Raw genomic sequence first — 144,179 nt, forward strand, 5'->3', positions numbered from 1 at the left:
CTTGACTATGGTATGACGATCGTTGACATGATTGTACACTACGAGAATTGTATTGTTCGCCTCCGTGAGAATGAAGCTTATGATGACTACACGGCCTCACAGACTCTTCCAGTAACAGTGACTGAGTGTCAGGCCATTGAGTCGTATGCTGCGAAAGCATTCACGCAGGCAAACTTTTATATGTTGCAACAAGATATGAAGAAGGTACAGGAGCTTGAGGTAATTGATAGACTGACAGGGACTGATAGTCAGAGATTTGTGGTTGCGTGGAAGAATAACAGGGATCACAGATTTAATGTGGACTATACGCCAGGTAACTCCGCAGAAACTATAAAGTGCAGTTGCCGAAGTATGACTCGCAAAGGGCTTCCTTGCAAGCATATTATTCATGTTTTGAATGCACTGAACTTACCTGTGATACCCAAGTGTTGTGTCCTGCGAAGATTCTCAAAAAATCACAAGCCGGACTGCCCATGAAGTGCACCAGCGATTTGTTTGCGTGGGGTTCGTCCAGTGGTGAGGACAGAGCTAGATATAGTGAGTTGACCATCAAATCTTCAGAAGCATGTCATGTCGCATGCAGTAATCCTTTCTTATTCGACAAGTTGATGGCAGCTCTCGATGATATTATAGCGAATAAGGACATACAGGGAAATGAAGATGATAGTCAAAGAAGCTTCGTGAACAATAATCCATTTGAGCCTAACCGAGACCATATTCTGGTTCGTGATCCAGTAAAGGTTTCCACCAAGGGCGCACCTAAGCAGAACAGTAGAGGTCGCGGTAAGGGTGGCCCAGATGTGACAAAAAATGAGAGGCCTAAAGCATTTGACGAGAAATCTGGACGAAAATGTAGCATATGCAGCGGCTCAGGTCATAATAGGAGCACATGCAGCAAAAATGAAGAGTATGTCTATTATTTGTGTATGTTAGTTTTGCTGTTTCATTTACGGTACATTGATTCTCATAGTTTTTGATATGCAGCAACTGGGCTTGAAGACAGAAGTGACGACGGTGCATCTGTTTTACTGCTTCCATTTATATGTAATTGTACGTCTTTTTGCTTTGTTTATATTAGTTTCGTTGATTCATCTACCGTACATTGATTCTCACAATTTTTTTATTTATTCTATGCAGCAACTTGGCTTGAAGACTCAAGTGAAGAAAATGCAAGTGCTTTACCTCTTTCATTTATGTTCGTGTTGAGTATTTTATATGTGTGAAACAAGATTATTTCCTACAGACCGTTCTCATTTGAGACTTGTTATTTTCTGTCCACTACAATAAAATTACTGTGGTGACAATTGTTATGTTGAGACATCATTGTTGTTGATATAAATATTTACTATTCATTGTTTATATGATGAATTATGTATGTATTTACTACATATTCATTGTTTATATTATGAATTTTGCATGTACTTACTAGTCCAGTCGGCTATCAACTATATTTAAATAAGAGAAGTACTATGCAAATTGTTGTTGAAAAAAGAAGGAAAAAAATGCCCACCCGTCTCCACGGCGTGTCTTAATAAGACCATCGTTATCAAGCCCAGCGGGCGACTACAACCGGCGTTTCGGAGCACGCCGTGAAAACCAGGCGCAACAGGGCAGAATCGACGGGGTACATCGACGGGGTAATAGTCCAGAGGAGTTCAATGTGGCGACGGGAGCTCTGTATATAAACTGGTCGTCGTCGCCTTCGTCCGGCGAGGTGGGACTAAACTGAATGTTAGTTTTCGTCGAGCGTCGTCTCAGCGGGGGTAACTGGGCCGGCCCACGGTGCGTCGAGCCGTTCAGAAGTCTGCGCCGTCCATTGCCTTTTTGGACCGGCCCACGTCGCGTCTGGCTGTGTCCACGTCGCCCCGTGGCCGACGCAAGTTTAGTCCCACCTCGCCGGTCGAAGGGGACGACGACCAGCTTATATACTCAGCTCCCGTCGGCACATTGAACTCCTTTGTTACTACCCCGTCGATGGACCGCGTCGATGCTGCCCTGTTGGGCCTAGTTTGCACGCTGTGTTCTGAAACGCCTGTTGTAGTCGTCCGGTGGGCTTGATAACGACGGGCTTAGTAAGACACACTATGGACGGGCGGGCAATTTTTTTACCTAAAATATTTTTTAAGCTTTTCTAAACTAAACTAACACACAGTGTGCTGCCATAGTTTAGCGCATAAAAACTTAACGACAACACGATTACATATATGTAAATCTAAATATTACGTTTAATTTTTGTAATTTTTTTATTTATAAATAAAATCGTCACGTTTTTTTTAATATTCTGTTACCATAGTTTACAACTATTCAGAAACAGAAAAATCATGTAACAAAAAAAAGACTGATTATATAATATTTATGAAACACAATATCATGTGGTCATAAAAAACGTAATTAACTGTATAATCTTTTAGAAACAAAATAGTGGCAAAATCAATAAATATGTCTATTACATAAAATTTATAAGCAAGTGCGCAAATCCTTTGGAAAATATAGTCCTCCAGTACCACCCAATCAGATGCAAAACTCCTCCATGCCGCATCTATTTCTTCTTGTTTGATATCCGAATAACTTTGTTTTTCACTTCATCAAGCTTTTTTCTTTCGGAAAAGATAAGTTGCGCAATCATTACCTCTCTCGAATCATCAATTGACCTCTGAAAACAAAAGTTATGTTAGCACAGCGTTCATAGTACATCGTAATACAAACATGACTTGCGTACCTGTGAAAATAAGCCTGTCCATTTATCACCATCCCAATATTGAAAGCATCGAAGGAGAAATATTCCACACGAATTCCTAGTGCATACAATTTATGAAGATTAAATATCTATTGTACATACAGGACCGACATGCTGTCAAAGTAATAACTCACCCATCATATTGTTTTGGCATGTCATATGTTTCAATAGGCCAATTGGAAACATCCGGATAATTCACAATTCCGGTTGCATTTGCTTCTTCGATATCTTCTGCTAGTTGTTTTCTCTAAAGATATAATAAAAATGGTGGAAAGAATGTCATTCAGTGTACTAAAAAAACCAATGTTACCAAATGCACATTTGAAAGTTAAAACCTACCAGGTCCTCAACGAGTTCTCTAGTAACACTGTCAAGTTTTCCGTTCATCAACGAGTCAAGAACCTGAAACTCTCTCTTCCCCCGATGCATGACGACAGTAATCCAGTGATTGTTCTGCTTGTTTAGAGGAATGTAAGTCTGCATCACAAGGACCATAAAACACAATCAGCACATACTATCATATGTATGTACCATGTAACCAATCAAACTTACCTTTGATTTTTGAAATACTCGTCCTCACATCTATTCACGGGTCCATTACTATGCGACTCTGCTTCATAATCGTTACCGGTGGTCTTCTTTCCGGGTCTAACGTGAAGCAACCAATGTATCCTCCAAGTTGTCAACATGAAACGATCATCACTAACTTTGTCGACCAAATATGATGAGTATGCATTAATTACCTATAAATAATGTGTCAGATTTAACAATGGTGTTTTCGAATCAATTGTAAAACAATATATGAAATTAACTTACATCTCCACTTAGCCACTCATGGTTAATAATCTGACAAGCTCTCCGCACAGTCAGACTTTCTTCCAAGCCATCATTGAAAATTTCTGTTTTGGCATGTTTTTGTGAATGCTCATGCGCGCGCACGTACTTGATGGACGCTTTCACCACATCACACTCATCACTAGATTTGTTAACACCACCATTTTGGAACAATTCTGTAACGCACAACTCAAATAGTTATAAACGCAAATATATAAATAATTATTACGCAAGAACAATTAGAAACACAAAAAACTTACTTCCTTTCGCATAACGTTTTGCACGCTTGTTCGGTTTAGGGACCACATAAGGAGACTTGACATGTTGTGATCCTTTGCGCTTGCTCCTGCCAGTAACCTCCTCCACTTCCTCTTGTACTCCTTGAGAACCAAGCGACGCATGCGATGCGATTTCGTCCGTCCCTAAAGATGTGGCAGCTTTTTCATTTGATACTTCTGGTACTTGGATAGGATCATCCATATCACCCTTGAAACTATCTCAGTACTCAGGTGTGCAGTAAAAAGGTGTGTTTCCACGAGAAGTTACATCACCGCCGTCATCATCCTTTTGCAAATTCATTTTGGAAGATGTGCGGAACCGGTCTGAATCATCTTTTTGATATACAAACTCTTTTTTCGGACGTCCACCATCGTTTGAAGACTCATTAATGCCTCCGTACAGATTCTCTTCGTCCTCTTCCAGGTTAGTGGGTTTGTAGAAGACGCCGGTTTTGTTCAGTTTCTCAATCATCCTCTGCAAGAAAACATTTCATCTTAGTTCTTCAAATTCAGTGATGGATATTAAAGTGACGTGCTCAAGTGTTACCTGTGCGCATAACTCTGGCAAACGAAGCAGTTCCTTCCGAAGCTCATTCATCTCACTCAAAATCTGGTCCATAGTAGGCTTTTGGCTCGAAGCCTCTGAGGTACTGCCCTCTTTCCTCGTTCCAGTAATGTTACACTTTTTGCTACTAACTTCTTGGTTTTTTGAGCTTCTTCTTCTGCAATTTTTTTCAGCCTATACTCCTCTGTAATGTTGTCATCGATCTACAAATGCAACAAGAGAATTATACATACAAACCATACGCACACTTAACTTTGTTTCATAAATGTAAAAAAAACATGATTACTATGATTACCATCCCAACACCATGACCATATTCATAGTCGTATTTGTCTCTTCTCACAGCCATATCTTCCGTCCAGTTCCTCATCAGCGGGCTCAACAATGCCAACGGATCATATTTTGGACCGGTGATTGGTTGCACCTTCTCCCAGTATAGGTACTGCAAAACACATAAACTAATTAAATTACATGTTTTTCCGTGACATTTTCTAAGAAAACTGTTCAAATTAATAAATACAACGTACTTGCAAAAGGGCGAGGTTCCCCTGGGGCCACTGCCTAACATGGCTGTCCTGCAGAAGCTTACCAATCTCCGACAAACAGAATCGTGAAGTGAATGCATTCCAGTTGAACTTCCTTATCAACTTAATATTTTGCACTAAGGCATAGTATTTTTTCGGAACGTATTCATGAGACACTGGTGCAATTATAGTTCCTAAAAGAACTAGAAATGTCATCCGAATGAAGTCATCATCAGTGCTATTGTTCCTCACAATCTTTTCTATGAGATCATCAATCATGATCTTACCATTTTTCTTGCTAACAAAACTAACTGGTATTTTTTTTGATTGCTTTTTCTCCTTCAGTACTAAGAAACCCAAAAACATCCACTCCATTGTTTTTCCAACCAAAAATGGAGTACACATCATCAGGCCTTAGTGAAATAAGACCTTTACTTCCAGCAGTACTTCCAGAACTCTCTTCAACCATAAATTTTTTGCTACTCGGATTGTAACCTTGGAGTAAAAAGTGAAGCAAAAAATCACGCATCTTTGTCGATGGTATTCTAAACATGCCCTGCATATCCGTTTCATAAAACCGGAATTTCTGACTGGGTGATAATTTGTCAACTAGACTAACCCACTTTTGAACAAAACATGGAATCACACCATCGATATTCATACTGCATCAAATAGATTTTTGTCACATACCATCGTACTGCTATGAGCCTCGTTGTATAAAGCAACTGGAAAAAAACTTACAAGACGGCGACGGTGGGAGAGGCACCGGCGGCGTATAGAGGGCGACGGGTCAGGGGACGCAAGCCGGCGCGGGCGCACGGACGGCGTTTGGACGGTGGGGCGACGGTGGGAGAGGCACTGGCGCCGTTTTGGAGTGTAGGGCGACGGGCGGCGTACGTCGGCAGCACGTTCAGATCGCGGCGGCGGCGAGACGGGCTGTACGTACAAGGAGAATTTGCATGCGCGTCGGCTAATGACGTCGACCGAGCGCTGATTGCGGCGTTGTTGTTAGTGGGACGGCCCATGCACGCATGCGCGTCAGTTAGCGAGACGGCCGGCGTTTTTTTACTGGGCCTCTTTTATTTTAACTAAATAAAGTAGGCAGATCATGAAAAAAGTTTACCTTAATCACTTAGGCTATTTTTTTAACTTAGCAAACGTGTCCATTTTTCCCACGTGCTACAGTGCCCTAGGAGGGCACGCACACAAAAATTCGTCCCGTTTCGAGTCCGTATGGATTTTCTACGATTTTCCGGGCCAAAAACCCCGAAAATGCTGCCCGGGCGTGACGCAACGTGCGTTCGTTGTCGGATTTCATTCATTTTGGCCGTGGGGTGCCCGGGTGAGGCGCCACACGCGCTCGCAAAAGTTGGGTGCAATCCGTCAGACCGCTCAGGTACTTGCTGTGGAAGGGGGTGGTTTCGGTATGGCCGGAGGGGACCCCCGGTCGCATGTCTCCGGTTTGCATCCGCCAAACATGCCCATTATTTTCCACGTGCTACAGTGCCCTAGGAGGGCACGCACGCAAAAATTCATCCCGTTTCGAGTCCGTATGGATTTTCTACGATTTTCCGGGGCGAAAACCCCGAAATTGCTGCCCGGACGTGACGCAACATGCGTTCGTTGTCGAATTTCGTTCATTTTGGCCGTGGGGTGCCCGGGTGGGGCGCCACACGCGCTCGCAAAAGTTGGGTGTAATCCGTAAGACCGCCTAGGTACTTGCTGTGGAAGGGGGTGGTTTCGGTATGGCCGGAGGGGACCCTCGGTCGCATGTCTCCGGTTTGCATCCGCCAAACGTACCTATTTTTTTCACGTGCTACAGTGCCCTAGGAAGGCACGCACGCCAAAATTCGTCCCGTTTCGAGTCCCTATGGATTTTCTACGATTTTCCGGGCCGAAAACCCCGAAATTGCTGCCCGGACGTGACGGAACGTGCGTTCATTGTCGGATTTCGTTCATTTTGGCCGTGGGGTGCCCGGGTGGGGCACCACACGTGCTCGCAAAAGTTGGGTGCAATCCGTCAGACCGCTCAGGTACTTGCTGTGGAAGGGGGTGGTTTCGGTATGGCCGGAGGGGACCCTCGGTCGCATGTCTCCGGTTTGCATCCGCCAAACATGCCCATTTTTTTCCACGTGCTACAGTTCCCTAGGAGGGCACGCACCCAAAAATTCGTCCCGTTTCGAGTCCGTATGGATTTTCTACGAATTTCCGGGCCGAAAACCCCGAAATTGCTGCCCGGACGTGACGCAACGTGCGTTCGTTGTCGTATTTCGTTCATTTTGGCCGTGGGGTGCCCGGGTAGGGCGCCACACGCGCTCGCAAAAGTTGGGTGCAATCCGTCAGACCGCTCAGGTACTTGCTTTGGAAGGGGGTGGTTTCGGTATGGCCGGAGGGGACCCTCGGTCGCATGTCTCCGGTTTGCATCCGCCAAACGTGCCCATTTTTTTTTCCACGTGCTACAGTGAACTAGGAAGGCACGCACGCCAAAATTCGTCCCGTTTCGAGTCCATATGGATTTTCTACAATTTTCCGGGCCGAAAAACCCGAAATTGCTGCCCGGACGTGACGCAACGTGCGTTCATTGTCAGATTTCGTTCATTTTAGCCGTGGGGTGCCCGGGTGGGGCGCCACACGCGCTCGCGAAAGTTGGGTGTAATCCGTTAGACCGCTCAGGTCCTTGCTGTGGAAGGGGGTGGTTTCGGTATGGCCGGAGGGGACCCTCGGTCGCATGTCTCCGGTTTGCATCCGCCAAACGTGCCCATTTTTTTCCACGTGCTACAGTGCCCTAGTAGGGCACGCACGCAAAAATTCGTCCCGTTTCAAGTCCGTATGGATTTTCTACGATTTTCCGGGCCGAGAACCCCGAAATTGCTGCCCGGACGTGATGTAACGTGCGTTCATTGTCGGATTTCGTTCATTTTGGCCGTGGGGTGCCCGAGTGGGGCGCCACATGCGCTCGCAAAAGTTAGGTGCAATCCGTCAGACCGCCCAGGTACTTGCTGTGGAAGGGGGGGTTCGGTATGGCCGGAGGGGACCCTCGGTCGCATGTCTCCGGTTTGCATCCGCCAAACGTGCCCATTTTTTTCCACGTGCTACAGTGCCGTAGGAAGGCACGCACGCCAAAATTCGTCACGTTTCGAGTCCGTATGGATTTTCTATGATTTTCCGGGCCGAAAACCCCGAAATTGCTGCCCGGACGTGACGCAACATGCGTTCATTGTCAGATTTCATTCATTTTGGCCGTGGGGTGGCCGGGTGGGGCGCCACACATGCTCGCAAAAGTTGGGTGCAATCCGTCAGACCGCTCAGGTACTTGCTGTGGAAGGGGGGGTCGGTATGGCTGGAGGGGACCCTCGGTCGCATGTCTCCGGTTTGCATCCGCCAAACGTGCCCATTTTTTTCCACGTGCTACAGTGCCCTAGGAAGGCACGCACGCTAAAATTCGTCCCGTTTCGAGTCCGTATGGATTTTCTACGATTTTCCGGGGCGAAAACCCCGAAATTGCTGCCCGGACGTGACGCAACGTGCGTTCGTTGTCGGATTTCGTTCATTTTGGCCGTGGGGTGCCCGGTGGGGCGCCACATGCGCTCGCAAAAGTTGGGTGCAATCCGTCAGACCACTCAGGTACTTGCTGTGGAAGGGGGTCGTTTCGGTATGGCCGGAGGGGACCCTCGGTCGCATGTCTCCGGTTTGCATCCGCCAAACGTGCCCATTTTTTTCCACGTGCTATAGTGCCCTAGGAGGGCACGCAAAAATTTGTCCCGTTTCGAGTCCGTATGGATTTTCTACGATTTTTTGGGCCGAAAACCCCGAAATTGCTGCCCGGACGTGACGCAACGTGGGTTCGTTGTCGGATTTCGTTCATTTTGGCCGTGGGGTGCCCGGGTGGGGCGCCACACGCGCTCGCAAAAGTTGGGTGCAATCCGTCAGACCGCTAAGGTACTTGCTGTGGAAGGGGTGCTTTCGGTATGGCCGGAGGGGACCCTCGGTCGCATGTCTCCGGTTTGCATTCGCCAAACGTGCCTATTTTTTTCCACGTGCTATAGTGCCCTAGGAGGGCACGCACGCAAAAATTCGTCCCGTTTCGAGTCCGTATGGATTTTCTACGATTTTTCGGGCCGAAAACCCTGAAATTGCTGCCCGGACGTGATGCAACGTGCGTTCGTTGTCGGATTTCGTTCATTTTGGCTGTGGGCTGCCCGGGTGGGGCGCCACACGCGCTCGAAAAGTTGGGTGCAATCCGTCAGACCGCTCAGGTACTTGATGTGGAAGGGGGGGTCGGTATGGCCGGAGGGGACCCTCGGTCGCATGTCTCCGGTTTGCATCCGCCAAACGTGCCCATTTTTTCCACGTGCTACAGTGCCCTAGGAGGGAAGGCACGCCAAAATTCGTCCAGTTTCGAGTCTGTATGGATTTTCTACGATTTTTCGTGCCAAAAACCCAGAAATTGCTGCCCGGACGTGACGCAACGTGCGTTTGTTGTTGGATTTCGTTCATTTTGGCCGTGGGGTGCCCGGGTGGGGCGCCACACGCGCTCGCAAAAGTTGGGTGCAATCCGTCAGACCGCTCAGGTACTTGCTGTGAAAGGGGGGGTTCGGTATGGCCTGAGGTTTACAAATATTTAAAAATATTTCAAAAAAATTCAATAATGTTAATGAATTTAAAACTATTTCAGATAATGTTAATGAATTCAAAAATTCTCGGATTCATAAATATTAATGAATTATAAATATTCTCTGGTTCATAAGTTTAAAGAATTTAAAAATATTTCAGAAAATGTTAATGAATTTATAAATTTTGTATTCATATATGTTAATGAATTTAAAAATATTCTCTGATTCATACATGTTAATGAATTTAATAATATTTCAGAAAATGTTAATGACTTAAAATATCTCACCTTTTAATTTTTTTTCTTATTTATTCGTTATATTTTTTATTTCAAAATTTCAATTTTTTCATCCACCGGCTTTACTATATGCACATATTTTAACAAAATCTGAATATTTCTAAAACACTTTATAAACATTTAGATACATTTTTTATTTTTTATTCAGTTTCTTCAATATTTTTTGTGTTTTCATGATTTTTTTTATTCTACAATTTTTTGATTATTGCATACCTTATTTTGTGCTATGTATATTCGATGGAAATTTTTATATTGTGAACATTTTTATGCATGAGTCGGAAAATTTACAAATTTTCTCAAAATAAGCGTTCAATATTTAGCTAATTTTTTGAACAAACTTTGAAGACAAATGAAAACAAGATTCGAACAAACTAGATTGAACATAGAGATATTTTACATAGTCCATTCAACATTACCGAAACGAAACGAGTTTATCCGAACCTAAACGATACATAGTTCATACTTAGAACATTTTAAACGATACATAGTTCATACTTAGAACATTTTATTTAAAAAAAACTACTACTCCTCCTCGTCGCTAGCCAACAGATCGATGACCTCCGCCTCGCCGTCACCGCCGTCACCCCCGCCGCCGTCGTCGTCGTCGTCGCTGACCTGGGCTAACCGCTCCCAGTCGATGACGTCGTCGTCCGACGACTCCACCGCCTCCGCCTCCGCCTGCGGGACCACTGGCGGAATCGCCGCCGCCACCTGGATCGCTGTCGCCTGCTCGGCGGCCTCCCTCACAGCCGCCGCCGCCTCTGCAGCCGCCGACGCCCGCAGGGCGATGAGGTAACCCGGCGTATCGTCGGGCTCGCCATCCTCCCGAAGAACCAACTGCTCCGGAGGGGTGGGGGGATCGGCGGGCCGCGGTTCATGCGCCACAACGCGCTTTCACTGGGCGACGCGCGGATTGACCACCGACGCGTTTGACCTCCGACGCTGTAAAAAAAACATAGCTCAACACAGTAAAAAAAAGGCGTCGGACGCCCGTACACGTACGTACATCGACGGGCCGCACTGGTACGTCGCGGGGGCGGGGCTGGGGGAGGGGAAGGGGCAATGACCATCCTACCCTTTTTTAAGTTTTCATGTGAAGGGGTATAGGATGATCTGGACCGTTGATGTTTCCAGGGGGTTGTACCGAAGAAGAAGTGTTAACTTTTACCTCATACTAGAGATTTTCTTTTACGGAAAAGACTGTGTGTCCTGCTGTATTATCTCTATATTGTTTTGCGGGAAGTATTATCTCTATATCTCTAGTCTCTAGTAGTACTTAAAAAAATATAAGATTCTCATTTCACCTCTCTTTCGTCCAACCTTCCTTATATATGTCCCACTCTTTTCTTCTCTTTTTTTATTTTTTTTCTTCCATCTTTGATTTTCCCCCATTCATTCTCCCTAAAATAGAATCAATCGTCTCGTGTTTTATTAACTTATCAAATAAGTGCTCAACAATAAAATGGCAGATAAATCATGGCGATTGCATACAAAAACTTGTTAACGCATCAATATATATAATAATAGACGTGCAGTTATGAGCTAATCTACTACTAGAATGTTTGCAACGCACAGGCAATTGTCTAGTATAGTAAAAATAAAATATGGTGCAGGGGTATTATATTATAGTACTTAAAAAGAATATAAGGTTCTCATTTCACCTCTCTTTCGTCCAACCTTTCTTATATATGTCTCACTCTTTTCTTCTCCTTTTTTATTTTTTTCTCCCATCTTTGTTTTTTCTCCCATTCATTCTCCCCAAAATAGAATCAATTGTCTCGTCTTTTATTAACTTATCAAATAAGTGCTTAACAATAAAATGACAGGTAAATCATGGCGATTGCATACAAAAACTCGTTAAGATTTTAGCGCATCAATATATATAATAATAGACGCGCAGTCACGAGCTAATCTACTACTAGAATGTTTGCAACGGACAGGCAATTGTCTAGTATAGTAAAAATATAATATGGTGCAAGGGGTATTATTTTAGAAAAGGATGATGTACCCCTGGCCTCTGCGTCTGGACAATGCATACTGCCATTTTATTAATTATTCACAAAGATCATACAAGGTGATACACCAATAAGCCTGAAGCCACCATCTTGGCAACGGTTGTTGCTATTCTTATCCCCTTGATGAAGGGGTGACAAATGTTCGGGCCTAATACCAAACAGACATCGCACCAAAGTCTAACATCTAAAGTCGGATGCCCCATCGAAGCCACTACTTGGACTAGGTCACACATCGGTCTGGCACACTCCCAGTGAGCACCACACGCTGCAAGGGTCGTCACCTCCATCTTCCATCGATCCATTCTCAGAGCAAATTTGATGCACCGACCTTGCCAGGCCTCTCTGCCATAGACGGCACCACGACGCCATATAGCATCGCCCTGCTACACGAGTCCGCCAACCTGCATCAGACGTCAAGCCTCCACTGCGCCATGCCGCCGAGATCCGCCGCCATCGATGCGGAAGATAAAACCCCGCTCCGCCTCTGGGCCCTTCCAAATAGCACCTACTCCAAAACAATGCCCGAGGGAAAACGACACCATAGTTTCCGTCATCATCCGATCTGGGAGATCTAGATCTAGGGTTTCCCCCGAAGCAGATGCCCCCTGGAGGAAGAGGGGCACGCCAACTGCAACTGCCCACGAACACAAGCCGTGCCCAGCACCACTTAGCTCTCACGATGGCGCCTTCAAGGACACGACGCCATGAGCGTTACCGCCGCCCTAGGGTTTTCACCCGAGAGACCGTGAGTGGGAAAAGGTGGGGCAGACCCGAACGACGTCTCCAAGAAGAGAAACGACACCCTCGGGCGTCGACGCTATCGCGGCCGCAGGAGCCGACTAGGGAATTATCCCAGTCTGAATCCCCACCTCCCGCTCCGCCCCAACCGGTGACTAGCAAATCGCAGCCATGCAAGTTACGATGGAGTGCACGAAGCAAGGATTGGAGGAAGAAGCAGCTCGATGCCGTTGGCCGCCGAGGCAAGAAGCCGCAACACCAACCCGCCGGTGGATCGCCGGCACCCGACCCGATCCCCGGCAGCCCGCCCGCCCCCGCCGCGCCACCGGACAGGGAGGCCATCCTAGGGGTCGCCGCCCCGGATCCAAGGCCCTCCGCCCTAGATCGGGAGGAGCAGCGCCAACACTGCCACCACAACCGCCGTTAGGACGTCGGCCGGCCGCCACACCGCCAGAGTCCAGATCTGAGCCGCCATGAACCAGATCGGCGCCGCCGCATTCCAGATCGGGGTCACACCCTCGAGCCAGGGCAACCCGCGTCAACCTATGACCCGCGAGAGGGAGGAGTGCCTCCGCTGGCGACGTCGCATGCATAGACTATGCCCGGCGCTGACCACCAGCGGCGGCGGAGGGAAGGGAGAGGAAGGAGCGGTGACCCGATGGCTAGGCTTTGAGCCTCTCGGTCGCCCACGCGAGGGAGGCGGGCGGAGGAGAGGGAAGGGGACACCTCTCTTTTAAGTTGGATCTGTTGTGTAGCGGGGAAAGATTTACCGTGAAGCTAAAAGAAAAGGCAAATGAAAAGAACATATAAGTTCATATGTGTCCGGTGATTGAACTGAGTGAAGTGCTTATGCTCGGCTCACTGAACCAAGGCAAAATCAGGTTTGAGTCCCCCCCCCCCCCCCCCTTAAAGAAGGTGGTTCATCTTTGAGTATCTAGTCATTCCCGTTACACGATATATTCTTCTAATCCCTCCTATTCAAATTAATTGAAGCGACCTCTATCCAATGTTTTTCTTCATAGATGTTAAGCCTAAGAGCTTCTACAGCCGCATATAACAAATGTGACTCCTCAAACGTCCGCGGGCAGTGATCAGACATTCCTCAAATTAGCACAACTGCATCCCGACATCTCATACTACATTCTCAAATTTATACAAAAGCATGCAAACAAAAAAACCTACGTACTACATATATGATCTAGCTACCCCTCGTCGGAGATGTCGACTATCTCTGTGCCCGGCTTCGGGTACATGGGCGGCAGCTGCAGTTCCAGCTGCTCCGTTCCAGCCTCCTCCTCCTCTATCTCCGTGTCAAGTTCGGCGAAGAGCGCGTCGGACGCCGCCTACTCCTGTCGGAGGAACTGCCGGTTAGCCACCACATTGGCCTCATCATGTATGGGCTCCAAGATGGCCTGCTACTCCGCCATCTTCGCGGCTTGGGCAAAGGCTAACTCCGCCTCTGCCTCCACCATGTTGAACCTAGGAGCAGGCTGCGCCGCCTCGTCCTCCTCCAGATCCGTCACCTCCATCGGCTCTGGCAGCTGCTCCCCTCCTCCTCCTCATCCTCCTCCGAGGAGTCCGGAGGCAGCCCGACAGCGATGCGGGCGACGCGCCTTGACTGGATCTCCTCCGCGATCCGCCTCCGATGCTCCGGCGAGCATAGCGTATGTGGTGATTTTTCGCCGGACCATGGCAACGCCAGAGAGTGGGGGAGAGGAGGCGGACGGGCTTGAGCGGCGGCGTAGAGAGGGAGGGGGTGATTGGGCTAGGGTTGGGGGACACCGGCATGCTTAAATAGCCGGATTTGTTCTCGGGCGGCGAGCGAGAGCGGCGCCGCGCGGCGTTCACACCGCGGTGACGGAGAAGGCGTCCGTCGGACCGCCGGGTTTTCGGCAATTCCGCATGGGACCCCATCGTCAGTCCTACATGGCGGACACGCTCGGGCGCCCCACATCCGCCCCATGTTTAGGCTGGACATGAGGGGTGCCGGCCAGGCCGGGCATTTGAGGCGTCCGTCTGGGTCAGATTTTCGTGACCGATCAGTAACCAGACAGGCCGCCCGCGCGTTTGAGACAGGTTTGGACACCCGACCGTAGATGCTCTAACTCCACCAGTGAAACGTGTGTTGAACCAACGTATAAGAATGATTCCTTCACGACACACGCTAGCAGGAGCTTGAGAAGATAACATATGCCCACGCTCCTCTACCATTCATCCCGTGTGTGTCGTGTTTCATGAATTAGCGACTCGAGTAAGGATCTATGCATGTGTAAGTGTAACTTCTTTGTATCACCCAGCAAAGAAGTTTAATGTTTCGCCCACTAGTGGGAGTCAAACTAACGGGCAGTTTTAACTAGTAGCGTTGCACCGCCAACCGTTTTCCTATCACGCTTCTTGATGTGCACCGTGAAGCGGGACAAGTCTAAACACCGTCTCTTGTGATCATGTGTGGGAGAGGAGCGGTAAGGTTTTTGATGAGCAACAGTTGACTTCTGCACCAACGTGGTTGTGTGCGACTACTTCCACAACATCAGCGATCTTTTCAGCGACATGACCAACGATGCGACCGTCTCTTCTTTCACCGTATGTGTTCTTGTCGCGGTGTTAGAGATTGTGGTTGGTCTAATAGCATTAGCAATTGACATCGGCACTGGTGGAGCTAGAATCAAAGTCCTTTTTTTAAATTGAGGGGCATTGCCCCCGATTTCATTTCATTGCATGAAAGGAAACCAATAATAGAATCAAAGTCCTGGGCGGGCCAAACTAAAGGCTGCCAAAATATTCTTGCAAACATTGTCTAAATTTACACTTAGGCCTGCTCTTTTTGCAGCAAAATTGGGCGGACAACGTCTTGGTTTTGCTTGCACGTTGCGCCACCACCAGACATCGGCATGATGTTTGTCCTTTAGGTACCGGATTGCATTACTAGTTTTATCACCTTGTTACCTATTTCAGTTCTCATCGCTATTATTTATTGAAACAAGGCAAAAGACCTACATCTCTCACTATTATGATCATTATGTTTTATCTGCTCTTTTTTCAGAATTATATGTAATAAAAAAATGCTCATTTAATCAAGATCGTTTGAGTTCCAGACCTTTCGTTTCATATCAAAGGTTTTTTCTAATGGAATTTCACATCAAAGGTTGATATAAATGCTTAAAAGAGGAGCGCTACTGGAATTATGATTGCAACGCTTCCCCGAAAGAGGACACAGAACAGGGCGACACTGTTAACCTTTCCGCATTTATGCGCGCGGCACGCACCATGACAAATCCATCTGGCCGATTCAGCACTCACTTTCGGCACGCACGACTCTAAAACCCCTCCCTCCCCATCTAAAAAAAAAGACGTCGCTCCCGCTGTGCTAGTAGTAGTACAATCCAAAGTCCACGACAACAAGCCAGCCACGGGCCCACCGCCACCGCCGGCCGGCGGTCACCCCGTGACGACGGACCGCCGCCCAGTCCCACCCACCACCAACACCAAACCCCCGCAGCCTCGACGACGCCTCCGGCGACCGTACACGTGTGGCCGTCCCGGGGGTCCCCTGCGAGGGTCGGCTCCGCTCGTCACTGGACGGGGCTTCCAGCCGCGGGTGGGCTGGCCGTCCGCGCGGGCCTGGGCTGACTTTTCGCAGCCGCGTGATGGCACCTTGGCGCGGAGACTTGCGTCCTGGCCACTTCCGCGGGCGGGGGCGGGGCACCGCGCCGCCCCGGCGGCTCGACACGTAGCCGCGGTAATCATGTCTGGCTGGGTCAAAACATGGCCCGCAGATGAATTTCAAAAGCGGAGCAAGGTGTTGGTCAGTAGTGCTCGCAACGCATGAAAAGGAAAGGCCAACGAGCACGCTAGGTAGTGCGCGAGTTATCCAGGTTCCAGAACATTCCATGCCAGTAACCGAAAGACTTGCTCACCAATCCCCTCGGTTGACAAAACAAACCAACGAGTACTGATACAGCTCCTCTTTAATCTTAATTTTAAAACCGTAGGGGCTCCTCCCACTGCTGGACTAGTTTTCTTATCCTTCCAGTAAATATGGTTGCTCAACAATGCCTATATACTCACGAGTAAATTTTTTCACCCACTAAGGACCTTTCTAACCGATCCCTAAAAGATAGCGGAGTATCTGGCCTAATAAATTTTAAGGCAGTGCCTAGAACTCATCTAGATGAGATATAATTTGGTCTCATTCACCCGAAAAACGAAACAAATAGAAAAGGAGTATCAATCCACGTCAGCACACACACATCTTATAGCATCATATCCAATGGCTATAAAAGTGAATGAGACATAATTAGAACTCAGCTAGATGAGTTCTAGCAAAACCGAAACTTTAATGGAATATTCATATTACTAAATTTTGATCGGTTTTAGCCGATTCCTTAAACATAGTGGAGTAAGGCGTAAATTTGCATAAATTCAATCTAATTTCAACCAATTCACATGTATTCAAAAATAAGTTCAACATAAATAGTCTTGACAACCCAAATTAAACCCTAAACCCTAAACTCTAAACCTAAATAGTCCTCGACGTCGATCTCCTCCTCCTCGACACCCTTCTTGCCGTCCTCCTCGTCGTCGGAGATGACGATGACTTCGCCGCCGTTGACGATGAATATCTACTGCCGACGGAGGTCATCCATGTAGGCCTCGTCGGAGGCCTCCGCCTTGAGGCGCTCCCTCGCCTCTCGGACCCCCTGCGCCATCTGAGTGCTCACCACCCCGTGCTCCGGCGGGACGAGGTGGACCGGCGCGTTCCGAACGGGAATTTTAGCCGGGCGTTGGCATCGTGGTAGCTCACCTGCCACCGATCGTACTCCATGGCCGCGAGCTCGGCCGTGTGGAACGACCTGATCCACCACCGTTGGTGGGTCTCCCAGTCGTTGATCTCTGCCACCCTCGTCCCCACGACCTCTACCGGACGCCGTGGTAGGTCCTCGTCAGTGGCCAGGGCGGAAGGAGCTCCGGGAAATTCTCGAATCGAGTGAGGGCCGCGGCGGCGGGGGGACCGGGCGAGTGGCAGCGGCTCGAGGAAGCGGTGGCGGACGATGATCTGCGGGCGTGGTGGCGCAGATCCACGCTGCGGATCGGCGGAGGGGACCTCCGTTCACCACGTTTGGTCATTGGGAGGAGAGGGGCGGCGGATCAGGGCGGGGGACGCGCCGACGGCGATGCGAGGGGGAGAAGAGAAGGTAGATGAGGGGAAGATAATTTTACTCAGCCGCCGCAAACTGAAGTAAACATACTCGTGGGAATTGGGATGGAGTAAATTTTTGCTGGAATTTAGTCTATTTTGGGACAGCCCAATAACTATTTTAGAAATTCCTAAATAAATTCTAGAGGTCCACTTAGCTCATTTGTGCAAGGCAAGGGATACTACTAATGTTTAGTCCCACATTGCTAGTTGAGTGGGAGTTGGACCTCCTTATAAGGGAGGCTCTTTCCCCACTTGTATGAGCATGAGAACAAGGGGGACATCCACGCACGCTCCACCTTCGCCGCCCGCCTCGCCACGCCACGCCTCGTCATGGCGCGCCGCGGGTTGCGGGAATGAGTCGATGTCTAATTTTTTGCCACGCACTACGGGTATACGAAAGGTCACTCGGAAGCTGAAACATTTTTTTTTCTGTAGTGGACACTGAATCCGAACGGCGTGCCTCTTTGGCTGTTGCCTATTCGTTTCGTCTCCCGTGTTCCCTTCAACTCCCGGCGTAGCCTCTCGCCTCGTTCTCTTGTGCCTATAAAAGGGAGGTCGCTCCTCTTAGAGAGACGCACCAGAATCTCTTCCTCCTCTCGACACAAGTTTCTGAGCACTGCGCTGCTGTTACGTTCTTCCTCATCCCGGCTTGCGGCGTGCACCGCTGGTCGGGACAGTAGGCCTCCGGAACCGCACCTTTTGAGTCATGTACGGGAGAAGGGTGATAAGGTTTTTGGGGAGCGCTCTGCGCGACTACTGACTTCTTCGTCACGGACGCCCCGGACTCCAACGACTACTTCCTCGACGATGACTACTTCCCCGACGTCGACAACCTCCTCGACGACATGGAGGGCACCGACCCCAATTTCAGTGTCTCTGCTCCTGCTGCTGTCACATACGTGTCTCTCCCCTTTCTATTAGAGGTTCTGCTACAGTTCCTGGTTCTAGTATTTGCCCTAGATATGTTAGACTCTATTTCATATGTGCAACCTGCTGTTGGGGAACGTTGCAGAAAATTAAAATTTTTCCTACGGTTTCACCAAGATCCATCTATGAGTTCATCTAAGCAACGAGTCTAGGGAGAGAGTTTGCATCTACATACCACTTGTAGATCGCGTGCGGAAGCTTGCAAGGTGATGATGTAGTCGTACTCGACGTGATCCAAATCACCGATGACCAGCGCCGAACGGACGGCACCTCCGCGTTCAACACACGTACGGGACGGGAGACGTCTCCTCCTTCTTGATCCAGCAAGGGGGAAGGAGAGGTTGATGAAGATCCAGCAGCACGACGGCGTGGTGGTGGATGCAGGGCGTCACAGCAGCAGGGCTTCGCCGAGACTACGAGGGAGAGACGTAACGGGGGGAGGTGGAGGCGCCAGGGGCTGGTGTATGAAGTCCCTCCTCTCCCCCACTATATATAGGGGTGCCAGGGGGGGCGCCGGCCCTAGTAGATGAGATCTACTAGGGGGGCGGCGGCCTAGGGGAGGTTTCCCTCCCCCCCAAGGCACCTAGGGGTGCCTTCCACCACTAGGACTCCTCCTAGGGGGAAACCCTAGGCGCATGGGCCTATAGGGGCTGGTGCCCTTGGCCCATGATGGCCAAGGCGCACCCCCTACAGCCCATGTGGCCCCCCGGGACAGGTGGCCCCACCCGGTGGACCCCCGGGACCCTTCCGGTGGTCCCGGTACAATACCGATAACCCCGAAACTTGTCCCGATGCCCGAAATAGCACTTCCTATATATAATTCTTTACCTCCGGACCATTCCGGAACTCCTCGTGACGTCCGGGATCTCATCCGGGACTCCGAACAACATTCGGGTTTCTGCATATACATATCTTCATAACCCTAGCGTCACCGAACCTTAAGTGTGTAGACCCTACGGGTTCGGGAGACATGCAGACATGACCGAGACGCTCTCAGTCAATAACCATCAGCGGGATCTGGATACCCATGATGGCTCCCACATGCTCCTCGATGTTGTCATCGGATGAACCACTATGTCGAGGATTCGATCAAACCCTGTATGCAATTCCCTTTGTCAATCGGTACGTTACTTGCCCGAGACTCGATCGTCGGTATCCCAATACCTTGTTCAGTCTCGTTACCGGCAAGTCACTTTACTCGTACCGTAATGCATGATCCCGTGTCCAACACCTTGGTCACATTGAGCTCATTATGATGATGCATTACCGAGTGGGCCCAGAGATACCTCTCCGTCATACGGAGTGACAAATCCCAGTCTCGATCCGTGTCAACCCAACAGCTACTTTCGGAGATACCTGTAATGCACCTTTATAGTCACCCAGTTACGTTGTGACGTTTGATACACCCAAGGCACTCTTACGGTATCCGGGAGTTACACGATCTCATGGTCGAAGGAAGAGATACTTGACACTTGCAAAGCTCTAGCAAAACGAACTACACGATCTTTTATGCTATGCTTAGGATTGGGTCTTGTCCATCACATCATTCTCCTAATGATGTGATCCCGTTATCAACGACATCCAATGTCCATAGTCAGGAAACCATGACTATCTGTTGATCACAACGAGCTGGTCAACTAGAGGCTTACCAGGGACATAGTGTGGTCTAAGTATTCACACGTGTATTACGATTTCCGGATAATACAGTTATAGCATGAATAAAAGACAATTATCATGAACAATGAAATATAATAATACTTTTATTATTGCCTCTAGGGCATATTTCCAACAGTCTCCCACTTGCACTAGAGTCACCAATCTAGTTACATTGTGATGAATCGAACACCCATAGAGTTCTGGTGTTGATCATGTTTTGCACGCGAGAGAGGTTTAGTCAGCGGATCTGCGACATTCAGATCCGTGTGCACTTTGCAAATCTCTATGTCTCCATCTTGAACATTTTCACGGATGGAGTTGAAACGACGCTTGATGTGCCTGGTCTTCTTGTGAAACCTGGGCTCCTTTGCGAGGGCAATAGCTCCAGTGTTGTCACAGAAGAGTTTGATCGGCCCCGACGCATTGGGTATGACTCCTAGGTCGGTGATGAACTCCTTCACCCAAATCGCTTCATGTGCTGCCTCCGAGGCTGCCATGTACTCCGCTTCACACGTAGATCCCGCCACGACGCTCTGCTTGCAGCTGCACCAGCTTACTGCTCCACCATTCAACATATACACGTATCCGGTTTGTGACTTAGAGTCATCCAGATCTGAGTCGAAGCTAGCGTCGACGTAACCCTTTACGACGAGCTCTTCGTCTCCTCCATAAACGAGAAACATGTCCTTTGTCCTTTTCAGGTACTTCAGGATATTCTTGACCGCTGTCCAGTGTTCCTTGCCGGGATTACTTTGGTATCTTGCTACCAAACTTACGGCAAGGTTTACATCGGGTCTGGTACACAGCATGGCATACATAATAGATCCTATGGCTGAAGCATAGGGGATGACACTCATCTCTTCTTTATCTTTTGCCGTGGTCGGTGACTGAGCTGAGCTCAGTCTCATACCTTGTAACATAGGCAAGAACCCCTTCTTGGACTGATCCATTCTGAATCTCTTCAAAATCTTATCAAGGTATGTGCTTTGTGAAAGACCTATGAGGCGTCTCGATCTATCTCTATAGATCTTGATGCCTAATATATAAGCAGCTTCTCCAAGGTCCTTCATTGAAAAACACTTATTCAAGTAGGCCTTAATGCTGTCCAGAAATTCTATATTATTTCCCATCAGGAGTATGTCATCTACATATAATATGAGAAATGCTACAGAGCTCCCACTCACTTTCTTGTAAACGCAGGCTTCTCCATAAGTCTGCATAAACCCAAACGCTTTGATCATCTCATCAAAGCGAATGTTCCAACTCCGAGATGCTTGCACCAGTCCATAAATGGATCGCTGGAGCTTGCATACTTTGTTAGCGTTCCGAGGATCGACAAAACCTTCCGGCTGCATCATATACAGTTCTTCCTTAAGATGCCCGTTAAGGAATGCTGTTTTGACGTCCATCTGCCATATCTCATAATCATAGTATGCGGCAATTGCTAACATGATTCGGACGGACTTTAGCTTCGCTACGGGAGAGAATGTCTCGTCGTAGTCAATCCCTTGAACCTGTCGATAACCCTTAGCGACAAGTCGAGCTTTATAGATGGTAACATTACCATCCGCGTCCGTCTTCTTCTTAAAGATCCATTTGTTTTCTATCGCTCGCCGATCATCGGGCAAGTCTGTCAAAGTCCATACTTTGTTTTCATACATGGATTCTATCTCGGATTTCATGGCTTCAAGCCATTTGTTGGAATCCGGGCCCGCCATTGCTTCTTCATAGTTCGAAGGTTCATTGTTGTCTAACAACATGATTTCCAGGACAGGGTTGCCGTACCACTCTGGTGCGGAACGTGTCCTTGTGGACCTACGAAGTTCAGCAGTAACTTGATCCGAAGTACCTTGATCATTATCATGGTTTTCCTCTTCAGTTGGTGTGGGCATCACAGGAACGGTTTCCTGTGCTGCGTCACTATCCCGCTCAAGAGGTAGTACTTCATCGAGTTCTACTTTCCTCCCACTTACTTCTTTCGAGAGAAACTCTTTTTCCAGAAAGCATCCGTTCTTGGCAACAAAGATCTTGCCTTCGGATCTTAAGTAGAAGGTATACCCTACAGTTTCCTTAGGGTATCCTATGAATACGCATTTTTCCGACTTGGGTTCGAGCTTTTCAGGTTGAAGTTTCTTGACATAAGCTTCGCATCCCCAAACTTTTAGAAACGACAGCTTAGGTTTCTTTCCAAACCATAATTCATACGGTGTCGTCTCAACGGATTTAGACGGTGCCCTATTTAAAGTGAATGTAGCTGTCTCTAGAGCGTATCCCCAAAATGATAGCGGTAAATCGGTAAGAGACATCATAGACCGCACCATATCCAATAGAGTGCGATTACGACGTTCGGACACACCGTTTCGCTGAGGTGTTCCAGGCGGCGTGAGCTGTGAAACGATTCCACATTTCTTTAAGTGTGTACCAAATTCGTGACTTAAGTATTCTCCTCCACGATCTGATCGTAAGAATTTTATCTTTCGGTCACGTTGATTCTCCACCTCATTCTGAAATTCCTTGAACTTTTCAAAGGTCTCAGACTTGTGTTTCATTAAGTAGACATACCCATATCTACTCAAGTCATCTGTGAGAGTGAGAACATAACGATATCCTCCGCGAGCCTCAACGCTCATTGGACCGCACACATCGGTATGTATGATTTCCAACAAGTTGGTTGCTCGCTCCATTGTTCCGGAGAACGGAGTCTTGGTCATTTTGCCCAAGAGGCATGGTTCGCACGTGTCAAACGATTCATAATCAAGAGACTCTAAAAGTCCATCGGCATGGAGCTTCTTCATGCGCTTGACACCAATGTGACCAAGGCGGCAGTGCCACAAGTATGTGGGACTATCGTTATCAACTTTAAATCTTTTGGCATCTACACTATGAACATGTGTAATATTACGCTCGAGATTCATTAAGAATAAACCATTGACCATCGGAGCATGACCATAAAACATATCTCTCATATAAATCGAACAACCATTATTCTCAGACTTAAATGAGTAGCCATCTCGTATTAAACGAGATCCAGATACAATGTTCATGCTCAAACTTGGCACTAAATAACAATTATTAAGGTTCAAAACTAATCCCGTAGGTAAATGTAGAGGCAGCGTGCCGACGGCGATCACATCGACTCTGGAACCATTCCCGACGCGCATCGTCACCTCGTCCTTTGCCAGTCTCCGTTTATTCCGCAGCTCCTGCTGTGAGTTACAAATATGAGCAACGGCACCGGTATCAAATACCCAGGAGTTACTACGAGTACTGGTAAGGTACACATCAATCACATGTATATCAAATATACCTTTGGTGTTGCCGGCCTTCTTATCCGCTAAGTATTTGGGGCAGTTCCGCTTCCAGTGACCCTTCCCCTTGCAATAAAAGCACTCAGTCTCAGGCTTGGGTCCATTCTTTGACTTCTTCCCGGTAACTGGCTTACCAGGCGCGGCAACATCTTTGCCGTCCTTCTTGAAGTTCTTCTTACCCTTGCCCTTCTTGAACTTAGTGGTCTTATTGACCATCAACACTTGATGTTCTTTCTTGATTTCAGCCTCTGCTGACTTCAGCATCGAGAACACTTCAGGAATGGTCTTTTCCATTCCCTGCATGTTGTAGTTCATCACAAAGCTCTTGTAGCTTGGTGGGAGCGACTGGAGGATTCTGTCAATGACCGCCTCATCTGGGAGGTTAATGTTCAGCTGGGTCATACGGTTGTGCAACCCAGACATCTTCAGGATGTGCTCACTGACAGAACTGTTTTCCTCCATCTTACAACTGTAGAACTTGTCGGAGACATCATATCTCTCGACCCGGGCATGAGCTTGAAAAACTAGTTTCAGCTCTTCGAACATCTCATATGCTCCGTGATGCTCAAAACGCTTTTGGAGCCCCGGTTCTAAGCTGTAAAGCATGCCGCACTGAACGAGGGAGTAATCATCAGCGCGAGATTGCCAAGCATTCATAATGTCTTGGTTCTCTGGGACGGGAGCGTCACCTAGCGGTCCTTCTAGGACATATTGTTTCCTGGCAGCTATGAGGATGATCCTCAGGTTCCGGACCCAGTCCGTATAGTTGCTGCCATCATCTTTCAGCTTGGTTTTCTCTAGGAACGCGTTGAAGTTCATGTTGACATTAGCGTTGGCCATTGATCTACAAGACATATTTGCAAAGGTTTTAGACTAAGTTCATGATAATAAAGTTCTAATCAAATTATGAACTCCCACTTAGATTAGACATCCCTTTAGTCATCTAAGTGTTACACGATCCGAGTCGACTAGCCCGTGTCCGATCATCACGTGAGACGGACTAGTCATCGTCGGTGAACATTTTCATGTTGATCGTATCTTCCATACGACTCGTGTTCGACCTTTCGGTCTCCGTGTTCCGAGGCCATGTCTGCACATGCTAGGCTCGTCAAGTTAACCCTAAGTGTTTTCGCTGTGTAAAACTGTCTTACACCCGTTGTATGTGAACGTAAGAATCCATCACACCCGATCATCACGTGGTGCTTAGAAACGACGAACTGTAGCAACGGTGCACAGTTAGGGGAGAACACTTCTTGAAATTTTATAAGGGATCATCTTATTTACTACCGTCGTCCTAAGTAAACAAGATGCATAATACATAATAAACATCACATGCAATTATATAGTTGTGACATGATATGGCCAATATCATATAGCTCCATTGATCTTCATCTTCGGGGCTCCATGATCATCTTGTCACCGGCTTGACACCATGATCTCCATCATCATGATCTCCATCATCGTGTCTTCATGAAGTTGTCACGCCAACGACTACTTCTACTTCTATGACTAACGTTTAGCAATAAAGTAAAGTAGTTTACATGACGTTATTCAATGACACGCAGGTCATACAAAAAATAATGACAACTCCTATGGCTCCTGCCGGTTGTCATACTCATCGACATGCAAGTCGTGAATCCTATTACAAAGAACATGATCTCATACATCACAATTCATCATTCATCACAACTTCTGGCCATATCACATCACATGATCAATCGCTGCAAAAACAAGTTAGACGTCCTCTAATTGTTGTTGCATCTTTTACGTGGCTGCAATTGGGTTCTAGCAAGAACGTTTTCTTACCTACGAATCACCACAACGTGATTTTGTCAACTTCTATTTACCCTTCATAAGGGCCCTGTTCATCGATTCCGCTCCAACTAAGGTGGGAGAGACAGACACCCGCCAGCCACCTTATGCAACTTGTGCATGTCAGTCGGTGGAACCGGTCTCACGTAAGCGTACGTGTAAGGTTGGTCCGGGCCGCTTCATCCCACAATACCGTTGAGCAAGAAAAGACTAGTAGAGGCAAGTAAGATGACAAAATCCACGCCCACAACAAAGTTGTGTTCTACTCGTGCAAAGAGAACTACGCATAGACCTAGCTCTGATACCACTGTTGGGGAACGTTGCAGAAAATTAAAATTTTCCTACGGTTTCACCAAGATCCATCTATGAGTTCATCTAAGCAACGAGTCTAGGGAGAGAGTTTGCATCTACATACCACTTGTAGATCGCGTGCGGAAGCTTGCAAGGTGATGATGTAGTCGTACTCGACGTGATCCAAATCACCGATGACCAGCGCCGAACGGACGGCACCTCCGCGTTCAACACACGTACGGGACGGGAGACGTCTCCTCCTTCTTGATCCAGCAAGGGGGAAGGAGAGGTTGATGAAGATCCAGCAGCACGACGGCGTGGTGGTGGATGCAGGGCGTCACAGCAGCAGGGCTTCGCCGAGACTACGAGGGAGAGACGTAACGGGGGGAGGTGGAGGCGCCAGGGGCTGGTGTATGAAGTCCCTCCTCTCCCCCACTATATATAGGGGTGCCAGGGGGGGCGCCGGCCCTAGTAGATGAGATCTACTAGGGGGGGCGGCGGCCTAGGGGAGGTTTCCCTCCCCCCCAAGGCACCTAGGGGTGCCTTCCACCACTAGGACTCCTCCTAGGGGGAAACCCTAGGCGCATGGGCCTATAGGGGCTGGTGCCCTTGGCCCATGATGGCCAAGGCGCACCCCCTACAGCCCATGTGGCCCCCCGGGACAGGTGGCCCCACCCGGTGGACCCCCGGGACCCTTCCGGTGGTCCCGGTACAATACCGATAACCCCGAAACTTGTCCCGATGCCCGAAATAGCACTTCCTATATATAATTCTTTACCTCCGGACCATTCCGGAACTCCTCGTGACGTCCGGGATCTCATCCGGGACTCCGAACAACATTCGGGTTTCTGCATATACATATCTTCATAACCCTAGCGTCACCGAACCTTAAGTGTGTAGACCCTACGGGTTCGGGAGACATGCAGACATGACCGAGACGCTCTCAGTCAATAACCATCAGCGGGATCTGGATACCCATGATGGCTCCCACATGCTCCTCGATGTTGTCATCGGATGAACCACTATGTCGAGGATTCGATCAAACCCTGTATGCAATTCCCTTTGTCAATCGGTACGTTACTTGCCCGAGACTCGATCGTCGGTATCCCAATACCTTGTTCAGTCTCGTTACCGGCAAGTCACTTTACTCGTACCGTAATGCATGATCCCGTGTCCAACACCTTGGTCACATTGAGCTCATTATGATGATGCATTACCGAGTGGGCCCAGAGATACCTCTCCGTCATACGGAGTGACAAATCCCAGTCTCGATCCGTGTCAACCCAACAGCTACTTTCGGAGATACCTGTAATGCACCTTTATAGTCACCCAGTTACGTTGTGACGTTTGATACACCCAAGGCACTCTTACGGTATCCGGGAGTTACACGATCTCATGGTCGAAGGAAGAGATACTTGACACTTGCAAAGCTCTAGCAAAACGAACTACACGATCTTTTATGCTATGCTTAGGATTGGGTCTTGTCCATCACATCATTCTCCTAATGATGTGATCCCGTTATCAACGACATCCAATGTCCATAGTCAGGAAACCATGACTATCTGTTGATCACAACGAGCTGGTCAACTAGAGGCTTACCAGGGACATAGTGTGGTCTAAGTATTCACACGTGTATTACGATTTCCGGATAATACAGTTATAGCATGAATAAAAGACAATTATCATGAACAATGAAATATAATAATACTTTTATTATTGCCTCTAGGGCATATTTCCAACAGTCTCCCACTTGCACTAGAGTCACCAATCTAGTTACATTGTGATGAATCGAACACCCATAGAGTTCTGGTGTTGATCATGTTTTGCACGCGAGAGAGGTTTAGTCAGCGGATCTGCGACATTCAGATCCGTGTGCACTTTGCAAATCTCTATGTCTCCATCTTGAACATTTTCACGGATGGAGTTGAAACGACGCTTGATGTGCCTGGTCTTCTTGTGAAACCTGGGCTCCTTTGCGAGGGCAATAGCTCCAGTGTTGTCACAGAAGAGTTTGATCGGCCCCGACGCATTGGGTATGACTCCTAGGTCGGTGATGAACTCCTTCACCCAAATCGCTTCATGTGCTGCCTCCGAGGCTGCCATGTACTCCGCTTCACACGTAGATCCCGCCACGACGCTCTGCTTGCAGCTGCACCAGCTTACTGCTCCACCATTCAACATATACACGTATCCGGTTTGTGACTTAGAGTCATCCAGATCTGAGTCGAAGCTAGCGTCGACGTAACCCTTTACGACGAGCTCTTCGTCTCCTCCATAAACGAGAAACATGTCCTTTGTCCTTTTCAGGTACTTCAGGATATTCTTGACCGCTGTCCAGTGTTCCTTGCCGGGATTACTTTGGTATCTTGCTACCAAACTTACGGCAAGGTTTACATCGGGTCTGGTACACAGCATGGCATACATAATAGATCCTATGGCTGAAGCATAGGGGATGACACTCATCTCTTCTTTATCTTTTGCCGTGGTCGGTGACTGAGCTGAGCTCAGTCTCATACCTTGTAACATAGGCAAGAACCCCTTCTTGGACTGATCCATTCTGAATCTCTTCAAAATCTTATCAAGGTATGTGCTTTGTGAAAGACCTATGAGGCGTCTCGATCTATCTCTATAGATCTTGATGCCTAATATATAAGCAGCTTCTCCAAGGTCCTTCATTGAAAAACACTTATTCAAGTAGGCCTTAATGCTGTCCAGAAATTCTATATTATTTCCCATCAGGAGTATGTCATCTACATATAATATGAGAAATGCTACAGAGCTCCCACTCACTTTCTTGTAAACGCAGGCTTCTCCATAAGTCTGCATAAACCCAAACGCTTTGATCATCTCATCAAAGCGAATGTTCCAACTCCGAGATGCTTGCACCAGTCCATAAATGGATCGCTGGAGCTTGCATACTTTGTTAGCGTTCCGAGGATCGACAAAACCTTCCGGCTGCATCATATACAGTTCTTCCTTAAGATGCCCGTTAAGGAATGCTGTTTTGACGTCCATCTGCCATATCTCATAATCATAGTATGCGGCAATTGCTAACATGATTCGGACGGACTTTAGCTTCGCTACGGGAGAGAATGTCTCGTCGTAGTCAATCCCTTGAACCTGTCGATAACCCTTAGCGACAAGTCGAGCTTTATAGATGGTAACATTACCATCCGCGTCCGTCTTCTTCTTAAAGATCCATTTGTTTTCTATCGCTCGCCGATCATCGGGCAAGTCTGTCAAAGTCCATACTTTGTTTTCATACATGGATTCTATCTCGGATTTCATGGCTTCAAGCCATTTGTTGGAATCCGGGCCCGCCATTGCTTCTTCATAGTTCGAAGGTTCATTGTTGTCTAACAACATGATTTCCAGGACAGGGTTGCCGTACCACTCTGGTGCGGAACGTGTCCTTGTGGACCTACGAAGTTCAGCAGTAACTTGATCCGAAGTACCTTGATCATTATCATGGTTTTCCTCTTCAGTTGGTGTGGGCATCACAGGAACGGTTTCCTGTGCTGCGTCACTATCCCGCTCAAGAGGTAGTACTTCATCGAGTTCTACTTTCCTCCCACTTACTTCTTTCGAGAGAAACTCTTTTTCCAGAAAGCATCCGTTCTTGGCAACAAAGATCTTGCCTTCGGATCTTAAGTAGAAGGTATACCCTACAGTTTCCTTAGGGTATCCTATGAATACGCATTTTTCCGACTTGGGTTCGAGCTTTTCAGGTTGAAGTTTCTTGACATAAGCTTCGCATCCCCAAACTTTTAGAAACGACAGCTTAGGTTTCTTTCCAAACCATAATTCATACGGTGTCGTCTCAACGGATTTAGACGGTGCCCTATTTAAAGTGAATGTAGCTGTCTCTAGAGCGTATCCCCAAAATGATAGCGGTAAATCGGTAAGAGACATCATAGACCGCACCATATCCAATAGAGTGCGATTACGACGTTCGGACACACCGTTTCGCTGAGGTGTTCCAGGCGGCGTGAGCTGTGAAACGATTCCACATTTCTTTAAGTGTGTACCAAATTCGTGACTTAAGTATTCTCCTCCACGATCTGATCGTAAGAATTTTATCTTTCGGTCACGTTGATTCTCCACCTCATTCTGAAATTCCTTGAACTTTTCAAAGGTCTCAGACTTGTGTTTCATTAAGTAGACATACCCATATCTACTCAAGTCATCTGTGAGAGTGAGAACATAACGATATCCTCCGCGAGCCTCAACGCTCATTGGACCGCACACATCGGTATGTATGATTTCCAACAAGTTGGTTGCTCGCTCCATTGTTCCGGAGAACGGAGTCTTGGTCATTTTGCCCAAGAGGCATGGTTCGCACGTGTCAAACGATTCATAATCAAGAGACTCTAAAAGTCCATCGGCATGGAGCTTCTTCATGCGCTTGACACCAATGTGACCAAGGCGGCAGTGCCACAAGTATGTGGGACTATCGTTATCAACTTTAAATCTTTTGGCATCTACACTATGAACATGTGTAATATTACGCTCGAGATTCATTAAGAATAAACCATTGACCATCGGAGCATGACCATAAAACATATCTCTCATATAAATCGAACAACCATTATTCTCAGACTTAAATGAGTAGCCATCTCGTATTAAACGAGATCCTGATACAATGTTCATGCTCAAACTTGGCACTAAATAACAATTATTAAGGTTCAAAACTAATCCCGTAGGTAAATGTAGAGGCAGCGTGCCGACGGCGATCACATCGACTCTGGAACCATTCCCGACGCGCATCGTCACCTCGTCCTTTGCCAGTCTCCGTTTATTCCGCAGCTCCTGCTGTGAGTTACAAATATGAGCAACGGCACCGGTATCAAATACCCAGGAGTTACTACGAGTACTGGTAAGGTACACATCAATCACATGTATATCAAATATACCTTTGGTGTTGCCGGCCTTCTTATCCGCTAAGTATTTGGGGCAGTTCCGCTTCCAGTGACCCTTCCCCTTGCAATAAAAGCACTCAGTCTCAGGCTTGGGTCCATTCTTTGACTTCTTCCCGGTAACTGGCTTACCAGGCGCGGCAACATCTTTGCCGTCCTTCTTGAAGTTCTTCTTACCCTTGCCCTTCTTGAACTTAGTGGTCTTATTGACCATCAACACTTGATGTTCTTTCTTGATTTCAGCCTCTGCTGACTTCAGCATCGAGAACACTTCAGGAATGGTCTTTTCCATTCCCTGCATGTTGTAGTTCATCACAAAGCTCTTGTAGCTTGGTGGGAGCGACTGGAGGATTCTGTCAATGACCGCCTCATCTGGGAGGTTAATGTTCAGCTGGGTCATACGGTTGTGCAACCCAGACATCTTCAGGATGTGCTCACTGACAGAACTGTTTTCCTCCATCTTACAACTGTAGAACTTGTCGGAGACATCATATCTCTCGACCCGGGCATGAGCTTGAAAAACTAGTTTCAGCTCTTCGAACATCTCATATGCTCCGTGATGCTCAAAACGCTTTTGGAGCCCCGGTTCTAAGCTGTAAAGCATGCCGCACTGAACGAGGGAGTAATCATCAGCGCGAGACTGCCAAGCATTCATAATGTCTTGGTTCTCTGGGACGGGAGCGTCACCTAGCGGTCCTTCTAGGACATATTGTTTCCTGGCAGCTATGAGGATGATCCTCAGGTTCCGGACCCAGTCCGTATAGTTGCTGCCATCATCTTTCAGCTTGGTTTTCTCTAGGAACGCGTTGAAGTTCATGTTGACATTAGCGTTGGCCATTGATCTACAAGACATATTTGCAAAGGTTTTAGACTAAGTTCATGATAATAAAGTTCTAATCAAATTATGAACTCCCACTTAGATTAGACATCCCTTTAGTCATCTAAGTGTTACACGATCCGAGTCGACTAGCCCGTGTCCGATCATCACGTGAGACGGACTAGTCATCGTCGGTGAACATTTTCATGTTGATCGTATCTTCCATACGACTCGTGTTCGACCTTTCGGTCTCCGTGTTCCGAGGCCATGTCTGCACATGCTAGGCTCGTCAAGTTAACCCTAAGTGTTTTCGCTGTGTAAAACTGTCTTACACCCGTTGTATGTGAACGTAAGAATCCATCACACCCGATCATCACGTGGTGCTTAGAAACGACGAACTGTAGCAACGGTGCACAGTTAGGGGAGAACACTTCTTGAAATTTTATAAGGGATCATCTTATTTACTACCGTCGTCCTAAGTAAACAAGATGCATAATACATAATAAACATCACATGCAATTATATAGTTGTGACATGATATGGCCAATATCATATAGCTCCATTGATCTTCATCTTCGGGGCTCCATGATCATCTTGTCACCGGCTTGACACCATGATCTCCATCATCATGATCTCCATCATCGTGTCTTCATGAAGTTGTCACGCCAACGACTACTTCTACTTCTATGACTAACGTTTAGCAATAAAGTAAAGTAGTTTACATGACGTTATTCAATGACACGCAGGTCATACAAAAAATAATGACAACTCCTATGGCTCCTGCCGGTTGTCATACTCATCGACATGCAAGTCGTGAATCCTATTACAAAGAACATGATCTCATACATCACAATTCATCATTCATCACAACTTCTGGCCATATCACATCACATGATCAATCGCTGCAAAAACAAGTTAGACGTCCTCTAATTGTTGTTGCATCTTTTACGTGGCTGCAATTGGGTTCTAGCAAGAACGTTTTCTTACCTACGAATCACCACAACGTGATTTTGTCAACTTCTATTTACCCTTCATAAGGGCCCTGTTCATCGATTCCGCTCCAACTAAGGTGGGAGAGACAGACACCCGCCAGCCACCTTATGCAACTTGTGCATGTCAGTCGGTGGAACCGGTCTCACGTAAGCGTACGTGTAAGGTTGGTCCGGGCCGCTTCATCCCACAATACCGTTGAGCAAGAAAAGACTAGTAGAGGCAAGTAAGATGACAAAATCCACGCCCACAACAAAGTTGTGTTCTACTCGTGCAAAGAGAACTACGCATAGACCTAGCTCTGATACCACTGTTGGGGAACGTTGCAGAAAATTAAAATTTTTCCTACGGTTTCACCAAGATCCATCTATGAGTTCATCTAAGCAACGAGTCTAGGGAGAGAGTTTGCATCTACATACCACTTGTAGATCGCGTGCGGAAGCTTGCAAGGTGATGATGTAGTCGTACTCGACGTGATCCAAATCACCGATGACCAGCGCCGAACGGACGGCACCTCCGCGTTCAACACACGTACGGGACGGGAGACGTCTCCTCCTTCTTGATCCAGCAAGGGGGAAGGAGAGGTTGATGAAGATCCAGCAGCACGACGGCGTGGTGGTGGATGCAGGGCGTCACAGCAGCAGGGCTTCGCCGAGACTACGAGGGAGAGACGTAACGGGGGGAGGTGGAGGCGCCAGGGGCTGGTGTATGAAGTCCCTCCTCTCCCCCACTATATATAGGGGTGCCAGGGGGGGCGCCGGCCCTAGTAGATGAGATCTACTAGGGGGGGCGGCGGCCTAGGGGAGGTTTCCCTCCCCCCCAAGGCACCTAGGGGTGCCTTCCACCACTAGGACTCCTCCTAGGGGGAAACCCTAGGCGCATGGGCCTATAGGGGCTGGTGCCCTTGGCCCATGATGGCCAAGGCGCACCCCCTACAGCCCATGTGGCCCCCCGGGACAGGTGGCCCCACCCGGTGGACCCCCGGGACCCTTCCGGTGGTCCCGGTACAATACCGATAACCCCGAAACTTGTCCCGATGCCCGAAATAGCACTTCCTATATATAATTCTTTACCTCCGGACCATTCCGGAACTCCTCGTGACGTCCGGGATCTCATCCGGGACTCCGAACAACATTCGGGTTTCTGCATATACATATCTTCATAACCCTAGCGTCACCGAACCTTAAGTGTGTAGACCCTACGGGTTCGGGAGACATGCAGACATGACCGAGACGCTCTCAGTCAATAACCATCAGCGGGATCTGGATACCCATGATGGCTCCCACATGCTCCTCGATGTTGTCATCGGATGAACCACTATGTCGAGGATTCGATCAAACCCTGTATGCAATTCCCTTTGTCAATCGGTACGTTACTTGCCCGAGACTCGATCGTCGGTATCCCAATACCTTGTTCAGTCTCGTTACCGGCAAGTCACTTTACTCGTACCGTAATGCATGATCCCGTGTCCAACACCTTGGTCACATTGAGCTCATTATGATGATGCATTACCGAGTGGGCCCAGAGATACCTCTCCGTCATACGGAGTGACAAATCCCAGTCTCGATCCGTGTCAACCCAACAGCTACTTTCGGAGATACCTGTAATGCACCTTTATAGTCACCCAGTTACGTTGTGACGTTTGATACACCCAAGGCACTCTTACGGTATCCGGGAGTTACACGATCTCATGGTCGAAGGAAGAGATACTTGACACTTGCAAAGCTCTAGCAAAACGAACTACACGATCTTTTATGCTATGCTTAGGATTGGGTCTTGTCCATCACATCATTCTCCTAATGATGTGATCCCGTTATCAATGACATCCAATGTCCATAGTCAGGAAACCATGACTATCTGTTGATCACAATGAGCTGGTCAACTAGAGGCTTACCAGGGACATAGTGTGGTCTAAGTATTCACACGTGTATTACGATTTCCGGATAATACAGTTATAGCATGAATAAAAGACAATTATCATGAACAATGAAATATAACAATACTTTTATTATTGCCTCTAGGGCATATTTCCAACACCTGCTATACTGTCTGCTCTAGATATGTTTAGTTACGATTCATATATGAACATGATGTTTACCTTCTCTTTGTCAAATCGCATGGCTTATTTTATCACTGCTATACTAGCCATGTTTTATCTACTATTTATGTTAATAAAATCATTCGGTAAATTGCTCATATTTCCAACAATCAAAAAACCTTATTATAGGCAATTTACCTCGAATGGTTTTGCTGCTTCCATGAGACCTCCTATGTTTGAGGGTATCCACTATAAGAGGTGGCGCGTGAGAGTAGTCTTATGGTTACAAACCATGAGTTGCTATGACGCCACTCTTGGTAGACCTGAAGAAGAACTTGATGCTCAACAGGCACAAGCTTTTCAGAAAATGGATACTTTGTTTAAGGCTGCTCTCTTGAGTGTTCTTGGTGAGAACATAGTTGATGCTTATGCGTCAATTGATAATGGAAAAGATATGTGGGATGCACTCGAGGCCAAGTTTGGGATCTCGGATGCTGGCACTGAGCTGTACATCATGGAGCAATTCTATGACTACAGGATGACTGAAGAGCGCTCCGTGGTTGAGCAAGCTCATGAGATACAGTCATTTGCTAGAGAACTTGAGCACTTCAATTGTTTCCTACCGGACAAGTTTGTTGCCGGGGGTATCATCACTAAGCTTCCTCCTTCATGGAGGAATTTTTCTACCTTACTGAAGCATAAGAGACAGGAGTTTTCCGTCCCGGATCTCATTGGTACTCTTGATGTGGAAGAAAAGGCTAGAGCAAAGGACACACGTGCTCGAGGTATTGAGGGAGGATCTAGTGCCAATCTGGAAGAAAAACTTCCAGTCCCACAAGTTCAAGAACAAGGGCAAGCTTGATGGTAAAGCAAAGTTTGATGGGAAGAACAAGGCTGCACAACACACGAACTTCAAGAAGAAGAGTGACAAGAAGAAAGGTGCTTGTCATGTGTGTGGAGATCCTGATCATTGGGCTCCAAGTTGCCCTAATCGCTATGACAAGCGTCATCCTGGGAAAGGCGGCAAGACCGCTAATGTTGTCATCAGAGACATTGACATGAAGGATGCTGGGTACGATATATTTCCCACTATTCTTTCAGTATGTCATTCTCCTGATTGGTTGATTCACACGGGTGCTAATGTGCATGTATGCGGTGATATTTTCATGTTTTCGTCTTATCAGACCGCAGGGACTTCAACCGTGCTAATGGGCAACGGTTCAAGTGCTTCTGTTCGTGGTGTTGGCACGGTCGATCTGAAGTTTACTTTGGGGAAGATCGTGCGGTTGAAGAACGTGCATTATGTCCCCTCCGTCAATAAAAATCTTGTTAGCGGATCTCTTCTGTGTAGAGATGGCTATAAGCTTGTCTTTGAGTCGAATAAATTTGTAATATCCAAGTATGGAACCTTTGTTGGTAAAGGCTATGAGTCAGGAGGCCTGTTTCGTTTATCCTTATCAGACGTTTGCAATAAAGTTGTTAATCATATTTGCAACAATAGTGAATCAAATGTGTGGCATTCACGTCTTTGTCATGTTAACTTTGGTTGCATGTCGCGACTAGCGAAGTTGAACTTAATCCCTAGTTTCACCACTGTCAAGGGATCTAAGTGTCCAGTGTGTGTGCAAGCTAAGCAACCTCGTAAGTCTCACATGACCGTGGAGACGAGAAATCTTGCACCACTAGAACTTATACATTCAGATCTATGTGAAATGAATGGTGTTTTGACAAAAGGTGGAAAGAAATATTTCATGACGTTAATTGACGACTCCACTAGATACTATTGTGTGTATCTTCTGAAATCTAAGGATGAGGCTTTGAACTTTTTCAACATCTATAAAGCTGAAGTGGAAAACCAACTTGATCGAAAAATCAAGATGCTTAGGTCCGACCGTGGTGGAGAGTATTTTTCCAATGAATTTGATGCTTTTTGTGCGAAACATGGTATAATCCATGAGAGGACGCCTCCCTACCCACCTCAGTCAAATGGGGTGGCCGAAAGAAAGAACCGAACTCTAACTGATTTGGTTAACGCCATGTTAGACACATCGGCTCTCTCCAAGGCATGGTGGGGGAAGGCGATATTGATAGCATGTCATGTCCTAAATCGAGTTCCCACAAAGTACAAAGAGATAACTCCATTCGAGTAATGGGAGAAGAAAATGTTAAAACTCTCTTATCTACGAACATGGGTTTGTTTGGCGAAAGTCAATGTTCCAATTCCAAAGAAGCGGAAACTTGGACCAAAGACTGTGGATTGTGTTTTCCTGGGATATGCTTTTCATAGCATTGGCTATAGATTCTTGGTTGTAAAATCTGAGGTACCTGACATGCATGTCGGTACAATCATGGAGTCGAATGATGCGACTTTCTTTGAAGATATCTTTCCCATGAAGGATATGGCTACCTCATCTAATCAGGAGATGCCTAGTTCATCGAATCAGGAACCAGTTACAATTACCGAACCTGCCATTTTGATGGAACACTTTGAAAGTCCTGTGGAGGAGAACAATGAAGTTCCTATTAGGAGCAAGAGACAGAGGACTGCAAAGTCCTTTGGTGATGATTTTCTTGTGTATCTCATAGATGACACTCCCAGTTCTATTTCAGAGGCATATGCATCTGAAGATGCTGACTACTGGAAGGAAGCAGTTCGTAGCGAGATGGATTCCATCTTGGCGAATGAAACTTGGGAGATAACAGATCGTCCTTATGGGTGCAAACCTATAGGATGCAAATGGGTATTCAAGAAGAAGCTTAGGCCTGATGGTACTACTGAAAAGTACAAGGCTCGGCTCGTGGCTAAGGGTTATACCCAAAAGGAAGGTGAAGACTTCTTTGATACTTACTCACCTGTGACTCGACTGACCACTATTCGAGTTCTACTTTCACTAGCTGCCTCACATGGTCTTCTGTTCATCAAATGGATGTTAAGACTGCTTTCCTAAATGGAGAGTTGGACGAGGAAATTTATATGGAACAACCAGATGGGTTTGTAATAGATGGTCAGGAAGGGAAAGTGTGTAAGTTGCTGAAGTCTTTGTATGGACTCAAGCAAGCACCCAAACAGTGGCATGAGAAGTTCGAAAGAACTTTAACAGCTGCAGGCTTTGTTGTGAACGAAGTTGACAAATGTGTGTACTACTATCGCCATGGTGGGGGCGAGGGAGTTATGCTTTGCTTGTATGTTGATGACATATTGATTTTTGGAACAAATCTGAATGTTATTAAGGAGGTCAAGGATTTCCTATCTCGCTATTTTGAGATGAAGGATTTAGGAGTGGCTGATGTCATTCTGAACATCAAGTTGTTGAGAGACGATGATGGTGGGATTACATTGCTTCAATCCCACTATGTGGAAAAGATCTTGAGTCGCTTTGGCTACAGTGACTGCAAGCCCTCTTCAACACCATATGATGCTAGTGTGTTGCTTCGAAAGAATCAGCGAATTGCTAGAGACCAATTGAAATATTCACAGATTATTGGCTCGCTTATGTACTTAGCCAGTGCTACAAGACCTTACATCTCTTTTGCTGTTAGCAAACTGAGCCGATTTGTCTCAAAACCAGGAGATGAGCATTGGAAAGCTCTAGAGAGAGTTTTGCGTCATTTGAAAGGCACTGCGAATTATTGAATTCACTACACTGGGCACCCAAAGGTGCTTGAAGGGTATAGTGACTCAAACTGGATCTCAGATGCTGATGAGATAAAGGTCACGAGCGGATATGTATTCACTCATGGAGGTGGCGCTGTTTCTTGGAAGTCTTGCAAGCAGACCATCTTAACAAGGTCAACAATGGAAGCAGAACTCATAGCACTAGATACAGCTACAGTCGAAGCAGACTGGCTTCGCCGACTCTTGAATGACTTGCCCGTTGTTGAGAAACCTGTACCGGATATCCTTATGAACCGTGATAATCAAATTGTGATCACGAAAGTGAACAGTTCAAAGGATTACATGAAGTCATCAAGACACATTCAGAGAAGGTTAAAGTCTGTCAGAAAAATGAGAAACTCGGAGTTATTGCATTGGATTATATCCAAACGTCTAAAAATCTGGAAGATCCTTTTACTAAGGGTCTATCACGTAATGTGATAGATAATGCATCGAGGGATATGGGTATGAGACCCACAATATGAGTTGTTCACAGTGGTAACCTATTCTTTGTGATCGGAGATCCCGTGAATTAGATGTGGAAGACAAGATGTTGGTCAACTGGGAGGAGAGTATCCTTACTGTTAAAAATACCACTCCATGAAGATGCGATACTCTCCTAATCTGCATGGCAGGTTGATGTATATCTTAATGTGTTCTAAGTGGCTCTTTGAAGCAGAGATGTTGTCCTGCAGAACATCTTTTGAAGAACGCACCTATATGAGTCTGATTGTTAAACGTCGCAATCTATGAGAGTAGGGTTCTCTCTAGTAAACTCATGAAAGTGAAGGAAATATGCCCTGGAGGCAATAATAAAGTTATTATTTATTTCCTCATTTCATGATAAATGTTTATTATTCATGCTGGAATTGTATTACCTGGAAACATGATACATGTGTGTGAAAACATAGACAAACATAATGTCACTAGTATGCCTCTACTTGATTATCTCATTAATCAAAGATGGTTATGTTTCCTAACCATAGACATGTGTTGTCATTTTATTAACGGGATCACGTCAGTAGGAGAATGATGTGATTGACTTGACCCATTCCGTTAGCCTAGCACTTGATCGTTTAGTATGTTGCTATTGCTTTCTTCATGACTTATACAAAGTTCCTACAACTATGAGATTATGCAACTCCCATTTACCGGAGGAACACTTTATGTGCTACCAAACGTCACAACATAACTGGGTGATTATAAAGGAGCTCTACAGGTGTCTCCAAAGGTACATGTTGAGTTGGCGTATTTCGAGATTAGGTTTTGTCACTCCGATTGTCGGAGAGGTATCTCTGGGCCCTCTCGGTAATGCACATCACTATAAGCCTTGCAAGCAATGTAACTAATGAGTTAGTTACGGAATGATGCATTACATAATAAGTAAAGAGACTTGCCGGTAACGAGATTGAACTAGGTATTGGATACCGACGATCGAATCTCGAGCAAGTAACATACCGATGACAAAGGGAACAACATATGTTGTTATGCGGTTTGACCGATAAAGATCTTCGTAGAATATGTAGGAGCCAATATGAGCATCCAGGTTCCGCTATTGGTTATTCACCGGGAACAGTTCTAGGTCATGTCTACATAGTTCTCAAACCCGTAGGGTCCGCACGCTTAACGTTACGATGACAGTTTTATTATGAGTTTATAAGTTTTGATGTACCGAAGGTTGTTCAGAGTCCCGGATATGATCACGGACATGACGAGGAGTCTCGAAATGGTCGAGACATAAAGATTGATATATTGGAAGCCTATATTTGGATATCGGAAACGTTCCGGGTGAAATCGGGATTTTACCGGAGTACCGGGGGGTTAACGGAACCCCCTCGGGGGTTAATGGGCCTACATGGGCCATGAGGGAGAAGAGGAGGGTCGTCCAGGGCAGGCCGCGTGCTCCCTCCCCCCCTAGTCCGAATAGGACAAGGAGGGGGGGCCCTTTCCTCTTTCCCCTCCCTCCTTTCCTTCTCCACCAAGACAAGAGGAGGGAGTCCTACTCCCGATGGGAGTAGGACTCCTCCAGGCGCACCCCTAGGGGGCCGGCCGCACCTTCCCCCTCCCTCCTTTATATACGGGGGTAGGGGGGCACCTCTAGACACAAGTTGATCATCGTGATCGTTCCTTAGCCATGTGCGGTGCCCCCCTCCACCATATTCCACCTCGGTCATATCGTTGCGGTGCTTAGGCGAAGCCCTGCGTCGGTAGAACATCATCATCGTCACCACACCGTCGTGCTGACGGAACTCATCCCCGACACCCTGCTGGATCGGAGTCCGGGTGAAAGATCGTGGATGTCGCCTAGAGGTAGTAAAAAATTACATGCGCTCCAATTCGCGGTAGTACCGCTACAGCCTTTTCAGAACACCAAAACTGCCACAACTTTTGCAAATGGACTCCAAATTCGATGAAACCAAGTTTGTTGGAAAGCTAGCGACAAGAGCTAACACAATCTTGAAACAAATATCAATAAGAAGCAAATGAGAAAAGTCCCATAAGAAAATGGTGAGAACCCTTCCTCGGATAAGACCGGTAAAACCTCCAACACCGAAAACATCATACAAGACGCATGCGAACTCCGTTTTCGATGAACTCAAGCTTGTCATCAAGATTACCATAACTTTAAGACTCACAAAGAGAACCAAACAAGAACCAAGAAACATGATGCAAGGATGCAATGGTTTGAGCTCTCTATTAACGATACAATCAAGCTACCAACTTGAGAGCCCCCCTTGATAGTACGACAAACGATCCTATAACCCGGTCTCCCAACTACCACCACGAGACCGGTAAAATAGAAAACCTATCAAGGCAAACATTTGCCTTGCACATGGTCCACTTGAGCTAGATGATGACGATCTTGACTCCCTCAAGTTGGACCACCTTTCTTGATTGCGTCGGCTCGATGAAGACTGGATGATTGCTCCTCCATAGTCCACTATGGGCCACTCTTCGGCACATCTTCACAAGTCCATTGACAACACAATGGATGGCAAGATTCAAGCACTTGATCTCTTTGTGATGCTCCACTTGAACTTGCACACGGCAATCTTGATGACGATCACCACTTGATGTCATCCTTTCAAAGGGTTGTATGATATCTGCCTCTTGACGCACGCCCATGGACACGTACCTAACCCCACATAGAACTCTCACATAGACCATGGGTTAGTACACAAACTGCAATGGACAATGCTTACCATACCATGGGATAACTTGATCCCTATCAGTACATCTTCTACGCTTTGTGAGTTGATCAACTTGATTCACTCTTGACTTAGTCTTGATCAACCTTGAATCTTTCCAACTCTCTTCATTTGGATGATGTCTTGAAGGTAGACATGAATGATCACACAACCTTCTTCTTCAAGACATGCTTGCAATAAGCTCAACACTCACACGATCGATCTTTGGATAATTCCTTAATAGCACCGTGGTCATCACAAACTCTCCTTGAAACCAACAATGGACTCCAAGAAAATCCTATGGACAAACCCTTCAAATATAACTCAAGGCAACCATTAGTCCATAGAGATTGTCATCAATTGCCAAAACCATACATGGGGGCACCGCATGTTCTTTCAATCTCCCCCATTTTGGTAATTGATGACAATCACTTTCAAGAGAGTTTATACAAGGAATTATGCATCACCATGCAATGCAACAACCAATGATGCATGAGAATGAGATGCAAATGCTTAGGAACCAAAACCAAAGCAAGGAGAAAACTCAGAAGACTTCTCCACAAAACTCTCTGAAACTCCTCCCCCATTGGCATCGATTGCCAAAATGGGTGAAAAGCTTAGAAGGCCAAAATAAAAGGTGTTCCTCCATAAATTTTGTATTTCTCAACAAGATAGTGGAATGCAATACACATATCCAACTGCCAATACTTGGAGGAAGACAAACTATATTGAGACCCAAAGATTGCAACAGAAAGATATGCCACAAAGACATAACAAAGAGAGACACAAGCAATCAGAAGATACCAAATGAAGCAAGCAATCAACGGATATCAATTGAACCAACTAGACCAATGATCCTACATGCCACAAGAATAAAGATATTATGATGAGCGCAAAGGAGTGTTCTAAAGAAACTAGAGAAGCTCCCCATGATTTGTGCACACAAAGGAATTTTTGTATTTGAATACAAAGTGCACAAAATAGGATCATAGCTCCCCCAAAATCAATAGAAACTCACATCCAATGAAAGTGAGCATATAGGAAACAAAGCCTAGCGCTTGCAACAAGCACATGGTTGAGCAACATGTAAAAGAGACAACTTAAGAATAGGCTCAATCAAAATGATGTGTGTGAGTCATGGTGAAGCACTTGAGAAGACTAAAATCAGGATGAGCGTTAGCATCAACATAGTCTTCAAAGAATGAGGCACACGGTGCAAGGCCTATCATTCCCACACACAACTGGCAAAAGGGTTCACAAGCTTACTCAAAAGCAAAAGAGAACCTATGCTTGTGACAACCCGTGGTGAAGATAGGCGATGAGAGGCTCATCAAGACGAGGGATACCAATTAAGATGGAAAAAGCCTCGTAAAGGTAAGCAAGAGGAAAATTATCTTCACCACACAAGAGTGCAACAAGATGCAACGATAGAGGACACACACTCAAGGCAAAAGCTTTCACGGAGCCACCAAAGAAATAACATAAGAAAGACAAGGTGGATGTGACAGAAAGGATATCATCTAGATATGCAACTTCTCTCAAGTGTATAAGGTTCTAGTTAGACGAAATCATGATGATATATGTCTACAAAGAAGGATGTACACTCGATATAGTTACAACACGCAGGAACAAGATATCCACAAGGAAGTCATACATATACCAATAAGATATTTGCTTGGAAGCATAGCACATGGCTAGATATGGTCTTATTGTATATAAATGAATTCCTACCACACAACCATCAACGACATCACAACTAGCAACATGAGATCATCGTTGAGATGCTTTGAGAAAGGAAACAAGTATCACAAAAAAATGAATTACATGCCATGATACAACTCACACAAGGTTGATGCAAGAAATGTGTGCATGAAGTAGATGATGATACTTGTTACCGAGATACCATTGGAAGGATGTAGTAGATACCAAATGAAGGTAGATGGTAGTTCATTGATCATCCTAGCTTGACTCCAGTAAGCACATGGTGACAACACCTTCCTTGTGAGTGAGCCGAGCATCCAATGCATCTCCAACCGTTCCTAGAAGAACGACACAAACTAAACGGTACCCAAACTCATTGGGACCAAATAGTTAGAAACACCAATACATAGGACAAACTCCACATAAATATGTGCATATAGATATGGAAATGAATTTCATGCACATCTCATCCAATTTGAGACTTGGTGGAGTTTCCCCTATATATTGGGTCAAAGAAAGAAAGCATGCCAAATAAAATACATGAAGTAAACATGCATGCTCAAAACTTTAAAGAACCGAGACCAAAAGACAAAGAACTACCAAGCGAAGAAAAGATACCAAATGAATAAAACATCACTTGGAAGACATCAATTGAAAGATACATCAAGGAATGAGATATCCATTGATACACACAAAAAGAAAGATGTCAAACTCCCAAAAGAGAATGGTTCCAAACAAACCAAGCCCTCTACAAAGTTTCATGATGGCACAAAGTACCAAAAAGAAACGACTTGCCTTCCACAAACACACACTTGAAAAGGATCACAAGATGAGTGTTTCATAGAAAATAGGATAGCTCCCCCAAGACTAGTGCATTATAGAGAATTTCCATTTGAATACAAAAAGCACAAGTTGGGATCACCACTTTCACTATATCTATACAAACACTAGAAAAGCTCAAGGAAATAACAAGATCCACAAGTGGTATGGAAAACAATGGGAGTTGACACAATCCTAGGCAAGAGATAAGGCAAATAAAAGCAAAGGCCAATGTAAAGGTGATCAATAATTTCTACCACACATAAGTGTGTACCAATTGTCAAAAGACAAGAAGTATTTAGAAATAATTCCCCTTGGTAGATAGCCATGATATCCAACATCATCTTCATACCATACACAAGCAAATTGCAACTTGTAGAGCTAACATGCCACCTAGGAACAAGATAATTTACAATATCAATTCTAGGTGACAATATCTCAAATGTACACATTTTCTAGGATTGTAATATGCACATAGCATATTACTCCCCCATAATGTGATACGAATAAAAACTTAACAAGAGGCAATAAAAAGTATCCAACAAGAGATAATTAATGGACTATTTAGAATTTGAATTTCTCATGAGAAGACATACCACATAGCGACTAGATAATCTTGAAATATCAATACTAGATGGTATTACTCATGTACACACATATATAGGATTGTGAGGTGCACAAAGCACATCACTCCCCCATAATGGGATATTCCATTAATCTCTCACAAGAGCCAACTAAGAAATGAACAAGATGCAAAAGGCTCAATGCATGACACACACGTACATGATGTGCAAACCAACACACACATACTTGATTGCTCAAGATAATCAAGTTGGAAGCACAACATATACAAACACATGCAAGGAAAAAAACCAAACATGCAAAGGGGTAAGTAACTATCAATGTAAACACTTTAAGCATGAGTTACCGCATGGAGGAACATTGGATATAAGATAGAAACTTGATAATCCGAATGACTTGGCTTGAGACAATTAGAATGATGAAGTCCCCTTAATTCTTCATAAAGTAACCAAGTCTCCAATACCCTCCAACAACACCTATTGATCAAGTTTGAACTAGTTGGTCCCCAACCAAGTTGGGTCCTAATAGGTTAGTCACAATAGGCTTGGCTACCCAAATGGTTCTTTGCTTCAAACCACTTTGAGTACCAACAAACTTGGCAACCACATTGCCAACCTTATCCTTCCCAAGATAATAGACATCATCAATAATAATTGGGTTGGATAAGTTACCACTACTGCATGAAGAAGCGAGGTGACCTTTCTCACGACATAGGTAGCAACGTCTACTCTTCACTTTCTTCTCACTTGATTTCTCAACTTGAGAAGCATTAGCTTGAGTCTTCTTGGGAAGAGGCCTTTCTTCAACTTGAGGTTGAGCATGAGAATTCACTTGTAGCCGCTTCCCTTGTTGCTTGTCACTAATGGCCTTCTTCTTCAATGGGCAAAATCTAACATGGTGCCCTTCAATTTTGCACTTGAAGCAAATAATCTTGGCCGAACTCTTGACTTGTTTTTGGCCCTTCTTGTTGTTGCTCTTGGACTTCTTCTTCTTATTGGAGTTGAATCCAAGTCCACCTTTGTCATTGGGGGATTTTTGCACACTCAAGATATTGTTGAGTGTGGATTTCCCTTCATGAATCTTTTCCAAGTCTTTCTTCAAAGAAGTGACTTGGGCCTTGAGCTCTTTGATTTCCTCTACATGGTTAGTCTCAACACAAGTACTAGAGGAAGTATAAGCTTCATCATTAGAGCAACAAGGCAAGGAAAGTAATTCATCACAAGATGTACCAATGTTATGCATAGACGAATTACGAGGACTAGCACAAGGCAATATAGCATTTTGACTAAAAGTAGTGCTAATGTCCACATGAGGCTCACTAGATGTTACCTTAGCAATCATAGCCTCATGAGCTATTTTTAGCACATTATGGGATACAAGAAGATCATCATGAGAGCTAGAAAGCTTTTCATGACTTTCTTCCAATTTCCCATACTTGCTAGCTAGCAACTCAAGTTGAGCCGTTAGCTCAACATTCTCCTTTAAAATGGATGCTTCACAAGAAATAGAGTTAGTAGCACAAGCATCATCATTAACAACAAGAGGAGAAGGCACCTTGTCAAGATCTTTTAAATAAGAAGCTTCAAGTTGAGCATGAGACTCGGTGAGTTTGATGAGCTCACCTTTGATGACCCTTGAGCCATTTTCGAGGTGCTCAAAATCCTCAAGGAGTCTAGCATGAGCAACTTCAAGCTTAGCATTTTTAGTTTCAAAAACATTGGCCACCTCAAGAGTTCTATCATTAGATTCCTTCACTCTAGATAATTCTAGAGCAAAAGTCTCCTCAAGAGATTCAGAGGTGGTTTGTTCATGTTCAAGAGCTTGAGATAGCTCCGCGATCTCATTTGCGTAATCACGCCCATGAGCTTCCATTTTCTCAATGGTGACCTCATGCTCCTCTAGATGAGATTCCAACTCCTCAATGTATTTCTTGCCATCAATGGCAATGGACATTATTTCCATGAAGTTGGAACGAGCAATTTTATTTTTATGAAGAGCTTTAAAAATCATTTCCCCCTTGGTTTTTAAGGAGGCAACATTATCATTCTCTTCATCATTATCCTCATCATCATTAGCATCAACATCATCATCAAGAGACATATTGGGGTACAAAGTAGGAGATACCTTTGACGCCTTAGCCATAAGGCAAAAAGCAATAGATGATGATGTAGGATCCCTTGAGGCACCATTAAACACCACATCTTGTTCCATGGAGTGTTCGGTTTCCTCTACATTGTTAGCACAACATTTCGAGGAAATAGATGCATTTTTATCATGGCAACTAGACATAGCAAGCATATCATCATGAGATCTAGTCAAGAAATTTCTACATGATATGCAAGGACTATTAACACAAGCATGTGAAACATTTGGAGTGCTCGAAGTGTTAAAGCCCAAAGAGGAAGCATTGCAATAAAATAGTGATGAAGGATCATCCACAATAAGCATACTATCATCATTGCAATGACCAACACTACTCACCATATCATTACCTTGTGGCAAACCACATGTAGGTGAAGTAGAAGAAGTTGAGAAGACCATACGACCGGAGGTGGAGGGAGAACAATCATCCCCACAAATATTGGACACACCATATTTATCTTGAAGCTTTGTCCACAACTCATGAGCACCCCGGAATGGCATGAGTTGAAAAATAACTACATTGCTCAAAGCATCAAAAAGCACATTAGAATCTTGAGCATTGAGATAAGAGTTTTTCTCATCCTCTAAAGATAATCTTTGGGGTTCCTTTGGAGGAGAAAAACCCATATCTACAATTCGCTGTAAATTTGGGTCCATGACCCTAAAGAGATTAAGCATGCGAATTACCCAAACATCAAAATTTGTGCCATCGAAACTAAGAGTGTCAGAGAATCCTAAGCCCCTAGTCGACATCCTTACTCTCTAGGCGGTTAAGCCCTATAAAAGAGAGATGAGGCTCTGGTACCAATTGAAAGATCGTGGATGTCGCCTAGAGGGGGGGGGTGAATAGGCGCTTTAAAATAATTATGGTTTAGGCTTGAACAAATGCGGAATAAACCTAACGGTTAATTTGTCAAGCACAAAACCTAAAACAACTAGGCTCACCTATGTGCACCAACAACTTATGATAAACAAGATAAACAAGTATGTGATAGCAAGATATATGACAAGAAACAATATGGCTATCACAAACTATAGTGCATAAGTAAAGAGCTCGGGTAAGAGATAACCGAGGCACGCGGAGACGATGATGTATCCCGAAGTTCACACCCTTGCAGATGCTAATCTCCGTTTGGAGCGGTGTGGAGGCACAATGCTCCCCAAGAAGCCACTAGGGCCACCGTAATCTCCTCACAACCTCGCATAATGCAAGATGTCGTGATTCCACTAAGGGACCCTTGAGGGCGGTCACCGAACCCGTACAAATGGCAACCCTTGGGGGCGGTCACTGAACCCGTACAATTGCTCGGGGCGATCTCCACAACCTAATTGGAGACCCCGACGCTTGCCCGGAGCTTTACACTACAATGATTGAGCTCCGAACACCACAAAGGTTGGGGCTATCTCCCCAACGACACCATGAAGCTTCACCACACTGGAATATGGCTCCGAAGTGACCTCAACCGTCTAGGGCGCCCAAGCACCCAAGAGGAACAAGCTCAAGGGTACCAAGCACCCAAGAGTAATAAGCTTCTCAACTTGTAACTTCCACGTATCGCGTGGAGAACTCAAACTGATGCACCAAATGCAGTGGCAAGGGCACACGGAGTGCCCAAGTCCTTCTCTCCCAAATCCCACCAAAGCAACTAATGCTAGGGAGGAAAATGAGAGGAAGAACGAAAGAAGAACACGAAGAACTCCAAGATCTAGATCCAAGGGGTTCCCCTCACTAAGAGGAGAAAGTGATTGGTGGAAACATGGACCTAGATCTCCTCTCTCTTTTCCCTCAAGAACTAGCAAGAATCATTGGAGGGATTGAGAGATAGCAAGCTCGAAGAAGGTCAACAATGGGGGAAGAACACGAGCTCAAAGGATTAGGTTCAATGGGGAAGAAGACCCTCTTTTATAGGTGGAGCGGTACTACCATTATGATCACAGCCCGCACAGAGCGGTACTACCGCTCCAAGGAGCGGTAGTACCGCTAGGGCGGTAGTACCCCTTCGAAACACAACAGTGAGGAGGCAAAAAGGCCAGAAGAACCGTCGGAGCGGTAGTACCGCTTGACCTCACGGTACTACCGCTAGGGGTAGCGGTACTACTGCTAAGGGTAGCGGTACTACTGCTTGCGAGCGGTACTAAAAGATTACATCCGGGCCTACCACCGCAGGACTTGGGATGAGTTTTTGGTCCGGAGCGGTACTACCGCTCTGGAGCGGTAGTAAAAAATTACATCCGCTACAACCTTTTCAGAACACCAAAACTGCCACAACTTTTGCAAACGGACTCCGAATTCGATGAAACCAAGTTTGTTGGAAAGCTAGCGACAAGAGCTAACGCAATCTTGAAACAAATATCAATAAGAAGCAAATGAGAAAAGGCCCATAAGAAAATGGTGAGAACCCTTCCTCGGATAAGACCGGTAAAACCTCCAACACCGAAAACATCATAGAAGACGCATGCGAACTCCGTTTTCGATGAACTCAAGCTTGTCATCAAGATGACCATAAGCTCTAAGACTCACAAAGAGAACCAAACAGGAACCAAGAAACATGATGCAAGGATGCAATGGTTTGAGCTCTCTACTAACGATACGATCAAGCTACCAACTTGAGAGCCCCCCTTGATAGTACGACAAACGATCCTATAACCCGGTCTCCCAACTACCACCACGAGACCGGTAAAATAGAAAACCTATCAAGGGCAAACCTTTGCCTTGCACATGGTCCACTTGAGCTAGATTATGACGATCTTGACTCCCTCAAGTTGGACCACCTTTCTTGATTGCGTTGGCTCGATGAAGACTGGATGATTGCTCCTCCATAGCCCACTATGGGTGAGCCACTCTTCGGCACATCTTCACAAGTCCATTGACAGCATAATGGATGGCAAGATTCAAGCACTTGATCTCTTTGTGATGCTCCACTTGAACTTGCACACGACAATCTTGATGGCGATCACCACTTGATGTCATCCTTTCCATGGGTTGTATGATATCTGCCTCTTGACGCACACCCATGGACACGTACCTAACCCCACATAGAACTCTCACATAGACCATGGGTTAGTACACAAAGTGCAATGGACAATGCTTACCATACCATGGGATCACTTGATCCCTCTCGGTACATCTTCTACGCTTTGTGAGTTGATCAACTTGATTCACTCTTGACTTAGTCTTGATCAACCTTGAATCTTTCCAACTCTCTTCATTTGGATGATGTCTTGAAGGTAGACATGAATGATCACACAACCTTCTTCTTCAAGACATGCTTGCAATAAGCTCAACACTCACACGATCGATCTTTGGATAATTCCTTAATAGCACCGTGGTCATCACAAACTCTCCTTGAAACCAACAAATGGGCTCCAAGAAAAGCCTATGGACAAACCCTTCAAATATAACTCAAGGCAACCATTAGTCCATAGAGATTGTCATCAATTGCCAAAACCTTACATGGGGGCACCGCATATTCTTTCACCGGGGATCGTCATCGAGATGAACGTGTGCTGAACTCGGAGGTGCCGTACGTTCGGTGCTTGGATCGGTCGGATTGTGAAGACGTACGACTACATCAACCGCATTGTCATAACGCTTCCGCTTACGGTCTACGAGGGTACGTGGACAACACTCTCCCCTCTCGTTGCTATGCATCACCATGATCATTGCGTGTGCGTAGGAATTTTTTTGAAATTACTACGTTCCCCAACAGTGGCATCCGAGGCTGGTTTTTATGCATTGATGTTATATGCATGAGTAGAACACAAGTGAGTTGTGGGCGATACAAGTCATACTGCTTACCAGCATGTCATACTTTGATTCAGCGGTATTGTTGGATGAAGCGGCCCGGACCGACATTACGCGTACGCTTACGCGAGACTGGTTTTACCGCCGTGCTTTGCACACAGGTGACTAGCGGGTGTCTGTTTCTCCAACTTTAGTTGAACCGAGTGTGGCTACGCCCGGTCCTTGCGAAGGTTAAAACAGCACCAACTTGACAAACTATCGTTGTGGTTTTGATGCATAGGTAAGAATGGTTCTTGCTCAGCCCGTAGTAGCCACGTAAAACTTGCAACAACAAAGTAGAGGACTTCTAACTTGTTTTTGCAGGGCATGTTGTGATGTGATATGGTCAAGACGTGATGCTATATTTTATTGTATGAGATGATCATGTTTTGTAACCGAAGTTATCGGCAACTGGCAGGAGCCATATGGTTGCCGCTTTATTATATGAAATGCAAACACCCTGTAATTGCTTTACTTTATCACTAAGCGGTAGCGATAGTCGTAGAAGCAATAGATGGCGTAACGACAATGATGCTATGATGGAGACCAAGGTGTCGCGTTGGTGACGATGGTGATCACGACGGTGCTTCGGAGATGGAGATCACAAGCACAAGTTGATGATGGCCATATCATATCACTTATATTGATTGCATGTGATGTTTATCCTTTATGCATCTTATCTTGCTTTGATTGACGGTAGAATTTTAAGATGATCTCTCACTAAATTATCAAGAAGTGTTCTCCCTGAGTATGCACCATTGCGAAAGTTCTTCGTGCTAAGATACCACGTGATGATCAGGTGTGATAGGCTCTACGTTCAAATACAACGGGTGCAAAATAGTTGCACACGCGGAATACTTAGGTTAAACTTGAAGAGCCTAGCATATACAGATATGGCCTCAGAACACGGAGACTGAAAGGTCGAACGTGAACCATATAGTAGATATGATCAACATAGTGATGTTCACCATTGAAACTACTCCATCTCACGTGATGATCGGACATGGTTTAGTTGATTTGGATCACATGATCACTTAGATGACTAGAGAGATGTCTGTCTAAGTGGGAGTTCTTAAGTAATATGATTAATTGAACTTAAATTTATCATGAACTTAGTACCTGATAGTATTTTGCTTGTCTATGTTTGATGTAGATAGATGGCTTGTGCTGTTGTTCCGTTGCATTTTAATGCGTTCCTTGAGAAAGCTAAGTTGAAAGATGATGGTAGCAATTACACGGACTGGGTCCGTAACCTGAGGATTATCCTCATTGCTGCACAGAAGAATTACGTCCTGGAAGCACCGCTGGGTGCTAGGCTTGCTGCTGATGCAACTGACGACGTTAAGAACGTCTGGCAGAGGATGACTACTCGATAGTTCAATGTGCCATGCTTTACGGCTTGGAACCGGGTCTTCAACGACGTTTTGAACGTCATGGAGCATATGAGATTTTTCAGGAGTTGAAGTTAATATTTCAAGCAAATGCCCGGATTGAGAGATATGAAGTCTCCAATAAGTTCTATAGCTGTAAGATGGAGGAGAATAGTTATGTCAGTGAACACATACTCAAAATGTCTGGGTATAATAATCACTTGATTCAACTGGGAGTTAATCTTCCTGATGATAGTGTCATTGACAGAATTCTTCAATCACTGCCACCAAGCTACAAGAGCTTCGTGATGAACTATAATATGCAAGGGATGGACAAGACTATTCCCGAGCTCTTCGCAATGCTAAAAGCTGCGGAGGTAGAAATCAAGAAGGAGCATCAAGTGTTGATGGTTAACAAGACCACCAGTTTCAAGAAAAGGGGCAAAGGGAAGAAGAAGGGAACTTCAAGAAGAACATCAAAGAAGTTGCTGCTCAGGAGAAGAAACCCAAGTCTGGACCTAAGCCTGAGATTGGGTGCTTCTACTGCAAGCAGACTGGACACTGGAAGCGGAACTGCCCCAAGTATTTGGCGGATGAGAAGGATGGCAAAGTGAACAAAGGTATATGTGATATACATGTTATTGATGTGTACCTTACTAATGCTCGCAGTAGCACCTGGGTATTTGATACTGGTTCTGTTGCTAATATTTGCAACTCGAAACAGGGACTACGGATTAAGCGAAGATTGGCTAAGGACGAGGTGACGATGCGCGTGGGAAATGGTTCCAAAATCGATGTGATCGCGGTCGGCACGCTACCTCTACATCTACCATCGGGATTAGTATTAGACCTAAATAATTGTTATTTGGTGCCAGCGTTGAGCATGAACATTATATCTGGATCTTGTTTGATGCGAGACGGTTATTCATTTAAATCAGAGAATAATGGTCGTTCTATTTATATGAGTAATATCTTTTATGGTCATGCACCCTTGAAGAGTGGTCTATTTTTATTAAATCTCGATAGTAGTGATACACATATTCATAATGTTGAAGCCAAAAGATGCAGAGTTGATAATGATAGTGCAACTTATTTGTGGCACTGCCGTTTAGGTCATATCGGTGTAAAGCGCATGAAGAAACTCCATACTGATGGACTTTTGGAATCACTTGATTATGAATCAATTGGTACTTGCGAACCATGCCTCATGGGCAAGATGACTAAAACGCCGTTCTCCGAAACTATGGAGCGAGCAACTGATTTGTTGGAAATCATACATACTGATGTATGTGGTCCAATGAATATTGAGGCTCGCGGTGGGTATCGTTATTTTCTCACCTTCATAGATGATTTGAGCAGATATGGGTATATCTACTTGACGAAACACAAGTCTGAAACATTTGAAAAGTTCAAAGAATTTCAGAGTGAAGTGGAAAATCATCGTAACAAGAAAATAAAATTTCTACGATCTGATCGTGGAGGAGAATATTTGAGTTACGAGTTTGGTTTACATTTGAAACAATGCGGAATAGTTTCACAACTCACGCCACCCGGAACACCACAACGAAATGGTGTGTCCGAACGTCTAATCGTACTTTACTGGATATGGTGCGATCTATGATGTCTCTTACTGATTTACCGCTATCATTTTGTGGTTATGCTTTAGAGACGGCCGCATTCACGTTAAATAGGGCACCATCAAAATCCATTGAGACGACGCCTTATGAATTGTGGTTTGGCAAGAAACCAAAGTTGTCATTTCTTAAAGTTTGGGGTTGCGATGCTTATGTGAAGAAATTTCAACCAAATAAGCTCGAACCCAAATCAGAGAAATGTGTCTTCATAGGATACCCAAAAGAGACTATTGGGTACACCTTCTATCACAGATCTGAGGGCAAGATTTCCATTGCTAAATTCGGATCCTTTCTAGAGAAGGAGTTTCTCTCAAAAGAAGTGAGTGGGAGGAAAGTAGAACTTGATGAGGTAACTGTATCTGCTCCCTTATTGGAATGTAGTTCATCACAAGAACCGGTTCCTGTGACAACTATACCAATTGGTGAGGAAGCTAATGATATTGATCATGAAACTTTAGATCAAGTTTCTACTGAACCTCGTAGGTCTACCAGAGTAAGATCCGCACCAGAGTGGTACGGTAATCCTATTCTGGAAGTCATGTTACTTGACCATGGCGAACCTACCAACTATGAGGAAGCGATGATGAGCCCAGATTCCGCAAAATGGCTTGAAGCCATGAAATCTGAGATAGGGATCCATGTATGAGAACAAAGTATGGACTTTGGTTGACTTGCCCGATGATCGGCAAGCCATTGAGAATAAATGGATCTTCAAGAAGAAGACTGACGCTGATGGTAATGTAACTGTCTACAAAGCTCGACTTGTTGCAAAGGTTTTCGACAAGTTCAAGGGGTTGACTACGATGAGACTTTCTCACCCGTAGCGATGCTTAAGTCTGTCCGAATCATGTTAGCAATTGCTGCATTTTATGATTATGAAATTTGGCAAATGGATGTCAAAACTGCATTCCTGAATGGATTTCTGGAAGAAGAGTTGTATATGATGCAACCGGAAGGTTTTGTCGATCCAAAAGGTGCTAACAAAGTGTGCAAGCTCCAGCGATCCATTTATGGACTGGTGCAAGCATCTCGGAGTTGGAATAAACGCTTTGATAGTGTGATCAAAGCATATGGTTTTATACAGACTTTTGGAGAAGCCTGTATTTACAAGAAAGTGAGTGGGAGCTCTGTAGCATTTCTGATATTATATGTAGATGATGTATTGTTAATTGGAAATGATATATAATTTCTGGATAGCATAAAGGGATACTTGAATAAAAGTTTTTCAATGAAAGACCTCGGTGAAGCTGCTTACATATTGGGCATCAAGATCTATAGAGATAGATCAAGACGCTTAATTGGACTTTCACAGAGCACATACCTTGATAAAGTTTTGAAAAAGTTCAAAATGGATCAGGCAAAGAAAGGGTTTCTGCATGTATTACAAGGTGTGAAGTTGAGTCAGACTCAATGCCCGACCACAACAGAAGATAGAGAGAAAATGAAAGATGTTCCCTATGCTTCAGCCATAGGCTCTATCATGTATGCAATGCTGTGTACCAGACCTGACGTATGCTTAGCAATAAGCTTGGCAGGAAGGTACCAAAGTAATCCAGGAGTGGATCACTGGACAGCGGTCAAGAACATCCTAAAATACCTGAAAAGGACTAAGGATATGTTTCTCGTTTATGGAGGTGACAAAGAGCTAGTCGTAAATGGTTACGTTGATGCAAGCTTTGACACTGATCCGGACGATTCTAAATCGCAAACCGGATACGTGTTTTTATTAAACGGTGGAGCTGTAAGTTGGTGCAGTTCTAAACAAAGCATCGTGGCGGGATCTACATGTGAAGCAGAGTACATAGCTACTTCGGAAGCAGCAAATGAAGGAGTCTGGATGAAGGAGTTCATTTCCGATCTAGGTGTCATACCTAGTGCATCGGGACCAATGAAGATCTTGTGTGACAATACTGGTGCAATTGCCTTGGCAAAGGAATCTAGATTTCACAAGAGGACCAAGCACATCAAGAGACGCTTCAATTCCATCCGGGACCAAGTCCAGGTGGGAGACATAGAGATTTGCAAGATACATACGGATCTGAATGTTGCAGACCCGTTGACTAAGACTCTTCCACGAGCAAAACATGATCAGCACCAAGACTCCATGGGTGTTAGAATCATTACTGTGTAATCTAGATTATTGACTCTAGTGCAAGTGGGAGACTGAAGGAAATATGCCCTAGAGGCAATAATAAAGTTATTATTATTTCCTCATTTCATGATAAATGTTTATTATTCATGCTAGAATTGTATTACCTGGAAACATGATACATGTGTGTGAATACATAGACAAACATAATGTCACTAGTATGCCTCTACTTGATTATCTCATTAATCAAAGATGGTTATGTTTCCTAACCATAGACATGTGTTGTCATTTGATTAGCGGGATCACGTCATTAGGAGAATGATGTGATTGACTTGATCCATTCCATTAGCCTAGCACTTGATCGTTTAGTATGTTGCTATTGCTTTCTTCATGACTTATACAAAGTTCCTACAACTATGAGATTATGCAACTCCCGTTTACCGGAGGAACACTTTGTGTGCTACCAAACGTTACAACGTAACTGGGTGATTATAAAGGAGCTCTACAGGTGTCTCCAAAGGTACATGTTGAGTTGGCGTATTTCGAGATTAGGTTTTGTCACTCTGATTGTCGGAGAGGTATCTCTGGGCCCTCTCGGTAATGCACATCACTATAAGCCTTGCAAGCAATGTAACTAATGAGTTAGTTACGGAATGATGCATTACATAACGAGTAAAGAGACTTGCCGGTAACGAGATTGAACTAGGTATTGGATACTGACGATCGAATCTCGGGCAAGTAACATACCGATGCCAAAGGGAACAACGTATGTTGTTATGCGGTTTGACCGATAAAGATCTTCGTAGAATATGTAGGAGCCAATATGAGCATCCAGGTTCTGCTATTGGTTATTGACCGGGAACAGTTCTAGGTCATGTCTACATAGTTCTCGAACCCGTAGGGTCCGCACGCTTAACGTTACGATGACAGTTTTATTATGAGTTTATAAGTTTTGATGTACCGAAGGTTGTTCGGAGTCCTGGATGTGATCACGGACATGACGAGGAGTCTCGAAATGGTCGAGACATAAAGATTGATATATTGGAAGCCTATATTTGGATATCGGAAATGTTCCGGGTGAAATCGGGATTTTACCGGAGTACCGGGGGGTTACCGGAACCCCCCCGGGGGTTAATGGGCCTACATGGGCCATGAGGGAGAAGAGGAGGGTCGGCCAGGGCAGGCCGCACGCCCCCTCCCCCTAGTCCGAATAGGACAAGGAGGGGGGGCGCCCCCCTTTCCTCTTTCCCCTCCCCCCTTTCCTTCTCCACCAAGGCAAGAGGAGGGAGTCCTACTCCCGGTGGGAGTAGGACTCCTCCAGGCGCACCCCTAGGGGGCCGGCCGCACCTTCCCCCTCCCTTCTTTATATATGGGGGCAGGGGGCACCTCTAGACACAAGTTGATCATCGTGATCGTTCCTTAGCCGTGTGCGGTGCCCCCCTCCACCATATTCCACCTCGGTCATATCGTTGCGGTGCTTAGGTGAAGCCCTGCGTCGGTAGAACATCATCATCGTCACCACACCATCGTGCTGACGGAACTCATCCCCGACACCCTGCTGGATCGGAGTCCGGGGATCGTCATCGAGCTGAACGTGTGCTGAACTCGTAGGTGCCGTACGTTCGGTGCTTGGATCGGTCGGATCATGAAGACGTACGACTACATCAACCGCGTTGTCATAACGCTTCCGCTTACGGTCTACGAGGGTACGTGGACAGCACTCTCCCCTCTCGTTGCTATGCATCACCATGATCCTTGCGTGTGCGTAGGATTTTTTTTGAAATGACTACGTTCCCCAACAAAAAGGTCTCGGAGTATGACGGATAAGCTCCACCCGCGGGGAAGACCCACGGTAGCCACGTACCGGTCAAGGCTTTATGTGAAGCTGGATTCGTAGAAAACTTGCAGTTCAAGGCCCAGTCCACTGTTCAAGTTGCTTATTAGTGTAGCATAGAGTTCTAGGTGGAAGTTCAACTTAACAGTCTCCACTGCAGTACCGGTATATAAAACAGTGTTTTGTAACCAAAGGCAGATTTTGTGTGCCTCTGGGATCTGGTGGGGGATTGCTGGAATTTAGTCTATTTTGGGACAACCCAATAACTATTTCAGAAATTCCTAAATAAATTCTAAAGGCCCACTTAGCCCATTTGTGCAAGGCAAGGGATACTACTAATGTTTAGTCCCACATTGCTAGTTGAGTGGGCGTTGGACCTCCTTATAAAGGAGGCTCTTTCCCCACTTGTATGAGCATTAGAACAAGGGGGACATCCACACGCGCTCCTCCTCCGCCGCCCGCCGCGCCGCGCCGCAGGTTGCGGGAATGAGCCGAGCCGATGTCTAACATTTTTTCGTCTCCCGCGTTCCCTTCAGCTCCCGGCGCAGCCTCTCGCCTCCTTCTCTTGCGCCTATAAAAGGGAGGTCGCTCCTCTCAGAGAGACGCACCAGAATCTCTTCCTCCTCTCGCCACAAGTTCCTGAGCACTGCGCTGCTGTTACGTTCTTCCTCATCCCAGCTTGCGGCGTGCACCGCTGGTCGGGACAGTAGGCCTCCGGAACCGCACCTTTTGAGTCCTGTACGGGAGAAGAGTGATAAGGTTTTTGGGGAGCGCTCTGCGCGACTACTGACTTCTTCGTCACGGACGCCCCGGACTCCGACGACTACTTCCCCGACGTCGACAACCTCCTCGACGACATGGAGGACACCGACTCCAAGTCCAGTGTCTCTGCTCCTACTGCTATCACGTACGTGTATCTCCCCTTTCTATTAGAGGTTCTGCTACAGTTCCTGATTGTAGTATTTGCCCTAGATATGTTAGACTCTATTTCATATGTGTAACCTGCTATACTGTCTGCTCTAGATATGTTTAGTTACGGTTTATATATGAACATGTTGTTTACCTTCTCTTTGTCAAATCGCATGGCTTATTTTATCACTGCTATACTAGCCATGTTTTATCAGCTATTTCTGTTAATAAAATCATTCGGTAAATTGCTCATATTTCCAACAATTTTTTACTCCACTAACCGGTATAAGGGATCGGCTATGTGCGACTTGGGGAAAAAAATCACTTATACTTCCTTGCAGCTGGATAAGGAATCGGTTAGAAATGGCCTGACTCTGCAGAGACAGGGATTAACGGGTGTCCTTCAGGGACAATCGCTCACCAACAAGCCACTAGTAAACGAAGTGGCTAGCAAGCAAGCCCTTTGAGAGAGCTCCACCTGCCCCGCCAATGCAGGAGATAGACCAAGAAAGTGGCCAGTCGTCCTCGAGTCGTAGTTAAACTCTGCAGGGCTACGCAAGGCGCAATCATGCAGGTTGCCGTACCCGCGATAAGGTCCGCGCATAGATACAAGGCAATGATTGCGCATAATTCTACCGCCTCGCGTTGTTTAATCACTACTCCTGGCTCGCTTAACCCTGGATCAAGGCACGTAACGACCTTATCAAGCCGCCTCCCCGCGCGTCGTTAGGATTAGGTTTGGGCTGAGGTCACCGACGACGAGGAGGATCCTTTCAGCTCTCACGAACCCGTTTGGCGTCCGAGGGGCGCATCAGCGAGTGTCGCTGTAGCCGACCGAACGGATCAGCATGGGCGCGCTTTGTTTAATCGGGAAGTGCTCTGGGGATTAGCCAAGTAATCGCCCCGCATTAGCGTGCCTCGCAGTAGTATATTGTTGGTACGATGAAAGTCAATCCTAGTGCGGGGGGTGGCGGACATGGCGTCACTGCTCTTGTACATATCGTTTGACCTCTTCTTCTCTTCCTGGCACGCAACAGCTCAGCAGAAAGAATATCTGCAGAATAACTGGATCTACACCCTGATGCTCGTCCTCATCTTGTACGCATGTTATTTGGCCATTTGGACCATGGCATGCATTCGCTAACAGCTGAACAAAAGAAAAGAAAAAAGATCGATAAGCAAATCTCCATTGGGTTGACATCACTTGACTGTAAGAATACATTCCGAGCGTACAGAGCCAGTGGCATTGCATTTTATTTTAGCACTGAAATACCTTGCCGAACCCCCAGTATAATAGACACCTCTCGGAGATTTAACACTGCCGCAAGGAGTAATGTTCGTTGTTCCACAAAAATAAAACATCCTGTATATGTGTTGTCTAGCTAAAGGCATGGTGGGTTGACTCGCTCGAAAATATCTACCAACATATCTTCAGAAATGGAAAAAAACGTCGGCACGCTTTACAATTGTTCGTACCACACTATTAGCTAACAGCAGCAACATATACTTAGTCGAGAGATGCAACAAAAGTGATCTTCACATGATGCAACAAAAGAGAACTAGGCTGTAGCCTAGTGGCAAGGGAGCGCAGTGGCGTCTCCAGCAACCAGGGTTTGAGCCATGTCGGGGACGAATTTCTGGTTTCTCACAAGGGATGCTTTCTCCTATATCAATAAACCATGGGTGCTAGTGCCCATGAGTTTCATCTTTTAGAGAACTAGGCTGTAGCCTAGTGGCAAGGGAGCGCAGTGGCGTCTCCAGCAACCAGGGTTCGAGCCACGTCGGGGACGAATTTCTGGTTTCTCACAAGGGATGCTTCTTCTATATCAATAAACCGTGGGTGCTGGTGCCCATGAGTTTCATTTTTGAGAACTAGGCTGTAGCCTAGTGGCAAGGGAGCGCAGTGGCGTCTCCAGCAACCAGGGTTCGAGCCACGTCGGGGACAAATTTCTGGTTTCTCACAAGGGATGCTTTCTCCTATATCAATAAACCATGGGTGCTAGAGCCCATGAGTTTCATTTTTTTTTTCTCTAATGCAGCTACTATTTGTCAGCAGCAATCCCTCATCTAACATTTTTCTTTGTCTGAAAAGCAGCTCATCTAACTTAACTACACGTTTCATCCAATAGATCAGCCGACTAGGCCTTATCCTCAGAAGTAGCCGACTAGTAGTACTATTGTTTGTTACTACATCTACTGTTATCCACCGAAGCCCGAAAGAACCAGATTAGAGCACTCAACACAGAAATTGCCTGCTGATGCTGTCAGCTTAAAAGATCAGAAGCCAGCCGACTTCATAAATAAATTGCCGTATGCATTGCAGAAGGATTGTGAAGAGTTTCGTTTAGTATTCATTGCTACTCCCTCCGTCCGAAAATACTTATCCTAAAAATGAATAAAACAGATGTATCTATAACTAAAATAAGTCTAGATACAACCATTTTGAGGACAAGTATTTCCTGACGGGGGAAGTACTATTTATCGCATTCAGCCATGTGGAAGGATTTCTCACTGAATGCGCCACAACTTCGCACTCAGTTAAAGAAAAAGGAGAGGGAGAACAAGGAACCGATCCCTAGTTCTCAAGGAAGAAGCAAGCGCAAGTAGCCATCATGCAACGCTTTCACGTTAGGTAAATAGGGCACGTTCTACTTAAAGCGAGTCAAGCCTGTTTTTCTTCATATTTTTGTTTTTTCTCCGGATTTTTTCATTTGTGTCTACTGTTTTTTTTTCATTTTCCTTTTCCTTTGGTTTATTTTGTTCCTTTTTTGGTTTTTATTTTTTGGGTTTTCTTTGTTTCTTTTGTTTTTATTCTACATTATTATAGACATGATCAATATTTTTTTAAATACTTGTTCAACATTTTTATATACATGACCAACATTTTGTCAAATACTTGTTCAATACTTTTTTTTCAAATACTTATTCAGTATTTTTATATACATGATTAATATATTTTTCAAATACTTGTTCAAATTTTTTTAAATCCTTATTCAACATTTTTAAAATACTTGCTCAACATTTTTTATTATACATTACCAACATTTTTTCAAATAATTGTTAAACATTTCCGCAAATACTTGTTCAAGATTTTCAAATGACTTTTGAAGAGTGTTTTCTGTAATATATATAATTAGGATATTTTAAATTATAAAAAGTACAAAAACAAAAGTAAAAAAGAAAACACAAAACATCAAAAAAAAGGAAAAAAGAGGTTGTGGCCTCCCACGCTTGTGGGCCGGCCCAGCTCACTCGCCCCTTCTGCAAGTCCGAAGCTAGACGCGCTCGAGGCGAGATATAGGTGCGCCCTTTAGTATTGGCCTTTTTATATGGCCCATGTTGGGTACACATGAGCTCAGCTTTTTCGAAATGACTAATTAAAGAGTACTCCTTCGAAAGATCACTCCCATCTCCTGAGGTTGCGATAACTGGTGCACTGCATGTGTGTTACTTGTTGCAACCTAGACATTTTTCCTTTTGTCCTAGATCCGCTTATTCAAAATATTTTATCTCATAAACCGTGCATCCAAATCTCAACTCGTTTTCCCGCTGGATTCCTCGCGTCGAGATCTTCAAAACTAGATCTCATGTTGATAGGTTTTGACGAACTTTCTTTTTAAGAAAAAAAACAGACAAAAAACCAAACCGGGAGCACGTTTTTTCCCTTTCCGAAAGCCGTTTCCGAAAGGCACGGCCGTGCCTCTCGTGGAAGCAAAACCGTGGCTCTCACAAAAGAAAAAAAAAGAAAACACGTTTTTTTTCTGTTTCCGAGAGAGGCATGAAGGAAAAAAAAGAGAAAAAACATTTTCTCCGTTTGCGGAAGCAAAACCATGCCTCTTGCGGAAGCAAAATTGTGCCTCTCACAGATGGAAAAAAAAGAAGAGAAAACACATCTTTTTTTCGTTTCCAAGAGGTACGGCGGTGCCTCTCGCGGAAGCAGAAACATGCCTCTCACAAAAGGAACAAAAAAAGAGAAACATGGTTTTTTGTTTCCGAGAGTCACAGTCATGCCTTCTACGAAAGCAAAACCATGCCTCTCGCAAAAGCAAAATCGTGCCTCTCACGAAAAAAAAACGCATTTTTCGCATCATTTTTTTCTTTTTTTGACAAAATGCTAAGAAAGACGGGTGAAAAGCCAAAAAAGGAAAAAATACCTAAAAAGCAAAAAACACGTATGAAGAAATAAAAAACAAAATCTAGAGGGGAGCATCCAGAGTGCGACACTTGACAGCGGCTGAGAGCGCGTCAAGTGGCACGCTCTCAGCCCACCAGCAAGTGATCGTTGGGAGGCTCACGAAGGAGGGGGTAGATTTCCACCTTGGCGTGCGTATTCCTGCTGTCGTCAAGTCACTCGTCTGGATGTTGTCATGTCGCATTGATATACGTTTCGATGGACATGTCAATTACTTCTCCCGTTGCAACACACGGACATGTTTGGTTCTTTTAAGGCATGCCTTTGAGCACTAATTAATAGGTTTACATATGATTGTGTGATATGAATACTCCCTCCGTTTATATGTAAGCTTATTCAAATATTTGTCTAATGACATCATATTACTAGAGTGAGTCGTATTTTGAAATAGAATCTGTTTCCGTGCAAAAACAAATGTTGGTCCAGATCTTGTATTGTAACGGACTAGAATAGGAGTGAGGCATTTTGGAGCTCTTTTTTCGAAAAGAAAGTCAAAAGGTATATTTCAGAGCTTTGAAAAAATCTGGGAAAAAAAGCCTACATGTTCATATAGATGAATTTTATAAGTGTATAGAGTTTCATAAATAAAAGACAATAACATGTGGCCTACACAAAAAAGACAAATTCGTGCATGTTTTAATAGCAAACAGTACGTGTACTGCTCACCATCTTCGGAAACAGATATTTTTATTTTCTGTAGATCTGACCTTAATGTATATCATCATTAAACTTTACCAGATATGTAGTAAACATCCATTTACACTTGTATACTATTTTTATTTTTATTTTGAAAATTTTAAATATGATTTTTGAAATTTTGAAAAAAAAGAAGATCCATGGAGCTCGAGCTCTACTTTGCATTTTCACTAAAATATGGATCATATTTGGAAACGAAGGAAGTATTGTTATAGACCACATGGTAAAGTTGGGTTATTGCCACAAAAAAGGACGATTTGGGTTAATGATTAGTTATATGATTTCATAAGGGATTATCCCTACTAACTTTGTACTAAATCAACGACAATTATTTTGGAAAGGAGTGAGTATTTTCTAAGGTATGTTAACTTTTTTTTTCCGGGTAAGGTATGTTAATTTACAATATTATTAAGTGGATTGCGTTCTTGATTCGTTTTGCCTCCTCTTCATTTACTGAGGCGACGGATCTTAAGAGTTCAATGGCACAATGTCAGTAGAGGAATTCCAGGAGGTGGGGGGGGGGGGGGGGGGGGCAACTCAAGAGAAGAATCGTCGCCCCTTGAACCTAGAGGGATGGTCGGGAGCGACGAACGAGGCAAGCCGAGGTAGTGATCTTACCAAAGACAGGGAATATAGTGTTGGAGACGTGGTCTTAAGAAAAGGCGACTACTTGGATGGACATTGGTTATTGTAGAAATATTTACGTCCGATTCTAAATGTAGTGTTCTTTTACAGAGAAGGCACGTAGCGACTCCTAAAATTCAGACGCAGCTAGTAGTACAGTAGATAACAGAGATATCGTTTGCCCCTCACCAACTAATTATGGACCATCCAATGTGGAGGTGATCATCACACAGAACAGAACTGCTGCCACGGCTAGCGTTAAGGCCAAAATGTTTGTCCAGGCAGCTTTAGCCTTAAAGCTACTAAGTAGAGTACCTAACCTAGGCTCCCTGCTACTTGATCATTCCATTCCAAATCTTTGGCTTTCCTCTCATTTCTCACATCACGTCCTAGTACAGTAGTACTCGTTTGGAGGAGGAGCCGTTATGGGCCTGCCGTAAATTAACCATTGAAGCTCGAAATCATTCGTGCCCAACGAACCCTTGCATATTCCTGTGTAGAGATGGGCGAAGTGTGCTCGGGTTTGAGTCGTCGTTTGGCGGTCAATTCCAATTCCACGGTCGATTCTGTGTGTTTTTACTCCTTGTGTTGTTCACATCTTCAACTCAAATGACATCATCGATCTCATGCGTGCGTTAACATGGAATGGACCCTTCCAACATAGGAAGGTGTGAGTATGATATCGTCGTCGCAAAATCTCCATTTACCTCATGCCGACAGTGGAGCATCAGGACTTCAGGAGCAAACTAATAACAAGAGTCTCGAGAAGGCTCTTCCTGCGCAGGCGTGCTCGCGGCCCAGGAGGCCCCATTCCCGGCCTGCCTCGGCGTGCGGTGTCCAAAGCTGCACGCGAAGGCCGCGACCGAAGGCCCGGGGCTTTCGGCAAGTTTTTGGCAATAATGCAAGCAGCGACCGGTGGATGGATCTAGCAGTAGCAGCAGGGCAGCAGCAGCAGGCGGAGGAGGCGGCGGTGGTTGCGGAGTAGCTTTCGGGGCATAAGCGCGCACTGACAGGCAAGTATGGATGATGTGGATCATGGATGGGAGGAAGGGGTCACTGATCGATCCGGACGATACTGCATCATTGAAGAAGGCAGGCGCAGCGATCATTATTCGGTCCCCACCCCATGAGCATGACTTGTAACGTCAACGGAGCAGCATCATTGGATCCAAGAGATCCACATCAGCGGCGGACGTGCTAAGCAGGCGTATTGGATCTGAGCCTGCCTTTATTTGGCGGGAATGGGCTACATGCATGCTAGTGCATGGATCAATGGGAGGTTAGTTAGCACATTGCACATGAAGGATCCAACTAAGCACAGTGCACGTAGAAGCAACGTCTTGGAGAACAATTTGTTCCAGGCCAAGTAAGTCACGGAGTTAAGTTGTTGGGAACTAGCTTGGCCTCAACCTCCCTCCATCAACCCCGCCGGCCTCTTTATTTAGCACAAGCGCGTGGCGTGGCATCTCCCCGCAATGCACGTGATGTACTCCAAACTATCACTACTCTACTCAAGGCACCAGCAAGATGCATGGAGCAAATAATGTGGGTAGCTTAGCTAGAGAGAGATCACTACTCAAGCATCATGGATGCATGAGTGGTGGAGATGATCATCAGCTTTAAAAAGAACGGACCAACAAACCCTTCAACGCTTGATTATTATTATTATTATTAAGTAGTACCCCTCTCTTTCCTCAGGTTGCCACCGACGTGGACCATGTACGCACGTACGTGGCCCTCTCGATCCCTCCACTCCACGGCTGGCTAGCTAGGCACGATGCGTTCCCCTTGGCGCGTGCGCACCTGGACGTCCCAATCTGCACAGAAAGACAGCCAAAAACCCTGTGGTGTGGGCGGAGGAAGGGCAGGGACGTGTCCGGTTCCGGCGCACGGGAACGGATCTGGGATGCGCGTGGTGTGGGCATGGCCAGCGTTCCCGGCGTCGGCGCCCGCCCTGGTCCCCCTTGTCATCATGTTGGCGCGCGGTACGGTTCGATGGGAGCCAAACATGCATGCCATTGCCATGCTACGCGGCGGTGCGTACGTACGCCTAGTAACGCGCGCGCGCCGGCAAGTGGCCGGCCGGCTCTGCGCGATCGACCGCCGGTTCGTACGCACCACGCGCTGGCTGTGCCCTGCCCTATCGTGGCTGGACAAATTTATCACGCTTCACAGTGGATCTTGGGCACTAGCGCGCGGGATCTAACGAACGGATCATGAGGTGGCGGTGATGCCTCGTTGTCGCGCGCGCTATGATGGGTCGATCCATCTCCTGTTGCTTCTCGCCATCGACCTCCATTGCCCTTGCACATTGCATTCGTACGACTTGTCTGACGGTACAGAATATAACAGCTCCAGTAGTAGTACGTGCTCGCCTTCGCCCAATGGTATTTGTTCCATGGTTAGCGTCTGCTCGAGCCAAGAATGACAGGTCACGAAAAGACGACGCATGCATACCGGCCATACCCGTCGTTTTAGCCAAACATTCCCGACGTGACGCGCGCCCTGTTAAGCTTTCTTTCCATCGGCTAATAAGTCAAAGTTGCGGTTCTTTCCGGCCGGCTCCATGTGCACAGTCTTCAACTGTTGCTGACGCCTAGCCTACCTAGGGTATGTTTTGTTTGTTTGAGTACCTTTGCATAGCCTTCCTAGTTCCTAGCGGTCGGGACGGGAAATCCATGCCTATCTTGCCTAGCCTTGCTAAGAGCATGGTAAATAGTATAGCCGGCTGCTGGCTATAAGCCAGTGCCATGTCATCTAGAGCTCATCTTATAGCCAATATGTACAATAGTAAATCAAAAAAATGTACTACTTTTTTATTATGTGGCCCATCTTTCATTCTCACAAAGTGCCTAGGAGCACGTGCTAGAGCTGGCTTTTCACGAAGAGCCCGCTTACCTTCTCTTTCCTCTTCTCTTCCTTTCAACTAAACAGAAATATACTAGTTTATGCCTTATAGTCCGCTGACTCAGCTCTATTGTACTTGCTCTAATGGTGAAGGAAATACCTTGCTTTCCTGTTTGGAGTTGGAGAAACAGAGTCCATCTTCTGATGGAGTGGTAATTACGAAGGAAATGTAACTCTCTAAGACCTTTTAGTGCGATTATTATTACGGGTAGGGAGAAATAGTAGGAAGAAAAAGGAAAGGGGCCGGGGTCCGGGCAGAACAACCGACGATGGTGCATGTGATCGATGTCCTCCTCACATCTGCAATGGAAAGATCTCCATGCTTCTCTCCTCTCCTCGATCGTCCTCTTGCTCTTTTTCTCCAACACATCCAGATGCATCCGATGTTTCATACTGTTTCCACTCACCGGCCGTGCATCTTTTCAGGTGTTGGCTTCACCTAGGCCCCATGTGGATGCCTTAGATTTAGGTACTCCCACCACAAGTTGCGTGCATCAGCATCAGCGCTTGCAAGGATGCAAAATATTCTACTGCTGCAGTCTGCCGAGGTGCTGCTTGCCTGGATATTTTCCTGATTGATCGATCTGCTATATATCATTCTTGCAGGCAGTTGCAGGCGGCACAAGAGATTGTACTGTATTGTGCGATGTACGTTGCACGGTTGTGATTTTGCTGGGGTCAACTGCTACCGGCCGCTGGTTTATTATTTGATGCAGAGTCCAGACGGTGTTGGCAGACGAGCATGTGAAACTGTCTTGCTGGTGCCACGATGTGCGTCCATGGATCTGCTTTCCAATTTGCAGTATCTTATGCTGGCCATCTACTGTAAACGTACCATCCAATACAGAAATATGTAGAGAAGCTGCAGCAGGTTCCCTTGTGCCTGTTGGTCGATGACTACGGGGCTGTTTGGTTCTAGGCCTAGCATTGTCACACTTTGCCACATATTTTTGCCAACCTTGCCTAAGGTTAGTTTATCAAAATGAGAGTCACAAGTTGGCAAGCCTAAGGGAATCTTGTCACTTTTTTTATGTGGATGCCATGTAGGGCCCAAGTGTGGCTTGCCTAAGACGTGGCTTGAACCAAACACTCACCTAAGTTGGTCAAACTTGCGTAACTTTAGGTGTGACAATCTTTGGCAAAGTTAGTCATAAACCAAACATGCCCTACGTTTTGTTAAAATGTTGCAACGTGCAGTCTCATCGGTAATCCTCTGATGGATCTCACCTGACCTGGCAGCAGAAGCTATATACAATTTCTTAGTGCACATCTCGATCGGCATGTACACATGGTCTATTGTTCTACTCTATCTAAGTATATAATCAGTGCTATCTGGAGTAGCTAGATAGCCATTAACTCTTGTGTGACATGGATGCTTCTGGCAAGCTGTTTTTTGTTGTAAAAAGGTGGGTACGTTGATGATTCGTGGGTGGGGAACGCCGCCGTCGACATCCATGGAACAGTGGCTCGATCTAAATCCATGGGTACAATACGAGCTGGATGAGACGCAGAAAAGCTAGATCTCTCGACAAGGACCACAACCGACTTGAAATCACACAATACCAGATAAGAAAGCAGTGGAGCCTCGTCTCGGTTTTTCAAGATTGCAATGAGGAGCGTCTGGGTGAGTTATATACGGTTCGATATGTTTGACAACCAATTATATACATGTCCTCTCCCTGCTATATCTCGTCACTACAGCAGTCACATCCTCAGCCAGCCAGCCAGCCAACCAACCAATCGGCAGAAGATTTAAATTCAGTAGCACTGTCCATGGTACTCTTCCGTAACCCGTGGTTACAGTTTTTAGACATATGCACAACTACTGCACGAGAGATTGTTCCCGAGCTTAAAGGTTACTACTGCAAAGCTTTTACTACTGCTGAGTCGGCCATCAGCGGGTACATACAGGATATTCATCCGTCACATCACAGCCGGTCGGCGGCACCAATCAGCTGGTACAAGGTTACCATGTTTTCACCAGCAGAAATCACAGATTTGACCTGAGGCAAAAATCAAATCATAAACTGACCTGTTCAGGAAAAAATTTCACTCTGCTGACCCTTTGGTGTGGCGCCCGACAGCTGGGCGCCGCACCCTACTGTGCAGCGCCTTTCCCTTAGGCGTCGCACATCCTACCAGCGTGGCAGCCCTGGTCCAGTTGCGGCCCCACACGCACCTGTGCAGCGCCTAAGAGCTAGGCCCCACACTTTGACGTGCAGCGCCTAGCCCTTGGGCGCTGCACAGTGACTTAAGTGCGGCCGCCCCAGCCCGACCAGGCAGTTCTTCATCTCTCCGCTCTCTGGACAGAGAGCAGCGGCGGCGGCGGCGCCCCCATCTAATCCCCCACATCCCTCTCAGATCTGAAGATTTGATCCGTGGATTTGATCCCCAATCCATCCTACTAGGTAAACTCTTCCCTTCTCTTTCTTTTGCTCCGTAAATTTGTTGCCATTCTAGAGATTTGTCCATGATTTGATGAAACCCTTGATTTGTTTGGTTTGCTCGATTTAGGATGTGTATTCATATTGGTAGTACCGTAGTGTTATTTATTAGTTCACAATATATGATTCTTGTTGTTGAAACCCTAGATTGTTTAGTTTTTTTAGATACATATGAGATGCCTATTTTTATAGATAACTATGACATGTTGATTTTTGTAGACATATATGAGAAGTTTGTTTAGATATATATTAGATGTTCAGTTTATTTCAAATATTAGATGTTGAGTTTATTTGAAATATTAGATGTTTAGTTTATTTGAACACATATGACATATTCATTGTGTGAGAAGGAGATGTTGAGATTCTTGTAGTTGAACACATGTTATATGTTTAGTGTATACCGATATTTGAGATAAAGATGAACTTTTATATGTTTATTGTTTGAAATTGTAAGGATGGTTTGGCTTCTGGACGATGTCTACGACGTGCAACACCGGGCCTACATGATGCGCGAGAAGGATAAGGTAATAATGAGTAATCTAAATATTTTGCAAATTTGCCTTTAGTTGAAATTTACATGCCCTAAGATTTGTCATTACTTGTTTTTTGCAGAAGCTTGAACCTCTGAAGATTCGGTATCACGGGGTCTCTGGTCCTGCCATGCCTTACGATGAGCGGTACACATCGTACATCAAGCAGGCAGGACTACTCCCATGGATTCTGTTGGTCAGCCGGTCCACACCGAATCTGAACGCTCCACTGGTGTCCGCTCTTGTTGATCGGTGGAGGCCAGAGACCCACAGTTTCCATCTTCGAACCGGGGAGATGACCGTGACGCTCGAGGATGTCTCGTTGATCACCGGTCTTGCTATCGACGGGAGGCCTCTATGTATGAGCACCAATTCTGATGGGTGGCGCGAGCAGATGATTGCTCTTATCGGTATGGCTCCTACCGAGGCTGAGGATGATGTAGAGGAAGGAGAAGAGAAGAAGAAGAGGGAAAGGAAGGCAGCCGGAGCTGCTTTCACGTGGATTCAAAATAACTTTGCGACGTGCCCTCCTGATGCAACTGATGATGTGATCCAGACACATGCTCGTGTGTATATGTGGTACATTGTGTCGAGGACTTTGTTTCCTGACTCCACTGGCAAGAACGCTCCATGGATGTGGCTGAAGGCGTTGACCGTCTTCGATAGCAAATGGAGCTGGGGTTCAGCGACTCTTGCCTACTTGTACCGACAGGTAGTTGGTCTGTTTTGTGATCAACTCATTTATTCATTAGCAATGCAAGCTTGCTGTCAAGTTAACATTGTTTTTCTTTCATATGTAGCTGGATGATGCGTGTTGCAGGATCACACCTAGTGCATGCATTGGTGGTAATCTGCTTCTACTTTCTGTATGGAGCTGGGAGCATCTGCCTGTTGGACGCCCGAAGAGCGTCAGGTTTGATCCTTGGTATGCAGATGAACATGACGAATTACGGCGCCCCACGTGGGCTTACAAGTGGGATATCGTTTCCGAGATGACGAACGATGTCAATCTCATGTACCAAAAGTACATTGCCGAGTTGGACACGATTACGCGTGAGCAGGTAAGGAGGTCATTACTTTAGTCCTTTCTCATGCTTGCTTGAAAAATAGTTATCAAATTTGCATTGTTGCCCTGTTTCATAGGTGGAATGGCAACCATATGGCGCGGGTGAGAGCTTGGGGTACACCGCGGAGTTCCGCCTCAACCCGATGTGCTTGCGGGATAAGGATCTCTGGCTTATGCGGTGCCCACTGATATGCAACTGGGCGGTTGAGTTTCATTTGCCGCATCGCGTGTATCGTCAGTTTGGTCTTTTCCAGCCTCACCCGCCGGATTGGGTGGACACGGATAAAGCACTTCATAGGTAAGAGAGCATGTGTGCGTATTGTCTAATCATCGGGACTCCTTTTGATTGTGCTAATGTTTGGTTTTATACCACGCAGGTTGGACAGGAGAAGGCAACGGAAGATAAAGGACTGGGCCAAGCATCATTCTGCGTATGTTACCCGCTTCCAGCTTTGTGTGGAGCAAGCTCGTAGCACTGCATGCGCCTCGCTTCGTGAGCACAACTCACTTGCTTTTGATAACTACGTACGATGGTTTATTGGAACTACTCGAGTTGAGATATGCCCGCCGGCATATAATGAGGATATTCTTGAAGAACCCGTAAACTTTGAGGATCTAGCAAAGGGGAAGTACAACAGAGATGTCAGGCTAGGGCAAGGAGTCCCTGCTGTTCCGGTGATTAACTATGTGGTAAAGTGTTCCCCTCTTTACTTTCCTGTTGACCGTATTACACATGTTTGAATGGCTAACGCATTCATTTTTCTCATCCGCAGCGCATCGAGATCAAGAAAGCAGCTGATGAGAGCCAGTCTATTCTGGAGAAGACACCGGTTGGAACTGGCAATGATGATGGTTCACTACGAGCATTCCTCAAGGTACATATCGCATTCACTATGAGAGCCAGTCTATGTTGCGAAGTTTGATATCTTACACACTTGTTCATGTTACAGCGTCATGCCAAGAAGTTAAGGCGGTTATCGAACCTTCTCGGTTGCCGTGATCCTGAATATGATGAACCATCTGCCTCTAGGTATGGTACACCATCAGACCCCGCACCTCACCATGAGGGGGACGATGTGAGTTCCTCATATGCTTATATGGATGATGAGGGTGGGATCACCCAAGAGGTATGACTAATCCTTTAGATGTGATTCTCACTTGATTACAACATCGGCCTTCACCATATTGTTTCGTTGTGTGATAGGGCGATGAGCTTGATGATGACATGACTTTGGCGGACGCTCAAGCTCGGTCCGCATATGTGTTCAAGCCTAGGCAGCCCAGACGCCGGTACACGCCCAATGACTATGACAACAGAGGCAACCCAAAGGTGGTCGTAGGGACCTCGCGAATGGCTAGCTTGGATGATGAGGCGGAGGAGGAGGCGGAGGCGGAGGCGGAGGCGGAGGCGGAGGAGGAAGTGCACGAAGAGGATCCTCGTGCTCCTAAGAAGAAGAAGCTTGCCTGCAGGCGTGCCACCAGGAACACGCGCGGAAGGCATTAGTGCTTGTTCATGTTAATTGTAGCCGTTTAATTAGGTTGACGAACTTGTGAGGTTATGTTATATGTTGGTGAACTCTTACTAGTGTGGTATTTGTGTTTGCGAACCTGAAGTAATGTTGAATTGTCTTAAATGATATGATGTTCAAGTTATTAGTTCTCTTTGCTTAGAATGTGCAGTTTACAGTATTTTTATTATGTGAGTGCTGCTGCAGGAGGCCAAAATGGCATCTGTTTCTGCAGTTTTGCTTATAGCAGCACTGCAGCGCCCAACATTTAGGCGCTGCACTGTACTGTGTGGCGCCCAACACTTGGGCGCTGCACTATATAGTGCAGCGCCCTGTCCTTAGGCGTTGCACTACTTCCATGACGATCCAGAGGGCCACAATTGGCTTGCATCACATCCACAATACTTACAATGACTGCAGCATCACAACAATTTGAACAAACACAAATTTTAAGCCGACGAGTTCATAACTTAAGACAATTCAAACATTACTACGACATGGTTCACGACACATTCATTACAAATGACAAATGGCAGCTTGCCCTAGAAGATAGTTCACCAACATCTCACATGCCCTCACAAATGGATGAAAACAAGGGGATCGGAGGAGATTACCTTAAGGGAGGGGTTGGCTTCGAAATCCACGGTCAAATACTCCGGATTTGCAAGATTTGAGAAGGATTTGAGAGGGGGGATAGGGGAAGAGAGGAGGGCCGCAAGTCTAAGGGTTTGGGTCGGGTGGGGGTGTGTGGGGTGGGGGTGGGAGGGGAGAGAGGGTGGGGCCAGCCCAAGTGGAACACAGACTGTGCAACGCCCAAGAGCTAGGCGCTGCACATTACAGGTGTGTGGCGCCTAGCTCTTAGGCGCTGCACAGGTGCGTGTGGGGCCGCAACTGGACCAGGGATGCCACGCTGGCAGGATGTGCGACGCCTAAGGGAAGGGCGCTGCACAGTAGGGTGCGGTGCCCGGCTGTCGGGCGCCACACCAAAGGGTCAGCAGAGTGAAATTTTTTCGTGACCAGGTCAGTTTGTGATTTGATTTCTGCCTGAGGTCAGATATGTGATTTCTGCCGTTTTCACCGGCCGAAAGCCTAAGGTAGGACAGCCTCCCGCTTGATCTCACTGTGGTGATCGTCTCCTCGGATGGGCAGAAGCGCAAGCCAATTAAGGTGGTGGAGTACACACCCACCAACAAACTGCACATGAGACATACTAATAGCTGAGAGAGAGAGAGACAGTGACGATGCCCACACCGACACCGTCCGATCAGATTGTACGTAGTACTCGTCAGGCGCGCGCGCCCATTTTTCATTGGCACCGAATCATGCCCATCTGCACCCTCCGATCGATCATAGATTCATAGTACCCACCGTTTCAAAATACTCGTCGTGGACCACGACAAATACGTATGAGCTTTATCTATAAAAGTCGGACATATGCATTCATGTGAATTTCAGTATTTACCCTTTGCTTTAACATTTTTGACACTAATTACCACATTTAACAAATTTTCATCCAGATTAACCCATTTAGCAAAGGTCTTGCCAGTTTTTACCCCAGTAATTTTTTTGAGAGCGATCTGCCAGCTAACTCCTCTTGGCATTTTTTCCAATGCTCGAACTGGTCACTTGGCTTAGTAGCAGCGGTTTTTTTTCTCCTGGCTGTCAGGTGTAGGTATGCACCACATCGTGGGAAAAAGGAAGAGTTATCTTGAGTGGTCAAGTATGTTCAATTTTGCATTATGGGTTGTGGTTCATAGGTTTAATGTGATGATATTTTAGTTTTCTTTCTTGATGCAGAACATCGGAGGACACATTATTTTACGCTTTGGGAGATCGTCAAACTAAAACATCTCATTCTATTTTACAGCTTTGCAGTGCTATCATCGAACATGTGTTTTTAGTTGGGCTCCAATGATGTGTGTCCATTGAAAATTAGTACTACCAGTTGTTAACATAATAGTATGATTTTTTTTTGTTATAACAGAAATGTATGTCTGGGCACTTAGTCTCTCTCAAGTAAAACACGATCTAGAAGGCTCTTAAAAATTAAAAGGGGTAAAAACAGACAAGATTGTCACTAAATGGGGTAATCTGAATGAAAATTTGTTGAAGGGGTAACTAATGTCAAAAATACTAAATTAGGGGGTAAAAATACTGAATTCACTCCTAAAAAGAACATGACAAGTTTTTGCAACAGAGAGAGTATATGTTTATGTGGTATAATTGTTTCACTGCATGGTTTGAATCTTACTGCACCACATGGTATGGGCTGCTTAGGGCATCTCCAACGGCAACCCACAAATTTCCTCCCGCATCCGTGCGCGGACATGGATGCGGGAGGAGAACATCCAACGCTAGCCACATACATGCGGCCTTCCTCATTTTTTCAAGTCCATACGATCGAATAGCTGCATGCAAAGGGTACAAACATTCAAATAGCCGCACGCAGCACCAGTTCAAATTTCAAAAAATTCAAATATTACATCCCAACATTGTTGTCCCCTTTAACCACCTACTGATGCTTAATTGGATCTTCCTTCAGCTACTCATGAGTTGGTCAATATCAAAATTTTTGATGCATTTGAATAAACTCATCAAATATGACCGGATTCTGGTCCAGAAGTTGGATAGGATCACTCATGTTCTCAAATACAGATCAGTGGCATCATCATCACCCTTATCCTCGAGGATTATGTTGTGCATGATCACACAACATGTCATCACCTCCAACAAAGTTTCTGGATCCCATTGTTTAGCAGGTCCATGAACAACTACAAAACGGGCCTGCAGAATTCCATGTGCTCGCTTGACATCCTTTCTAACTGCTTCTTGTCATTGGGCAAAGTGAGCCTTTTTCTGGCCAATTGGGTTTAAGATGGTACTGATAAAGGTAGCCCATGGAGGATAGATACCGTTAAGCAGATAGTAGCCCATGTTGTACACATGTTCCTTGACAGTATAGTGGTAAGGAGGAGCTTGTTCTTCAGTCAGCCTTGCAAACAGCGGTGATCATTGCAGCACATTGATGTCATTGTGAGACCCGGGCATGCCAAAGAAAGCGTGCCAAATCCAAAGATCCTGTGATGCAAATGCTTCAAGAATGATGTTGGGCTTATTAACAATGACCTTGATATTGACTTTGTAAAGCCTTCGGGCAGTTCATCCATTTCCAATGCATGAAGACAAGAGATCCAAGAAAACCTGGCTATCCTCTTGCTTCTGAGATTGCCAAGAGCCACTCAGTGTCTGCCACAATTGGTTCTCTCAGGTACTGAGGTCCGAACACCTCGACCACGGTAGTTGCAAACCTGACCATGACATTTCCTCATGTGCTCTCAGACATTCGTAGGTACTCGTCCCACGAATCAGCGGCCGTGCATATGCAAGCATCCAGAGTGCGGTCGTGCACTTCTGGTAACCAGAGAAGTAGTCATCGTTCCCACAACGTCCTTCTTCATGATGAAGTAGTCATCGTAGGACCAGACGCCATGGTACAAACGATCGAAGATAGTTTTACTCATCCAAAAACGCCAGCGAAAATGGCCAGTGAATAGTGCATCAGGGCAAAGTAGTCGGCCATCAGTGTCAATGGCCACGCTCCCTGTTGCAGTTGAGCACTTGATGACCCGCGATCGAGCCCTTGAATTTGAGAACATGCTCCTCCGCACGCTCCGCATCATCAAGGACTGCATGCATCATCCCCATCTCATCGGAGTACTCCTCCTCATCGGACGACTCAACATACTACTTGTATATATACTCCAAATCAGAATCCATTACCAGAAATAAGAAGAGACAATTGTTTTTAGCTCTGGTGTCATTGAACAGCTGTCGGGCATGGTGAGTATAGCAGTAACGGATGGTACCTGGCGGGGCGGTCGAGGGATAGGGGTTGAACAAAGACGGAGGAGATGCATGGTGAAGCCCTGCTGGAGCGTTGGAGATGATGGAGACATAGAGTTCCGGCAGGCATGTGGCGTGGTGGCTGGGGCGGTGGAGCAGCGGCGAAGGCAAGAGAGAAAGAAGGAAGGAAGAAAATGGGGATGATGGAGTCGCGAGGTCCGAGGAGGGTTTTGGGTGGGCTAGGCGTGTCAGATTCCTATGCTTCTCGTGTCCAAACTCCTACAAAGCTCCCCCACTTTTTTCTCTGGTTTGCAGGGGAAATCGCGCGCCGACCGTCCCACACACCGATACAGGCCCGCGTTGGATGGCTTCTGCGGTCCGGAGGGATGCGAGCGGTTTATAGGTCCGCTTGGGAGATGCCCTTAGATCATGTTTATTAACACTCTCATGTGCTTGCGCATACTATGAGCTAGAACGTCACCCCCCCCCCGCAAACTTCATCGTTGTGTTGAAAAAATAACACAAACTTAGTAGGGAGAGCAAATTCTGCTCTAACTTTTTAGTCATTGCTAGTCATGTTGACGCAATGACATGAGAGCATGGTTAGAGCATCTAAAACTGGACGCCCAAAATCCTCTTAAACGCCCAGACGGACGACCCCGCCATTGACCGGTCACAAAAAATGACCCAGACATGCTCTTTAAACGGGCCTCAAATGCCCGGGCTGACCGACACCTCTCATATCCAGCCCAAATATGAGACGAATATGGGGCGCCTGGGCACGTCCGTCACGTCGGACTAATGATTGGGTCCCACAAGAAATCGCCCAGAAACCCGGCCGTCCAACGCACTTATCCTCCGATGGGGGTGCGAACATCGCGTGGCGCTTCTCTGGCTCATTGCCCTAGGTCAAATCCTGTTATTTAAGTCGGTCGGCGTTCCCTAACCCTAGGCACATCCACCTTGAAAGGATCTATATAGTTGACTACAAGGGGGGGGGGTGAATAGGCAACTAAGAATTTTTTGCTTTTCTTTACCAAATTAAACTTTGCATCAAAGTAGGTTGTCTAGATATGCAACTAGGTGAGCAACCTATATGATGCAACAACAATAAGCACACAAGCACGCAAGGGATATACCATAATAAATCTTGCACAAGTAAAGGTAAGAGATAACCAAGAGTGGAACCTATGAAGACGAGAATGTGTTACCGAAGTTCCTTCCCTTTGAGGGGAAGTACGTCTCCGTTGGAGCGGTGTGGAGGCACAATGCTCCCCAAGAAGCCACTAGGGCCACCGTATTCTCCTCACTCCCTCACACAATGCGAGATGCCGTGATTCCACTATTGGTGCCCTTGGAGGCGGCAACCGAACCTTTACAAACAAGGTTGGGGCAATCTCCACAACTTAATTGGAGGCTCCCAACGACACCACGAAGCTTCACCACAATGGACTATGGCTTCGCGGTGACCTCAACCGTCTAGGGTGCTCAAACACCCAATAGTAATAAGATCCGCAAGGGATTAGTGGGGGGAATCAAATTTCTCTTGGTGGAAGTGTAGATCGGGGCCTTCTCAACCAATCCCTAGAAAAACAACAAGTTTGACTGGCTAGGGAGAGAGATCGGGCAAAAATGGAGCTTGGAGCAACAATGGAGCTTGGGGATGGAAGAGGTAAGTCTTCTTGGAGAAGAAGACCCCTTTATATAGTGGGGGGACAATTCCAACCATTACCCACCACTCAGCCCGCGACCCACGGTACTACCGCACCACTGGAGCTGTACTACCGCACGGGCCTATGGTACTATCGTGGAGGCCTGCGGTACTACCGTGGGTGCGGCAGAGCCTGGACCCGACCAGATGAGTACCGAGAGGGTGTGGTAGAACCACTGGCGCGGTACTACCGTGACCCTGTGTGGTACTACCGCATGGGAACCACCGTCCAGGCATGGTAGGCACAAATATAAAAAATTACATCCGTGACTACATCCGCTGAGATTTTATCTATGCAGAAGTCCGACACGGTACTACCGCAAACCAGGCGCGGTACTACCGTATAGGGTGCGGATGTAAAAAAATACATCCGCCCCTACTTCCGCTCATGCCACTGTGCCTGGCCAGGTGGCACGGTACTACCGCGCCAGAGCACGGTACTACTGCCTTGGGCGTGGATGTAAAAAATTACATCTGCCCCTACTACTGCTCGCGCAGTAGCGCCAGCAAAGCTTACGGTACTACCGCTCAGAAGGAGCGGTAATTCCATGGGCGCCCATGGTACTACCGTGCCGGAGCCCGGTACTACCACTGGTGCCTGCGGTAGTACCGCTCTGGGGAGTAGTACTACACTAGCCTATGAACAGCAACACTAGGAGTCCTTAATTCTGCAGAGACACGGTGAGACGGAGAAAACTCCAAAGAGCCAAAGGAAAGGCGGTGCAAAATGAATGTGTGTGCGTGAGATTCCACCCAAACCTTTCCAACACGGACCCCCTCTTAATAGTACAGCTTTCCTACGACTCAAATCCACCGAAAAGAAGCGTAGAGAAACGCCATCTTCAATAATCTTTGAGGGGAAACAAATTGTCTTGTGTTCAGTCATGATATATCTGAAAAGCTCAATGCACACGATTAGTCCGCAAAAGCATTGTCATCAATCACCAAAACTACTAAGGGATAAATATGCCCTTACAATCTCCCCCTTTTGGTGGATTGATGACAACACGGGATTTGCACATAGGGATATAGAGTGAGGCAACGACAAATCCACAATCTATAAAATATAGACGGGCTCCCCCTAGATGTGTGCACTCTAGAGATGTGCTTTGAACTGCACGACACAGATACTAGGATCAACACTCCCCCTATATTTTATAGACAAGGCATCTCTTGCAACAGTAAAATCAACACTAAGCAAGTAGGCAAGATGATGGATATAACTAGACATAAAGATAAGCAGGAGTGCATATGTCTTACACCATATGATAGAACTTAGTCTCACAAGCACAAACCAAACCAAAGCAAACAAAGTTCAACAGACCGAAAGCAAAGTGACAAGGCGAAACACACGACACGCAAATCCTACTCTCTCTCCCCCTTTGGCATCGAGACACCAAAAAGGCAGAGAGGGCACCTACGACATAGGTGGTAGCTCAGGAGGAAAACAACTCCTCGTCACCAGACTCACTAGCAGGAATGGTCTCCTCCTTAGAATCAGTCCACTTGTAGCCCTGCTTAGCCATCCAGGCAGCCTTGGGGGTGATGTGCTTCTCAGATCCGCTAGACACCTCCTCGCCGCACGCCCTCAAGATCCTCTTGTCGCGACGGCGACTCTCCCTCTCAGCAAAATGTGCCTTGTACTGACCCTGGGTCTGCATGCAGAACAACCTCTTCATCTTTGTCTTCAGCTTCTTCGCCCAAGAGGGCTCAGCAGAGGGAGGAGTGTACCCAGCAGAGCGGTCCTCAGCAGCTTCCTCCTCCTCAATCTCCTCCTCATCCACAGCCATCTTGGCAGCCTTAGCAGCAGTGGTGGAGTTAGCCCATTGGCTCTTGATGCGGAGCTTGATGGGCTCATGACGAATCCAGCCTGGGGCTTCAAACTCATCATTGGGATAGAGCTTCTCCCAAGTCTTGGAGATCAAGTGAAACAGGTAAGGCCCATAGATGGGGACCTTACGGTTGAACACGACAAACTGAAGCTCACACCACATGATATGTGAGACATCAAGTGGTTGAGTCTGAGCCTGACGAGCCTCCTCACAAATGAGCATCATGTCAACAAGGTAAGCATGCACCTGGCCCATGTCACCAATGCGTGGGAAGAGGGTGTTGCGGAAGAGCCTATGCATGATGTCAAGGAAGGTGTTCAGTACCCACACCTTCTTCTTGCTAGGAAGTGTCTTCTGAACAAGGAAGGGTAGGAGCTTGTTCTTGTTGGTAGACTCAGACTTGGCATGAGGGCGAACTCCAACGGGCGTGTCGAGCCCTTCATCTGTAACTTGAAGCAACTCCATGAAATCCATCCATTTAGCAGTCATCCATTGACCATTGGTCATCCAAGTCATGGTCCTTGCTTCATCGAAATCGAAGTGGACCGAAGCAAAGAACTGAGCCACAATTTTTGGATCAAAGTCCATGTGAAATGTAAGCATTTGCTCAATGCCGAACTGCTCCACTAGATCCAAGGCCTCTCCAAAGTAGCCACGGTTCTTGTCCTGCCTCATATGATGCATGTCAATCCAGTGAACTTCCATGTAGATGTTCTGCTTGGCCTTGATCACATCTAGATAGATAAGATTCTGCTGCTTGGTCCAGAACAGATCATTGCCTCTGAAGTTAGCATGGGGATTCACATATGGGTTGATCTTCCTTCGAATAATGAACTCGGTCTGAGGCTTCTCATCCATGCCCATGACGGGCTCCTTCTGCTTGGTGGCGGTGTGCTTGGTTCTGCGTTGGGAGGCATTGGACCCCTCTGCAGCTTCATCTTGGTTGCGCAACCGCTTTGACCCTATGTCACGGCTGGGGTTCGAGCGACGAACATGGAAATCGGAGCCACCACCTAGACACAAAACACAAGAGCACGCACAAAAACAAGAAGGATCAATGCAAATGCCAAGGCCAAAGCCAAAAGAAACAGATAAGCAAGAGATTTGGACAGAAAAAATAGCTCAAGATGCATCTACGGTAGTACCGGGCCGTTGTACGGATGTAAAAAATTACATCCGTACCAGCCGCGGTAGTACCGTGCCGGGCTGGCACGGTAGTACTGCGCCTAGAGCAGAAGTAATTTTTACTTCCGCGTTCCAAGCGGTAGTACCGCACCAAGGAGCGTAAGTACCGCTCCATGGAGTGGAAGTACCGTGCGGAGCCGGCTACAAGCGAGGGTACGGTAGTACCACTCCAGGAGGAGCGATAGTACCGCACGGATCAAAAACACTACAGGAGCCGCGGATCTGGATCTAGAACATCCGCAAGTCTACATCGGTACTACCATTGATCAAACGGAACTATTTTGACAATCCAAAAAGCATGCTTACTACACTACCACTCTCCTACAAATCCCTCTTGCATAGATTTAGCCAAAAATCTCATGAACACCACATGCATCTCCCCAAGACCTAGAAGCACAAGAACGAAAGAAAAAGGAGAGGGACTTGGGGAAAAACCTTGGTCCATGGCAAGGGGGCGAGGTGGGGAATGGTCCCACCGGTCGGAATCCGAGGAGAGCGGCCGGAGATGGAGATCCAGCGAGGGCCTCCGGCGCCGTTCTTGGGCAGGAGAGAGAGACGGGGTGGGGAATAGAGATGAATGGGTATGGGGGAGTTAGAACTCCCCATGCTCTGCTCTTAACCCCCACCCACTCGCGTGGGCGCGGTAGTACCGCGGGTCATCGCGGTAGTATCGTCTGGGCGGAAGTACCGCACGCTGGGCGGTAGTACTGCTCTTCCAACAACAGTAAAAAATTACTGCCGCGATGGAAGCGGTAGTACCGTGCCCCTGGGAAGCAACTGTGCACGCACAGAGCCACCAACCCCTACGGTAGTACCGTGGCTCACCACGGTAGTACCGTAACCCCAAGAAAATGCAGGTTTCACACGAGAGGGAAATGGCATTTGCAAGAAAACCTTCAAGACACCGAACAACCAAGAGGCAAGCATAGACGATGACACGAACACGACACAAAGAAAAGGCAAAAGACAATGAGGACAAAAGCACTAACCACAACTCTCAGGAAGAGAGGGCGGTGGCCGAAGCGACCTATGTATGAGTCACTTGGTATGGCACCGCGAAGAATTATCCTTGGGCCCATGACCAAGACTCGTCTTTGAAGCACAAGTACCATAAAAATGGCTAATGTGAAAGAGTTTGATCAATTTATGCATAATGGGAGGAGGGAAAGTTCATTGAGAGAACAACACTCCCCCTATGTCCATGCCTACATCTAGACAAGATAGCATGATGAGTATGGTGGGGTGTGCAAGGGTTCAAACCACATTGCTCGAATCAATGATATTTAGCTCATGCCTTAACTCGTGAAATCTTGCTTCATCCAAGGGCTTCGTGAAAATATCTGCAAGGTTATCACGAGTGTTGACATACTTGAGCTTGATCTCCCCTCGCCTAATGTGATCCCGGATGAAGTGATACTGAATCTCAATATGCTTCGTCTTGAAGTGTTGCACCGGGTTGAGAGAGATCTTGATGGCACAACAACTACCGGCAGCCACATACTCCGCTTCACTGGACGAGAGAGATACACAACTTTGCTTCTTAGAAAACCAACTCACTAAAGAGCAACCAAGTAATTGGCACCCTCTGGAGGTGGACTTCCTATCCACTTTGTCTCCCGCCCAATCTGAATCTGTATGGCCCAAAAGATCAAAGTTGGCTTCTCTAGGGTACCATAAGCCAAAGTTTGGGGTATGAGCCAAATATCGAAAGATTCGCTTGACCGCCACAAAGTGGCTTTCCTTAGGTGCGGCTTGAAACCGTGCACAAATTCCCACACTCAACATGATATCCGGTCTAGATGCACAAATGTAAAGCAAGGATCCAATCATGGAGCGATATACCTTTTGATCCACTGCTTTACCATTGGGATCAATGTCAAGTTGGAATTTGACGGGCATTGGAGTGGAGTCGGCTTGACATCACTTAGCTTGAATCTCTTGAGCATGTCTTGAGTGTATTTGGCTTGGTTGATGAAGGTTCCTTATCTTCTTTGCTTGATTTCGAACCCGAGAAAGAACTTCAACTCTCCAATCATAGACATATTGAACTTTGAGGTCATGAGAGCGGCAAATTCTTCATTGGAAGCTTTGTTAGGGAACCAAAAATAATATCATCAACATATAGTTGGCACACAAACAACTCCCCTTTGACCTTCTTAGTAAAAAGAGTGTAAGGGCATCTTCTACCCTAAGGTTTTGGTGATGATGACAACACTCGTGTGGACTAATCATGCGTCCTAGTTTTCTGAGGTACACATTGTGCGGCGCAAGATGGTTAGGCTTTCCTCTATGCGGAAAAGATCGAAGATGGAGTTTCCGACGTTTTATTCCTTAGGTCGTAGGATATCCGTATTTTTAAGAGGGAATCTGAATCGGATGGTATTGGGTGAGTATCTTAACGTACACATTCTCTGCACCAACCTACACCCTCCGTTCGAGAAGAGAGGGGGTCCCCACTTCTCTGTACTGTGCAGTTTTGCCCAGGGCAGTAGTACCGCTCGTTTGAGCGGTTGTACCAGTAGCCGATAGTTCCGGTCTTACCACCGCTCCAAGTACCGCTCAGGGGTGACTCCCTTCTGTACCAGGTACGGTGGTAGACCGGTAGTGGAACAGAAGTTCCGTTTTTTCTTGAAAACCGGTACTACCAGTGTTCAGGGCGGTAGTACCACCTCAGAATCCACTACTCAGGAGCTGCTGGCCCGGCGGTAGCTCCGACCCAACCACCGCTCCAACTACCGGCCTGGGGTGATTTCCTTCTGTGGTGAGGCGGTAGTCGGGCGGTGGTGGGACGCTAGTTCTGGTATGTTTTGATATACCAGCACTACCGTCTCTTCCACCGGAAGTACCGCCCTGGTGCCCTATCAGGGGTTTCCCGCATTCACCGGTTGTGCCGGTGACTCATGCGGAAGTACCGCTCCTATGCATTTCTGCGCATAACGGTTGGATTTGAGGGGACCCTATTTAAGGAGGTGCTTCTCCTTCCTCCCACCTATCTCTTGCCCCTCTCTCTCTCCATTAATGCCCTCAAAGCTTTCTTGCCCGATCTCTCTCTAGCCACTCAAACTTGTTGATATGCTAGGGATTGAAGGAGGAGACCTAGATCTACACTCTCACCAAAGGAAAATTGATCCCCCATACCTTCTTGTGTGGATTTTGGTACTCTTAGGTGCTTGGTCACCCTTGTTGGAAGAGGTCACTTCGGAGCCACATTCCATTGTGGTGAAGCTCCGGGGTTTCATTGGGACCCTCCAATTAAGTTGTGGAGAGAGCCCCAACCTTGTTTGTAAAGGTCCGGTTACCGCCTTCAAGGGCTCCAATAGTGGAATCACGGCATCTCGCATTGTGTGAGGGCGTGAGGAGAATATGGTGGCCCTAGTGGCTTCTTGGGGAGCATTGTGCCTCCACATTGATCCAACGGAGACGTACTTCCCTTCAAAGGGAAGGAACTTCGGTAACACATCCTCGCCTTCATCAGTTTCACTCTTGGTTATCTCTTACATTTACTTGTGCAAGTTTTATTGTGGTCTATCCCTTGCTTGCTTGTGTGCTTATTGTTGTTGCGTCATATAGGTTACTCACCTAGTTGCATATCTAGACAACCTACTCTGATGCAAAGTTTAATTTGGTAAAGAAAAGATAAAAATTGTTAGTTGCCTATTCACCCCCCCTCTAGTCAACTATATCGATCCTTTCAATTGGTATCAGAGCCTCATTTCCTTATCAAGGACTTTGCCATCCGAAGAGTATGGTTGACACCGTAGACGGTGGGGAGGAGCAGTGTGAATCCGATCTCGTCTACGGCCGATGGGGGAACCGCGGTCTCTCATGAGGAATTCAATGCGGCTTTGAACACATTGAAAACCTCCATGACGATCGAGGTTGAAAGCATGTTTAATAAATTCTTAGAAGGGCTTAAACTATCTACCACGCCGATGAAAGTGGGTCATCCCACTAACAAGGTGACGGATGCTAACTCCGACAAGGGGGAAGCTACTAGTGAAAAAGCTCCTTCTACTAGTGATAAAAAATGGCAATGGCATCTTTTCCCATGTGGAACCTCCACTTACTTATGGTGGACCGATTCCTTCCACCCATTTGAATCATGCCGGTCCTCCCCCTAAGATTGTCAAAAATGAGGACTTTGATTCTTGGGTTTATCGCTTTAAGCGGCATTTGAACCAGGTTAATACTAACCTTTGGAGAATCATCGAAGAAGGTTTCTATCCGTATGACTGAAGCAACTTCACTCCCCGAGAAGCCGCGAATAATCAATTAAATGAGAATGCTCTCTTTGTCATCCAAGATGCAATTCCACCCAAAGATCTTGCTCATCTCCGACCCTTCACCGTGGCCAAGGATGCATGGCGGCATGTTGTTTGTCTTTACAGGGGAAGTGCTAGCATTCAACGCTCCAACTATGAAGTAGTGCAAGATGAAGCCGATGAGTTTGCAATGAAAGAAGATGAAGAACCTCGTGAGCTCTATCGGAGATTGACTACTCTCGCGGTCTCACTCCAAGATCATGGGAGCAAGGATATGGATGACAATTGGATCAAGCGCAAATTTCTCAAGGCCATGATGCCTTACCACAAGGCCATGTCCTCCGCCATTCGTGAAAGGCTGGACTTTCACACCTTGTCCTCAAGTGAAGTGTTGGATGAGTTTGTGGCTATGAGCATCTTGGACAAGACCGCCGACAATGCGGTGTTACGTTCTCAAAGAGCAAAGAAGCCCAACCTTGCCTTGAAGGCCAAGGTTGGTGTGGAAGAAGAGGGTGATGAGGAAGAAGATGAGAGCAATCCCGAAGATACTAAATATGATTATCATGAACACATGGATCTTGCTTCAAGGCAATTTTGGAGCAAGAAGAACTCAAGGCCAAGCTTCAACTAGAATAACTCAAGTAGCTTCAAGGGCAAGCAACGTGTGAGAACATGTTACAATTGTGGCAATGTGAGCCATTTTGTTGCGGAGTACCCTTATGAGAAGAGGGAAGACAATGGTGGCATGCTCATCCGAAAAGACAAAGCCAAGTCTTTCCCCAACAAGAACAACTTCACCAAGAAGACTCCAACTAGAGGGTTCGTGGTTCAAGAAGAATACGATGATGATGATGATGATGATGATGATGAATAAGATAGTGAGGCCAAGGCCATGGCCTCCGTTGCCATTTCCACAACTCCACGGGTGTCCCTCTTTGACTCACCCAACGAGAACATCACCGCCAAGTGCCTCATGGCTAAAGCCACCAACAAGGTAACCCCCAACATCAAAACCACCATCATTACTAATCCCTCCTTGACGGATTGCATTGATGAAAGTGAGGGGTCTAATGAGGAAGTAAATGAATTTGAGTCTTTTATGAGTAAGCTCAAGGGCAAATCCAAGAAGCACTTCGTTGCTCTCTTGGAACAACTTGGTGAATTCAATGACATGATCGAGGCTCATGAAGAAACCATCTCTAAGATGGAAGGTCATAGTCGTGACTATGCTGATGAGATATCGGATCTCTCTAATCCTCTTGAGGAAGAGTGTGTGCATCGTTTGGCTCTTGAGGAGTCACACAACGATGACCATGCTAAATTAAAGAAAGATCTTGATCATGCTCTTGTTGTATCTCGTGTGCTAAATTTCGAGGAGGCTAAACTTGGGGTTGACCATGCTAAACTCAAGGAGGATTTTGATATACTCGACAAGGCCCACACGGTCTTGAAGGGTGCTCATGCTAGCCTCAAAGAGTCTCATGATCAACTCCAAGTGAAGCTAACCAAGGAAAAAGCCACCTTTCCTCATATGGTATTAATTGATAATGCAAATGCTACTAACCCGTGTTGTGAGCATGTGCATCTCATGGAGGAGAATGCCAAGTTGAAGGAGCAACTTGAGAAAGGCCTTGTAACGTGCATACAAGGTGAGAAGAACCTCAATGACCTTTTGAGCAATCAAAAGGAAGATGTGGCCAAGGAGGGAGTTGGGTTTGCACCCAAGTCCAAGAACAAGAAGAAGAACGACAAGGTCAAACGACATCCCCCTCTCAAGCAAACTTTTGTGAAGGAGGCAGAGGGTGCTCCTAAGGAGAAGAAGAACAATGTAAAGGGTGGTGATGTCAAAAAGGGTAATGCCACCCCTTCCAACAAAGCCGGCGACTTTAACCCATCTTATGTGTTGTGTCATGCCAGTGATGGGCATGTTTATGCTAAATTTGTTGGTTCTCCTTATGAGTACATTGAATGGTCTATTTGGGTTCCTAAGACCCTTGTTACTAACATCAAAGGACCCATTACAAAACAGGTACCTAAAACCAAGCATTGATCTCTTGTAGGTATTTGCTTCCGATGGGGGATCATGGTTGCTCGATAGTGGAGCCACAAATCATATGAACGGAAGCAAGGACTTGGTGGTGGAAATGCACAAGATCCCTTCTATGCCCACCAACGTAGAGTGGGGTGATGCCTCATCTTCTAAGTTATTGGGTCTTGACAAGGTTGTCATTTCTCATGATCTCAGGATCGAGAAAGTCATGCTTGTTGAGTCCCTTGCTTACAATCTACTTTCCGTTCATCAACTTGCACTCATGGGCTTTGCCACTTTCTTTTATATTGATACCGTGGCCCTCTTGTGGAGCAAGACTCTTAAAGTAGCCTTTGTTGGGAATGTCGAGAATGGTCTTTATGTGATTAACTTTTTGGAGCGACCCACTAAGACCATGACATGCCTAATGGCTAAAGTTGATGTGGGATGGCTTTGGCATCGCCGTTTAGCCCACGTCAATATGAGATCTTTGCAAAGTCTTCTCAAGGGGGACCATGTTCGTGGACTAACAAATGTTAGTTTTGCCAAAGACCATGCTTGTAGTGCTTGTATCAAAGGAAAAGCTACATGAGAAGTGAGGGAGTCCTGGATTAGGGGGTGTCCGGATAGCCGGACTACCATCATCAGCCGAACTATCATCGGCCGGACTATCATCATCGACCGGACTCCAAGACTATGAAGATACAAGATTGAAGACTTCGTCCCGTGTCCGGATGGGACTTTCCTTGGCATGGAAGGCAAGCTTGGCGATACGGATACGTAGATCTCCTACCATTGTAACCGACTCTATGTAACCCTTGCCCTCTCCGGTGTCTATATAAACCGGATGGCTCTAGTCCGTAGAACAACAACAACCATTACAATCATACCATAGGCTAGCTTCTAGGGTTTAGCCTCCTTGATCTCGTGGTAGATCCACTCTTGTAAACATCCACAATATCAATATCAATCAAGCAGGACGTAGGGTTTTACCTCCATCAAGAGGGCCCGAACCTGGGTAAAACATCGTGTCCCTTGTCTCCTGTTACCATCCGCCTAGACGCACAGTTCGGGACCCCCTACCCGAGATCCGCCGGTTTTGACACCGACATTGGTGCTTTCATTGAGAGTTCCTCTGTGTCGTCACCGATAGGCTTGATGGCCTCCTCAATCGACAACGACGCAGTCCTGGGTGAGACTTTTCTCCCCGGACAGATCTTCGTATTCGGCGGCTTCGCACTGCGGGCCAACTCACTTGGCCATCTGGAGCAGATCGAAAGCTACGCCCCTGGCCGTCAGGTCAGGTTTGGAAGCCTAAACTTCACGGCCGATATCCGCGGGGACTTGATCTTCGATGGATCTGAGCCACAGCCAAGCGTGCCGCGCTGCCACGACGGGCACGACCTAACTCTGCCGCCGGACAGCACCTTGGAGGCCGCACACGAATCCGCTCCGACCCATAGTCCGGAGCCGATCGCACGGATCGAGGACGGATGGCTGGACACCGCCTCGGGAGCTGCAACTTCCACGGCGATGGAGCCGAACACTTACCTTGTCCCGCATAAAGCCCATGACTCCGAGGTGCCGGACCCCCTGCCGGACTCCGAACCTCCTGCGCCCCTGCCAGTCGAATCCGATTGGGCGCCGATCATGGAATTCACCGCTGCGGACACCTTTCAGCACTCACCCTTCGGCGATATCTTAAATTCGCTGAAGCATCTCTCACTATCCGGAGAGCCCTGGCCGAACTACGGCCAGGATGGTCGGGACGCGGACAATGAAGAAATTCAGAGCCCACCCACCACCCACTTCGTAGCCACCGTCGACGATCTAACCGACGTGCTAAACTACGACTCCGAAGACATCAACGGTATGGACGACGATGCCGGAGACGATCAAGAACCAGCGCCTACAGGGCACTGGAAGGCCACCTCGTCACATGACATATATATGGTGGACACCCCAAAGGGAAGCGATAACGAGGAACAACTGGACGCGGCAGAGGATAATCCCGCCGATAAACAACCAAAACGGCGACGTAGACGCCGCCCTAAGTCCCGCCTCGATCAAAGCAGCATTCCTAACGACCCAGCGATAGAGCAGGGCAAACCAGCGAACGACGAACATACAACCAAGCAACCATCCGAACAGGACAAACCAGATAATCAACCCCTTCACGGAGCAATCAACAGTCCGGACACAACACCGGAGCATAAGAACCTTCACAAAAGACTCGTCGCCACTGCAAGAAGTTTGAAGAAGGAAAAACGGAAGCTCAAAACAGCGGAAGACATACTCAGAATGAAGTGGAGCAAAGTACTCAAGACCGCAGACAAATATGGCAATGGCCATCAAACAAAGAGCTACCCGAAGCGCAAGTTGCTGCCAGAATTTGACGAGGAAGCCATAGAGCCCTCACAGTCAAAAAATAAAGAGGCCGCCTGGCCGGATAGACGGCCAGATGACAGGCCAAAAGCGACAAGCGGCGCCGCACACAAGCCGACTTATGATCCTGGGAAAACGGACGGCCCAACTAGGTCCATCTACGGGCCAAAAAAGAGGGCCCCAGGAAGTAACACAACACGACAAGTGTTCGAAGACAGCGGCACACCCAAATACAGGGGCGCCGCACACCCGCTATGTTTTACCGATGAGGTGCTGGATCATGAATTTCCAGCAGGGTTCAAACCCATAAACATAGAGGCATACGACGGCACAACAGACCCCGGAGTCTGGATAGAAGATTACATACTACACATACACATGGCTAGAGGAGATGATCTCCACGCCATAAAATACCTACCCCTCAAGCTCAAAGGGCCAGCTCGGCATTGGCTCAAAAGCCTCCCAGAAAACACTGTTGGAAGTTGGGAAGAGCTTGAGGACGCGTTTAGAGCAAATTTTCAAGGGACTTATGTCCGCCCTCCGGATGCAGATGATCTGATTCATATAACCAACAGCCCGGAGAGTCAGCGCGCAAATTCTGGAACAGGTTCCTTACCAAAAAGAACCAAATAGTCGACAGTCCGGACGCGGAAGCCTTAGCAGCTTTTAAACACAATGTCCGAGACGAATGGCTCGCCAGACACCTCGGCCAAGAGAAGCCAAGCACAATGGCCGCGCTAACAAGCCTCATGACGCGCTTTTGCGTAAGAGAAGACAGCTGGCTAGCAAGATGCAGCACCAGCGACCCGAGTACATCCGAGATCAGAGATGGAAACGGAAAATCACGGCGCAGGAAAGATCAGCGCCGGAATAAAGAAAAAAGCCCAAAGGGCACGGCGGTCAACGCCGGATTCAAAAGCTCACGGCCAAACAATAAAACACTGCCTCTTAAGGACAACAGCGACGAGCTATCAAATTTAAACAAAATTTTAGATCGGATATGTCAAATCCACAGTACCTCCGGAAGGCCTGCAAACCATACCAACCGAAATTGTTGGGTTTTTAAACAGTCCGGCAGACTCAACGCCGGACACAAGGGGCTCGATGCGCCAAGCGAGGACGATGACGAACCCCACCAGCAGAGCACCGGAAGTCAAAAGACTTTCCCACAAGAAGTCAAAACAGTAAACTCGCTTCATGTGATAGTACGGAAAACCAACACGGCACTCGCTAAGACAAGTGTCGCACGGTCCACCCCAGCGGAACACCGAGATTGGATGTCAAAACCAATCACTTTCGACCATCTGGATTAGTCCAGAAGTATCCGGAATGCAGGATAGACTACCCTGATATTGGATCCCATAATAGACGGACTGCAATTCATGCAGGTTTTGATGGACGGCGGCAATGACTTAAACCTACAATATCCGGACACAATCCGCAAGTTGGGATAGACCCCACTACAATTCGGCATAGCCGCACTTCCTTCAAAGGAGTGGCGCCAGGCCCTTACGCCAGGTGCACAGGTTCATTATTACTAGAAGTTGTGTTCGGGTCACCTGACAACTTCCGACGAGAAAAGCTAACCTTTCATGTCGCCCCATTTAAAAGTAACTATCAAGCATCACTGGGACGGGAAGCTTTCGTCCGCTTCAATGCAATACCACATTACGCGTCTCTTACGCTTAAAATGCCCGGTCCACGTGGCATCATTTCATTAAAAGGTCGCCTGAGACCCCGGACACGGCTGGACGAGTCCGGAATAAATAAGCTAGGGGCTACCTAGCCGCACACCCCTTCACAAGGGTTTGTACATATAAGCCATAATGAGCTAGCATAGGCCCAGCTTTATTAATCTATATTTCAATTTTTATGCACTTTCTCGCACGATTTCTTTTCAAACTAAGTTCCTCTCTTTTTACAGATGAACAACGTGCACACCCATCCAGGATACGGCACAACGGAGACACAGGCGCAGACGTGCAGTAGGGACCCGTTGCAAGGACTCTTTTCAGACTAAGACCCTACGTAAACCTTTCTTACTGTCTCTTGTTGCTATAATCCCCTGGTTTCTCATTATAACCAGAGTGGAGACTGGCGTTTTGGCATCGGCCGCGCCAGAAGAACCTGCCCGTACCTGGACACAAGGGGCTTAGGGCATTGTTTTGCCCGCTATTGTAAAGACCGAACACCTTCGGGAGTGTTCGGCGTCTCGAGTTAGGCCTTATATGCATCAGCTCCGAATCATGTCTTTGGTCAAATGTTGGGTTTGCCCGGCTCCTGTGTTTTGCTGCCTTACGTTCCGTATCATCGGCTAACGCGGCACCAGGAGAACTACTGCGATTGTGCCCCAGTTCGGCTGGGCGAGCACCTCAGTAGAGAAAGCCGAAAACTGACTGTCATGATACAGTCGAGAGACTGGTCAACCACTCGATCGACCATGGGAATGTTTAGAATTCCTCCGCTTTGACGAAGGGCCGTTTCCCGGTCAGGCACATACGCGCCCCAAATTCGGAGAGCGCGGTGCCCCAGGGGCTATGTCGTAGCCCCACCCTCGAACTCCATGGCTAAGTGAAAGTGATAAAGCATTATAGTCCGGTTGCCTCGTTTGCTACGCTACCACCTCCTTTACAGGACCGAGACGTCGGATTAAGTGTGAAAACGCGCTATTTTTTGCGAACACCCCCGCACCTTGTGCGTGGGGGCTGAAGCCGACGACTGCCATCTTTCAGGTTATACACACGTATACATGAACGGCCGCATAGGAGATATTCTATTACTTGAACGCACAAGTATAAAAGGCGCTTACATCATAAATATTGTTTTACATCATAAAAACGTTCATTCGAACGTAACATTTTTTGAGCACTGCGACTCTATTACACGAGCACCACGCAGCACTTCGCCAAAATAGTGCTCGGCGGGTAACCGGTTATCGTCCGAACCCGGGGTCGCAACAGCGGTGGCATCCATCTCTGTCCAATGTGTCTTCACACGGGCGAGTGCCATCCGCGCACCCTCTATGCAGGCCGACCGCTTCATCGCCTTGATATGCGGCACCGCCCCAAGAAATTGCTGCAATAAGCCAAAGTAACTCTTCGGCTCGGGCCTATCCGGCCAGACATGGGTCACTATATCCGTCATAGCAAGCCCGGACAACCTATTTAGCTCAGCCCACTCGGCCAAACGGTCGGTCAGCGGAAGTGAACACTCCGGACTATGGAATTGAGACCAAAACAGCTCTTCCGTCTTGTGATCCTTCTGGCTTCGAAAATGCACAACGGCATCCGCCGCACTCGCTGCTAAGTCCATATAAGGGTCCTCTGGACCCCACAGTTGGCCCAGCTGAGCATACTTTGGATCCGTAAACCTTCGGCGCAGCAGAAAAGGCTTGCCAGCTACAATATCTCCGGCCTGGCGCAGCTCTTCCTTTATAGCCCGCATTGCAGAGTGGGCATCCTTGGCTTCGGCGGTGGCCTTCCCCAGGTCTTCTTGCCCCGCTAGGCGCTCCTTCCCAAGAGCCTCATTGCGATTGGTAGCATCTTTTAACTTCACGGCCATTTCGGCCATCTCTTCCATGCTCCGGCAGTGTGCGACCCTTTCGGCTACTAACTCCTCGGCCGCCCTCGAGGCCGCCGCATTACTCCTTCTGGCCTGCTCCTTGGCTTGAGCAAGTTCGGTCCGAAGGCTCTCCACAGCAGCGGCACTATCTGCATTTCACACACATGTTGTAAGGAGCTGGCTTCGGCTCCCTTACCAAGTGACCGCACAGAAACACTTACCTTGCGACTCATCAAGTCGCCTGTTGACCAGCGTGATGTCCGCATCCGCAACAGGGAGTTGCCGCTTTAGTTCAGCAACTCCATCAGTCCGGCTGGCCCCCGGACGACCCGCCACCTGCATCGGCACGGCGGGAAATTTAAACCTGCGATTTTGATCCTCGGCATGCTGTCGATTTCGACAACCTACCGAGTCTCAGGGGCTACTATCTATACATGGCGCATTCTATATGCAAAACTGTTAAAAGGTGTGTCATTTTTACGTACCTCAAACCCCGCCAGCAAACTCCTGACGGCATTATGAAACGCGCCTTCGGCGGACGAAATCCTTTCAATCACCATGCTCATCAATGCGTGGTGATCTTCTGAGATAGACGCCTTCTCAAGCAGATCCTTCAGCCGTACACCAGTTGGCGCCGAACTATCCGGCTTTGCCAAACCAGGGGGCTCCCTCCGTGACGACACTTCAGGCTCGTCCGCCCTATCCGACGGCGCCCCGGACGGAGGCGTCTCGCTCTCCATCATCTCCGGACGAAGGTCCCCCCAAGACGAGCTCATTTGCGAAGGACGGAGATCTGAACTACAAGGTAAAAACTTTAGTTATCCTCAGAAGCACAAATAGGGATGTCCCTTATGATAAAACTCCTTTCTTTCTACTTACGGCTCGTTGGAGGGCTGATTCTTTAAGGGAGATTGTGCGGCCGGAGCCTACCCGGACGCAGGACCCTCTGGCGAAGATTTCTTCCCCCGTTTAGGGGCTTTTGCCCCCGGGTCCTCGGAGGCAGTCCTCTTCTCCCCTTGGAGGGAGGGATTCTCGATCCCCCTCTTTCAAGAGCCTCCTTAGGCGAGGCAGTAGCTTTCCTGCTTTCCCCTTCGCCTTCCTCTGGAGGCGCAACCTCAAGCATCCGGACCAGCACGGAATCCGGCGCGGTCTCGGGGAGGGGGGCCGGACACCATATCAATTTTGCTTCCGCTATCCACTCCTGTTTAGAAGGAAGTTGTTCATAAGGCGAATCATTGAAAGGCAAACAAACGGTATGTCCGGACTTGGAACTACTTACTTGAGTATCCAGGCGATTGCAGCTTAGGCCAGCATCCTCGGTCAATTCCGGACGCGCCTCTTGCGATCCGAAGAATAATTTGTACATCTCCAGGGGTGTCATACCCATGAAGCGTTAAAGAATCCGTGGGCCCTCCGGATTGAACTCCCACAGCCGGAGAGGGCGGCGTTTGCAGGGCGGGAGACGCCTAATCAGCATAACCTGCATTACCACCACCATATCAACCTCCCTCATTTGGAGATCTCGAATCCGGCCCTGCAGAAGGGGCACATCCTTTGACGTCCCCCAGTTGAGCCCTTGGTTGATCCACGACATCAACCGTCGTGGAGGTCCTGGGCGGAATAAGGGCGGTGGCTTTTGTCTGCGGCCCCTCGGAACGGTAATATAGAACCACTCTTGCTGCCACGGGCCGAGCTCCTCTTGGAAGGAGCCAGCGGGCCACGGGGCATCGGCCCTCCTACTTATGGCTACCCCGCCGCACTCCGCTTGACGCCCCCCGATCATCTTCGGCGCCACACTGAAGGTCTTCAGCCACAGGCCGAAGTGAGGGGTGACACGGAGGAAGGCTTCGGAGACGACAATAAATGCGGAAATATGGAGGATGGACTCCGGAGCCAAATCCTGGAATTCCAACCCATAGTAAAACATGAGCCCTCTCACAAAAGGATCCATCGGGAAGCCTAAACCCCGACGGAGGTGGGATACAAAAACGACATACTCGCCGGGCTCAGGGGTGGGGATGGCCTGCCCTTCGGCAGGCAACCTGTGCGAAATCTCATAAGCCAGGTACTTGGCCTCCCGCAACTTTAGCACGTCCTCCTCCGTGACGGAGGAGGGCATCCACCGGCCCTGGAGATCGGAACCGGACATCATTGAAAGTCCGAAGCGCTCGAATCTGGAGCTCTAGGTGCTGGAACTTGGAGCGGGGAGAGGATTCGATGGAGGATTGAAGAAAAGAAATGAGCCTTGGTCCCGTTATAAAGAGGGAGAATACCAAGAGCCGTCTCCATGACCGTTTGGGACTCGCCTTCGATAGAGGGGGCGTGGCGACGGGCGCGGTTGGGTTACCCACGTCTGTATTGATGAGAATCCTGGATTAAGGGGGAACACGATCTCTGCTTCGACAAGACATGCCAAGGAAACCGCTTCGCTAAATGCGCTGAGGTGGTAGAGTAAAAAACGATTCAAGTAATGGCTTGGTAGTGGCGTGACGTCATGCCGCAAAAATGTCAGCAGATTGAAATTGTGTATATATTATTCTCTCTACGATGGAATGTGGAATTTATTTTGCAGAGCCGGACACTATCCTGGTGTTCACAATCTTCTATCATTCGGAGGAGGAACCCGCCTTGCAATGCCAAGCAATATACGCGCCGGACTTATCGTCATTGAAGCCTGGTTCAGGGGCTACTGAGGGAGTCCTGGATTAGGGGGTGTCCGGATAGCCGGACTACCATCATCAGCCGAACTATCATCGGCCGGACTATCATCATCGACCGGACTCCAAGACTATGAGGATACAAGATTGAAGACTTCGTCCCGTGTTCGGATGGGACTTTCCTTGGCGTGGAAGGCAAGCTTGGCGATACGGATATGTAGATCTCCTACCATTGTAACCGACTCTATGTAACCCTAGCCCTCTCCGGTGTCTATATAAACCGGATGGCTCTAGTCCATAGAACAACAACAACCATTACAATCATACCATAGGCTAGCTTCTAGGGTTTAGCCTCCTTGATCTCGTGGTAGATCCACTCTTGTAAACATCCACAATATCAATATCAATCAAGCAGGACGTAGGGTTTTACCTCCATCAAGAGGGCCCGAACCTGGGTAAAACATCGTGTCCCTTGTCTCCTGTTACCATCCGCCTAGACGCACAGTTCGGGACCCCCTACCCGAGATCCGCCGGTTTTGACACCGACAAGAAGGCTCACCCTCCCACGACTATCATCTACTCGAAGAGACCCTTGGAGCTCCTTCACATGGATCTCTTTGGGCCTCCATCCTTTGATAGTCTTGGGGGTAGAAAGTATTTCTTGGTGATTGTGGATGATTATTCAAGATACACTTGGGTATACTTCTTCAAGAGGAAGAGTGAGACTCAACAAACCGTCATCGACTTTGCAAATGAAGCTCAACGTCAACATGATGCAAAGATCTTGACAATAAGGAAGTGACAACAACACCGAGTTCAAGAACTACACCTTGGATGAGTTTCTTAGTGATGAGGGGATCAAGCATCAATATTCTGCACCATACACCCCTCAACAAAATGGTGTCGCAGAGAGGAAGAACCGGACATTGATGGATGCGTCAAGGACTATGATGGCGGAGTTCAAGTCTCCTTACAAATTTTGGGCCGAAGCCATCAACACAGCATGTCATGCATCCAATCGACTCTATCTCCACAAAGGCTTGAACAAGACTCCTTATGAAATACTCACCGGTAACAAGCCCAACCTCAAGTACTTCCGGGTGTTCGGGTGTAAGTGTTTCATTCTCAAGAAAGGTGTTCGTTTGTCTAAATTTGAGGCTAGAGCTCATGAAGGCATATTTGATGGTTATGCTACAAACTATCATGCTTACCGTGTCCTCAACAAGTCCACCGAACTCATTGAGGAGACGTGTAACGTGGAGTTTGACGAGAATAATGGCTCCCAAGTGGAGCCAAGTGGTACTTGTGATGTAGGTGATGAAATTACTCCCCAAACCATAAGAAGAATGGGTGTTGGTCATATCTTACCCATTGAGCAACCCCTTGTGGCCGAAGGAGAAGGACAATGCTCCACTCAAGTGGAGCCATCACCAACCCAAGACCCACACGCTTCCGAAGAACAAAGTGAAGGCCCTCAACCTCTTGAACAAGATCAAGGGCAAGATCAACCTCAAGATGGTGATGAACCACCAAGTGATGGCCAAGGTCAAGTTCTCCCTTTCGAGCAAGTTTAAGATCAAGAGCAAGCTCAAGATCAAGAACAAGCTCAAGACGGCGGTCAAGATGATCAAGTTACCCCACCTCCTTTCACATCTGAGGAGGAACTAGAGCGTCGTGCCGGGAAGATCGCTTCCAAGCTCACTACCAAAGGTCATCTCATGGAGAATGTGGTTGGAAGCCTAAGAAAGGGGGTAAGCACTCATAGACAATTAGCAAACTATTGTGAACATCACGCGTTTGTTTCTTGTGTCAAACCCCAAAAGGTTTATGAGGCACTCGAGGATCCGGATTTGCTCAATGCCATGCATGAAGAACTCAACAACTTCGAGCACAATCAAGTATGGAAGTTAGTGCCAAGGCCGACCGGGAATCATAATGTCATTAGAACCAAGTGGATATTCAAGAACAAGCAAGATGCTCATGGGATCATTGTTCGCAACAAGGCTCGTTTGGTGGCACGAGGCTACTCCCAAGTCGAGGGTATCGACTACGGTGAAACCTTTGCTCCCGTTGCTCGCCTTGAATCTATTCATTTGTTGATTGCTTATGCTTCTCATCATAATTTCAAGCTACAACAAATGGATGTGAAGAGTGCTTTTATTAATGGTCCCATTAATGAGTTGGTGTACGTCAAACAACCCCCCGGGGTTCGAGGATCCCTATTTCCCCGATCATGTGTACCAACTCCACAAGGCCCTCTATGGCCTTAAACAAGCCCCACGTGCGTGTATGAGCATCTTACGGAGTTGTTACAAGATCGTGGGTTCGAAATCGGGAAAATCGACCCCACTCTTTTACTAAGAAGGTCAAAGGGGAGTTGTTTGTGTGACAACTATATGTTGATGATATTATCTTTGGTTCCCCTAACAAAGCCTTCAATGATGAATTTGCCGCTCTCATGACCTCAAAGTTCAAAATGTCTATGATGGGGGAGTTAACGTTCTTTCTCGGGTTTGATATCAAGCAAAAAAGAGAAGGAACCTTCATCAACCAAGCCAAATACACTCAACACATGCTCAAGAGATTCAAGCTAAGTGATGTCAAGCCGGCCTCCACTCCAATGCCCGTTAAATGCCAACTTGACATTGATCCCAATGGTAAAGCGGTGGATCAAAAGGTATATCGCTCCATGATTGGATCTTTGCTTTACCTTTGTGCATCTAGACCGGATATCATGTTGAGTGTGGGAATTTGTGCATGGTTTCATGCCGCACCTAAGGAAAGCTACCTTGTGGTGGTCAAGCGAATCTTTCGATATTTGGTTCATACCCCAAACTTTGGCTTATGGTACCCAAGAGGAGCCAACTTTGATCTTTTGGGCTATACAAATTCAGATTGGGTGGGAGACAAAGTGGATAGGAAGTCCACCTCAGGAGGGTGTCAATTACTTGGTTGCTCTTTAGTGAGTTGGTCTTCCAAGAAGCAAAGTTGTGTATCTCTCTCGTCCACCGAAGCGGAGTATGTGGCTGCCGGTAGTTGCTGTGCTCAACTTCTATGGATGAGGCAAACTTTGAAGGATTACGGTGTCATTTGTGACGAAGTGCCTCTTTGGTGTGATAATGAAAGTGCCATCAAGATCTCTCTCAAGCCGGTGCAACACTTCAAGACGAAGCATATTGATATTCGGTATCACTTTATCCAGGATCGCATTAGGCAGGGGAGATCAAGCTCAAGTATGTCAACACTCACGATAACCTTGCAGATATTTTCATGAAGCCCTTGGATGAAGCAAGATTTCGCGAGTTAAGGCATGAGCTAAATATCATTGATTCGAGCAATGTGGCTTGAACCCTTGCACACCCCACCACACTCTCCATGATGTCTTGTTTAGGTGTAGGATGGACATAGGGGGAGTGTTGTTCTCTCAATGAACTCTCCCTCCCCCAATTATGCATAAATTGATCGAGTCTTTCACATTAGCCATTTTTGATGGTACTTGTGCTTCAAAGACGAGTCTTGGTCATGGGCCCAAGGATAATTCTTCGCGGCGCCATACCATTTACTCAAACATAGGTGGCTCCGGCCACCGCCCTTGTGCAGAGGTAGTCTCTTTTGTGTGTTTCCTTTTGCCTTGCCTTTGTGTTCCCCTAGATGGTTGAATTCTCTAAGGAGTGACTTTTGTTTGTTTGCTTCTTGCACTCTTGAGAGTCTTCATCATCATAGTACAGTGTCATTCTTCCATCCTAAGCTTCTCATTCCAAGCCATCTTTCCAATGTACACAAGTTTGAACTCTTTGTGCACGGGCTGGTACAACCTGGCGGTACATCCGGTGGTCAGAGCGGTTCTACCATCCTGCCACTAGATTGGGCAGTCCCAGCAGTACTTCCGGTCAGGTACAAGCGGTTCTACTGCTCCTACCTGCACCTATACCTCTGGCCGGTACTACCGATATTTGGCAGTGGTACTACCGCTACTTTTGGAGTGGAAGTACCGCTCTCAAACACCAGCTAGCTACAGGAGCGGTACTACCGGCTAACATCTGGGTGCCTATATAAGGGGCGCGTGCTGAAGGGTTTTCCTTTTCCCTTCGCGCTTGTCCCTCATCCGAACCCTAGCCGCCGGTTGTTCTGCCCGTCGCCCTGGAGCGCCCACAGGCCCTCCGGATCAGTCGGCCCTTCGTCAGATCCGCTCCGTTGAGGCCGCCTCTTCTTTGATCTCCTCCCATGGATACCGGTGATGCCCTTCTCTTCTCTAGGAATCGGTTTTTGTTCGATTAGGCGTGTATAGCGCCCCAACTTCAGCCTTCCGAATACCAGGGGCTACGCCAAAATTTAAAATTATAGAACTCCTATGGCTAAGTGAGGGTGATAAAGTTGTATAGTCCGATTACCTTGTTCGTTGCGCTAAACACCTCCTTAAAGGACCAAAAATTTGGATAAAGAGTGTTTAGGTTTATCCCGAACACCCCTGTACTAGCTACGTGGGGGTAGAAGCCGACGACTAGCCAACTCTCAGATTTCATAAACAGCCGCACAAGAGGTAAAATTTTAAATAACAAGCATTATGGTACATAAAGACCTCGTTCCATATTACAGGACAAGATAAAATAATGCTTTCATGGGAAAATGATATCCTTGGCACATTGCTCCGCCACAAGGCGGGATCCCTCCATGACACTGTCATAGTACTTCTCGGGCTTGCGATGCTCCTTGCCCTTGGGCGGACCCTCGGTCATCAACTTCATGGCATCCATCTTCGCCCAGTGCATCTTGGCGCAGATGAAAGCCATCCGCGCACCTTCAATGCAGACCAACCGCTTGGCGTCATCAAGCCGAGGGAAGGCACTGATCAGCTGATACGTCTCCGTCGTATCTATAATTTTTGATTGTTCCATGCCAATATTCTTCAACTTTCATATACTTTTGGCAACTTTTTATACTATTTTTGGGACTAACATATTGATCCAGTGCCCAGTGCCAGTTCCTGTTTGTTGCATGTTTTATGTTTCATAGAAACCCAATATCAAACGGAATCCAAACGGGATAAAACCGGATGGAGAATTATTTTTGAATATTTGGGATTTTCCAGAGGAAGAATCAACGTGAAACGGTGCCCGAGGTGGCCACGAGATAGGGGGCGCACCTAGCACTCTTGTGGGCCACCCATAAGGCGGTTGACGCTCTTCTTTTGCCGCAAGAAAGCTAATTTTATGAGAAAAATCTGGGCGAAAGATTCACCCCAATTGGAGTTACGGATCTCCGGATATAAAAGAAACGGTGAAGGGGAAGGATCTGGGAGCGCAGAAACAGAGAGAGACAGAGAGATAGATCCAATCTCGGAGGGGCTCTCGCCCCTCCCAAGCCATGGGAACCAAGGACCAGAGGGGAAACCCTTCTCCCATCTAGGGAGGAGGTCAAGGAAGAAGAAGAAGAAGGGGGCTCTCTCCCCCTTGCTTCCGGTGGCGCCGGAACGCCGCCGGAGGCCATCATCATCACCGTGATCTTCATCAACAACTTCACCGCCTTCATCACCAACTCTTCCCCCCTCTATGCAGCGGTGTAACCCCTCTCTTACCCATTGTAATCTCTACTTAAACATGGTGCTCAACGCTATATATTATTTCCCAATGATGTATGTCTATCCTATGATGTTTGAGTAGATCTGTTTTGTCCTATGGGTTGATTGATGATCGTGATTGGTTTGAATTGCATGTTTTATTATTGGTGCTGTCCTATGGTGCTCTCCGTGTCGCGGAAGCGTGAGGGATCCCCGTTGTAGGGTTTGCAATATGTTCATGATTTGCTTATGGTGGGTGGCGTGAGTGAACAGAAGCACAGACCTGAGTAAGTAGGTTGTTTGCGTATGGGATAAAGGGGACTTGATGCTTTAATGCTATGGTTGGGTTTTACCTTAATGAATATTTAGTAGTTGCGGATGCTTGCTAGAGTTCCAATCATAAGTGCATATGATCCAAGAAGAGAAAATATGTTAGCTTATGCCTCTCCCTCAAATAGAATTGCAATAGTGATTACCAGTCTAAGTTATCGATTGCCTAGGGACAAATAAGTTTCTCGTAACAAAAAGCTCTCTACTAATATTTACTTTATTGTTTCTTTATCTAAACAGCCCCTACCTTTTATTTACATTCTCTTTATTATCATGCAAGTCTATCCAACAACACCTACAAAGTACTTCTAGTTTCATACTTGTTCTAGGTAAGCGAACGTCAAGCGTGCGTAGAGTTGTATTAGTGGCCGATAGGACTTGAGAGAGTATTTGTTCTACCTTTAGCTCCTCGTTGGGTTCGACACTCTTACTTATCGAAAGAGGCTACAACTATCCCGTATACTTGCGGGTTATCAAGACATTTTTCTGGTGCCGTTGCCGGGGAGTCATAGCGTGGGGTGAATATTCTCGTGTGTGCTTGTTTGCTTTATCACTAAGTAATTTTTATTTGCTGATCTTAGTTGTTTTCTATCTTTAGTTATGGGTAGGAAACGCAAAATACCAAAAAATTAGTTGTACTGAACCATTTGTTGAAGAACCACTCAAAATCTATCACACTCCTGAAGCTTTCTACTTGGATCATCTTCGATCCCTTTGTGCTTGTGCTGAAACCCCAACTAGCTTAGTTGAGGGAAAATCTTTAGATGAGCATGCTTGTTATGTGCGACACCGTATATCTGAAAAAGGGAAACTTTTACTGGATCAAATTCATCGTTTGCAATGCTATGCTCGAAATTTATGTGAAATATATGATGTTACTTGTTGTTCTGAAAACTCTAAGAAACACCTTCCCTACCAATGTGAGTTTATTGATAATGGAATCGTATCTTCGTATGCTAAGGGTGTTTATAATTACTATGATGTTCAACAAATTGAAGAATTTGTTGCTTTTAAGGGTGCTTATTAAATTGCTTCTTTGATTGAAATGTATGATGCCACTCTTTACAAATCTGAAAATTTTGCCATACTTGAATATTGTCATAATAATTATGCTTCTAATGCCTATGTTAAACTATATATTGAGAAATTCTCCGCTGTCCAAGAAGAGACTAATATTTTGCATGAAGCTATGGAAGAAGAAATTGATGAAAGTGTGAGCTCATTGGATGAAAAAGATGATGAGGAGAGCGAAGAACAAAAGGAGGAAGAGCGGATTGATCACCCGTGCCCACCTTCTAATGGGAGTAACTCTTCAACTCATACATTGTTTAATTCCCCTTCGTGCTTACCGAAGGATGATTGCTATGATGATTGCTACGATCCCGTTGATTATCTTGAAATATCGCTTTTTGATGATGCTTGCTATGCTTGTGGCCAAGATGCCAATATGAATTATGCTTATGGAGATGAACTTGCTATAGTTCCTTATGTTAAACATGAAATTGTTGCTATTGCACCCACACATGATAGTCCTATTATCTTTTTGAATTCTCCCGACTACACTATATCGGAGAAGTTTGCGCTTAGTGAGGATTATATTGATGGGTTGCCTTTTACCATTACACATGATGATTTTGATGAATGTAATATGCATGTGCTTGCTGCTCCTACTTGCAATTATTATGAGAGAGGAACTATATCTTTGCCTCTTTATGTTTCCAATATGATAGAATTGCAAGAAACTACTTATACTATGCATTGGCCTTTACTTGGTGTGCATGAATTGTTCTTTTATGACATGCCGATGCATAGGAAGAGAGTTAGACTTCGTTGTTACTTGATATATGTTAATTTGTGCTCACTACTAAATTACAAATCATTGTTAATTAAAATTGGCTTTGATATACCTTGGGATCCGGGTGGATCCATTACTTGAGCACTATATGCCTAGCTTAATGGCTTTAAAGAAAGCGCTGCCAGGGAGACAACCTGGAAGTTTTAGAGAGTCATTTATTTCTGTTGAGTGCTTTCATATAGTTTAAAAACAAAAAAATAAATAAAGAGGGGAACCTAAAAACTTTTCAAAAAGGAAAGTGAAAGTGAGAAAGACAAGCATTATTGAAGTGGGAGCTAACCTTGAACTTTGTTCATGCTCACAGAAACTTTGTGAATCTTGATTGCAGAAACTTTTCATCAAAAATAATTATCCCCTTGTACAATTCCATTGTATTATAAAAATAATGTGCCAAGGTTTGCCTTTAGGATGTTTACAATGCTTGTTGGTTCGTATGGTGCAGGACAGAAACTTTGGCTATAGTGCGCGATTTTACATTCTTAACTGGAACGTCAAACGGTTCTGATTCTTTTTTCTCTGTCTTTCTGTACAAGTTGTTCATTTTTCCTATTTTTTGTAGAATTTTTGGGGTACCATAAGTATGGTGAATGCTCAGATTTCTACAGACTTTTCTGTTTTTGACAGATTCTGTTTTTGCTGCATAGTTTGCTTGTTTTGATGAATCTATCAATTTATATCAGTGGATTAAGCCATGGAAAAGCTATATTACAGTAGACACAATGAAAAAACAAAATATTAATTGGTTTGCAACAGTACCTATAGTAGTGATTTGCTTTATTATACTAACGGATCTTACCGAGTTTTCTATTGAAGTTTTATGTGGATGAAGTGCCTAATCGAGGATGTCTCGATATGAGGAAAAGGAAGAGAGGCAAGAGCTCAAGCTTGGGGATGCCCGAGGAACCCCAAGTAAATATTCAAGGAGACTCAAGCGTCTAAGCTTGGGGATGCCCCAGCAGGCATCCCCTCTTTCTTCAACAAGTATCGGTATGTTTTCGTATTCGTTTCGTTCATGCGATATGTGCAAGTCTTGGAGCGTCTTTTGCATTTAGTTTTCATTTTTATTTTATGCACCATGCTAGTATGAGATAGTCCTTGGTTGATTTATAGAATTCTCATTGCACTTCACTTAAATCTTTTGAGTGTGGTTTTATAGAATGCTTCATGTGCTTCACTTATATCATTTGAAGTTTGGATCGTCTGTTTCTCTTTACTTAGAAAACCGCCATTTGTAGAATGCTCTTTTGCTTCACTTATATTTGTTAGAGTGTGGGCATATCTTTTGTAGAAAGAATTAAACTCTCTTGCTTCACTTATATCTATTTAGAGAGATGACAGGAATTGGTCATTCTCATGGTTAGTCATAAAATCCTACATAAACTTGTAGATCGCTGAATATGATATGTTTGATTCCTTGCAATAGTTTTGCGATATAAAGATCGTGATATTAGAGTCATGATAGTGGGTGGTTGTGGATTGTAGAGACACTTGTGTGGGGGTTTCCAAGTCCTGTAGCATGCACGTATGGTAACCGTTGTGTGACAAATTTGAAGCATGGGGTGTTTCTTTGATTGTCTTCCTTATGAGTGGCGGTCGGGGATGAGCGATGGTCTTTTCCTACCAATCTATCCCCCTAGGGGCATGCGTAGTAGTACTTTGCTTTGAAGTCTAATAAACTTTTGCAATAAGTATATGAGTTCTTTATGACTAATGTGAGTCCATGGATTATACACACTTTTACCTTTCCATCATTGCTAGCCTCTTCGGTACCATGCATTGCCCTTAGCGCAAACTTCGCTAGTGCATCCAAACCCCGTGATATGATACGCTCTATCACACATAAGCCTCCTTATATCTTCCTCAAAACAGCCACCATACCTACATATTATGGCATTTCCATAGCCATTCCAAGATATATTGCCATGCAACTTCCATCATCATCATATACATGACTTGAGCATTTATTGTCATATTGCCTTGCATGATTGTAAGATAGCTAGCACAATGTCATTGCTTCACTAGATCATTGCACATCCCGGTACACCGCCGGCGGCATTCATATAGAGTCATATCTTTGTTCTAGTATCGAGTTGTAATATCGAGTTGTAAGTAAATAAAAGTGTGATGATCATCATTATAGAACATTAACCTAAAAAAAGAGAAAAAAAGGAAAGGCCAAAGAAGCCTAAATAAAAAAGGGGCCAAAGAAGCCCACCCAAAAAAAGAAAAAAAGGGAAAAAAGAAAAAGAAAAGGGGCAATGTTACTATCCTTTTTCCACACTTGTGCTTCAAAGTAGCACCATGTTCTTCATATAGAGAGTCTCCTATATTGTCACTTTCATATACTAGTGGGAATTTTCATTATAGAACTTGGCTTGTATATTCCAACGATGGGCTTCCTCAAATGCCCTAGGTCTTCATGAGCAAGCAAGTTGGATGCACACCCACTTAGTTTTTAGTTTGAGCTTTCATACACTTATAGCTCTAGTGCATCTGTTGCATGGCAATCCCTACTCCTCGCATTGACATCAATTGATGGGCATCTCCATAGCCCGTTGATTAGCCGCGTTGATGTGAGACTTTTTTCCCTTGTTTGTCTTCTCCATATAAACCTCCACCATCATATTCCATTCCATCTATAGTGCTATATCCATGGCTTGCGCTCATGTATTGCGTGAGGATTGAAAAAGCTGAAGCGCGTTAAAAAGCATGAACCAATTGCTCGGCTTGTCATCGGGGTTGTGCATGATGGGAGCATTTTGTGTGACGAAAATGAAGCATGGCCAAACTATATGATTTTGTAGGGATAAGCTTGCTTTGGCCTTGTTGTTTTGAAAAGACATGATTGCTTTATTAGTACGCTCGAAGTATTATTATTTTTATGTCAAATGATAGACTATTGCTTTGAATCACTCGTGTCTTAATATTCATGCCATGATTAGACATATGATCAAAATTATGCTAGGTAGCATTCCACATCAAAATTTATCTTTTTATCATTTACCTACTCGAGGACGAGAAGGAATTAAGCTTGGGGATGCTGATACGTCTCCGTCGTATCTATAATTTTTGATTGTTCCATGCCAATATTCTTCAACTTTCATATACTTTTGGCAACTTTTTATACTATTTTTGGGACTAACATATTGATCCAGTGCCCAGTGCCAGTTCCTGTTTGTTGCATGTTTTATGTTTCATAGAAACCCAATATCAAATGGAATCCAAACGGGATAAAAACGGACGGAGAATTATTTTGGAATATTTGGGATTTTCCGGAGGAAGAATCAACGCGAAACGGTGCCCGAGGTGGCCACGAGATAGGGGGCGCGCCCTCCCCCTTGGGCACACCTGGCACTCTCGTGGGCCACCCGTAAGGCGGTTGACGCTCTTATTTTGCCGCAAGAAAGCTAATTTTATGAGGAAAATCTGGGCAAAAGATTCACCCCAATCAGAGTTATGGATCTCCGGATATAAAAGAAACGGTGAAGGGGAAGGATCTGGGAGCACAGAAACAGAGAGAGACAGAGAGATAGATCCAATCTCGGAGGGGCTCTCGCCCCTCCCAAGCCATGGGAGCCAAGGACCAGAGGGGAAACTCTTATCCCATCTAGGGAGGATGTCAAGGAAGAAGAATAAGAAGGGGGGCTCTCTCCCCCTTGCTTTCGGTGGCGCCAGAACGCCGCCGGGGGCGATCATCATCACCGCGATCTTCATCAACAACTTCACCGCCTTCATCACCAACTCTCGCCCCCTCTATGCAGCAGTGTAACCCCTCTCTTACCCACTGTAATCTCTACTTAGACATGGTGCTCAACACTATATATTATTTCCCAATGATGTATGGCTATCCTATGATGTTTGAGTAGATCCGTTTTGTCCTATGGGTTGATTGATGATCGTGATTGGTTTGAATTGCATGTTTTATTATTGGTGCTGTCCTATGGTGCTCTCTGTGTCGCGCAAGAGTGAGGGATCCCCGCTGTAGGGTTTGCAATATGTTCATGATTTGCTTATGGTGGGTGGCGTGAGTGAACAGAAGCACAGACCCGAGTAAGTAGGTTGTTTGCGTATGGGATAAAGGGGACTTGATGCTTTAATGCTATGATTGGGTTTTACCTTAACGAATCTTTAGTAGTTGTGGATGCTTGCTAGAGTTCCAATCATAAGTGCATATGATCCAAGAAGAGAAAGTATGTTAGCTATGCCTCTCCCTCAAATAGAATTGCAATAGTGATTACCGGTCTAAGTTATCGATTGCCTAGGGACAAATAACTTTCTCGTAACAAAAAGCTCTCTACTAATATTTACTTTATTGTCTCTTTATCTAAACAGCCCCTACCTTTTATTTACGTTCTCTTTATTATCTTGCAAGTCTATCCAACAACACCTACAAAGTACTTCTAGTTTCATACTTGTTCTAGGTAATCGAACGTCAAGCATGCGTAGAGTCGTATCAGTGGCCGATAGGACTTGAGAAAGTATTTGTTCTACCTTTAGCTCCTTGTTGGGTTCAACACTCTTACTTATCGAAAGAGGCTACAACTATCCCGTATACTTGTGGGTTATCACCAGCCGCTTCACGAGTCCGAAGTAGCTACTGGGCATGGGCTCGGCAGGCCCTAACTGGACTATTAGATCCTTCATGGCTAGTTCGGCCGCCTTGTGTAGCTCGACCAACTGTTTTAGCTGGTCGCTAAGGGGCACCGGATGTTCTGATCCAAGGTATTGAGACCAGAATAGCTTCTCCGTAGAGCTCCCTTCTTCGGCTTGGAACAACTCTGCAGCATCTGATATGCTGCACGGCAGATCCGCAAACACTCCTGGAGAACTCCAAATTCAGGTAAGTAAAAGGAACATTTCCTTCACACACTTGCTTTGCATAATAAAAAGCCTTACCCGCTGCGATCTGGGACACCTGGATGTCCTGGATGGCGCTCTGGGCTTCGGCTCGGGCATCTTGCATGCTCTGGCGGGCCTTGGCAAGTTCAGACCCTTGGGTCTTCGAATCACGCTCTAAGGAATCGTACCTTTCGACGACGTCCTGGAGCTCTTGCTGGACCTCGCTGACCCGGGCCTCCTGCTTCTCGTGCGGCGCGTTCCTTAGCCACTTTGTCCTCGGCCTCGGCCAATGCCTTCTTGAGGGCCGCTACTTCGGTCGCGGCCCCTAATGAAGTTCATGACATTTTAATTAGTACGAACTTTTCATCCTTCCTAAGAATAAAGCACCGGTTAGTGCATACCTTGGATGTCCTCCAGCTACTTCTTCACAAGGCCGAGTTCCTCCTCGACCCACTCCAGATTCTGCATCAAGCCAGAGACCTCCACAGTATGAGCGGCAGCAGCTAGCAGCGACGCCTGCTTATTCACATAGACATGTTATGTTAGACTCCTGCGAAAATTATTTTGATCCTCGGTTTGGTTTTTCTTTCCGAACACCGAACAGAGTATCAAGGGCTACTGTCTACAAGGTGATATTCTTTTACAATTGTATTACTTACCTCAAAGCCTGTTAGAAGGCTAATGCAGGTTTCCGTCAGTCCATTTTGGCGGATTAGACTTTCTCAATCACCGTACTCATAAGAGTACGGTGTTCTTCCATAATGGAAGCGCCTTGTAGTGCTTCCTGCAATCTATCCGGTGCCTCTGGATGGACAGAGGTCACCGGTGGAGGCGGCTTGCCCCCCTCGTTCGGGAGAGGCTGCCTACCAGAATCCAGAGTCACTTGCATCTCCGGAGCTGTATCCGGCTGAGAGCCAAACTGGACTTGGCCCCCATCATCGGGGTCTGTAGAGGTCTTTTCCCCCATGTGCTCGACAACCGGGCCTTTTTCCTCTGGCATCACCGGAACGGTCTCCCCACGGCCCGGTATCCTTCGAGGCAACACCTTGGTGTTGTCCGCGGCCTTATGGGAGGTGGCCGTTGGAAGGGACCCACTGTTCATCGCCGACGGGTCCAGCGACCCCTTCGAAGAGGAGGATAGCTCGATGTTGGACTAGGCCGGACTGCAGAAGCATGGTCTAACACGTTGAAAAACGATAAAGTGAAAAAACCAAAAATATTACCGTGTCCGGATACTTACTATTTGGCCAGGGGCTTGACCCTGGGTCCCCACTCCTTGCTGCTGTTGGTGGCTGCGGCGGAGTAGTCCGGAAGGGAGATTTTTCCCTTCTTGGGCGCCTCTGCCTCCCCATGTATGGAAGCCTTGCTCTTCTTTTTCCCCCTAGTAGGGGGGGGGGAATGGGTCTCCTCCTCGTCGTCGTCTTCGGCGGAGAAGTGCATCTCGGTGTCTTCGGACATCACGTATGAAACACCCCTGCGTCGGAGACCGCCTCTGGTCCTCTTGGCCGCCTTCTTGGCTTTCTTCTCCGGCACCTCATAAGGCTTCGGAAACAACATCTTCGTTAGAAGAGGCATTTCTGGATCTTCGGGTAGCGGAGCCGGACATTCGATCTGCTCCACTATCTTTACCCAGGCCTGAGAGATTGGCATCGAGGCTTAGGTTCCTCCTGGAGATATGCCGGCAAAGGATATACCTTGCAAACATAAAAGAACTTACCGGATTAGCCCGACGTTTTGCGCTAAGCCCGTGATCTTCGAACGTGGGCGGTGGTACCTCGCCGGCCTTAAAGAGCACCTTCCGGATGTCTTCGTGTGTCGTATCGAAGAGCTCCAGCAGTGTCTGGTGCTTGGCCGGGTCAAACTCCCACAAATTACAAGTCCGACTCTGGCACGGAAGGATCCGGCGGAAGAGCATGACCTGGACCATGTTGACAAGCTGATTTTCTTGTCAATCATGTTCTGGACACATGTTTGGAGCCCAGTCACTTCTTCCGCTAAGCCCCAGGCTAAACCCTTCTCTTGCCAGGAGGTGAGCCGCATGGGGACTCCGGATCGGAATTCGTGGGTCGCCGCCCAGTTGGCGCCACGCGGCTCGGTGATGTAGAACCACCCTGATTGCCACCCCATTACGGTCTCCACAAAGGAGCCTTCGGGCCAGGTGACATTGGGCATCTTTCCCACCATGGCGCCTCCGCACTCCGCTTGTTGACCGCTCACCACCTTTGTCTTCACATTGAAGGTCTTCAGCCATAGGCCGAAGTGAGGTGGATGCAGAGGAAGGCCTCACACACGACAATGAATGCCGAGATGTTGAGGATGGAGTTGGGGGCCAAGTCGTGGAAGTCCAACCCGTAGTAGAACATCAGTCCGCGGTCGAACGGGTGGAGGGGGAATCCCAGCCCGCGGATGAAGTGGGAAAGAAACACCACCCTCTCTTGGGGCTCTGGGGTAGGGATGATCTGCCCCTTGGCCGGAAGACGATGAGCGATGTCTTTGGACAAGTATCCGGCCTCCCGGAGCTTCTTGATGTCCTCCTTCTTTACGGAGGAGGCCATCCACTTGCCTCCAGCCTCAGATCCGGACATGATTGGAGTGCTTTTTGGGCGGAAGAGATAGGTGCTTGGGCGTTGGAGCTCAAGAATGAATGAGAAGAGGAAGAAGAGGGTGTGGGTGAAAGAGGGGAATCCTTATCCTGTTATAAAGGCAGTAAAAATTGTGCGCCTCCCCGCTTGCCCTAAAACTCGCTTGTTTCCCAAGCGCCGTGCTGATGGCAGGATTAGGTTATCCATGCCCGCATTGATGAGAATCCCGTGATAAGGGGACATGATCTCTGCTTCGACAAGACGTGCCAATGAAACTGCGCCTCGAAATACGAAGGGGCGGGAGAAAAACAGTTTGAATAAAGACCGGGCCATGGCATGATGTCACGCTATGAGTTGTCAGCAGATTGGACTCGTGGGATATTATACTCTCTACCATGGTATGTGGAATTTGTTTTGCAGAGCCGGACATGATTCTTATGTTCAAGATCTACTTTGGAGTATTCGGATAAGGAACCTGCCTTGCAATGCCGAAGACAATCTGCACGCCGGACTCATCGTCATTGAAGCCTGGTTCAGGGGCTACTGAGGGAGTCATGGATTTAGGGGTCCTCGAACAGCCGGACTATATGCGTATGCTGGACTGTTGGGCTATGAGATGTTCGGATGGGACTCTCCTTTGCGTGGAAGGCAAGTTTGGCGATTCGGATGTGAAGATTCCTGGGTAAACATGTGTCTCCCGCCTCCTATTACCATTAGCCTTAGATGCACAGTTCGGGACCCCCTACCCGAGATCCGCCAGTTTTGACACCGACAATGGGGCACTTATCTTTTTCTCAATTTGTAGGCGTTTGCCAAATCTTAACTTTCTAGGAAAAGTACTCTACTGAGCCCATGCTTATGTTCTGTAATATCTGTACTTGCATCAGCATATCAATGAAAAAGATGAGCTTTCACCGGGAACTCATGCACGTATACGTTCGTGCAGAGGCAAAGTACCCCTTTAATGAAAATAAATGAGTCTCCCCGGCAAGCTACCTTGCCGGTGCTCCTATGCCTGCCGGAGAAACACATCTGCTGGGTTACAGGCACAGGGTCCAGCCCCCTGCCAAACTCTTCTTTTGCCCAAGGTTACTGCAACTACCCTGATCAAAGCAGCATTCGAGTCGGGGATGGGAGCACCCAAGTCTAGACAGAGTGGCGAGGTTTTATAATGCACAAGTCACAAATTATGAACCTGAATGGGCAACAGAGGAACTTTATCTAATTAAGTTGTTGAAGGAGACACCGCGCCAAGCAGTCTTCTCCATTTCTTGCTGGGGCGTTGTTACTACGGCCGGAAGGAAGAGAGGACATGATCATGGAGCCTTGGCGGTTTTCCCAACACCTGTTAGAATCTAAGGTAGTACAATATCCTGGAGAATTACACATGCATACATATACATATATAAACATGGAAACTAGCAAGAAACTGTACATGCTAAAAACTATCTAGCTGCATGCAGGGTCTGCGCCTGGCTCTGTACATAGGGTTACATGCCTTGCGGCAAGGCTAGTACAAAAGAAGGGTTGCCAGAGCTCCCGGCAACCGTGCCCTATGGGTAAAACTTGCGAAGAAGTTCGATATTCTAGGAGTTGCTCACTGGAATGCCATCTTCGATCTCCAGGCGAACTGCGCCGGGCCTGGTGACTCGTATTACCCAAGAGGGGCCTTCCCACTTTGGCGTCAACTTGTTTGAATTCTTGGCAGACTGAACGGGCGGAAGAACAAGGTCGCCTTCCTCAAGGCTTCGGGTGTGAACCTTGCGGCTATGATAGTGGCGCAAGGCTTGATGGTAGCGAGCGGCTCGCACAGCAGCTCGAAGACGATCTCCCTCAAGGAGCGTCACATCATCTTGGCGCAACTACTCTTGCTCAAGCTCATCATAAGCGAGCACTCGAGGTGACCCATATATGAGTTCAGTGGGGAGAACTGCTTCTGCCCCGTAAACCAGGGGAAAGGGTGTCTGGCCGGTGGCTCGATTTGGTGTCGTTCTAATTGACCAAAGAACCGTTGGCATTCATTAATCTAGCGCCTTCCACACTTGCGCAGCTTGTCGAAGGTTCTTGTTTTGAGGCCCCGCAATAGTTTAGCATTTGCCCTTTCCGCTTGGCCATTGCTCCTTGGATGAGCAACAGAAGCAAAGCATACCATGCTACCAAGGTCCTGGATATACTTCATGAAGGTGCGGCTCGTGAACTGTGTGCCGTTGTCAGTGATGACTCTATTTGGCACACCAAAACGGCAAACGAGTCCCTTAAAGAACTTGACGGCCGACTGCGTGGTCACCTGTTATGGTGCTGCTAGAAGGAGGGTGCGAGAGGGCCGGCCGGGGGCCTTTTTGCTCACTGCCGGGCAAGAGGGAAGGGATTTCCTTCTTAATTCTTGCTTGATTAGATTGATACATCTCCTCTCTTTATATAGAGAGGTTTACTTGACTCCCAAGCAAGGCTTACTTGACCCCTAAGCAAGCGACCCTTATCTCTAATTAACCCTAAGACTAATGGGCTATCCGCGAGCCCAGGCCCATTAGGCCCATTACATATTCTAACACTACACCCCACCTGGACATGCAGCTTGTCCTCGAGCAGCAGCCTAACCAACTTATAACCATGACTCGACGCAACACAAACCTAACACCTAAAAACAAGCCTTTTACATCTCGGCTTGTATTATTACTCTCAACCTGAAATAGACTGGGACGCTTTATTTTGGACGTACACGTGTACAGCCACCTGGATCCCATGGACACCACCTGGACAAAAGGAGTGCATGTGTATGGCTGTTGGTCTACACTGCACAGGGAAGAGTGGAGGGCTTACGATGGAGAATGATGAGGAGGGGTGCGCCCCCCAACCACCGATGTCGCAGATTTTGAGGTCACTGCCCGCGGGGAAAACAACATGCCCACCTCCCGTGGAGGACACAGCATGCCCAAGATCCCCGACGCAGCGGACGAGATCGAGGTCCTTTGCACAGCAAAGGGCAACTTGGAGGAGCGGCAGCTGCAGACCACACATCTCCCGCACACACCGACGCGCTAGGAGGCCGCGCACAGTAGCCTGCAGCCTCACTGCCGCCGACACGTGGCGGGTAGCAATCCAAGACGAAAGTGCTGACGGCGACGGCGGGGACTTGATCTGCTGGATGTGGACACCCTAGAATGGCGGCGGCGCTGATGAGAACTAGGTTGTCGCAGTTCCGTCGTAGGGCATCCCATACTAGGCGGTGGAGCTGACCGGCGATGGCTGCTGCAGCTCCAGCGACTGCTGCGGTCTCACGCCGGGCAGCGGTAGCGGCTGCGGCGGAGCGCCGGGCACGGCGGAGGCCGCCAGGAGCGGCGACTGCCATTGCAGCCAGGGCTGGGCGGTGGTGGCGATGGATGACAGCTGTAGCAGCCCGGCGAGCGCGGCGAAGGCTTCCTGGTGCGGCGGCTGCCACGACAGCCACGGCGTCGCGGGGGCGACGATGGGCGGTGCAGCCGGGTGCGGCCTGTAGGACCCGGCCAAGAATAGGTGGATCTCCTGGACTGCCTGGGTTAGGTCCCGCAGCACCCCGAACACCTCCTCCAGGGTGAGGACGGCGAGGGCGGGCGTGACAGAGGATCCCGACGCGGGTAGGAGCGGGGCAATGGTCGTGGTGGTCGCCGGAGGCGATGAGGTGACCGACAGCAGAAGAAACGGGCTTGGCGGCGGTGAAGACATGATCGAACCGAAGCTAGCTGATACCAAATTGTTATGGCGCTGCTAGAAGGAGGGCGCGAGAGGGCCAGCCGGGGGCCTTTTTGCCCACGTCCAGGCAAGAGGGAAGGGATTTCCTTCTTAATTCTTGCTTGATTAGATTGATACATCTCCTCTCTTTATATAGAGAGGTTTACTTGACTCCCAAGCAAAGCTTACTTGACCCCTAAGCAAGCGACCCTTATCTCTAATTAACCCTAAGACTAACGGGCTATACCACAAGCCCAGGCCCATTAGGCCCGTTACGTACTCTAACATCACCTCCCTCACCGGCTCCACTTCCGGCCACTTTGTGAACTTGTCAATCGCGACAAACAAGTACTCAAAGCCCCCGATAGCACAGGGAAAGGGGCCCAGTATGTCGAGCCCCCTGACCGAAAATGGCCAGGAGAGGGGGATTGTTTGAAGGGCTTGAGATGGTTGATGAAGCTTCTTTGAATGAAACTGGCATGCTTCACACTTGGTTACTAGTGCCGTTGCATCTTGGAGGGCAGTGGGCCGGAAGAAACCTTGCCGGAATGCCTTGCTGGCAAGGGCTCTTGACCGTATGTGGGAGCCACATATGCATCTGTGTATCTCTGCCAACAGCTCCAGTTCGTCCTCCCGAGGAAAACACTTCAATTTCACGCCATTTGGCCTTCTTCTGTAAAGGGCATCATCCACAAACTGGTACATGCTAGACCGGTGGGCTACTTTCTCTGCCTCTTCCTGCTCCTCGGGGAGCTCCCCTGTTTGGAGGAAACAGACTGTATGATGAGCCCATGCTGGAGCCTGGGGCTCAACGGCAAGGACCAAAGGCATGCTTTCCGCTGTGGGGGCAGCTGCCTTGACGGCAAAGGCCTGGGCCCCTGTCGAGGGCTACTGCTCTTCAGCAAGCTTAGGGTACCCGGCAACTTCCTTGCCGGTAGCTCCTGGGAGCTCTGCGGGAAAGTATTTGCCAGTGCCCATCTTCCTTTGCTTGTTCTTTTCTGCTGATGGCTCGATGGATGGCTGAGTTAATTGAAGCACAAAGGTACCTGGTTCCACAGGTAGCTTGAGGGCAACGCGCTTTAACAGGTCATCAGCAATGCTGTTCTCTGCTCGAGGAACATGCTCCGCTTGTAGACCGTCAAAGTGCTCTCCCAACTTCTCACTTCATCCACGTAAGCCTCCATCAGCAGGCTCTGATAATCCTTGTTAACTTGCCTGGCAAGTTGTGAATCTCCTCTGACAATAAGCTTCCTGATCCCGAGGTCTGCCGCGATCCTGAGACCAGCGAGCAACCCCTCGTATTCTGTGGTGTTGTTTGTCGACCTCTCCCGGGGGAAGTGCAACTGGATCACGTACTTGAGGCATTATTCGGCGGGTGCGGCGAGCAATACACTGGCACCAACACCTTATAACGAGAAAGCCCCATCAAAGTACATAATCCAATAACTACTTGCCTCTTTGCCGGGAAGGGCGGTCTCTTGGACTTCTTCGTCAGGCGTGGATGTCCATTCTGCTATGAATTCTGCCAAGGCTCTGCTCTTGATCGTCGAGGTGCTCTCGAACTTAAGGCCAAAGCTTGACAGCTCCAACGCCCACTCCACAATCCTCCCAGTTGCATCTGGGTTATGCAAGATCCGTTGCAAAGGGAGGCGTGTGACGACGGTGACTTCATGTGCTTGGAAATAATGACATAGCTTTCTCGAGGCCATAAGGAGGCCGAAAAGCAACTTCTGCATCCTAGAATACCTTGACCTAGCCCCCTGCAATAGGGAGCTGACAAAGTAGACTGGGTACTGCATCACCTTCTTCTTCTGCTTTACCTCACTTGCTTGCACAAACGCTGTCTTGCCGGGATCTGATCCTGCCAGGTGAAGGAAATATGCCCTAGAGGCAATAATAAAGTTATCATTTATTTCCTTATTTCATGATAAATGTTTATTATTCATGCTAGAATTGTATTAACCGGAAACATAATACATGTGTGAATACATAGACAAACATAGTGTCACTAGTATGCCTCTACTTGACTAGCTTGTTAATCAAAGATGGTTAAGTTTCCTGACCATAGACATGAGTTGTCATTTGATTAACGGGATCACATCATTAGGAGAATGATGTGATTGACCTGACCCATTCTGTTAGCTTAGCACTTGATCGTTTAGTATATTGCTATTGCTTTCTTCATGACTTATACATGTTCCTATGACTATGAGATTATGCAACTCCCGTTAACCGGAGGAACACTTTGTGTGCTACCAAACGTCACAACATAACTGGGTGATTATAAAGGTGCTCTACAGGTGTCTCCAAAGGTACTTGTTGGGTTGGCGTATTTCGAGATTAGGATTTGTCACTCCGATTATCGGAGAGGTATCTCTGGGCCCACCCAGTAATGCACATCACTATAAGCCTTGCAAGCATTGCAACTAATGAGTTATTTGCGGGATGATGTATTACGTAACGAGTAAAGAGACTTGCCGGTAACGAGATTGAACTAGGTATTGAGATACCGATGATCGAATCTCGGGCAAGTAACATACTGATGACAAAGGGAACAACATATGTCGTTATGCGGTTTGACCGATAAAGATCTTCGTAGAATATGTGGGAGCCAATATGAGCATCCAGGTTCCGCTATTGGTTATTGACCGGAAACGTGTCTCGGTCATGTCTACATAGTTCTCGAACCCATAGGGTCCGCACACTTAAGGTTTCAATGACAGTTATATTATGAGTTTATGAGTTTTGATGTACCGAAGGATTTTGGAGTCCCGGATGAGATCGGGGACATGACGTAGAGTCTCCAAAATGGTCGAGACGTAAAGATCGATATATTGGACGACTATATTCGGACTTCGGAAAGGTTCCGAATGATTCGGGTATTTTTCGGGGTACCGGGGAGTTACGGGAATACGAGGAAGAAGTAATGGGTCTCATGGGCCAAGTGGTGGAAGAGAGGAGGCAGGGCGCGCGCCCCCCCCTAGCCCAAACCGAATTGGACTAGGGGGCCGGCCCCCTTTCCTCCTTTTCCTCCCTCTCCTTCCTTCTCCTTCTCCTCCCCTTCCTTCCCCTCTCCTACTTGGATTAGGAAAGGAGGGAGTCCTACTCCCGGTGGGAGTAGGACTCCTCCCTGGCGCGCCTCCTCCTGGCCGGCCGCCCCCTCCCACTTGATCCTTTATATACGGGGGCAGGGGGGCACCTCTAGACACAACAACAATTGATCATTAATCTCTTAGCCGTGTGCGGTGCCCCCCTCCACCATAGTCCCCCTCGATAATATTGTAGCGGTGCTTAGGCGAAGCCCTGCGACGGTAGAACATCAAGATCGTCACCACGCCGTCGTGCTGACGGAACTCTTCCCCCACATTCTGCTGGATCGGAGTACAGGGAACGTCATCGAGCTGAACATGTGCAAGAACTCGGAGGTGCCGTAGTTTCGGTGCTTGATCGGTCGGGCCGTGAAGACGTACGACTACATCGACTGCGTTGTGCTAACGCTTCCGCTTTCGGTCTATGAGGGTACATAGATAACACTCCCTTCTCGTTGCTATGCATCACCATGATCTTGCATGTGCGTAGGAATTTTTTTGAAATTACTACGTTCCCCAACAGTGGCATCCGAGCCTGGTTTTATGCGTTGATGTTATATGCACGAGTAGAACACAAGTGAGTTGTGGGCGATACAAGTCATACTGCTTACCAGCATGTCATACTTTGGTTCAGCGGTATTGTTGGATGAAGCGGCCCGGACAGACATTATGCGTACGCTTACGCGAGACTGGTTCTACCGACGTGCTTTGCACACAGGTGGCTGGCGGGTGTCAGTTTCTCCAACTTTACTTGAACCGAGTGTGGCTACGCCCGGTCCTTGCGAAGGTTAAAGCAGCACCAACTTGAAAAACTATCATTGTGGTTTTGATGCGTAGGTAAGAACGGTTCTTGCTCAGCCCGTAGCAGCCACGTAAAACTTGCAACAACAAAGTAGAGGACGTCTAACTTGTTTTTGCAGGGCATGTTGTGATGTGATATGGTCAAGACGTGATGAGATATAAGTTGTTGTATGGATGATCATGTTTTGTTGAAGTTATCGGCAACTGACAGAAGCCTTATGGTTGTCTCTTTACTGCATAAGATGCAAGCACCAAATAATTGCTTTACTCTATCGCTATGCGATAGCAATAGTTGCAAGAGCAATAGTTGGCGAGACGACCATGTGACTACACATTGATATAGATCAATATGATGGAGATCATGGTGTCATGCCGGTGACAATGGAGATCATGACGATGCTTTGGAGATGAAGATCAAAGGCACAAGATGATGATGGCCATATCATGTCACATATTTTTGATTGCATATGATGTTTATCTTTTATACATCTTATTTTGTTTTGATTGATGGTAGCATTATAAGATGATCTCTCACTAAATTTCAAGATAAGTGTTCTCCTTGAGTATGCACTGTTGCCAAAGTTCGTCGTGCCCAGACACCACGTGATGATCGGGTGTGATAAGCTCTACGTCCATCTACAACGGGTGCAAGCCAGTTTTGCACATGCGGAATACTCAGGTTAAACTTGACGAGCCTAGCATATGCAGTATGGCCTCGGAACACGGAGGCCGAAAGGTCGAACGTGAATCATATAGTAGATATGATCAACATAGTGATGTTCACCATTGAAACTACTCCATCTCACGTGATGATCAGACATGGTTTAGTTGATTTGGATCACGTGATCACTTAGATGACTAGAGAGATGTCTGTCTAAGTGGGAGTTCTTAAGTAATATGATTAATTGAACTTAAATTTATCATGAACTTAGTCCTGGTAGTATTTTGCAAATTATGTTGTAGATCAATAGCTTGCGTTGTTGCTTTCATATGTTTATTTTGATATGTTCCTAGAGAAAATTGTGTTGAAAGATGTTTGTAGCAATGATGCGGATTGGATCCGTGATCTGAGGTTTATCCTCATTGTTGCACAGAAGAATTATGTCCTTGATGCACCGCTAGGTGACAGACCTATTGCAGGAGCAGATGCAGACGTTATGAACGTTTGGCTAGCTCAATATGATGACTACTTGATAGTTTTGTGCACAATGCTTTATGGCTTAGAATCGGGACTTCAAAGGCGTTTTGAACGTCATGGACCATATGAGATGTTCCAGGAGTTGAAGTTAATATTTCAAGCAAATGCCCGAGTTGAGAGATATCAAGTCTCCAACAAGTTCTATAGCTAAAAGATGGAGGAGAATCGCTCAACTAGTGAGCATGTGCTCAGATTGTCTGGGTACTACAATCTCTTGAATCAAGTGGGAGTTAATCTTCCAGATAAGATAGTGATTGACAGAATTCTCTAGTCACCATCACCAAGTTAGTAGAACTTCATGATGAACTGTAATGCAAGGGATGACGGAAATGATCCCTAAGCTCTTCGTGATCCTGAAATCAACGAAGCTAGAAATCAAGAAAAGAGCATCAAGTGTTGATGATTAACAAGATCACTAGTTTCAAGAAAAAGGGAAAGAAAGGGGAACTTCAAGTAGAATGGCAAGCAAGTTGTTGCTCCCACGAAGAAGCCCAAAGCTGGAACAAAGACTGAAACTGAGTGATTATACTGCAAAGGAAATGGTCACTAGAAGCGGGAATGCCCTGAATATTTGGTGGATAAGAAGGATGGCAAAGTGAACAAGGGTATATTTGATATATAGGTTACTGATGTGTACCTTACTAGTGTTTATAATAGCCCCTGAGTATTTGATACTTGTTCGGTTGTTAAAAATGTAACGCCCCGGATTCGATGCGCCAGGTGTCTGCCAGTTATTCGCCGTCGTTGCCATGTCATTTGCTTGCGTGTTGCAGCACCGGTAGACCGCCTGTCAAGTTTCGTGCCATTTGGAGGTCGTTTGGTACTCCAACGGTTAACTGCGTAGCCCAAAACCCCCCTTCTCTTTGCAGCCCAACACCCCTTCCAAACTGGCCCAAAACCCAGCAAACTCCCCTCCATGCTCTCGGTCGTTCAATCACGATCGCGTGGCCGAAAACCGCTCCTCATTTGGACTCTCCTAACTCCCTCTACCTATATAAAGGCCCCCCCCTTCCATTTTCGCGGATGAAACCCTAGCCTAGCCTCTCTCTCGCCCGCCGGACATGTCCGTGCGCCGCCGGACGTGTCTGCCGCCCTCAGCCACGTCGCCCGAGCCAATCACAGGCCGCCACGTCATCGTCGCCGCCATCCCGGCCAACTCGCAGCCGCCACGTCACCCTTGCTCCTCCCCCACTTCGCCGTGGCCCTCGAGGCCCATCTCAGACCCGCCCGGGCCTGAGGCATCCGCCGCCGCAGCCCGCGGGGCTCGTCCCGCGCGCGCCGCCAGCCCGCGCGCCGCCTCCCGCTCCTCCGCACCCCATCGCCTCCGCCGTTCGCCGCCGTTCGCCGGAGCCCCTCTGCCCGCGCGCCCGCACCTCCCTGCGACTCTGCCGCCCTGTCCCGCGTTGTCAACCACCGCGCCGCCCCGCAGCTCCCCGCCGACCTCGCCTCCAGCCACCGCCGGCCCCAACTGCCGCCGCCGCCGGAGCTTGCCTCGTTAGCCCCGCCGGAGCTCCCACTGCCGGGAATGGACTCCCGACGCCCAGATCCGGCCTCCCCTCGCCGGATCTGGCCTCCTCCATGCCCCTTCGCTGAGTCCGGCCGTCCTCCGTTGCCGTTGACCGCCGGCGCCGTCGGCCTCGTCCCTGTTCGGGAAGGGAGACGACCGAGCGCCTCCCCCGCGGCTTAGTCCAGCAGCGCCGGCCCGCCTCGTCCTCCATAGTCCCGGGCCAAGCCCAGGGCGAGAAACCCCTCTTTTCCCCGCCCGTGCGCGATATAACTATATGACGCTCACCTGTTTTTTTTCCTGAAATTGACTAAGTCCCTAGATCTGTGTCATTATCATGCCATGTTCATCACATCATATCTCTGCATCGGTAGCTCCGTTTTATGCATGTAATATGTCAAATTGTTCGCCTCAACGAGTACATCATTTCATTCCATTGCATCATGTTCATTTGAGTTCATCTTGATGCCTGAATCATCGTTGCAAGAGTGCTTCATAATGTTGTCTGTTGTCTGTTAACAGAACATGCTCTTTTGTCATTTTTGCCATGATTGATGTGTGCATCCTATGAGGTTGATGTCTACATGTGTTTTGATCTATGCTATGTCTTCTTTACAGAGGTGCTTACCATGTATTTTTGTGATCAATGTGGTGACTAGCACAAGCATGCAAACTAGGCAACGTGATGTTACTGATTTTAGTCCTTGTTCTGCTGTTATTTTGATGCCATGTAAACTTGATTCTACAGAGAGATCCATGCATATTTTGAGATACTTCAGTAAGGATGTTTTGAACATATGGTTATCCTCTAGCCATTCATGCCCCTGGTTGTAATTATGTACTAGTCTAGCATGTCATTTCCATGCTCTAGGTTTGCTTCAAAATGTTTCCTGGCAGATTGTTTACATGTTATTCAATTTTGCCAAGGTTGTTGTAGTTGATCCATGCACCCTATGAACTTGCTCTTGCCAGCTTAGCTTCACAAACATGTCTTCTTACTGTTGGTTGCCTTGCCATGCCATGTATTGCTCTGTGGTGAGTGGTACAAGCTCATCTACATGCCTACTTATTGTTGTTCCTGCCATGTTTGAATCTGTAATATAACTTGCATGTTTACATGGGTGCCATCATATTTTCTGCTCCTTTTTGGCTCATGGTCAGTAAGGGACTTTTGTTCTATGCAATTAGTAGATTCATGCCATGCCTTTGTTTGCCATGATAAGTTCCTGTAACATGTTGTTTGATAGCTCTAAACATTGCAACCTGATGTTATTTCCTGATAAGTCTGAAACTGTTATTATTTGCAATCTTACCATGTGGTTTAGAGCATGTTCTAGTGATTTCTGGAGATAGCTCAGTGTTCATGTTTTGTCATGCTTTACCTGTACATCAAGTCCATGCCTTTTGTTATCATGTTGATCTGTTGTAGTATACTGTTTTGATGCTTGCAATATGCCTAGTTGCTGTTTTGGACAGATTGTTGTTATGACTTGTATAGCGTGTGTGTGTTGAACCGTTGCTCCGTTTTGAGTGTGCTCTATATGAAACTTGCTTAATTTTACATGTAGTTCCATATTATCATGTTGCATCCATGTTTTGAGGTGTTTGCTTGATGTTTGAATGCATTTTGCATAAATGCCATGTTTATCTTGTTTTGCTCATATCTTCTAGGCCGTAGCTCCGAATTAAATGAACTTTATATGAAACTTGACTAGAATCTCGTGTAGATCATCTTGGTGCATTTTAACTTACTGTTTAACAATTTGAACATAAGGTTTATTCAGATCTGGACCAATTTCGAAATATGCATATGAGGACTTACCAGATTTGTTATATGTTGTTCCCGGCCTCATTTAAACTTGCCTTGATGTGTTGCTCTTGTGTGCATCATCTCTTGCCATGAGTAGCTTCATGTAGCTTTGTCATGCATCATGCTTGTTGTGCAACATGTCTTGTTCATGTGTGGTGTGTTTACCTTGTTGTGTGCTTCTTCTCGATAGTCCCCGTTTCATTGCGATCGTGAGGATTCGTTCGTCTACGCTTGGTTCGTCTTCGTGGCTTCATCTTCTTCATGGACTCATTCTTCTTCCTAGCGGGATTTCAGGCAAGATGACCGCTACCCTGGATCTCACTACTATCATTGCTATGCTAGTTGCTTCGTTCTATCGCTATGATGCGCTACCTATCACCTGTTTATCAAGCCATCCCAAATTGCCATGAACCTCTAACCTTTGACACCCTTCCTAGCAAACCGTTGCTTGGCTATGTTACCGCTTTGCTCAGCCCCTCTTATAGCATTGCTAGTTGTAGGTGAAGTTGAAGATTTCTCCTTGGTGGACAGGATTTTGGTTGGGATATCACAATATCTCTTATATTATTAATGCATCTATATACTTGGTAAAGGGTGGAAGACTCGGCCTTATGCCTGGTGTTTTGTTCCACTCTTGCCGCCCTAGTTTCCATCATACCGGTGTTATGTTCCCGGATTTTGCATTCTTTATGCGGTCAGGTGATTTATGGGACCCCCTTGACAGTTTGCTTTGAATAAAACTCCTCCAGCAAGGCCCAACCTTAGTTTTACCATTTGCCTCACCACCACCTATACCCTTCCCTTGGGTCGGACAACCCAAGGGTCATCTTTATTTTAGCCCCCCCGGGCCAGTGCTTGTCTAAGTGTTGGTCCGAACTGAGCTGCCTGCGGGGCCACCTCGGGGCAACTTGAGGGTTGGTTTTACTCGTAGCTAGTCTCATTCGGTGTTGCCCTGAGAACGAGCTATGTGCAGCTCCTATCGGGATTTGTCGGCGCATTGGGCGGCTTTGCTGGTCTTGTTTTACCATTGTCGAAATGTCTTGTAAACCGGGATTCCGAGACTGATCGGGTCTTCCTGGGAGAAGGTATATCCTTCGTTGATCGCGAGAGCTTATCATGGGCTAAGTTGGGACACCCCTGCAGGGTATAATCTTTCGAAAGCCGTGCCTGCGATTATAGGCAGATGGGAATTTGTTAATGTCCGGTTGTAGATAACTTGACACCAGATCCGAATTAAAACGCATCAACCGCGTGTGTAGCCGTGATGGTCTCTTTTCGGCAAAGTCCGGGAAGTGAACACGGTTTTTGGGTTATGTTTGACGTAAGTAGGAGTTCAGGATCACTTCTTGATCATTGCTAGCTTCATGACCGTTCCTTTTGCTTCTCTTCTCGCTCTTATTTGCGTATGTTAGCCACCATATATGCTTAGTCGCTGCTGCAGCCTCACCACTTTACCCCTTCCTTTCCCTTTAAGCTTTGCTAGTCTTGATACCCATGGTAATGGGATTGCTGAGTCCTCGTGGCTCACAGATTACTACAACAACAGTTGCAGGTACAGGTTATGCGATGGTCATGACGCGAGCGCGATGTTATCTTGTTTTGGAGTTCTTCTTCTGCTTCTTCTTCGATCAGGGGATAGGTTCCAGGTCGGCAGCCTGGGCTAGCAGGGTGGATGTCGTTTGAGTTTCTGTTTGTGTTTCATCCGTAGTCGGATGTTGCTTTTATGTAAGATGATGTTGTATTCGTGTGGCTTTGTATGCCTCTTGTATGTATCCCCATCTATTATGTAATGTTAATGTAATGATATCCACCTTGCAAAAGCGTTTCAATATGCGGGTCTATCCTTGGTGGGACCTTCGAGTTCCTTTTGGATAGGGTTGCATATTTGGCGTGACAAGTTGGTATCAGAGCCTCGACCGACCCTAGGAGCCCCCATGATTGATCGTGTAGTTTGGCCGATGTTGAGTCTAGAAGAAAACTTTTTCTGAGTCTAGTTATATCGGAGAGTAGGAATTCTTTTTACTCCTCAGCCCCTTTGTCGCTCTGGTAAGGAATCTTGATGTAGGTGTTTTGAATTACTCCTCTTCCCTTTCAAATTTTTCTTTAGGATCACGTAGTTGGTTTTCCGATCGTTGGTTCTCATCTCTTTTCATCCGGTGCATTTCTCGTCAAGTCGACTCGAGCCTCTTCATCTTTGAGTTCAATCCTCAATTGTTTTTCTTTTCCCACCCACCCACCCTTTTTCTTCTCGAAACCGGAGTCTGTAATCGAGTATCCATCCTACTCATACAAAGTCTTTGCTTTCTTTCCTCAATGATTTCAACCGGTGTTTTCTCTTCACGATATTCGTCGGTTCCCCCTTCAAAGTTGACTTTGTTTTCCCACCCTCCCACCCTCTTCTTCCCGGAGCCTGAGTCTGTTTCGAGCATCAATTTCATTCGTGCAGAGTATCTTCAGTCTTTCCTCAATTATTTCAACTGGTGAATTCTCGTCTCGTTCGTCATTCTTCATCCCTTTCTTTTTCGGTGCACTCTATTCAAGTTTTTCGGGAGATCACATTCTTTTCCTTGGTTAAAGTATTTTCCCTGCTCGTTCCCTCTCGCTAGTTTATCCTTCCGGAGTGTTCAAAACATCTCAGAAGATTCATCTGTGTTCGAATTAATTCGAGGTTGTCACCTCATTCAAATATTTCAATTGTTCCGGTGCATCATCTATTTGTTCAACAAATCCTTTTCAATGGTGTATTATCTTCCATGGGCCCTAACCCACAGGTCTTTTCCTAGGATATTACCCGACTCTTCTAATTTCCCCAGAGTTATTCCCAATTCTTTTCAAGTGTGACGTAAGAATGGATCCCATCAGTCACATGCCTTCTCCAAGATCGCGTTCAAATTCTTTTCATTGTTGGCTCAACCTCTTCGTTTTTCGTTCTCCCGGAGTATCTTAGTAATTTTAATGGTGTTTTTCGTCGTCATTTGAAGACCAAAGAAGAGTTTTTTCCTCTAAATCTTGTCTGTCCTCTAGAAGATTCGTGGTTCTAGTTTCATATCATCCTCTCGATTTATTTCAGTTTGTCAGATATTCTTTCTTACCCATCCGGAGTATTTCAGGAGTTGTTTCCCGTTTCTTTTCATCAGAGGCCATCATTCCAGAAGAATTCTTCGTCCTCACATTTCAGCTACCGTTATCCAGTTATCCCGGTGCATCTGTTGAATATACGTTAATCAGCTCATTATCTCTTCGTTCTTGTGCATCTAAACCCCCTCTGGCATATTGGTTCTTCTAATTCTTCCCGGTGATTCAGTCTCTTTCATCAAATTCTTACGGTGGTTCTTTCAGATTCTTTTCTTTGATTATCATTTTAATTCATTCGTTCTTTCCAAATCCTACCGGTGGTTCATGAAGACCTTCTCAAGTTTGCGACATGTCACTTCTCAATCCTTTTGAAGAAGAATAAGTGGTATGCAAAATCCATTGCTTGTCATCAATTTAATTTGATGAAGGATAAGCATACTATAAATCTTATTCTCATTTCATCAAGGTGGTTAATCCCTTCCTTCGGAGTTTGTTCTTGTTGAATAAATTCTAGTTCCAAGTGTTTTCATCTTTTCTTTTCCGTAGTTCAGATTTCCTGCTTCTTCTTCGATCAGGGGATAGGTTCCAGGTCGGCAGCCTGGGCTAGCAGGGTGGATGTCGTTTGAGTTTCATCCGTAGTCGGATGATGCTCTTATGTATTGTGATGTTGTATTCATGTGGCATTGTTTGCCTCTTGTATGTATCCCCATCTATTATGTAATGTTGATGTAATGATATCCACCTTGCAAAAGCGTTTCAATATGCGGGTCTATCCTTGGTGGGACCTTCGAGTTCCTTTTGGATAGGGTCGCATATTGGGCGTGACAAAAAATTAGTAACTCGAAACAGGAGTTACAGAATAAACAGAGACTAGTTGAGGGTGAAGTGACGATGTGTGTTGGTAGTGGTTCCAAGATTGATATGATCATCATCGCACACCCCCTATACTTTCGGGATTAGTGTTAAACCTAAATAAATTTTATTTGGCGTTTGCGTTGAGCATGAATATGATTTGATCATGTTTATTGCAATACGGTTATTCATTTAAAGTCAGAGAATAATTGTTGTTCTGTTTACATGAATAAAACCTTCAATGGTCATACACCCAATGAAAATAGTTTGTTGGATCTCAATCGTAGTGATACACATATTCATAATATTGAAGCCAAAAGATGTAGAGTTGATAATGATAGTGCAACTTATTTGTGGCACTGCCATTTAGGTCATATCGGTGTAAAGCGCATAAAGAAACTCCATACTGATGGAATTTTGGAACCACTTGATTATGAATCACTTGGTACTTGCGAACCGTGCCTCATGGACAAGATGACTAAAACACCGTTCTCCGGTACTATGGAGAGAGCAACTGATTTATTGGAGATCATACATACAAATGTATGTGGTCCAATGAATGTTGAGGCTCATGGTGGATATCATTATTTTCCCACCTTCACAAGATGATTTGAGCAGATATGAGTATATCTACTTAATGAAACACAAGTCTGAAACATTTGAAAAGTTCAAAGAATTTCAGAGTGAAGTGGAGAATCATCGTAACAAGAAAATAAAGTTTCTACGATCTGATCATGGAGAAGAATATTTGAGTTACGAGTTTGGCCTCCATATAAGACAATGTGGAATAGTTTCACAGCTCACGCCACATGGAACGCCACAGCGTTATGGTGTGTCCGAACGTCATAACCGTACTTTATTGGATATAGTGCAATCTATGATGTCTCTTACCGATTTACCACTACCGTTTTGGGGTTATGCATTAGAGACAACTGCATTCACTTTAAATAGGGCACCATCAAAATCCGTTGAGACGACGCCTTATGAACTGTGGTTTGGCGAGAAACCAAAGTTGTCGTTTCTTAAAGTTTGGGGCTGCGATGCTTATGTGAAAAAGTTTTCACCTAATAAGCTCGAACCCAAATGGGAGGAGTGCGTATTCATAGAATACCCAAAGGTAACTATTGGGTACACCTTCTATCACAGATTCGAAGGCAAGTTATTCGTTGCTAAGATGGATCCTTTCTAGAGAAGGAGTTTCTCTCGAAAGAAGTGAGTGGGAGGAAAGTAGAACTTGATGAGGTAATTGTACCTTCTCCCTTATTGGAAAGTAGTTCATCACAGAAATCAGTTCCAGTGATTCCTACACCAATTAGTGAGGAAGTTAATGATGATGATCATGAAACTTCAGATCAAGTTGCTACCAAACCTCGTAGGTTTTCCAAAGTACAGTCCGCACCAGAATGGTACGGTAATCCTGTTCTGAAAGTCATGTTACTAGACCATGATGAACCTATGAACTATGAGGAAACGATGATGAGCCCAGATTCCGCGAAATGGCTTAAGGCCATGAAATCTGAGATGGGATCCATGTATGAGAACAAAGTGTGGACTTTGGTTGTCTTGCCCGATGATCGGCAAGCCATAGAAAATAAATGGATCTTCAAGAGGAAGACGGACACTGATAGTAGTGTTACTATCTACAAAGCTCGACTTGTTGCGAAAGGTTTTCGACAAGTTCAAAGTGTTGAATATGATGAGATTTTCTCACTCGTAACGATGCTTAAGCCTGTCCGAATGATGTTAGCAATTGCCACATTTTATGAAATCTGGAAAATGGATATCAAAACTGTGTTCCTGAATGGATTTCTGGAAGAAGAGTTGTATATGATGCAACCAGAAGGTTTTGTCGATCCGAAAGGTGCTAACAAAATGTGCAAGCTCCAGCGATCCATCAATGGACTGGTGCAAGCATCTCGGAGTTGGAATATACGCTTTCATGACTTGATCAAAGCATATGGTTTTATACAGACTTTTGGAAAGACCTGTATTTACAAAAAAGTAAGTGGGAGCACTACAGCCTTTCTGTTAAGTATATGTGAATGACATATTGTTGATCGGAAATGATGTAGAATTTTCTGGAAAGCATAAAGGAGTGTTTTAAAGGAGTTTTTCAAAGAAAGACCTCGGTGAAGCTGCTTACACATTGAGCATCAAGATCTATAGAGATAGATGAAGACGCTTGATAAGTTTTTTCAATGAGTACATACCTTGACAAGATTTTGAAGTAGTTCAAAATGGAACAGTCAAAGAAAGAGTTCTTGCCTGTGATACAAAGGTGTGATGTTGAGTAAGAGTCAAAACCAAACCATGGCAGAAAATAGAAAGAGAATGAAAAGTCATTCCCTATGCCTCAGTCATAGGTTCTATAAAGTATGCTATGCTATGTACCAGACCTATTGTATACCTTGCTCTGAGTTTGGCAAAGGAATAAAATTTTGATCTAAGAGTAGATCACTAGACAACGGTCAAGAATATCCTTAGTGAGGACTAAGGAGATGTTTCTCGATTATGGAGGTGATAAAAGAGTTCGTCGTAAAAAGTTACATCGATGCAAGCTTTTACATCGATCCAGATGACTATATGTCTCAATCTGGATACATATTAAAAGTGGGAGCAATTAGCTAGAGTAGCTCCGTGCAGAGCATTGCAGACATATAATATTTGCAAACTACATACGGCTCTAAATGTGACAGACCCATTGACTAAACTTCTCTCACGAGCAAAACATGATCATACCTTAGTACTCTTTGGGTGTTAATCACATAGCGATGTGAACTAGATTATTGACTCTAGTAAACCCTTTGGGTGTTGATCACATGACGATGTGAACTATGGGTATTAATCACATACAGATGTGAATATTGGTGTTAAATCACATGGCGATGTGAACTATATTATTGACTCTACTGCAAGTGGGAGACTGAAGGAAATATGCCCTAGAGGCAATAATAAAGTTATTATTTATTTCCTTATTTCATGATAAATGTTTATTATTCATGCTAGAATTTTATTAATCGGAAACATAATACATGTGTGAATACATAGACAAACATAGTGTCACTAGTATGCCTCTACTTGACTAGCTCGTTAATCAAAGATGGTTAAGTTTCCTGACCATAGACATGAGTTGTCATTTGATTAACGGGATCACATCATTAGGAGAATGATGTGATTGACTTGACCCATTCTGTTAGCTTAGCACTTGATCGTTTAGTATATTGCTATTGCTTTCTTCATGACCTATACATGTTCCTATGACTATGAGATTATGCAACTCCCGTTTACCGGAGGAACACTTTGTGTGCTACCAAACGTCACAACGTAACTGGGTGATTATAAATGTGCTCTACAGGTGTCTCCAAAGGTACTTGTTGGGTTGGCGTATTTTGAGATTAGGATTTGTCACTCCGATTGTCGGAGAGGTATCTCTGGGCCCACCCGGTAATGCACATCACTATAAGCCTTGCAAGCATTGCAACTAATGAGTTAGTTGCGGGATGATGTATTACGTAACGAGTAAAGAGACTTGCCGGTAACGAGATTGAACTAGGTATTGAGATACTGACGATTGAATCTCGGGAAAGTAACATACCGATGACAAAGGGAACAACGTATGTCATTATGCGGTTTGACCGATAAAGATCTTCGTAGAATATGTGGGAGCCAATATGAGCATCCAGGTTCCGCTATTGGTTATTGACCGGAAACATGTCTCGGTCATGTCTACATAGTTCTCGAACCCATAGGGTCCGCATGCTTAAGGTTTCAATGATAGTTATATTATGAGGTTATGTGTTTTGATGTACCGAAGGAATTTGGAGTCTCGGATGAGATCGGGGACATGACGTGGAGTCTCCAAAATGATCGAGACGTAAAGATCGATATATTGGACGACTATATTCGGACTTCAGAAAGGTTCCGAATGATTCGGGTATTTTTCGGGGTACCGGGGAGTTACGGGAATACGAGGAAGAAGTAATGGGTCTCATGGGACAAGTGGTGGAAGAGAGGAGGCAGGGCGCGTAGCCGCCCTAGCCCAAACCGAATTGGACTAGGGGGCCGACCCCCCTTTCCTCCTTTTCCTCCCTCTCCTTCCTTCTCCTTCTCCTCCCCTTCCTTCCCCTCTCCTACTTGGATTAGGAAAGGAGGGAGTCCTACTCCCGGTGGGAGTAGGACTTCTCCCTGGCGCGCCTCCTCCTGGCCGGCCGCCCCCTCCCCCTTGACCCTTTATATACGGGGGCAGGGGGGCACCTCTAGACACAACAACAATTGATCATTGATCTCTTAGCCGTGTGTGGTGCCCCCCTCCACCATAGTCCTCCTCGATAATATTGTAGCGGTGCTTAGGTGAAGCCCTGCGACGGTAGAACATCAAGATCGTCACCACGCCGTCGTGCTGACGGAACTCTTCCCCGACATTCTGCTAGATCGGAGTACGGGGAACGTCATCGAGCTGAACGTGTCCAAGAACTCGGAGGTGCCATAGTTTCGGTGCTTGATCGGTCGGGCGTGAAGACGTACGACTACATCGACTGCGTTGTGGTAATGCTTTCGCTTTCGGTCTACGAGGGTACGTAGATAACACTCTCCCCTCTTGTTGCTATGCATCACCATGATCTTGCGTGTGCGTAGGAATTTTTTTGAAATTACTACGTTCCCCAACACTGGGGGCTCTCCCTTGCCGGGATCAGATCCTGCCGGGGGCTCTCCCTTGCCGGGACCAGATCCTGCCGGGTCTAGCTCTTCTCCTAAAGGCCTTGCCGCTGCTGTCGCCTCTTCCTCAAGTTCTCTCTGCACCACTAGCACAGCACTAACCACCTGACTTGTTGCCGCCAGATATAGCAACAACGGCTCTTGTGGCTTGGGCACGACCAGTATTGGTGTAGAGGGGAGGTATCTCTTCAAGTCTTGCAGTGCTGCCTCTGCCTCCGGGGTCCATTTCATTGGACCCGCCTTTTTTAAAATCTTAAAAAAGGGGAGGGCACACTGAGTAGATTTAGAGATGAACCTACTCAGGGCGGCAACACAGCCGGCAAGCCTTCAGACATCTTTGACCCGTCTTGGCGCCTCAATTTGCTCGATTGCTTTGATCTTGTCGGGATTGGCTTCGATTCTGTGTTGAGACACAAAGAACCCAAGAAGCTTGCTGGACGGAACGCCGAACATGCACTTCTCTGGGTTGAGCTTGAGGTTGATCCTGCGCAAGTTTGCAAATATTTCTTCTAGGTCCTGCACGAGCGTGGCCTTATTATTGGTTTTGACCACTATGTCATCCATGTAGGCTTCCATATTTCTATGGAGCTGGGGTTCAAAACCAATTTGGACCGCTCGAGCGAACGTCGAACCAGTGCTCTTCAACCCAAAATGCATCCATAGAAAACAGTACATACCACATGGGGTGATGAACGCGGTCTTCTCTTCATCTTCCTTCGTCATGAAGATCTGATGATACCCTAAGTAAGCATCAAGGAATGACAGCAGGTCACACCCAGCAGTGGAGTCCACTATCTGATCGATACGTGGCAATGGGAAAGTATCCTTCAGACACCACTTCCCATTCGCCTTATGTACTACGACTGGATTGGCCAACCACGTCAAGTGGAGAACTCCCTTGACCAAACCTTCCGCCTCCAACTTCCTGATCTCCTCGACGATAAACTCGTATCGCTCCAAAGCTTGCTTTCTAACCTTCTGCTTGATGGGCCGTGCATGGGGGCAGACAACAAGATGGTGCACAATCATCTCCCTAGGAACGTTGGGGATGTCGGATGCTTGCCATGCAAACATGTCGACATTCGCCTGTAGGAAGGCGACGAGCGTGCTTTCCTATTTGCTGTCAAGGGTGGAGCTTATGACGAAAGCTCCGCTCGTGCCATCCTCCTTGACAGACACCTTCTTGGTTTCCGACAGGGCCGCCTTGGACTTTTTCCTCTTGCCGGTAGAGCTCTCTGGTACGTCTCCAGCGGAAACACAACACTCCGAGGAGGCATGTTTGCCGGAGAGGGTACATGAGCCCTTGCCAGAGACAGGAGTCTTGCCAGCGGCTGAGGCCTTACTAGTCCTCTTCTCGGTGGTAGGAGCAGGTGCCTTGGCGGCAGATGCTGCAACCGCCTCTCGGTAGAGCTGATCGGCACAGATGAGCACATCCTTCCTATCATAGCTGACAGTGATGATGCTCATCGGGCCATGCATCTTCAACTTGTTTTATGCGTAATGCGACACCGCCATGAACTTGGCCAGCGCAGGGCGGCCAAGGATCCCGTTGTATGGCAACGTGATCTCAACGACATCGAAAATAATCATCTCCGTCCTGTAGTTGAGGTCGCCACCAAATGTAACTGGTAGCATGACCTTTCCCTTGGGCTGACTCCTCCCTGGATTGATCCCTTGGAACGTGCCCATCTTCTCAAGATCTTTATTGGGAATCTACAGCCTCTTGACCACGTTGGGCGAGATCAAGTTAAGGCCGACCCCACCATCAACTAACATCTTCATCACCTTGAGGTTACGTATTATTGGGGATACCAACAACGGCAAACACCCGACCGTAGTGGTGCGATCAGGGTGATCCTCGGCATCGAAAACGATAGGCGTGTGGGACCACCTCAACGGCTTCTGGGCGTCGACCATTGGTTCCGTTGCATTAATCTCACACGCTCACTGTTTCAGTTGGAGGTGGGAAGAATGCAGCAAAGGACCTCCGTCGACTCAAATGACTTATATTGCCTTCTGGACCTCATGCTCGGTGGATTCCTCATCGTCATCATGATCATCATCCTCCTCTTTCTTGTCATGACCTCGAGCATGCCTCTCCTGTTGCTTTTCCTTGTTGCCGCGTCCTCCTTGGCCATCGCGCTTCTTTTTGGCCCTTCAGTGCCTCCTTGGGCCTTCTCCTTGTCCCGTCTCTTGTACTCAGCTCTTTGCTTCTCCATAAGCAGCTCCACTTGGCGGCAGTTTTAGAGGTCATGGCCCTTTGTACGGTGAATCTTGCAGTACTACTTGTCGGAGCCCTCTGGTTTGCCGGCAGCCGCCAAGGCCCAACAGGCGTCGCGCCCGGCAACCTCCTTGCCGGGGTCGTCGACCTTGGCCTTCTTGGCGGTGCCGGGGTTGCCGGATTCCTGACGGCAATCACGGTCTTGCCCTTGCGTTTCCTATTATGTTGTCGGCCTTTCTTTGCTGGGGCGACAACGTCTTCGTATTCAGATTCACTTCCCACACCAGTGTCTTTGCCGGGGTACTTCCTTCCTTCCTCCGCTCGGGCACATTTGTCAGCCAGAACGTACAGCTCGGCAACATCAGCAACCTTGTTCACGACCAACTCTCCACGCATCTTTCGACTGCGCATGTTCTGGTGGAACACGCTGAGGACGGCGGCGGGATGAACATCGGGGATGTTGTACTGCACGCGGCTAAACCTCTGTATGTACTTGTGCAAGGATTCACCACCTCTTTGAGGGATCACGTGCAAGTCACTTGCCTGTCTAGGAGCTACGTGGCCGCCCGTGAAGGCACCAACAAACTCATGGTACAGGTCGGACCAAGAAGCAATGGAATCTATCGGCAGATGCATCAACCATGACCGGACGTTGGGCTTAAGTTCCAACAGGAAATAGTTGGTGAGTATCTTGTCGTCTCGTGCTCCGTTAACTTGCATCGCAATAGTGTAAACACTCAGGAACTCAGACAGGTGGGTCTTGCCGTCATACTTCTCTGGGACCTCTGGTTTGAACGTGTAGGTGTTGGGCCACTAGAACTGCCGTAGCTCGCGGGTGAATGCTGGACAAGTGATTGCATATGGCAAGTCGCTAGCATCCCCTAGCGCAGGCCTGCACTCAGCGGGTCCAGCATGCCTATCGGAATGGTGATGTGCTTCCCATCACCGCTCGATAGTAGTCCAGGCATCCTCCTTGAGGCGCTCTCGAAGAACTTGACATTGGTCACGGTGGGTCCGTGGATCTGATGACGCCATGGACACGTTGTCTCGGGCATCGCCCCGACGGGCCGACCGTGGCGGAGGGGCGTGCACCATGGTTGCGGCGCCTGATGAGGATATAGACCTGGGGTAGGGTCATAGGCCTGGCCTATACGTCCTACCCAAGGTCACTACCCTAGAAAATAACAAGTCCAAGAGGCAGCAAGGGACCCCCAGTCGAAGATGTCGAGTGCAATCCACTCGACAATCATGTCACTCTGGAGTCCTCCTACCTACTGTCATTTGACCATCCAGATAATCACTCGACCTACCAAAGACCAGGAGTCACTCAGCATTACAATGGACAGGCGTTCACTCCGTAGTCTTTAAGGTCATTAACAACACTTAAGGCTAGTGTTACCAGTAACGCCCGCACTTTATGTACATTAAGTCCCTTGTAATGGAGGGCGATGGGGGTCCTACTCTATATAAGCCACCCCCTCCTCTGTCACAAGGGTTTGCACCCCTATAACATCACACATATAATCCAATCGACCGCCTCCAGGCACCAAGATGTAGAGCTGTTACTTCCACCGAGAAGGGCCTGAACTCGTAAAACTCGTGTGTACACCTTCACCATAGCTGAGATCTTGCCTCTCCATACCTACCCCCTTTCTACTGTCAGCCTTAGAACTACGATAGCGCCCTCGACCCTTCCACTTCCTGCACATGTCGGCTCGTCATTTTGGCGCCACGAGGGGCTTGCTCCCCGGTGTCCATCCCCGTTGGCATGGTCGATAAGGAAACTTGAGGAGTAGCTGCGCTCGTGATAGCGCTTCCGCTCGCGTAGGTGGCAGCGACAGGCGCGAGGAATGGGAGGAACTCGGACTCCTAACAATATTAGAAGGAGTGCCATCATGATTATGCGGTCGCGTGGTCTATTCGCCTGCATCATGGTGTGCATGTCGGCCCTGCGTGTCTTCAGAGTGACGCTGAGGGCTCTTGCCATGGCGACGCCCAGGGTCCTCAACATCGTGACGCGGTTCGTCGTGCACGAGCTGAGAGGACCGCGCCGCACGCGTTGGCGAGGTCGATCTTCTGCCCTTGAAGGTCCCCGCACCATCCACAGGTGGCACAGCTCTATCCCTGGGCACGGCGGCGCACCGACCACCGTCACCGCTATGGAGGATGCCGGCGGCCTGGCTTCTTGTATTCGGATGGCGTGGACGATCTCGATCTCCCCCACCACTGGCGCCCGCCCCATTGCCAGCTTGCGCGGGTGCGGGCGGAGCGGCCCCGGACGGACCAATCGTCGTGGTCATCTTCTTCTTCGGCGCCATGGCGATGAAGAATGTGCTGTCCTAACTAACGAACCAGATTCTCACAACTAAACCCCCTACTTGGCCCGCCAAAGATGTCAGGGAAACCGATCACCTATGGGGTCACAAGGATCCCTTCTATGTTTGGCGGGGGTTTAGTTGCATGAAGAGTAGGTCGAGCGATTAGCGCACATAGGATTTTTTAATCCAGGTTCGGGCCGCGAAGATGCGTAATACCCTAGTCCTGCTTTGTCTGGTTATATGTGTGTGTTCTTGAGCTTTTGAACTAGCTGCAGTGCGTGCTTTGTCCAAAAGTCCGAATCCCCTCTCTGTGCGCCTCAAGCCTCCTTTTATACACAAAGGGGTTGCCACAGTGGCACACAGGAGGTGGCAGGCTACAGTGGTACGAGCTTATCACATGATCAACATAGGACAGACGCATTTAATGCATTGCCTACATGTCCTCTTGCTTCATCGGGGACGATAACAAAGGCCATCTCGTCCTTCGCCGCTCCTCCTCGCCTTGCCACGTGGCCGGGTCGACGAGGCATGCAGCACCACGCTGGCCAACCAGCTGCTGTGTTGACGAAATGGTAGGATTCCACGAAGATCTGCATGCCGCCATGTAGGCGCCTGCTTAGCTGGCATGCCTATCGCTGCACTAGAGTGGTGGTGAAGTGGCGAAACCTTGCCGGGCGCGGGTCTTGCCGCGGCCCAACGATCGTCCCCGGCAAGGCTTGCCGGGGCCCTTGGAGTCATTCCCGGCAAGGGTCTTGCCGGGGGTCTTCGTCATCTGATCCCACGTGGATTCGTGGGTTGCCAATCTTTGTGAGGGGCTGCATTCTTTTTTTTGACTATGTACAGTAGGGGAAAACACCCCACTACTTAATTTTATTAATAAAAAAGCCTCTATACAGCAAGGTCCAACTAGAGCTTGAGGGAAGCTCTAAAAGGACAACAAAAACAAGAAAGGAAAAAGAAGAAAAAAGAAGAAAAAAGAAAAGAAAAGACTATCTAAACAATTACACGAGAGCCTCCAACCAAGCTCTGAAAGCATCAACATGCTTCAGTTTCATCCAGTAGCTTAGCCATTTTAGTTCCTCAAGGTAAATATTCTTCCATCCTTGGAATGAAGGTGTAATGTTCTCAAATATTTTGTTGTTTCTGGTTATCCAGATAGCCCAGGACCCCAGGATTATGATCTCCATATAGAAAGGGAGTTGTATCTTGTCCCTCAGATCTTGAAAGGCCTCAAGTATAGACAGATTTTGAGTTCTGGTTGGACAAATGTAGTTCCAACACATTTTGGCAAATGGGCAGCCCCAGAATATGCGATGAAGTGTTTCCTCTGATGAACAAGTAGCCACTGCACAGTTATAGTTTTCTAACACCATGGTCTTCCTCCTAAGAAGATTTCTTGTGTTTAGCCAATCATGTAGAAGCATCCAAAAGAACATCTTATGTTTAGGTTGACAGGAAGATTTCCAAATCTATTTGAAGTGAGGTGGAGTTGCTCTATGCCCAACCATTGTTTTGTATGCTTTTGCTGAAGAGTAATTTTCAGTGCCCCAAATGTAACTCCATGTATCAGTATAGGTGAAGAACTCTGAGTGTCTGAGAGAGATACAAATATCCTCAAATTGCAGGAACTCAGCATATGCTTGAGTGGAGAGAGGTAAATGGAAGAGGTCCTCCGAAAACTCAGTAGTAATAACCTTGTGTACTGTCATATGCCGATCCATAACAAAAGAATATAAGTGTGGGAATTTTGTCTCCATTGTTGATTCTGCCCATAGATCAGTCCAAAAGAATATAGATTTTCCATCTCCCGCATTGCATCTTGCTATTGATTTATAGTCATTGAGAAGCTGTGTAATTCCTTTCCACCAGAAGGATCCCACTTGTTGCATTCCTCATAATTGACCATCAGAATAATATGTCTCCCAAACAAGGTTCACCCAAGGAATGTCATGTCTATTGTAGAATTTGTGTAAATTCTTGAGCAAGAGAGTTTTATTGTGCAGAAAGATGTCCTTGACTCCAAGGCCCCCTTGATCTTTAGGTCTGCACATAGTGGTCCAAGCAACAGAGGCATGTCTTTTGTCTTCCAAATCAGATCCTATCCACAAACAGTGCCTTAAGTACTTAATGACTTGTTGCCTGATTGTAATAGGAACATCAATGCAAGCATGTTCTCTCCTAATCTTGGTCTTAAGGTTGTCGATGGTTTCAGAGCTCTCAACCCTAAGGGTGGTGGCCCTGCTGGTCTCTTCGCAAGCTGACCCGACAAGGAGCTTGTCGGGGGCCTCGCAGGTCGCCTCGGCAAGGCTTGTTGCCGGGCGTGGCCCTTCTTGCCTCCTGCTGCTCGTTACTTTAAGCCTCTGTTCTGATATTCCTTGTTCCTGTTTTGCCTCCTACTATCCTCTACTTTTCCAAGCCCTGTTATAGGCACGGCTGCGACCGTCCGTGCACAAGTAAGGGGTACAGAAGTACCGCTACTTTTGTACACCGACACACTTCCTATAGGGCCATGTGGCCCAATACTCCCTCCGCCAATTGGCCTTTTAAGGCCCGTTAATATTAAATTAAATGTAAAAGCCTGCTAACAATTACTAGATCATTTTATTTTGAATTTAACATCTCCATGATATGTCTCCAACATATCTATAATTTATGAAGTATTCATGCCATGTTTAGAACAATTTTATATGGTTTTGGTATGATTTGCATGGAACTAACCCGGACTGACGCTATTTCTAGCAGAACTACCGTGGTGTTGTTTTTTGTGCAGAAATGGAAGTTCTCCAAATGAGCTAAAACTTTTTGATATTTTTTTGAACAAAATAGACCCCCGGAGATTCGTGGGAGGTCCAGAAGATCCACGATGAGGGCACAACCCACCAGGGCGCGCCTGGAGCCCAAACCAGGGTGTGGTGGGCTGTGCTCACCTCGAGGCCCATCTTAGCGTGAAACCAATGCCAAAAATTCCTATAAATATAGAAACCCCCAGAAATAACCCTAGATCGGAAGTTCTACCACCGCAAGCCTCTGGATCCACGAAAAACTAATCTGGACCCCGTTTCGGCACCCTGCCGGAGGGGGAAATCATCACCGGAGCCCATATTCATCATCCCGGCGGCCACCATAATGAGGAGGGAGTAGTCCACCCTCTAGGCTGAGAATTTGATCCACGAAAAACTCTTGATAGATCAATCAGAAAGAATAACTTGGTGTTATTTTAGTACGAACTCTTGGATGTGTTGATCGGAAAGAATAGCTACAAACAATTACTTCTTAGGTTCTTCGCCAGATAAGAACTTTGGAGCATTCTTCATCGCCCGTTGAGGGATGGTTATATGATCCAATTATATTAGCATTGTTGAGAGATTGCACTAGCAAAAGTACGGACCTTAGGCCTCATTTTCAAGCATTGCAATACCGTTTGTGCTCACTTTTGCTACTCGTTACCTTGCTGCTTTTTATTGTTACCATTACAAAAATCAATATCTACTATCACTAATATACTTGTATCACCATCTCTTCACCGAAATAGTGCACCTATACAATTTACCATTGTATTTGGTGTGTTGGGGACACAAGAGACTCTTTGGTATTTGGTTACAGGGTTGTTCAAGAGAGACCATCTTCATCCTACACCTCCCACGGATTGATAAACCTTAGGTCATCCACTTCCTACAAAACTCTGCGCTTGGAGGCCCAACACGAGTAGACATCAAGTTCTTTCCTGACGCTGTTGCTGGGTAGGTGAGTGCTTGAAGGTATATCTTTAGATCTTGAAGTCGAATCTTTTAATTCCTTGTTTTATCACTAGTTTGGTTTATAAAAGAAAACTACAAAAAAAATGGAATTGAGGTGGTCTCATATTGTTCGTCTTTATAATGTCTTTCTTGAAATTGATGGAAAGGAAAATTGTGCTCAATTGTTAGAAGAAGAATTCAATAAAATGTTTGGCATAAATGATAATCATGATTGCAATGTTGTTAGTATGAATTATATGAATATCCGTGATGCTAAAGATATGTGAAGCCAAAAGCTTGTGGATGCTATGTTTGATGAAGATGATATTTTTAGTCCCCCAAGTCTTGATGATTTTTTTATTATGATGAAAGCATGCCTCCTATTTATGATGATTATATTGATGAAAGTGGGTTTGGAAGAGTGTCAACTCTAGGTAGTAATGATCCCACTATTTTGGAGGGTGTTGAATCTTATAATAATACTTATGAAAGTGGATTTGGAGAGGTCATGACTTTATTTAGTGATGAATCCACTATTTCGAAAGAGGTTACAATTGACTATGAGCACAAAGTTGTTATCTATCATGATTATGGTGACGTCATGTATGATATGTTGAATAATAATAACCATGTAACTAGTCATCATGATTTTAATTTTCAATCACATGATAGTTATTTTGTTGAATTTGCTCCCATTACTATTGATGAGAATAATTTTGCTTATGTGGAGAGTAATAAAAACTTTATACTTGTGGATCATGAAAAGAATGCTTTATCTGATAGTTATATTGTTGAATTCATTCATGATGCTATTGAAAATTATTATGAGAGAGGAACATATGCTTTTACATATCGCAATAATATCAAGTTTCCTCTCTATGCGTTGAGAATTTTGAAGTTAATTATACTTGTTTTGCCTTCCTATGCTAGTTGATTCTTGTTCCCATAAATTGTTTGCTAACAAAATCCAGGGGATAAGGAAGTGGGTTAGGATTAAATGTGCTTTCCATGTGATTCATGATTCTCTCTTTGTGTTTCAATTCTTATCTTTTATGTGATCATCATTAAAATCATCACGCCTAACTAAAAAGGCATTAAAGAAAAGCGCTTGTTGGGAGACAACCAAACATTTACCCCTCCTGTTTTTGTGTGTTCACATGATTAAGATACTGTAGAAATCATGTCTTATAGCTTTTATTTCAATAAAGTGCCAAGTAAATCCTTTGGGATAGTGTGGATGATAGTTGACTTGATTCTGTGCAAAAACAGAAACTTTTGCATCCAGTACAAGAATTTCTAAAATTCACTGGAATGTGCTTTTGATCTGAAATTTTTGCAGATGATTTATATACAAATTGTACACGTTGTCTTAATTTTCAGAATTTTTAGAGTTGCAGAAGTATGGTCATTTGTCAGATCATTGCAGACTGTTCTGTTTTTGTCGGATTCTGTTTTCAATGCATAATTTGCTTCTTCTATAGTTGCTATGGCTTATATTAGTCAATATAAATTGTGGAAATGATAGGGTACAGTAGGAAATGAGTGGAAACAATTATGAATCTTGTCTTGATAGTACCCAAGTGAATGATATTTGTTTTATTATACTAACACATCTGACGAAGTTCCGTTAAGTTTGTGTGATTGAAGTTTTAAAGTTTTGGGTGAGATATAGATATGAGGAGAGTAAGGAGTGACAAGACCCTAATATTGGGGATTTACAAAGCACCCAAGGTAATATTCAAGGAAGATCAAAGCAACTAAGATTGGGGATAACCCGGAAGGCATCCCCTCTTTCGTCTTCAACATTATCGATAACCTCACTTGGGACTATATTTTTATTTGTCACATGATATGTGTTTTGCTTGGAGCGTCATTTTATTTTGTTACGATTTGCTTGCAGTTATTTGGAATAATGTTTTGTATCTTTTATTTGAATAAAAGTGTCAAGGATAGCCTTCACCATGTTTAGTTTGCAAGCATTTGAGTTGTTGTTTCAAAACAGAAAGTTTGTCGCTGTTGCGTGAGTTCTTGAGAAAAGTCAGAATGAGATAAATTGTTGAATTTTTTTTGCACAATAAGCTATGATAAATTCTCTACAGTGTGGTAACTTTTTGGAATTTTTTGAGTTAAATAAGAGTGGATCTTGCTTCATCCTTTACAAACCGTCCTGTTTAGACAGATTGTTGTTATGTTTGCATATGTTTGCTTGTTTAAAGATTCTATTTGAGGATAGGATTCTAAATATGCACAGATATTTAGTATGCAGTGTTAAATAATAATTTTAGTGATTTGTTACAGTAGAGAATGATAAGGTTATTGCATTGATTCATACTAACTTATCTCACGAGTTCTTGTTGAGTTTTGCATGGATGAAGTTTTTAAGAATTAGGGAAACCGTGGTATAGAAGGAATGATGAAGATACAAGAGATCAAGCTTGGGGATGCCCAAGGCATCCCAAGTTAGTATTTCCAGAAGTCTCAAGCATATAAGCTTGGGGATGCCCCGGTAGGCATCCCACCTTTCTTCATCAACAATTATCAGTTAGCCTCGGTTGAGCCAAAGTTTTTGCTTCTTCACATGATGCGTGCTATCCTTAGAGTTTCATTTTATTTTGTTTTGCTTGATGTTTTAATAAAATAGTTAGATCTGAAAGTTTTTAAATAAGAGAGAGTCGTCACATAGCTACCTATTTACTTAACTACTCGCTTGATCTTCACTTATATATTTTTGGATAGTTTGTCAAACACTCTCATGCTTCACTTTTATATTATTTTAAGAGTTGATAATAGTGATGACACTATGCACAAGCTATGAATTTGGTCCTAATATGATGAATATTCAAGAAGGATATAATAAAAACTTTCATCTAGATCATTGGATATGATAAGTTTGATTCCTTGCAATAGTTTTGCGATATGGAGATAATAATATGTGAGTGATGTTGGTGAGTAATTGTGATTAGTATGAATATTAGTGTTAGGTTTGTGATTCCCTATGCAAGCACGAAAGTCAATAGTTACACAATGAAATTACATCCTACTTGTGGTGCATTATTCGGTGTTAGTTATGCTCAATGCTCATTTATGTGAATTTTCGTTTCTTGGTTGGTGCTTCTCAATCTATTTGCTAGCCTCCATTTGTACTAAGTGGGAATACTACTTGTGCATCCACAATCCTTAAACCCAGTTTTGCCACATGAGTCCACCATACCTACCTATATTCAGTATTTCCATGCCATTCTAAGTAAATTTTTATGCGCCTTCTCTAATTTTCAAAAACGAATTTCCTTTTTGTGTGTTGTACCACTCATGAAGTGGCAGGGCGTGGCCAATATTTCCCATGCTAGATGTGTTATTCTCAAGATGAGTGTTTATTCACTTGTCATTGCACGAGAGTACGGCGGTAATATGGATGCCCAGTGATAGTCCAATTTGCATCATGTTTTCCTACTGTTATTTATGACGTTTTTATGAATAATAATGCTTTTTGGAGTAATTCTAATGCCTTTTCTCTCGTAATATGCAAGGTTCACACAAAGAGGGAGAATACCGGCAACTAGAATTTTGGACCTAAAAAAGCTATGCCGGGCTACCTATTCTGCACAACTCCAAATGAGTTGAAACTTAACGAGGAATTTTTATGGAATAAATAAGAATTATTGGAGCAAATAAGTACCGGAGGGGGCCCACCAGGTGGGCACATCCCACCTGGGCACCCCAGGGAGCCCAGGCGCCCCCTGGTGGGTTGTGCTCTCCTCGGCCCACCTCCGGTGCCCATCTTCTGGTATATAAGTAATTTTGACCTAGAAGAAATAAGAATAGGACTTTCTGGACAAAGCGCCACAGTCTCGAGGCGGAACTTGGGAAGGAGCACTTTTGCCCTCCGGTGGAGCGATTTCGCCGGGGGAACTTCCCTCCCGGAGGAGGAAATCATCATCATCATCACCAACAACTCTCCCATCTTGGGGAGGGCAATCTCCGTCAACATCTTCAACAGCACCATCTCCTCTCAAACCCTAGTACATCTCTTGTGTTCATTCTTTGTACTGGAACTATGGATTGGTACTTGTGGGTGACTAGTAGTGTTGATTACATCTTGTAGTTGATTACTATATGGTTTATTTGGTGGAAGATTATATGTCCAGATCCATTATGCTATTTAATAACCCTTGGATATTGAGCATGAATACCATTTGTGAGTAGTTACTTTCGTTCTTGAGGTTACGGGAGAAATCTTGTTGCAAATAATCATGTGAACTTGATAAGTGTTCGATATTTTGATAACATGTATGT

The sequence above is a fragment of the Triticum aestivum genome, chromosome 6B, assembly GCF_018294505.1.
Source record: "Triticum aestivum cultivar Chinese Spring chromosome 6B, IWGSC CS RefSeq v2.1, whole genome shotgun sequence".
In the NCBI taxonomy this organism is placed as follows: domain Eukaryota; kingdom Viridiplantae; phylum Streptophyta; class Magnoliopsida; order Poales; family Poaceae; genus Triticum; species Triticum aestivum.